The 124,084-nt window shown below is 41.7% G+C and overlaps 6 protein-coding genes across 10 annotated transcripts; 5 read left to right on the top strand and 1 right to left on the bottom strand.

Annotated features, from left to right (window-relative positions):
* Positions 1 to 10,603: 10,603 nt before the first annotated feature.
* On the bottom strand, positions 10,604 to 41,953 carry LOC139421073 (globoside alpha-1,3-N-acetylgalactosaminyltransferase 1-like). 2 transcript variants are annotated; one of them, XM_071171593.1, is made up of 8 exons: positions 41,683 to 41,953; positions 41,046 to 41,201; positions 16,520 to 16,558; positions 16,333 to 16,368; positions 13,698 to 13,751; positions 13,322 to 13,354; positions 12,974 to 13,108; positions 10,604 to 12,393 (listed from the first exon to the last, which is right to left on the bottom strand). In XM_071171593.1, the coding sequence occupies exons 5-8, from the start codon at positions 13,712 to 13,714 to the stop codon at positions 11,640 to 11,642; spliced, it is 939 nt and encodes a 312-aa protein (XP_071027694.1). In that variant the 5' UTR covers positions 13,715 to 13,751; positions 16,333 to 16,368; positions 16,520 to 16,558; positions 41,046 to 41,201; positions 41,683 to 41,953; the 3' UTR covers positions 10,604 to 11,639. The 2 variants fall into 2 exon arrangements, with proteins under 2 accessions (XP_071027694.1, XP_071027693.1); XM_071171592.1 differs by lacking the exons at positions 41,046 to 41,201; positions 41,683 to 41,953 and adding an exon at positions 25,634 to 25,831 and having other exon boundaries at positions 11,598 to 12,393.
* On the top strand, positions 40,788 to 74,735 carry LOC139421072 (integrin alpha-3-like). Its single transcript, XM_071171591.1, has 25 exons — positions 40,788 to 41,203; positions 64,641 to 64,768; positions 65,066 to 65,157; positions 65,416 to 65,659; positions 65,963 to 66,058; positions 66,392 to 66,623; positions 66,825 to 67,018; positions 68,727 to 68,815; positions 69,029 to 69,165; positions 69,339 to 69,416; positions 69,570 to 69,637; positions 70,509 to 70,645; positions 70,831 to 70,977; positions 71,247 to 71,344; positions 71,559 to 71,727; positions 72,124 to 72,207; positions 72,326 to 72,405; positions 72,547 to 72,624; positions 72,736 to 72,838; positions 72,926 to 73,102; positions 73,352 to 73,471; positions 73,696 to 73,809; positions 73,926 to 74,024; positions 74,243 to 74,368; positions 74,621 to 74,735. The coding sequence occupies exons 1-25, from the start codon at positions 41,004 to 41,006 to the stop codon at positions 74,726 to 74,728; spliced, it is 3,198 nt and encodes a 1,065-aa protein (XP_071027692.1). The 5' UTR covers positions 40,788 to 41,003; the 3' UTR covers positions 74,729 to 74,735.
* A 3,203-nt stretch (positions 74,736 to 77,938) lies between these two features.
* LOC139421076 (dynein axonemal assembly factor 19) lies at positions 77,939 to 84,728 on the top strand. 3 transcript variants are annotated; one of them, XM_071171595.1, is made up of 4 exons: positions 77,939 to 78,272; positions 83,342 to 83,488; positions 83,682 to 83,820; positions 84,186 to 84,728. In XM_071171595.1, the coding sequence occupies exons 1-4, from the start codon at positions 78,166 to 78,168 to the stop codon at positions 84,726 to 84,728; spliced, it is 936 nt and encodes a 311-aa protein (XP_071027696.1). In that variant the 5' UTR covers positions 77,939 to 78,165. The 3 variants fall into 3 exon arrangements, with proteins under 3 accessions (XP_071027696.1, XP_071027697.1, XP_071027699.1); XM_071171596.1 differs by lacking the exon at positions 77,939 to 78,272 and adding an exon at positions 78,355 to 78,460; XM_071171598.1 differs by lacking the exon at positions 77,939 to 78,272 and adding an exon at positions 83,128 to 83,136.
* On the top strand, positions 78,925 to 80,572 carry LOC139421783 (uncharacterized). The gene is given in 8 exon segments (XM_071172903.1): positions 78,925 to 78,940; positions 79,112 to 79,283; positions 79,358 to 79,380; positions 79,466 to 79,705; positions 79,708 to 79,726; positions 79,830 to 79,954; positions 80,068 to 80,136; positions 80,271 to 80,572. Coding segments are annotated over 8 exon segments (966 nt in total).
* Positions 84,729 to 85,055: 327 nt separating the features above from the next.
* LOC139421075 (Ig-like V-type domain-containing protein FAM187A) lies at positions 85,056 to 86,445 on the top strand. Its single transcript, XM_071171594.1, has one exon. The coding sequence runs from the start codon at positions 85,056 to 85,058 to the stop codon at positions 86,349 to 86,351; it is 1,296 nt and encodes a 431-aa protein (XP_071027695.1). The 3' UTR covers positions 86,352 to 86,445.
* A 136-nt stretch (positions 86,446 to 86,581) lies between these two features.
* Positions 86,582 to 107,540, top strand: LOC139421077 (ABI gene family member 3-like). Of its 2 annotated transcripts, XM_071171600.1 has the most exons (10): positions 86,582 to 86,924; positions 87,053 to 87,268; positions 97,579 to 97,749; positions 100,000 to 100,179; positions 100,867 to 100,925; positions 101,541 to 101,642; positions 101,843 to 102,147; positions 102,630 to 102,755; positions 105,811 to 105,939; positions 106,118 to 107,540. In XM_071171600.1, exons 2-10 carry the CDS (start codon positions 87,137 to 87,139, stop codon positions 106,282 to 106,284), a joined length of 1,371 nt encoding a protein of 456 aa, XP_071027701.1. In that variant the 5' UTR covers positions 86,582 to 86,924; positions 87,053 to 87,136; the 3' UTR covers positions 106,285 to 107,540. The 2 variants fall into 2 exon arrangements, with proteins under 2 accessions (XP_071027701.1, XP_071027700.1); XM_071171599.1 differs by lacking the exon at positions 86,582 to 86,924 and having other exon boundaries at positions 86,927 to 87,268.
* Positions 107,541 to 124,084: the final 16,544 nt, after the last annotated feature.

Raw genomic sequence — 124,084 nt, forward strand, 5'->3', positions numbered from 1 at the left:
TTACTGAGGAGTGGCTTCCGTCTGGCCTCTGTACCATAAAGGCCTGATTGGTGGAGTGGAGCAGAGATTGTTGTACTTCTGGAAGGTTCTCTCATCTCCACAGAGGAACTCTAGAGCTCTGTCAGAGTGTCCATCGGGTTCTTGGTCACCTCCCTGACCAAGACCCTACTGCCCCGTTTGCTCAGTTTGGCCGGACGGCCAGCTCTAGGAAGAGTCTTGGTGGTTCCAAACTTCTTCCATTTAAGAATGATGGAGACCACTGTGTTCTTGGGGACCTTTAACCTCTTGAAGCTAGGGGGCACTATTTTTATGTTTGGAAAAATAACGTTCCCAAAGTAAACAGCCTATTTCTCAGGACCAGATGCTAGAATATGCATATAATTGACAGATTAGGATAGAAAACACTCTAAATTTTCCAGAACTGTCAAAATATTGTCTGTGAGTATAACAGAACTGATATTGCAGGCAAAACCCTGAGAGAATTCAAACCAGGAAGTGGCTTCTATTTTGAAAACTCCATGTTCCATAGCCTCCTTTTGCTCCATTTAAAGGATATCAACCAGATTCCTTTTCCTATAGCTTCCTCAAGGTGTCAACAGTCTTCAGACATAGTTTCAGGATTTTATTTTGAAAAATGAGCCAGAACGATAATATCGTGTCAGGTGTTCGCATGAGTTTTGCTCACGCAACAGAGTTTGGGCATCCATTTCCTTTCCCTCTCCTACTGGTGGATATATTATCGATTATATATTTTAAAAACAACCTGAGGATTGATTATAAAAAACGTTTGACATGTTTCTGTGGACATTCCGGAAACTATTTGGAATATGTCTGCGTTGTCGTGACCGCTCATCCTGTGGATTTCTGAACATAACGCACCAAACAACGCACCAAACAAACTGAGGTATTTTAGATATAAAAATAATCTTTATGGAACAAAAGAAACATTTGTTGTGTAACTGGGAGTCTCGTGAGTGAAAACATCCGAAGATCATCAAGGGTAAACGATTAACTTGATTGCTTTTCTAAATTTTCGTGACCAAGCTACTTAAAACCTCTTAAGTCTACCCCTTCCTTTTTCGAACATTCTGTTAAAAATCGCGCAACTTTTCAGCGTCCTGCTACTCATGCCAGGAATATAGTATATGCATATGATTAGTATGTGTGGATAGAAAACACTCTGAAGTTTCTAAAACTGGTTAAATCACGGCTGTGACTATAACAGATCGTGTGTTTCATTGAAAAACGCAAGAAAAACTGCTCTCTGAAAGCTAAAAATAATTTCCATAAGTCACTTTCATGGGTTGTTAAAAGAGCACAAAATTAATTATGGATCTGCATGCAATTCATACAGATTCCACACGATGTCGCCATTGTCGTCATTTTCAATGGACTTTTTTCTTGGAAAATCCAACTAACAGGATTCCGTTTCTTCCGGTCTCCACCAGGATGGTTTGAATGTGCACATTGGCAGCCATTGATTTGCAGACAAGGAGCTATTGAATATACATCGCCCTGTAATCATTTTGATAGATTATAAACGTTTACTAATACCTAAAGTTGGATTACAAAAGTATTTCGAAGTGTTTTGTGAAAGTTTATCGTCAACTTTTTTTATTTTAAAAAATGACGCAGCGTTTAAAAACGATGATTTTTTCTGAATGACACAGCTTCCATAGAAAGCTATTTTGGGTATATATGGACCGATTTAAAGAAAAAAATAGTGATCAATAGTGTTTATGGGGCATATATGGGGCATATAGGAGTGCCAAGAAAGAAGCTCGTCAAAGGTAATGAATGTTTTATATTTTATTTCTGCGTTTTGTGTAGCGCCGGATAAGCAAAGTCTTTGTTTACGTCGCATTCAGGCATTTTGAGGTGTTGCATGCTATCAGATAATAGCTTCTCATGCTTTCGCTGAAAAGCATTTTAAAAATCTGACTTGTTGGCTAGGTTCACAACGAGTGTAGCTTTAATTCAATACCCTGCATGTGAATTTTGATTAAGGTTTGAGTTTTAACGAGTACATTTAGCATTTAGCGTAGCGCATTTGCATTTCCAGGTGCCTAGTTGAGACATCTGCGTCTCAAGTAGGATCAAGAAGTTAATGCTAAGTGTACATAATGTTTTGTCGTGCGATCGATAAACTTACTCAAACGCTTGGATTGCTTTCGCTGTAAAACATATTTTCAAAATCTGAGACGACAGGTGGATTAACAAAAGGCTAAGCTGTGTTTTGTAATATTGCACTTGTGATTTCATGAATATAAATATTTTTAGTAATATTATTTGAATGTGGCGCTATGCAATTCAGCGGTTGTTGATGATAATTATCCCGCAAAAGGGATGGGTAGCGTCAAGAAGTTTTAATGCTCCAGATCCAACTGTGAACCAACTACACTGAACAAAAACATTAAAGCAACATGCAACAATGTCAACATTTTTACTGAATTACAGAATTCAGAACATCGGCCGTTCTAACAGTATTCTCCCTGTACACCAAGTCAGAACCGTAGGATGACTAAATGGGGCATATAAACAGACATTGAAAGTTCTTATAATATTCAATGACTACATTTCTCTAAAACAGGCAATAGGCTACATGTGCACCACCAAGTCAGAACAGTAGGGGAAATTAAGACGGGGAAAAGGCACAAAATGATTAGGGTGAGGCACGTGAGCTACTAACAGCTTACTGCACAGCATACACTTAGCATTACTTTCTTAGCTACAGTATACATATCTCCCTGGCATATTACATAATTTATGCAGCAGCATAGCATTACTTTCTTAGCTACAGTATACATATCTCCCTGGCATATTACATAATTTATGCAGCAGCATACAATACATTTTTGGACTCACCTTGTTGTGCTGTGCTCACTTGAACAGGAAGGTGGCGCTGCAGTCCTTCAAGGGCAAATGTTGTCATCAAAGTCTGGCATTCTCTGGATTTATGGAGCTTTCAAGACAACTGGGAACTCTGAATAAAAAACAAGGTTGAATCATGATGACGTCAGTGATCTTCAGGTCGGAGCTGTAGAAAGAGCCCCAAGTTCCCAACTTGCAATTCCGAGTTGGATGACCATTCAAAACTTATTGGCACACAATTGGCCCGGTGTCGTCCGGGTTTAGCTGGTGTAGGCCGTCATTGTAAATAAGAATTTGTTCTTAACTGACTTGGCTAGTTAAATAAAAGTTACATAAAAAAATATACATACTATATATGTTGTGATTTGACATCATTTAAACTGTTGCCAATGACCCTCAGCCTTCTTGGATGGGCAGTTCTAATGTAACTCTATGGCAGCACCCAAGGGGCTTGAATTTTCAGGCTCTACCTTTACCTTCAGATATTGCAGTGATGTTGTGTCACCATGAGTGACAGAACACTGAGCCAATCACGGTGGAACTAGAGAATATTACCTCATCATGGCACAATTAGTAAAACATTACCAGCCCCAAGTTCCATCATTTCTGCTTGCTCCCACACCACCACAGAAAGCATTGAGCTCTAGGCTGAAAGGGTAATTGATTCTTCTGTCTGTTTGAAATCAACAGAGGTGCACAATTAGGTACACTTTCCAAAGACTTTCCTACTTTGTATAATTCCGACAAAAAAGATGTTTTCCCCCAAAGAATAAAGAGATAAAGTGTTCTTCCTGATCGATCCATTACCAAATTATTTGCCTTGCTTAAATCTGTGTCGGTCATTTATAAAAAATGTTATTCATGGTGTTGCAAAAGGAAAACGTGGAAGTCCCCGTAGACGGGCGCTGTCATACGTGAGTACATTTTTCATTCACGGAAAGGACAGGTGCATATCTTGAAGAATTGTTAAATTCTTTACTTATTTGTTATTTTATTATGAAATAGACTTTTACATACAGTGGGGCAAAAAAGTATTTTGTCAGCCACCAATTGTGCAAGTTCTCCCACTTATTAAAAAGATGAGAGAGGCCTGTAATTTTCATCGTAGGTACACTTCAACTATGACAGACAAAATGAAAAAAAACAACAACCAGAAAATCACATTGTAGGATTGTTAATGAATTTATTTGCAAATTATGTGTCATTTTGGATTCATTTTTAAAATTTAAGGCAGCAGAATGTGAAAACGTTGCATAGCTGTGTACTGTAAGAACGAACACCAGTGTCATCGGACCCTCCTTTAAGGGTTTCTCCCCTAAGGTCGTGATTCAGCCCACACTGAAGATAGTGCTACCGGAGGACTCTGGTCACTGATCATTGTGGCTCCCCATTGGCCCAAACTGCCATTCTTATTTACAATAAAAGTAGTTCGCGTAGGTAATTTGCGTAGGTCATTGGCCGCAGCCAGAAATTTGGAATCTGTGGGCTTGGCCCCTGAAACCCAATCACACATTCAATTCGTGCATATATGTTGTCACGTTCTGACCATCGTTCTTGTGTGTTTTCCTTGTTTTAGTGTTGGTCAGGACGTGAGCTGGGTGGGCATTCTATGTTGTGTGTCTGGTTTGTCTATTTCTATGTTTGGCCTGATATGGTTCTCAATCAGAGGCAGGTGTTAGTCATTGTCTCTGATTGGGAACCATATTTAGGTAGCCTGTTTTGTGTTGGGTTTTGTGGGTGATTGTTCCTGTCTTTGTGGCACCAGATAGGACTGTTTCGGTTTTTTCACGTCTCTTGTTTTGTAGATTGTTGTATTTTCATCTTTATTAAAGATGTACAAAACTAACCACGCTGCATTTTGGTCCGCCTCTCTTTCACCAGAAGAAAACCGTTACATATGTACATAATGCATTTCAGCACATTTCGTGCGTTCGCTGAAACGGATGGTTTTGAGCTTTCAGCTTTGGTGCCAAAATCAAGGAATTATTCCTCTGGTGGACATTTTAATGTTCATACAGAGGTTTTTCAAGCAAGGCCGTTCATTCTCCACCCCGAATGTGTTTTTAGCAGCTATGTCAGCGTGTCATATGGGAATTGATGGTGCCATTCAAGGAGCTCATCCCCTGGCGGTGTGCGTCATCTCAGACAGATCATCGACATCGTTAGAAGTTTGTAAAAACAATTCAACTGAAAGTTACAACTGTACAATGGATGAAGATACTCCAAACTATTAGATATTTTATTTTCCATCAGATATTGACTGAATTATAGCATATGGACAAATCATTTCAATTTTTTATCTTGTACTTGATTGTACTTGAAATTGTGTGTGCTTTAATTTGCAAATATACAGTAGGTGTATTTGCATAAATGAATTTCATATAAAGATGTGAAACAGGGCTGCAAACATCAAAAATTGAAACCACCAAAAAGTCCCCATGTCTGAGAAAGATTTACATGGTTATCAGAACCTCATGCCAGGGTAAGCCTACACAAGACAGTTGTTTTAAGTGTTTCTAAAATCCCCTATGGGAAAAATGAATGGTAGAAAAACGATTGGAACCATTTGCCTGTTTGACCACTAGGTTTTATGGGTATTAAGACACCTCCACTCTGGGGCTCCATCTCCCAGGACAAATTAGCTAGCAACAGCATGCTAGCTCAATGTCCATTAATGTTTCATGTGTGTTTCCACCTGTCCCCAAATGAATATATACTGAATGAAAATATAAACATCATGTAAAGTGTTGGTCCCATGTTTCATAAGCTGAAATAAAAGATCCCATAAATGTTCCATCCATAAATTCATTTTTTTCTCAACTTTTGTGCACAATTTGTTTACATCCCTGTTAGTGAGTATTTCTCCTTTGCCAAGATAATTCATCCACCAGACAGGTGTGGAATATCAAGAAGCTGATTAAACAGCATGATCATTACACAGGTGCACCTTGTGCTGGGGACAATAAAAGGCCCCTCCAAAATGTACAGTTTTGTCAAAACACACAATGCCACAGACATCTCAAGTTGAGGGAGTGTGCAATTGGCATGCCGACTGCAGGAATGTACACCAGAGCTTTTGCCAGAGAATATAATGTTCATTTCTCTACAAATGTCGTTTTAGATCATTTGACTGTCTCACTCTTCCTAGAGCTGGTAGCCCGGCCAAACTGAGCAATCGTGGGAGAAGGGTCTTGGTCAGGGAGGTGACGAAGAACTCTTTGGTCACTCTGACAGAGCTCTAGAGTTCCTCTGTGGAAATGGGAGAACCTTCCAGAGGACAACCATCTCTGCAGCACTCCACCAATCAGCACATTATTGTAGAGTGGCCAGACAGAAGCCATTCCTCAGCAAAAGGCTCATGATAGCCCGCTTGGAGTTTGCCAAAAGGCACCTAAAAATTCTCAGACCATGAGAAACAAGACTCTCTGGTCTGATGAAACCAATATTGAACTCTTTGGCCTGAATGCCAAGTGTCACGTCTGGAGGAAACCTTGCACCATCCTTATGGTGAAGCATGGTGGTGGCAGCATCATGCTGTGGGGATGTTTTTCTGCGGCAGGGACTGGGAGACTAGTCAGGATCGAGGGATAGCTGAACAGTGCAGAGAGATCCTTGATGAAAATCTGCTCCAGAGCGCTTAGGGCCTCAAACTAGGGCGAAATGTTTTACCTTCCCACAGGACAACAACCTTAAGCACACAGCCAATACATTGCAGGAGTGGCTTCGGGACAAGTCTCTGAATGTCCTTGAGTGGCCCAGCCAGAGCCTGGACTTGAATCTGATTGAACATCTCTAGAGAGAACTGAAAGTATCCCCATCCAACCTGATAGAGCTTGAGAGGTTCTGCAGAGAAGAATGGGATAAACAAGCTTGTCGCGTCATACCCAAGAGGACTCGAGGCTGTAATTACTTCCAAAGGTTCTTCAACAAAGTACTGAGTAAAGGGTCTGAATACTTATGTAAATGTAATATCAGTTATAATTTTTTTTATACATTTCTAAAAACCCGTTTTTGCTTTGTCATTATGGGTTATTGTGTGTAGATTGATGAGGGGGAAAAAAACAATTTAAACTATTTTTGAATAAGGCTGTAATGTAACAAAATGTGGAAAAAGTCAAGGGGTCTGAATACTTTCCGATTGCAATGTAACTTGTGATCTCACAGTATACAATACTACAGCCTGTATTCAGAGCCATATTTCTAATATGTCTCTGCATATATTGTCCATTTTTAACAGGTTAAAGAAATTGCCCTACCTGGGCAAGCTCATTGAGGGTCTGGTGAGTTCGAGAAAGATAATATATTTGCTATTTTCGGTCACTGCATTTAGCATACACAACCGGTTAAAGAACTATTATATACATAAGATGTACCACAAAGTACACGTTAAGAGTTGCCAGTCAGTTGATAAATCCCTTAACACTACATGCCCTACCTTTCTAGTCTCCCTCGTTGAAATGTCATGGCTGGAGGTAATATGTAATGATATTTCAAGCAGGGAAACCGAAACATTGCAAATTCCGTTCCTTCACCTTGCATAGCTGTTGACGAAATGTTGTTGAAATGTTGTCTACTGTGTGCAGGTGAGAGCAAGAACGTTGCTCAGATGATAGGCAATGTAAATACTTATTTGAACCAATACATCATCAAAACAGAGAATAATATAATGACAGGTACACATGGCTCTTCAAGCACTGTATTTTTAATACAGTAGCCTATCTATTTTTTTTGTTTTCAATTTTACCTTTATTAAGTAGGCATGATAGCCTACAATATAAGCATTTAAATGCATACTTTTTTTTATATCCCCTCTCTCAAGGGATGGAACGTGTAACTAATTGTATAGCTACTCTGTTAAAGAAAGAAGAATTTGATGATAATAGTTGGACTCGACATGTATCGAAATGTATTACTTGTTGGCGACATTGCATTTCATTATTTCGTTGCAAAAGAAATTGACATTGGCACATAAAAAGGCAATTCAAACAATTTCTTGTGGACCTAATTTCGAATTTACATCTAGATAGAATGTTATTATTAGCGTAGCAAGTTAGGATAATTAGGTTTGTCGTGGTAATTTCCTGTATTACTAAGTGAAAGGAGAGTTTACAAACAAACAAGTCAGAGTTATACTTTAAAACCTCTACTGACTCCCCATCCCGCATGCGGGAGCGTAATCGTCGCCTGACACTAATTAGCATAACGCAAAGGACATAAATATCCCTAGAAAATATTCCTATTCATGAAAATCACAAATGAAATATATTGAGACACAGCTTAGCCTTTTGTTAATCACCCAGTCATCTCAGATTTTCAAAATATGCTTTACAGCCAAAGCTAGACAAGCATTTGTGTAAGTTTATCGATAGCCTAGCATAGCATTTTGTCCAGCTAGCAGCAGGTAACTTGGTCACGGAAATCAGAAAAGCAATCAAATTAAATAGTTTACCTTTGATGAGCTTCAGATGTTTTCACTCACGAGACTCCCAGCTAGATAGCAAATGTTCCTTTTTTCCAAAAATATTATTTTTGTAGGCGAAATAGCTCCGTTTGTTCTTCACGTTTGGCTGAGAAATCGCCCGGAAATTGCAGTCGCGAAAACGGCGAAAAATATTCCAAATTAGCTCCATAATATCGACAGAAACATGGCAGATGTTGTTTATAATCAATCCTCAAGGCGCTTTTCAAATATCTATTCGATAATATATCCATCGGGACAATTCGTTTTTCAGTTGGACCGATTGGAGTAATGGCTACCTCTGTATTTTACGCGGGAATCTCTCTGGGGGCATCAGGTGACCACTTGCGCAATGTAGCCGCCTACGGCTATTCTTCAAAATAAATGCGTAAAACTACGTCACAATGCTTTAGACACCTTGGGGAATACGTAGAAAGTGTAATCTGGTTGATAGCACATTCACAGCTCAATAGGGACTCATTGGAACGCAGCGCTTTCAAAATATGGGGCACTTCCGGATTGGATTTTTCTCAGGCTTTCGCCTGCAACATCAGTTCTGTTATACTCACAGACAATATCTTTACAGTTTTGGAAACGTTAGTGTTTTCTATCCTAAGCTGTCAATTATATGCATATTCTAGCATCTTGTCCTGACAAAATATCCCATTTAAAACGGGAACGTTTAAAAAAAAAAAAAAATACTCCCCCTAGAGTCGCAACAGGTTTTAAACTCCATCTTTTAATAATATGAGCTTCACCATAGCCCTTTGACTCTCAGATCAATTCAGTGTCTATAAATGAATTCTGAGAGTGCTTACAAATCCTAAATCCCTTTCACTTTCGAAAACAACCGTTTTACGTACGACTGCATTTGGTCATCTATAGGTAGAACACAACGTCACCTTTTAACATGGTTAGCTCAACTGTTGCAAATTCTCATATGGTTTTGAACATAACCTTTATATATGTTTATGAATATATCACGATTTCACATTATTGATTTGTTCATGTAATTATTTATTTAAATTAACTGAACATTGCAATTCAGCGTTTAGCTGCCAATGTTGTACATCATGACAATAAATTAAACCTTACTTTATTGGCTATAGGCCCCAAAAATAGAAAACTGTCTAACGCTGCATTATAATCTACACTACTCGCTATTCTCTAAGAATTTGCCTGTCACATTTCAGGAAGAGTGTAATCTGATTGAGACAACCCCATGAACAAAGAAATGTTCTGTTCTGCTTGAAGTAACGCAGATAGGCCAGCAAGGGGCAATCTTCCCCCTTAGGTGCTGTTGTGAGGACAACAGCTTTAGAGAGGATGACGCTTAAAATTCATGTATGTGGACATACGCTATAGTAGTTAGAGCTAGACAAGAGAAGATATGGATGCTTAGAATTCCTAACTGGCTGTATTATTCAATTGAATGCCATTCTCAACTACGTGCTTTAAAATACAAGTTGAATGCATTGGGAGATTAAATCAAAATGTATTTGTCACAAACAGTGAACATCATGTATAAATTTAGCTGTGAAATGCTTGCATGGTAGGCTAGCTCACTCAACATTATTATTACATGCCTATTGCATGTATAAGCAACATGTAATAAGTCACTTGTCTATCTTTCCTCGTTCACCTGGTTTAAAGTACAATACTGTATGCTTTTGGTCAAATATGGCAGATACACACCTGGTTTAAATTATGTTTGCTTTCAGGGCAGTTTGCTCTGACACTGGCAGGATGTTTTTACACAATAAAGTGCATCCTCCATATTGCCTTTTTTTAAGGGAAAGTGTTCTGATATGTCCTACATCTGTTTATTATGAGTCATTCAAATAACTTATTCATGCGTGTGATTTGAATAAAGCTCATCCTTTCTTCGCCAATTAAAAAGTCCTCACCATTTGGATTTGAATGTATTGGGTGGATAAATGGGTCCTCCAGAGGTGCCTATCCTTCATTGCAGATGCAATCTCCTCCTCCTCCAGTCCGGTGTTGCTCCTTAGCTAGTCCAAGTATGTGTTCTCTGGTTCACTAAAGTTGTTGTTTTTAGTTAGGGTACATGAAATACTGGGAAATTAAATGAAATGTATTCCGTAGCCTAACTGTCCACCAGTGGAAAGCACTATTTAACATTTTAGTGTGAATCCCACTAAAGTGTAAAGCTCTAAATCAAAACACCACTTTGGACCTTGATTAAACAAGAAGTAGTGACAAACATGGAAAGTGGTAAAACATATAATAAGAAATAATACTAATGCTATTGTGTTACATTTGACATATTTATTTATTCGTTCCCTCACAGTAATCAACACGCAAAATAGATAGAAAAAGAAAAAACATGTTCTTATCACTCAAAAATTAACAATGGTGACCCTGGCCCGTGACCCCACTCTCAGGAGTTGTGATATGCAAGAAACACATTTCCATTACACATTTGTGCAAGAAACACCCACAGGTGACCAATATAAGCATCCCTGTCGTGGTAATTTCCTGTATTACTAAGTGAAAGGAGAGTTTACAATCTACACACAAGTCAGTTATACTTTAAACTTCATATTTTAATAATATGAGCTTCACCATAGCCCTTTGACTCTCAGATCAATTCAGTGTCTATAAATGAATTCTCTGAGAGTGTCAACATAATGGCAACTGAGATCTTTTATAGCAAAGATCCACCCCTCCCAACGACGAACCACAGGTCTTAGGAAAACTGCACATAGGAAGACTTACTTGAGAGAGGAGTATCCCATAGCCAGACAGCATTAGCTATACATTATTGTTCAGTTCTCTCTTAGAAGAGGTTCTACTTCTCGTTCTTGGTACTTCCTATCACTAAAACATTACCTCATCCAATGGCATCTATCAATTGTCAATTCTAGATATTACCCCATCTCAAATCCAACCCTTCCTGGACAAGCTCACGGAGAGGAGTGAGCCTCTAGGTCAAGATAAGGGCAACATCAGAGGGGACAGACAATGGCTCCAGACACTGCCATACTCCTTCCCACAATGTGAAAAGTAGGGAGTGACTGGTGTACAGACATTGTGGAGCCCTTCTCATGGTTTAACAGATACCCTCATATATGAAGACAATCCTGACCTCTCCCCTCTCTGGGCCCCAAGTGACTTTCCCACATAAGCATATTTATGAAAATAAATAAAACATCTTATTTATCAATGTTACCTAACTAATTCTGATTCGACACCCCCCCAATTATTATTATTATTATGCCTTTCCCCAACCTTAACCCCAGTCAAACTATACCTAAACTTAACCCTTGTTCCTAAACCTAACCTCAATTTATTTTACCGCTACGACTAAATTTAGTTTTTCTTTTGCCGGTCTAATAGCCACTTCCTCGTTTTCTACATTGGAACGAACTTCAGCATAGTTTTTAATGACCCCTGAGAAGCGAATTACTTTGACCTCTTTGGTTTTGGCCTTGAAGTCCTGCCACAGGTACTCTGGAGACAACACCTTGCTGGGCTTGTTGTAGAGCAGGTACCTGTTGAGGTGGCTCTCCTCCTGCCAGGCAGCCTCGATGGAATTCCCCGCATCCTCCTCAAACCGGGTCTGACATACCTTTGCTAGTGTGTACACATCCTCCACGAACCCTCCGATCATTGCCCCGCCATAGTAGTAGTCTCCCTCATCCATGGGGATGTAGGCCGTCGAGGCTGGACGCCGTTCGTACGGGAAGCGGTCACGGGTCTGCTCGTAGTAGCCTGGGTGTATCACAGCAACCAGCCTTCCAAGAGACTCGGACCCCCAGTGAGCGTGGAACTTGCTGTCTACGTCCAGACAGAAGATGTAGTCGGCCTCCCTTCTGATCTGACGTTCGATGGTGGTCTGGATGATCTCCATCCTCCGGGCTGATATCTCCTGCCAGCGTTTTGAACCCGGGACCTGGATCACACTCAAATGTCTCCCCCGAGTCAGGTTCACTGAAGGAACATCGTGGGGACGATCAGTGAAAACGTAGTAGCGCATGTTGAAGCCGACCATGAAGTGCTTCTCTGCTGTCTCCAGAAAATCTTGGAGAAACCTGACGTATCTGTCAGTATTTAAAGGCATACATATCATAAGGATTAATAAGTGCCTTGCTGAAGGACACAACGGCAGTAGGTCACACCTGAGATTATGATACCAGCAACCATCTGTAACTGATAGGGCGGCAGGTAGCATACTGGTTAAGAGCTTTGGGCCAGTAACCGAAAGGTCACTGGTTCGAATCGCTGAGACATGCCAAGGTGGAAACATCTGTGGTTCTGCCCTTGAGCATGTCAATTAACTCCCAACAACAACTTCTCCCTGTGCGCCGATGATGTCATTAAGGCAGCATCTCCGATTCAGAGGGGTTGGGTTAAATGCGGGAGACACACTTGAATGCATTCAGTTGTGTAACTGACTTGGTATCCCCTTAACTGCATCATTCTCATAATACATTATACCACTTTCTGACCAGAATACAGTCTAGCAGATAATACAGTACAAGTAGTAGTACAATTATTCACTTGTTCCAAGACATCATTATATTTTATTACATCAGGGACTTATGTCCTTATAGTTGCAGTGTTGCAAAAGTACTGATAGTTAAATTCCCCTTTTGAATATTTGGCAAAAGTTGTACTCACTTTCCAATGGCAAACACGGTGGTTGCTATTGTGAGGTTCATGGGCTTGTAGATATTGTCGACAAGCACAGGGTCAAAGGTGCCTTCCCAGATGATGGGTGCCAACCATGGGGTCACTGACACCACATCAGTACGTCTAGAGGAACAGAACAGGGTCCTGCCTGAATGTGTTGTACTGACCAGAGCCATGTTATGATCTCAATACTTCACTATAGTACTGGCATTTAAAGGACCTTGAAACACGGTGTGGTGTTTTAGGTTACACCTCCCCACACTGATGTGTCAGACACTTACAGTATAGTTTTTCAGCTTATATGTCTTTAACATAAAATAATAAAATGCTACTTACCCCACCAAGACACTGGGCTGCTTGTACAATAGCCTGGGAGAACAAAATGTCAATAATTACTTAATTGTAATGAAGAGATGGGCTGATATTGGTAGTATTAGATAGACCGACATGTAATAGTTGTACTACTACAGAAAATAGACATTGATAGAACTACTTCCCCAACCATCATGCTATAAACTCAACACATACAGCATCCCATCACCAATTCATGCAGTGAATAAAACATGACACTGATGTACAATGCTATGACATAGAATTACCACTATTCTGATTGATTGTAAGTGCTTTTTGGAAGATGTTTGTAGGATGGATGTGATAGCATGACACCATACTGCTATGGTGAAAGATGGTAGGGTAAAATGCAGATGCATACTTTTCAGGAGAGACCATGTTCCGTACTCTGCTCCTGAACACGAGTCGACTCAGGCTGTAGGAAAATAAAAACATAGTAGGAAGAAAAACACAATGAAGATCAAAAAAACTAGAAAGGGTACTTTTACATGAAAAATAATTGTGTGACTTGCTTCAGTTGCCCAGAAATATTTTTATATTAGTGGAAGGAGTTAATAAGTTTAAATTGTTAGAGGCTAGTGTTGACAATGAGGTTAGTGTAGTAGGGAATGTATTACAAATAGTAGTGGGATAGTTGCAATTAGTGTAGGGGGTTCCAAAACCCTAGTGTAGGGGGGGGGGGGGGGCTATGGCAGTCAATTGAAAAACATTCTAGCATTATTTCTGATTGTCTACTCAACTCGCCATCACATACTTTTAATGTGGGGCTATGACACTCAATTGCAAACTAGTCTGGCCATAATGTCTCTTATCTCACCACCACTAATCAGACGAGTGTGCTTGAGGCATGGCGCGAGGGAGCTTCTCAAAGACATGGGGCGTGGTCGACAGTTCGTAACCTCATCCCTCCTGTCACATCCAGGATTACTGTCAAACAGATTGGGAAGTAGGTCCAAAAGTGCTCTTCCAAGCGTTGGAGATGAGCCATCATCACTCGTGTGGGACACTTACTGGTGCTGTTTTCTGTTAGGAACATGCACAACTGAGTCATGCACTGATCCCATATGTCCACAGGTGTGCGCGCAGTGGATGTGGTTTGATGTAAGTTACCTGCTGCAGTACACTATGCATACAAAAGTATTTGGAAACCCCTTCCAATTAGTGTATTTTGCTATTTCAGCCACACCCGTTGCTGGAAGGTGCATAAAATCCAGTACAAAGCCATGCAATCTCCATAGACGAACATTGGCAGTAGAATGGCCTTACTAAAGAGCTCAGTCACTTGCAACGTGGCACCGTCATAGGATGCCACCTTTCCAACAAGTCAGTTGGTAAAAGTTCTGCCCTGCTAGAGCTGCCCCGGTCAACTGAAAGTGCTGTTATTGTGAAGTGGAAAAGTCTAGGAGTGACAACGGCTCAGCTGCGAAGTGGTAGGGCACACAAGCTCACAGAACAGGACTGTCTGTCCTCGGTTGCAGCACTCACTGTTGAGTTCCAAGCTGCCTCGAATCAACGTCAGCACAAGACCTGTTCATCTGGAGCTTCATGAAATGGGCTTGGGATGAATTGGAATGCCGACTGTGAGCCAGGCCCAATCGCCCATTATCAGTGCCCAACCTCCCTAATGCTCTTGTGGCTGAATGGAAGCAAGTCCCCACAGCTTTGTTGCAGCATCTAGTGGAAAACCTTCCCAGAAGAGTGGAGGATGTTATAGCAGCAAATGGGGGACGAACTCCATTTTAATGCCCATGATATTGAAATTATCATGGGAATGTTGATAATTGTTGAAATGTTTGATGAGCAGGTGTTTAGTGAGTTCTCCAGATCAAAGGCAGTGGGGATGACCAGGGATGTTCTCTTGATAAGTGCATGAATTTGACCATTTTCCTGTCCTGTTAAGCATAAAACATGAAACAAATACTTTTGTGTGTCAAGGAAAATGTATGGAGTAACAAGTACATTATTTTCTTAAGTAAAAGTAGAAGTAAAATAGTAAAGTACAGACACCCCAAAAAACGAGTTAGGTAGTACTTTAAAGTATTTTTACTTTTGTCTGAGTTTGTTGACAAAACAGACCATATGACGACTTTTCGCACAGAGATGTTTTTGGTCCACGGTGGATCTGTGAAAACTATGTGATTATTTTGGAGACAGCTTTTTATCAGTGAATGTAATCTATTAACTGTTATAGCATTTCTAAGTAGCAGCCAGTGCGGAAAACACAAAACAACTGATTGTTGTGATCTGGCTGTCAATGAACAGCAGGCAGCAGCTAGAAGGTATTTGGGCAACATTTCATAATATCATGACGGTAAAAATCTGTTTGAATTGGTAAGTGACACTGGAAGGTTGGTGGGTTATAATGTCCTCCTCATATTATAAAATCTGTTTGAATTGGTAAGTGACACTGGAAGGTTGGTGGGTTATAATGTCCTCCTCATATTATAAAATCTGTTTGAATTGGTAAGTGACACTGGAAGGTTGGTGGGTTATAATGTCCTCCTCATATTATAGGCCTAAAATCTGTGTATCCACTATTTTCATTGGCCTATGCTATTGGTTGCATTTCAGATATGGGTTGTTTGTTTTATTGATCTCAATATATAATTGTCATAGTAGCTTGTCATTTTGGTCATTTGTGTGATATAAAAAAACAATTTTCATGTCTCCAAGTCATGTAGAATTGCAGGAAATGATTTTCGAAAAGGCCCTTTCTTTCCCCCTTCAGCGCACAAACCCATGAGCCCGTCAGGACTGAGCCCCGAATGTTATGAAACTCTGAACGCCCTCGCAGCCATATCAGCCTGAATTGTTAGGATTTTCTTGTGATCACAACAAAACTGCTGGAGTATGGCACGGTTTACCTCAATTTTATGGATTATCTTGTGACAGAACAAAACTACAAAAATCCTTACATTTTAAATGTACCATCCTACCATTAAAATGACCAAGTACCACAATATGTTGGGGGAATTTCTCAGTTTCTCTCAACTTACCTGGTGCTCTTCTGGTCCTCATCAATTAGGATATCTCTGTTGGTAACAATGAAACCATAATATAAATGTTCCCCTTAAATTCAAGCCTCAAACCACACCCTGTTATTAAGAATCAGACAACACTGTGACTTTCATTTCACACTGTAGCGACATTAGGCTGTAATAGATTAACAGAACTTGATCTTACCTGTTGAGTCTTTCAGAGAAGAAGTTGAAGTAGACATACCTTTGGAGAGGCAGAAGAGAATCAGTTCAAGTCTGTCATGAAAACATTTATTTTTAACACTAACAAAATGTTTTGCCGGCGCAGCCTTTCTTCGACATCAGTTGTTACTTTTATTTTAAATATAATTCATACTCTTACGCCAGTACACGACACAAGGACACAATTAGCTTCACAAGATGGCAATCCTACGCATTTTCGTGGAGTTACAAAATACTGGAAAGCACACACTTGCGTTCCTTATTGTATTGAGTAAGGTGTAAATTAGGCTTTACACTATCTTTATATTACCTTGGATGTGGTGTTGCCAAAGCCACATTCATGCTGCATGTCTGTGCAGCTATTAACATACCATGAATACCATAGTACCCTCAAACTCAAATCTGGACCTCGAACACAGTTCCACTGCATTTTTTTCATTCTTCCCCTCTAATCAGGGACTAATTTAGACCTGTAACACCAGGTGTGTGTAATTAATTATTAGATAGAACAGAAAACCAGCATTCTCCGGATCTTGTAAGGTAAGAGTTGAGTACCCTTGCTATCTAGTAGTATATAAAAGTAGGCAAGATATTTAAAGTATACAGGAGCTTTTCAGTTAAACCATATTGCACATAATGTTGCACACTTGAAAAATGCAACGGTTCACAAGTGTGCAGACATTTTTAAAGGGTTCAATTTTTTTGCTTTTAACAAAAATGCTGTACTGATATTAATTGCATGTGGCTTCTGAGAGCCATTGTCTTTATTCAATGCCCATCAGAGAGGGGTATGTGGTATAGAAGATCCCAATATACCTAGTTAATATATTGAATAGTTTGATTGAGAAGTTCAATGACTGTTTAGTTAGTGCTTCCCTCAACCATGCAACAAAACCTGTTGGTTAAATCATTGTGTAAACTTTGTTTTCCTTTTTGACCAGGCTGAAAACAAAGCCTCAGTCATTCAGTTTGCATTGCCTATTGTGGAGGAACGGGAATTCAATATGTTGCCACTAACTAAGAACCTGTTTGTGATGTGTTAGGCAGGGCTCCCCATGCTCTTGTTTCCATGGCGTAGTATGCCCTTAAGACATACAAATCAAATTGTATTTCTCACATGCACCGAATACAACAGGTGTGAACCTTACCTTGAATTGCTTACTTACAAGCCATTAACCAACAATGCAGTTAAAGAAATAGAGTTATGAAAATATTTGCTAAATAAACTAAAGTAAAAAAATAAAATCAAAAAGTAACACAAGAAAATTGCATATCAATAACGAGGCTAAGGTATATACAGGGTATACCGGTCCCGAGTCAGTGTGCGGGGGTACAGGTTAGTTGAGGTAATTTGTACATGTAGGTAGGGGTAAAAGTGACTATGCATAGATAATAAATAGCGAGTAGCAGCAGATTACGGGGGGGGGGTGTTATTGTAATAGTCCAGGTGGGTGTTTGATTAACTGTTCAGCAGTCTTATGGCTTGGGGGTAGAAGCTGTTAAGGAGCCTTTTGAACCTAGAATTGGTGCTCCAGGACCACTTGCCATGCAGTAGCAGAGAGAACAGTCTATGACTTGGGAGACTGGAGTCTTTGACACATTTTTTGGCCTTCCTCTGAAACCGCCTAGTATATAGGTCCTGGATGACAGGAAGCTTGGCCCCATTGACGTACTGGGCCGTACGCACTACCCTCTGTAGCGCCTTATGGTCAGAAGCCGAGCAGTTGCCATACCAGGCGGTGATGCAACTGGTCAGGATGCTCTCGATGGTGCAGCTGTAGAACTTTTTGAGGATCTTGAGACCCATGCCAAATCTTTTCAATCTCCTGAGAGGGAAAATGTGTTGATGTGCCCTCTTCACAACTGTCATTGGGGATGTGGACACCAAGGAACTTGAAACTCTCGACCCGCTCCACTCCAGCCCCGTCAATGTTAATGGAGGCCTGTTTAGCCCTCCTTTTCCTATAGTCCACGATCAGCTCCTTTGTTTTGCTAACACTGAGGGAGAGGTTGTTGTCCTGGCACCACACTACCAGGTCTCTGACCTCCTCCCTATATGCTGTCTCATCGTTGTCTGTGATTAGGCCTACCACTTTTGGGTCGTCAGCAAACTTAATGATGGGGTTGGAGTTGTGCTTGGCCACACAGTTGTGGGTGAACAGGAAGTACAGGAGGGGACTAAGCACGCACCCCTGAGGAGCTCCAGTGCTGAGGATCAGCATAGCAGATGCGTTGTTGCCTACCATTACCACCTGGGGGAGGCCCTTCAGGAAGTCCAGGATCCAGTTGCAGAGGGAGGTGTTTAGTCCTAGGGTCCTTAGCGTTGTGATGAGCTTTGTGGGCATTATGGTTTTAAACACTGAGCTGTAGTCAATGAACATCATTCTCACATAGGTGTTCCTTTTGTCAAGGTGGGAAAGGGCAGTGTGGATTGAGATTGTGTCAAATGTGGCTCTGTTGGGGTGATATGAAAAATGGAGTGGGTCTAGGGTTTCCAGCATGATGGTGTTGATGTGAGCTTTGACCAGCCTTTCAGACCACTTCATGGCTACTGACGTGAGTGCTACGGGGTGATAATCATTTAGGCAGGTTACTTTCGCTTTCTTGGGCATAGGGACTATGTTGGTCTGTTTGAAAAATGTAGGTATTACAGACTCGGTCAGGGAAAGGTAAAACATGTCAGTGAAGAGTGAAGACACTTGCCAGTTTTTCCGCGCATGCTTTGAGTACACATCCTGGTAATCCGTCTGGCCCTGCGGCCTTGTGAATGTTGACCTCTTTGAAGGTCTTGCTCACATCGGCTATGGAGAGCGTAATCACACAGTTGTCCGGAACAGCTGCTGCTCTGATACATGCTTCAGTGTTGCTTGCCTCGAAGCAAGCATATGCTTTTATCTCATCTGGGAGGCTCATGTCACTGGGCAGCTCGTGGCTGGGTTTCACTTTGTAGCACATAAGTCTGCAAGCCCTGCCACATCCGACGAGCATCAGAGCCGGTGTAGTAGCATTCAATCTTAGTCCTGTATTGACGCTTTGCCTGTTTGATAGTTTGTCTGAGGGCATAGCGGGATTTCTTATAAGCATCCTGATTAGTGTCCCGCTCCTTGAAAATGGCAGCTCTAGCCCCAGCTCGGTGTGGATATTGCCTGTAATCCATGGCTTCTGGTTGGGATATGTTTGTACGGTCACTGTGGGGACGACGTCATTGATGGACTTAATGAAGTGGTGACTGAGGTGGTATACTCCTCAATGCTATTGGATGAATCCCGGAACACATTCCAGTCTGTGCTAGCAAAACAGTCCTGTAGCGTAGCATCTACGTCATCTGACCAATTCCATATTGCATGAGTCACCAGTACTTACTGCTTTAGTTTTTGCTTGTAAGCAGGAATCAGGAGGATTTGTATGCGTCTTGGCTGCATAAATGTTTTGCTTCCCTTCCCCATATCTGTGCCTCGACACAATTCTGTCTCGGAGCTCTACGGACAATTCCTTAGACCTCATGGCTTGATTTTTGCTCTGACATGCACTGTGAACTGTGGGACCTAAATATAGACAGGTGTGTGCCTTTCCAAATCCCTTTCAATCAATTAAATGTACCACATGTGGACTCCAATCAAGTTGTAGAAACATCTCAAGGATGATTAACGTACCTGAGCTCAATTATGAGTCTCATAGCAAAGGGTCTGAATACTTAGTAAATAAGGTATTTATTTATTTTACTTTTAATACATTTGAAACAAATCTAAACTTGTTTTGGCTTTGGTATTATGGGGTATTGTGTGTAGATTGATGTGGATTTTTATTTTATTTAATACATTTTAGAATAAGACTAACAGAACCAAATGTGGAAAACGTCAAGGGGTCTGAACTTTCCCGAAGGCACTGTATGTATAGGGGTAAGGTGACGAGTCAACGGGATATTAGATAAACAGAGTAGCATTAGCTTGTATGTGAGTGGGTGTGCGTATGTGTAGACTCAGTATACATTTATGTGCATATTATGTGTGAATGAGCAGATGATGGGTTGAGGGTTTCTTTGAGTGTGCATAGAGACAGTGCAAAAAAATAAAAGTTTCAATAAGGATGCAAGGTTAACTCAATGACCTGTTCAAAGTCAACGGCTTCTGTGAAAACACAGGATTGCTGATAAACGATTTATCTGCCATCCCAAGTAAAACTAGTTTGAAAATTCTAATATATATTTTATAGAGAAGAGATATGGTATGTTTCTGGACGATGCACCATGTTGACCTTGTTGACAACATGTCAGAGCGACGCAGATTACTGATCGATTTGAGATGGACGTTCCTCCCTGTCATGGGCCATAGCCGAGTGCACCGCGGGCGGGTGTTTTCACCACCCATATGGCTGTCTTTCTAAGGTCTAAATACTATTTACTTTTTGACAGTAAACTATAGTATATTCTGAACATTAACAATTTAAGTTACTTGAACATTAAATATTTGTTGTATTGAACATAAACATTTAGGGTCCGTTCTACTTAAATTATTAACCTTCATTACACATTGTAACAAGTATAAGTAGTTCTGATTAGTAAGTGATCATGTGTTAATGTTTAGCATTGTTTTATGAATTTGGCCATTTTTCATTTGAACCCACCTTAGCAGGCATTGTTGAGCACGTGTTAATTCCACTAAGCTGTAAGCCTCTGTCAGTGGTGCACATGATCTTGTTGGTGGTTGGGAATGGATTGTATTATTGAACGTCAACTTGTTTGAGGTTTTGATACATGTTCATCCTGATCAATTACACCTCTTCGCACAACAAACTGCTTAATACTATTTTTGAAATATATTTTCTTTCTTCAAACATGCATACAACATTGGGGAAAAATACACTATATATGCAAATGTATGTGGACACCCCTTTAAATGAGTGGATTCATCAATTTCAGCCACACCCGTTGCTGACAGGCGCATAAAATCGAGCACACACCACCATGCAATCTCCATAGACAAACATTCAGTGTAGAATGGATTTACTGAAGAGATCAGGGACTTTCAATGTGGCACCGTCATAGGCAGTCCGACTAACGAATCTCGGTTTGGCGCATGCCAGGAGAACGCTACCTTCTACCTACCTCATTACCTTAACCTTGTTCTGAACACCTCCAAAACAAAGGACATTGTGGTTTGGTAAGAATATTGCCCCTCTCCCCACAGGTGTGATTACTGCCTCTGTGGGTTTGGAGCTTGAGGTAGTCACCTCATACAAGTACTTGGGAGTATGGCTAGATGGTACACTGTCCTTCTCTCAGCACATATCAAAGTTGCAGGCTAAAGTTAAATCTAGACTTGGTTTTCCCTATTGTAATCACTCCTCTATCACCCCAGCTGCCAAACAAACCCTGATTCAGATGACCATCCTACTCATGCTAGATTACGGAGATGTAATTTATAGATCGGTAGGTAAAGTCATCTCTGTATACCCATTGCAAGACCCACTGGTTGATGCTTATTTATAAAACTCTCTTAGGCCTCACTCCCCCCTATCTGAGATATCTACTGCAGCCCTCATCCTCCACATACAACACCTGTTCTGCCAGTCACATTCTGTTAAAGGTCCCCAAAGCACACACATCCCTGGGTCGCTCCTCTTTTCAGTTCGAGACAGCTAGCGACTGGAACGAGCTGCAACAAACACTCAAACTGTGGATAGTTTTATCTCAATCTCTTCATTCAAAGACTCAATCATGGACACTCTTACTGACAGTTGTGGCTGCTTTGCGTGATGTATTGTTGTCTCTACCTTCTTGCCCTTTGTGCTGTTGTCTGTGCCCAATAATGTTTGTACCCTGTTTTGTGCTGTTAGAATGTTGTTTTGTGACCATGTTGTTGTCATGGTGTGTTGCTACCATGCTGTGTTGTCATGTGTTGCTGCCATGCTATATTGTTGTCTTTAGGTCTCTCTTAATGTAGTGTTGTGATGTCTCTCTTGTCGTGATGTGTGTTTTGTCCTATATTTTAATTTAATTTATTTGTATTTTTAATCCAAGCCCCCGTCTTCACAGGAGACCTTTTGCCTTTTGGTAGTCCGTCGTTGTAAATAAGAATGTGTTCTTAACTGGCTTGCCTAGTTAAATAAAGGTAAAAGCATTCTGATTGGTTGAGACGCGTTCTAAGCAATGTCCCCTCTGTATTTTGTCACTGAGCTAATTTCAGGTCTGCTGAGCGCAAACTTTAAACGTTGTTTAAATGATGTGCAACTTCCTGTTCTCGTTTACTGTGAACTCTGAGGCTGTACACGCATTAAGTTACAGTTTTAACAGTGGCCAAGAAGTCTTATGTGGCTATTTGATCATAATGTAGAACTACCAGAATGGCCTACCATCAAAAACATGCATTTTAACATGGAAATAGCTCCTCTATCATTCAGCCTACAGTAGCAGCCAATGTGTTGTGTTTAATGGCCATGCTTACATTCCATAAGACTTTTGGGGGAAAAATGCAGGGCTTGATGCAAGTAACCAACTTGTTTGATGCAAGTAACCAATTTACAAAATAAAATGCATTATTGCCATACCATTATTACAGAGAATCAGACAAACGATGCTCCCCTCTGCCTATTGGCTACTTAGTTTATTCAAGCCTGTCCCAATATACAACATTGCCCCTTAAAAACAAAAAAATCTCTTTACCTGACTCGCTTTTAAAATATGTCTAGAAATGTACATGTTTTGTGGTCTTCTAGGAGGCAACCACTCCCTTATTGCTGACTACATCTGTATTGCTTGCTGTTTGGGGTTTTAGACTGAGTTTCTGAATAAGCACTTTGTGACATCTGCTGATATAAAAAGGCCTTTATAAAAGCAGTTGATTTATTGATCGATCTGTAACTGGGTTAATAACTCACCAACTAGAGAAATTATATGAACAAAATGTGCATAAGTGGCTACATGCTTTGAACTCAAAACAAGCCACCTACTCACAACCACAGCTGGGAAAACAGTCAAGTTGAATGTAAATGGCACAGATCCATATTTGGCAATGGTCTATTTGCATATCGGCCTGGAGCATGGGCTGAGTCATGGGAAATAGTATCCTACTCTGATCGGTTCTGCCTACAACAAAATATCTTGCAGAGTACGTTTTGTTTTGGTATGTTGCATTGAAAGTGGCTAATACTGCATTGATTTAATCACAATTGCCACAGGAAAGGGCCAGCAGGTACCCTAGTGGTTAGAGTGTTAGGCCAGTAACCAAAAGGTTGCTAGATCAAATCCCCTTGCTGACAAGGTAAAAGTCTGTCGTTCTGCCCCTGAACAAGGCAGTTAACCCATTGTTCCTAGGCCGTCATTGTAAATTAGAATTTGTTCTTAACTGACTAGTTAAAATTATTTCCCCTTGCTTCTAGCCTAACATTTGGTTTTCAACAACAGGGGTTTGTACACTCTAAAAATAAAAGGTTCCTGGAGGATCCTTTAGGGGTTCTTCTAATTGGAACTGTGGAGGAACCCCTATAAGTTCCTCAAATAACCCCCATTAATGTTTCCCCAAAGAACCCTGTGGGGTCCATTTTTGAACCCCGCCTCCCGTATTAATATAATTATCTCAAATTCATATTGAAATATTTCAGCTGGGCAGTTAGATTCCTGCAAGAACCCCCAAGAACTAAAGCGGTTCCTCGATGAACCCCAACTCCTATGGGGTCATTTTTCAGTGCCAAAAACTTTTTTTGAGGATCTTAGAAGAACCCTTGTTGAACCCCTCATTTTTGTGCAAATGTTGCTGTTTCTCAACATTTGCAACATAGTTTCAATATTGATAGTTGATCTCCACTGTCCTATTGTGAATTAACGTGTCAGGACGAGACGGACATCTTTACTTAGCCATTCGAAATTATGAATCAGCATAATTTTATGAATATGTTATACAAAAGAAATGTCAATAGAAAACAGGTCAAATTAAATGAAACACGGCTACTTTGCTGTTATTGTGGTTGCACGGTTTGACGGGACTGTGCTAGCTGTAGTTTGCTAGCTAGCAAAAATGAGATTACAGCGCTTCGAGCCAGGATGGCAATATAACTATTAGAACAAAAAACTGGGTCGCATAGATATAGATATAGAACAAAAAAGATTCACGATTGGCTCGCATTTCTGGCAACCTAACCGATATAATGAACTCACAACCAGCTTGGGACAAGACCCATATTTTTTCTGAGGAATAAAGTAGTAGCTTATTAATACATTTTTCAAAAGAAAGCTTTTTTATTTAATTGGTAACCAGTTTTAGAAAAACAACTGTACACTCAAGGTTTTGCTAAATTACTTTTTCAGCACGGCTGTGTTGATCTACCGCAGCACAGCCGTGCTAAAAAAAAGTAGTTTAGCACACCCTCTCGTGTACAATTGCTTTATTATACCATGGCATTGTTGAATACTTGTTTCTGATTGGCTTGAAGGGCATTCTAGAGCATGCATTATTTCCTTATAACGCACAGTATATCAGCACGGTAGAATTCAATGGCTATATGTCATTCTTATATGTTCTATGTTTGAGCTGCTTTTCTAAGCAAAATTAGAATTATTATTATTGGCTATGTCGAATTTGATGTTCATAATAGCAAGCTAGGACTGATGGTTTGGTTAGCTAAACTATCAAGTCTGTTTGGTTACCAAGGCAAATCCTGTAGCTATCTAGTAAACTTGCTAGCTTCTTCAGTGGAAGCTGAACACATTTCTACCTGCAAATTAACACATTTCTAGCGACAAATTTGGGGCTCTCTGCGTTCTCTGGGAAATGATGCAACTCATTGGAAGGTTAGTTCCACTCCACTAACTCCTTCATAGAACACACCTTCCACGGCGTTAATTAATATTCCGTAGAACGCATAGCCCCTCGTTGATTATCCCTTACATGAACCATAATTTCAGTTTTCAAGAGGTATGTTATACATTTACACCTGATTAAATCTAATTTCTTAAATCCATCCAACCCTTAACAGATTAGAACATAGTCACATTCAAGAAATGTATCTAAAAAAAATTCATGTTAGTTTCTATCTCAAAAGCTCCTGATTTAATACCAGACAAAGGAATAAACTGGAAGTAATGTCCAAATGGTTTACATACCCCAGAAGCAGGAACGTTCCAACAATGAGAAGCAGAACATATGGCTTGACATTTGAACTAAAACGCATTGTTCATCCAATAGTGTCGCCAAAAGATTTAGTTGATCCTATTAATACTGGTCTCAAGTAAGATAGAGTTATCTACTATCACCAGTACTGTAAATCAATCCTGGATTTAGGGCCGAGTAAAATATGTTTGATATCAGTTTAAACTAGTGTGACAGGAAAAAAATGTGTATGTATGTATTTTGTGTAGCCTATAATAATAATATTTTGTGTAGCCTATAATAAGGAAGGAGGTTCCTTCCTGGTTCTCTTCCTGTTTCTTTCTCTTTGGCTGATTAACAAATCACCCCCTAAGGGGCTAATTAGATAGCCAGTTTGAGGAGTCAGCTACACTGCAGGCTTCAGAGCGAAGTGGTAAAGATGCAGTAAAGAGGGAAATGGAACTGAACAAAGAAAATGCCATGGATACATGTGGAGGAAAGATCCTGAATCTCATTGCCCCCCCAGCAAAATTAGCCTATATTTAGGCTATTGCTTACTTGTGTTTTTCACAATATGTTGAGGTAAAAATCTAAGTATCATGATGGTATGGATGTCAACCCCAATACATGTTCATTTCATCGTCACCAATCAACTGCATTACAGTTAAAAACAACTTTGACTTCCACCACCATTTCTCTATGCTAGTTACGCTACCAGTTTATACGAACAGGAGTTAGCATTTAGCAGCCACTTCTTCTGAACCTGAAAAGGGACTACTTCTAAATGTTATGCAGTGAAAACAGCCAAATATATCCAAATCGGACCAATCATGACGGATTTTACGAATATTCAATTTTTTAGATCAGATTTGTCGAATGTGCACCAATCCGGAATCCTTCTTCTATCTCCCACAGTCTACCTTCCATTGCCCTCTTTACCGCATCTATTCCATAAGGCACCAAGTTATTTTGGAGTTAGCACAATTTCAAACAAGAATTGAGAAGCGTGCCTATTTATCAGCCACCTGCATTTGTTTGTCTGATTTTGAGACTTGACACATGTAACATTTGCAATACCTCGACAATGTAATGTTTAACTGTTACTGAGGTTTATTTCTTGTAAAATGACAGGGGAAATCCTAATTTGAATTTAATGCTTGTTTTATTATTCCATCATTGAAGTCATGAGTGTGTCCTTGTACGGGTTTTGGTTTTTCCATTTGTGTTTTGAGGTTGGACAAGTTGGCCATACCAATTGACGTCACTTCGTTAGTCAGGTGTTTCACCTGTGCTGGCACAGGTGTTATTTAAGAGCTGCTGGCCCAGAGCTCCAGTTGGTGCTCCCTTTTTGAGGAAAAAAACAACAACAATCCTTTATCTCATCTTCACTGTTTTCATTTTGCTCCACTTTTTGTTTTCCTTCCAGTTTTTTAGTTTGGGATGGTGTTCAATCTTATACTTACAACTCGTGCTAAGTGAAGATATTATATTGAATGAAATAAACCAGACTCCGAGGTAAACTTCAACATGTTTGTACTCCATCACTATACGTGTAATCCCTCACATTCCTTTACTGACGTGGTGACGTCCTATCTCAGAACGTCACATCGGTACACGACATCCCCCCCTTTACTTGGATATGAACTTCAATGTCAACCTGACATACACAACAGCACTTATTATTTATCTGTATAGCAAACTTTACCTTTATGTTAACAATAAACTGAAATTCCCCAATAGCTGTCCATCAACCATTCGAGACCCCTCCCACAGTCCCCCCCCCCCCCCCCCCCCCCCAACAGGTGCCATTAATACAGGTAACGAGTGGAGGACAGAGGAGCCTCTTAAAGAAGAAGTTACAGGTCTGTGAGAGCCAGAAATCTTGCTTGATTGTAGGTGACCAAATACTTATTTTCCACCATAATTTGCAAATAAATTCATAAAAAAATCCTACAATGTGATTTTAAAAAAAAAATCCTAATTTTGTCTGTCATAGTTGAAGTGTATATATGATGAAAATTACAGGCCTCTCATCTTTTTAAGTGGGAGAACTTGCACAATTGGTGGCTGACAAAATACGTTTTTGCCCCACTGTATGTTGATGATATTCTGTTGTCAAATTGCTCACAGGAGGCCTGTAAAGCTGATACTCTTGCTCTGTTCCTCTTTCTAGCAGACCAGGGTCACAAAGTTAATAAGAGGAAGTTATAGCTCTATTTAGGACACACTACAATACAGGAAGGAAGAACACTCAATTCGACCAGAAAGAAAGCCATTCTAGAAGCACCCAAACCACTTAACAAAAAGCAGATGATGAGTTTCTTGGGCATGATTAACTATTGTAGGGCGTGGGTCCCACACTTTGAACTGCATACAGGGTTACTTGGTGATTTGATCTATGGTAAGGCTATGACAGCAAAATACAAATATTGTATGGACAAGCAAGGTAAAGAAACAGTTTGTGACTATTAAACAGCTATTGATATCTGACACTGCTCTGGCGTTTCCATGATTTGACATTGAGGGTACCACATGCCGTTTCAATCTTATTATTAGAACACAAGATGGCGTACATGTCACCGGCTAGACATTTGTCTTGTATGATAATTTAGTTAAATATGCCAAATCTAACAATTGTGCGATGTACTACCTTGAACCCCTCCACTCTGATCCCCATAGCCACCGATGGGTGTCCCCGTTTTAGATTAACTAACTTCAAATTAATGACTCGGGACGTCGGGTTTGATACGAAAGCTTCTTTTAGTAATAATACTTGTTCACGTTACATTTAACAACTTTGTTTTGGTACAGAGCAATGCAGGTAAGATGCTATCGGATCGTCAGCCACAATCACTGCACCTGCACATAATTGTCGCGTTATCTCTCTCATTCCTCTCGCAAGGCATTCTGGAACTTGCAGTCAAAAAGCGTAATTCAACACATCCCAATACAATTACATATGCAAATAACTGTAAAGAAATATCTTTAGATACAGCTCAATGAATAAACTTAAACATTAACTATGTAACACATTAAAGTTACAACACCCCGTGACTGTGTAGCGGAGACGGAGAAAGTAGTTCTCCCTAGACCAGATCTGACTGATTTGCCTTTGCCAGATGCTGAAATAACTATGTTTGTTGATGGGTCTTCCAGGAAAAAAAAAAACCCAGATGGCTCAAATGCCACTGGTTCTGCGGTAGTGACTCTCACTGAGGTGTTGGAAGCTGAAGCTTTACCAAAGAATTACTCTGCTCGACAAGCTGAAATTGTTGCCCTTACCAGGGCTTGTGAGTTGGGGAAGGGTAAATGCATTACGATACATACTGATAGCGCTTATGCTTTTAACACAGTCCATGTATTTGCAGCTCAGTGGAGAAACAGGGGCACGGTTACCACAGCGGATAAACCCATTACCCATGCGCAGCTAATCTTGAATTTACTAGAGGCAGTTTTTATTACCAAAAAAAGTAGCAATTTGGAAATGCGAAGTACATACTAAAGGCATGGACAGCGTCAGCATTGGTAATAGACGGGCAGATGAGGAAGCTAAGAGAGCGGGTGGAAAACCACACTCACACACATACTCACACTCAAGCTGCTCTAGAAAATAATATACATGAACAAGGTAGCTGGGTACATCAACAACATTATAGGAAAGTGAAAAACAAGGTACAACTTAAATCAGGAGCTATCCGTTCAAAAGGTACTGTATGTCATGAGAAACTGGATTGTATTTTCAGTATAACAGTCATGGGGCTATGGGTACTAAGCACAACTAAATAAGATATTTAGCACTATTCCTAATGCAAAGCAAAAACTCAGTTGTTCACTTCAGTGGTTTGTGGTCTCCTGCGTTGACTCAGCGGCGGTATTGCTTCTCAACTCCGGTCGCTCAGTAGTAGACAAATTATTAGTTAATAATTTAAGAGCATGTTGGGATTGTAGTGTCAATACCCTAGTTTATACATGCATAATCTATGAGCGGAATTACTGTCTTACCTCAATTAGCCCCAAAAAATCTAGCGACTTGGCATGCCCCTTAACACTGTTAGAAAAGCTACTATCTAGAATCTAAAAATGTTCTTCGGTACTTCAGTCCCGATAAGAGTACCTTTTGAAGAACCCTATTCGGATCTAGGTAGAACCCTTTTGGTTCCAGGTGAATCGCTTTTGATGTCCATGTATAACCTTTTCCACGGAGGGTTCAACATGGAACCCAAAAGAGTTCTCGCGTTCTCCTATGGACACAGTCGAAGAACACGTTTGGAGCCCTTTTTTTTTTTTTTCTGAGAGAGAGAGAGAGAGAGAGAGAGAGAGAGAGAGAGAGAGAGAGAGAGAGAGAGAGAGAGAGAGAGAGAGAGAGAGAGAGAGAGAGAGAGAGAGAGAGAGAGAGAGAGAGAGAGAGAGAGAGAGAGAGAGAGAGAGAGAGAGAGAGAGAGAGAGAGAGAGAGAGAGAGAGAGAGAGAAAAAAAAAAAGAACTTGGTGCACATACTGTATCTGCACATTTGTCACGTAGTACACAGTTTTCGAGGAACACTTTTGGCTTTCCATAAATAAAAAATGGTGCATTGCTTAATATGAGGAATTTGTCATTATTATACTTTTACTTTCAATACTTAAGTATATTTACTTTTGATACTTAATGATATTTAAAACCCAATTATTTTTTACTTTTACTCAAGTGCTATTTTACTGGCCGACTTTCACTTTTACTTGAGTAACTTTCTATTAAGGTATTTATACCTTTACTCAAATATTATAATTGTGTAATTGTTCCACCACTGATTAGTCATGACATAGATGGCCTTGAAAATGCTCTCTAATGGAGTAAATTAGTCATTTCAACTTTTCTCCACCAGATGTCCCCATGGTCAAGTCAAACATTTGCTGTGAACATTACGGTTGAGGTTAATTCAGTTGTCAATTCAGGAAGTAAATCAAAATTACACAAATACATTGACAAATATTTATTGAAAATAATTACGTTTTTTAGGAATGAATTTCAATGGTAGCTTCCTCTTTAATTTCCACCCCTGTGTTTACTGCCTCCTGAAAATAACCTCTGAACTGGTGTGTGTGTGTGTGTGTGTGTGTGTGTGTGTGTGTGTGTGTGTGTGTGTGTGTGTGTGTGTGTGTGTGTGTGTGTGTGTGTGTGTGTGTGTGTGTGTGCAGGTGGTGATTTTAAGAGGCAGACTGACAGGGGGAGTGTGAAGATGTGCCACCACAACAGCACCAAGGAGACCTTGAGTTCAGCCATGCTGTCTCTACTACCACCAAGGTTAAATTAAAACAGCACATCAATCAGCGCCTAATCACCTGTTGCCATGCAGAAGGACATTGGAGGAGAAGCGTGTCTGTGTGCGACTATTTGTGTGTGTGTGTGTGCATGTTGTTTTTAATGATGAGGAGCGTGGAGACAAGGCGCTGGGGTCACCTTGTCATTTGGAGAGTCCCGAGAGGACGCTGCTGTCATTTTAACAAGTGTCGTTCCTCCCGTCCCCCCAACAACATAAACATATTTTGTCCTGTGATTAGAGAGAAGAGTAGAAACAATGTGAGGAAGATAAAAAAAAGGAGGATGGAGTTATGGGAGGACACAGGATACATCAGAGGACATCAGAGCATCTAAGATGGCAATAAATGAGTTTGCATTTAAAATGTCCTCTAATTTACAGTGATACATACTGTGTGTGTTATGACTGTGTGTCATGCTGCAGTGTCTGGATTCACAAGCCAACGAAACAGAATTATACTCACTTGTTATTTGACAAGCCAATAAATATGACTGACATGCATGTTAAACTAATATGTTGAGCTTGTTCATTCATATAACAGTCAGCCCGTAGGGGTGTTCACTAGACGAGAGAATTCCCATGTCATCTACTACTACCCTGGCACAGAGGATGCCACTCCATTGGTTTTTAGTGATTCAGCAGACACTCTCAACCAGAGTGACTTGCAGGAGCCTTAGTGTTAAGTACCTTGCTCAAGGGCACATCAACAGATTGTTCACCTATTCGGCTCTGGGATTCAAACCAGCAACCTTTCAGTTACTGGCCCAACCGTCTGAACCACTAGGCTACCTGCTGCCCTCTAACAGAGGCTTTGGCTTTACCCTCCCATATATCTATCTCTGTCTGTTAACGATGGCACACAGATTCATAAAAAGCCATCCCTGCTTTAATGGCCTGATCACAGAATGGTGAAGTCTGGTGAAATTGTGTCTGCTCTATCTTAGTGGCGGTAAATCACCCATTGAGCCTTACTGAGACAGCTTAATGGACGGACATGAATGGATGGGCCTGTCTTTGGGCCAAGTACTGTATATCTCTGGCATGGAAATCAACTGTATTCTGGGCCTGACATTGTGTGGAGATTGCACCTGTACATTGTGCTGTGATGGCAATGGATATTTTACAATGTAATGTGTTAATATAGACCTGTCTGTAACACAGACCTATGATAAACCAAGGGCTATTGTAAATGAAGGGACATACATTTTTGCATTTTAATAATTTAACCAGTGCTCTTATCCAGAGTAACTTACCATCAGTGCATTCAACTAAGGTAGGTAAAACACCCACATTTCACAGTCATCTGCTAGACATCTGCTATTAAATACATTTTTAGCATGGCTAAGGCAGAACTGATGGGCAGCATCCATACTGTTCCTGCTGCATCTGAGAGAGATAAGAGAGACCAACACTGTATTGATCCATGTTAGCATTCTGGGGAAATGATCTGTGACTTACAGGAAAGTATCATTTTGTGTGTCACAATGTTTACAGATGACCTGAAGCCTGAGGGGACTGACAAACTGAATAAACCGTGCAATAAATAAGAACCTAATATGTATAAATATTGAACCACTACACATCGATAAAACATTTATTACACATCTTCCATTGCATTCTGTGTGCAGATTTGAACAAAGCTCTCAGGCAGCAGCTCCCTTGTCAGGGGCACAGATTAGATAAGTATAAGCTAATTCATCATACTAATGGCATGGTTAGAGGAGCACACTGTGGAGATGCATCATCTTTGTAGCTCTGGACAGACTCGATACTTGATACATTGGGGGTGGCAGGGTAGCCTAGTGGTTAGAGCTTTGGGCTAGTGACTGAAAGGTTGCAAGTTCGAATCCCTGAGCTGACAAGGTACAAATCTGTCGTTCTGCCCCCGAACAAGGCAGTCAACAACCCAAATCTGTCGTTGAAAATAAGAATTTGTTCTTGCCTAGTTAAATAAAGGTGAAATAGATTACATACTTGACCCCTGAATCCAATGTTAAAATAAACATTCTGACTTGATACCTCTGAAACAATGCTAACAAGAAGGGAATCGGTAGGCAGAGGCATTTTCAGAGATATCCTTGGTCAGACAGGACGTGGGAGCATTAAGACTGACAGGGGATATACATATGTCACGTAGTTTCAGAGCTATTCAATGAATTCCTACTCAGTCTGATAGTCTTGAACAACCTCCACACTAATCCATTTGGTTTAAAGTCAAACCGTCATCAATGCCTCTGAGTTTGAATGTTTAATATACAGTTAGCCCAATTCTAAAATAAGTAACTTAAACTGAACTTAATTTCAATTCCACAAGCCATTATCCAATATTCTGTACACTAAGGAAAGAGACTTGTTGTGACAGTCTGATTAGGAGAGACTTGCACATTTTCTGTTGCTTGTCAGCAGACCTGGTTTCAAATAGTATTTGACATGTTTTGCTCTAGTCTGCCTGGAGTGCCAGATGGGATTATATGGGCTATTCTACCGCTCAATTAAGCCAGACAAGCTCAGATAAAGTACAGTGCCTTGCGAAAGTATTCGGCCCCCTTGAACTTTGCGACCTTTTGCCACATTTCTGGCTTCAAACATAAAGATATAAAACTGTATTTTTTTTGTGAAGAATCAACAACAAGTGGGACACAATCATGAAGTGGAACGACATTTATTGGATATTTCAAACTTTTTTAACAAATCAAAAACTGAAAAATTGGGAGTGCAAAATTATTCAGCCCCTTTACTTTCAGTGCAGCAAACTCTCTCCAGAAGTTCAGTGAGGATCTCTGAATGATCCAATGTTGACCTAAATTACTAATGATGATAAACACAATCCACCTGTGTGTAATCAAGTCTCCGTATAAATGCACCTGCACTGTGATAGTCTCAGAGGTCCATCAAAAGTGCAGAGAGCATCATGAGAAACAAGGAACACACCAGGCAGGTCCAAGATACTGTTGTGAAGAAGTTTAAAGCCGGATTTGGATACAAAAAGATTTCCCAAGCTTTAAACATCCCAAGGAGCACTGTGTAAGCGATAATATTGAAATGGAAGGAGTATCAGACCACTGCAAATCTACCAAGACCTGGCCGTCCCTCTAAACTTTCAAGGAGAAGACTGATCAGAGATGCAGCCAAGAGGCCCATGATCACTCTGGATGAACTGCAGAGATCTACAGCTTAGGTGGGAGACTCTGTCCATAGGACAACAATCAGTCCTATATTGCACAAATCTGGCCTTTATGGAAGAGTGGCAAGAAGAAAGCCATTTCTTAAAGATATCCATAAAAAGTGTTGTTTAAAGTTTGCCACAAGCCACCTGGGAGACACACCAAACATGTTTAAGAAGGTGCTCTGGTCAGATGAAACCAAAATTGAACTTTTTGGCAACAATGCAAAACGTTATGTTTGGCGTAAAAGCAACACAGCTCATCACCCTGAACACACCATCCCCACTGTCAAACATGGTGGTGGCAGCATCATGGTTTGGGCCTGCTTTTCTTCAGCAGGGACAGGGAAGATGGTTAAAATTGATAGGAAGATGGATGGAGCCAAATACAGGACCATTCTGGAAGAAAACCTGATGGAGTCTGCAAAAGACCTGAGACTGGGATGGAGATTTGTCTTCCAACAAGACAATGATCTAAAACATAAAGCAAAATCTACAATGGAATGGTTCAAAAATAAACATATCCAGGTGTTAGAATGGCCAAGTCAAAGTTCAGACCTGAATCCAATCGAGAATCCGTGGAAAGAACTGAAAACTGCTGTTCACAAATGCTCTCCATCCAACCTCACTGAGCTCAAGCTGTTTTGCAAGGAGGAATGGGAAAAAATGTCAGTCTCTCGATGTGCAAAACTGATAGAGACATACCCCAAGCGACTTACAGCTGTAATCGCAGCAAAAGGTGGCGCTACAAAGTATTTAACTTAAGGGGGCTGAATAATTTTGCACGCCCAATTTTTCAGTTTTTGATTTGTTAAAGTTTGAAATATCCAATAAATGTCATTCCACTTCATGATTGTGTCCCACTTGTTGTTGATTCTTCACAAAAAAATACAGTTTTATATCTTTATGTTTGAAGCCAGAAATGTGGCAAAAGGTCGCAAAGTTCAAGGGGGCCGAATACTTTCGCAAGGCACTGTATTTGCAATGATTTGAAATAGTATTTGAACCCAGAACTGTTTGCCAGGCAAGGGGATGTATTGTATCTGTATGCTGACCTGCGTCTGACCGGGAAGCCATTTATCTGAGGATTGGGAGAGAGGAGGAAGGGGGTGTAATGGTTTAGGCTATCCTTGTTAGACTGGCCTGCAGATAAACTACTAGAGCTACAGCTGTTCCTGTTTCCTTATGGCTCCACACACACACGCGCACACACACACGCGCACACACACACAGCTAATTAGGACCTTCCTGTGTGACCCATCCCCTGTCACTGCCAAAAACTTCCTGTCGTGTCTAATCAGTGCAGGAAATGCTTCTGATGACAACTTGTGTGAAATATATCTAATCACAAAGACCAATTCTTTGATGGTGTGTTTCTAACTTTGTTGTTGACAATGTCTACAGGATACACACAGTATACACAAGCTGTGTTGAAAAAAAACAACCACAAAGCTTCCCCTTGAAATACGTGATTTCCTTGCCGACCATGTGTCCAGACATGAAATGTGCAATGTTGTTTAGTATGTATCATATTTCATACTGATTTGTGTGTTAACAGCAAGCATTGTGTGTGTGTGTGTGTGTGTGTGTGTGTGTGTGTGTGTGTGTGTGTGTGTGTGTGTGTGTGTGTGTGTGTGTGTGTGTGTGTGTGGTGTAGTGTACTGTATGTACTTCATATCTGAATTCCTCTAGATAGTGTATCACTGGGTGGGAGAAAGAGGGGAACAGAGGGAAGCGGCCTGTCTTTTCAATTATGTCGTCATTACATTATCAACAAGGAAGAATCCTGATTCCTTCGAATGTTAATCAAAGCTTTGGCTCTTCTGTAGTTGACTATGTCGGTGGCCCAAATGTCTCCCTATTCCCTATATAGTCCCCATAGGGTTTTAGTAAAAAGTATTGCACTATGTGTAGGGAATAGGGTGTCATTTGTTTGGGATGTAGCCTAGTTCTCCTCTGTATACAGTATGGAGTGGTTGTCTGTCTGTGAGCGCTCAGACTCTGTCCACCTCTCCTCTGCCTGGCTGGGACCGTGGGAAACAGACAGTGTATGGTGGAAAGATAGATCTGTTGGTTCTGCTATGTGACAGCCGTGGTGTGAAACCTCTACTGTGGGAGAAACCGTGTGGCATTTATTGAGCGGAAAGTGCAACTTTGTGCTTTCTCAAGACTTACAGTACATGCAAACAGTTTTAGCTTGCTACTACTAAGTTTGATTCAATATTAAGATGTCTTATCATGTGATACACTTACTATGAACCACATATACTTCCTACCATCATCAACACATCTCCTGATATTCATCCCATGATCGTGTCAATATAATACCAATGACTTGACAACAATGACTTGACACCAATGACTGTCAAGAGGAATTCAGTACCATATTACCAAATTCTGCATCCAAATCTTAGGAAGGCCTGGGTTTGAATACAGTATATTCCAACCATAGAATTAGGAATTAGTATGACTGGAATGTGTTCTATACTGTAAACTAAGATGCATGAGGTGCCAATATATCCTCCAAACACCAGCTTCAAGGGTATTACCAAGATATTCAAATTGTAATTGACATATTTTCATTAAAAACGTTATTTTGATGAATTTATTCATACTATTTCATCCTTACAGAAGATATGGTCCCCACACAAATCTAGGGTTGCTACCCAAGCCGCCTGGTCATTTGTTCTATCGGTTCGGTTGCTAGACACAGTTGTTCAGTCTTTTTGTTCTGTATCTATGGACACGACCCTGTCGTTCGTTCTATATGTTCCATTGCCATACTGGCGGGCAACGTTCTTATCCCTTGCTTGCTAGTGTTTATAATAGCAATAAGCTACCTCAGGGTTTATCATATATGGGCAATATACCACAGCTAAGGGCTGTATCCAGGCACTCTGCGTTGCGTCGTGCTAAGAAAAGCCCTTAGCCATAGTATATTGGCCATATACCACACCCTCTCGAGCCTTATTGCTTAAACATATCTACGGATCTCAGGGGGTTTCACATAAATTCACCTGCTCTATGACAGTGTCAAGTTCCGTCTATTCAAACTCAATGTGACAAGATCTGACCATCTAGGATGCCCTGCCAGGTTTGTGTTTGGAGTGTATTCAGCGCAAGTCGTCCATGTGTTACCCTGACTGTATGAAGTCTGACAGAGTAAGTGTGATATCTCCACCTGTCCAAACAAGATGTTGCTTTGATCACACAGGCAATCCTTCCTTAAGAAATCGTACAAGTGCATCCTCGAAAAGATAAGGCGTGTAAGTAAGCAAACATTGTTGGAACATAACAAGCAGCGATTTGGTTGTGAGGTACATGTGATTGCCTGTTGTAAGCGTTGAAACATGAAAATAACATGAGGCCACAGTTTGTATACTGCTTTTTTGTGGACATTAGGTCGAGACATTGTCCTCTACTTAGAGACAGTCATAATGGTTATAACCTGATGATGTTGCATCATTGGAATACCTATTTGTAATTGGATCGATCAATTACAGAATTTGAATTGAACTGACACCAAAGAGCAGTGATCCTCACCCTTTTCATTATGTACTTCAAAGTTCAAACCATTTCAAGTTCCAAAGAAGAATTGTCACTGACTCAGGACTGATGTATGGGGAATTCTCCGGCAACCACAACCTTTCCCTCAGTCTGCAGTAGTGAAAGGCTAAGAGCTTACAACTGCCAAGTTGCAAATGCTGGTACTGTATAATGTACAGAATAAGATCTTTGTTGCCCTTTTGGGAAAATTCCCCATTGATTATCAACGTGACACCCTGGCTCTGACACCCTATGCACGCACTACTTTTGTGCATTATGTATGGAATAGGGTGCCATTTGGGACATAACCCAATGCGCAATGTGGCACTGTCTACACTTCCTGTTTCCTGTCCGTCCCCTATTAGGGCCCCTGGGTGGGATGGAGAGTGTGGGAGGAACTGATAAGAGTACCCGGATGTAATAGGAACAATCACTGCAGTACAGGACAGAGGACAGAGTTTCATTACATTGGCCTACTACAGTACTTGCATAAGAAGGGTTTGGTTGGGATTTTATTTTAAGAAACTCCTCCCTCAAATCATGATTTTGTTTGAGTCTGGTGCCACTGATATGTTACGTAGAAGGGAAGTGAGTTGGTAGAGTTAGTCAGAGAGGAAGAAATAGTTTTTTTTATGATCACAGGGATGAACATTGTTTGGAAGTTTAATCTTGATTAGGCTTACTTCTTCTTCTTCATTGGGGTTTTATAACCGACTTCTTCTTCTTCATTGGGGTTTTATAACCGTGTGCATACCAGTATTTCGTACACTACCGCCACCTACTGGGCTTGGGTGTGATGAAACCATGGAGGTGTCCTAGACTCTGCACTCAAGTCTACATGAATGGAAGAAGGAATATATTGCTAAATGAATTACAGTTTTTTTCTGGACAGCTTTTGAGTAAGTTGGAGAGGGTGAAGCTTATTCCCCAGGGATGTGATCGTTCTTCTAAGCATTTGCCTTTGATGTTCATAGGTTTGACAGGGGAGGAGGATTTGATCTGTAGTTTCTGGTGCAGGACTTTTGAGAGAGTGATTGAGGCCATTGTGTCCTATTTGTAGATGGGTGATTATGGTTTCTGATCGTCTTGAGAGTCCTTTGTGGTTATTGCTGATTGAAACCAGTCAGTGCATGTTGTATTTATATTCCTTCCTGTTCCCCCTTCTGTCCATTCCTTTTGCCATTTGTCTGTTATTTTGATTCTGATGAGTGACTTCATTTCCTGATTTTAACTTTGGAACTATGATGTTGGTGTCGTCATGTAGGGCTCCTTCATCTGCCTTCTCGTTCCCAGGCACCCCCACGTGAGCTGGGACCCAAGGAAAGTTGACTGTTATGGCTTGGTGTAGAATCCCAGAAGTCATTTTTTTCTGGGTGAACTGTATATCTGGGATAGAGTTTCTGAGATGTGTCTTGTCACCGGGTCCTTGGAGCCGTCTGTGTAAATGTGTGTTTGCGACCTGGTATTGTGACCTTACATGCCCTGCTGTCAGCAGTCCTACCACCCGTTTATCCTCTCTTTCCAGAATCATCTCCAGTAGGCTACAGTGTACTTATCGGTGTGTAAAAAACGAACAAGACATTTGTGCCGTCTGGTTTGCTTAATATAAGGAATTTGATGTATAGCATTTACTTTTTAATTTTACTCAAGTGAGTATTTTTTTACACCACTGTACTTACAGTAAGTACATTTTAAACCAGATACTTTTAGAATTTTACTCAAGTGAGTATTTTGCTGGGTGACTTTCACTTTTAATGTGGGAAACATTTGACAATTGCATTGGTTTAACACCTGCCAAACATAGAGCCCAGAATCAGTTTGGTGAAAAGGTGACATTCAATATCGGGCAGAAAGATGATTCATTCATCCTGATTTTTTTAGGTTGTTACTCACTCATAACCATTTCACAAATGCTACTCTGAAGTAAGAGGTGCGTTCAAGTCAAATCAACGTTTTTTTTTTCAGCCAGCAATAACTGTCACAGCAGCTGCTACCTGGTGTGCCTGCTCAGAAGAAGGCTTGCTCAGAACAAGGCTGTGGGAAACTTCTACAATGGTTGAGAGATAGAAGGGATAGAGAGGAGAAGAAGTGAGGGATAATGTGAATTATTGAAGGAAAAAAAACAAGAGGAAGGACAACGATAACCTGGCTTTGTGATTCTGAAACAAATTCTTGAACCCGTAACTCAGTCAGACATCATCATCAAAAGCATTCCTACGGGAAACCTCACAGAGAGAGATGTGCCTTGGGGGCATACACTGTCTACTACAAGCATTATTATGTGAAATTACATGGCATTCTTCTAAGAAAGATCAACATAATTAAGTCATATGGGAGTATTCCTTAATGACCTCACAGAACTCTGCTCATAAACTTTTCAACTACTATAGACAGTGAGAACAGTGTGTGTTGTTATAACAGTTGTTCAGCATTATTCAAAGGTTATCCTACACTCCGTGTATCCAACTGCAAATGAACTGTATTGCAGAAGAGCAAGGTTAAAGGTTAAAGCGCATGTTTACTTTTTTATTTTGCAATTTGTCTACCAGCCATAATTATTCCAATCACCACTTTCTCCTTGGGGCACTATAGACACACTTACATATCATATTCTAAACTCCCACACTACTTGGAGATACACTGTCTAGACTAGAGAATAGGCCACTCTATGCTGTCTGGCAAGGATTCTCACAATGCATAATTGCAATTGCTCTATTGGTAGTCTGGAGCTGTCCAACCTGTACCGTAACATAGTAAATGTAAACCTGAGACACTCCAATTAATATGATACATTACGTTTCGTAGGGTGTGTATTCATTTGTGGATGGATGTCCATCATCCATTATGTATGATATGTTACGATGTTGCAATTCGTACAATATGTTAAGAATTTGCTAAATGTATGATGTGTTGTGAATTATGTTTTATGTCTTATGTAACAATACCAAACGTAACATATTATAATTATTTGAGTGTCCTGTTTTAAATTTACTTGGTAATGTCAGTGTATGAGACCAGGCTGAGCTGTCGTGCAGACAAGGTGCCTGCGCGCGCCCAATTTAATCTCGGTACAACCTCCCAATGATTTCATTTATGATGACCGCACTACACCCCGGAAGAATGACTAATGTGTGCACTGTACAGTGAGCACGTTTGAGGTTCAATCGGCCGTATTTGGTTGTATGTATTTGACGACAGAAGGGAGAGAGAACGGAGCGGAGAGAGGGAGGTAGGGTAGAGTTCGTTGAGGGCTGCTCAGTGCGCACTGTTATTTGACTTGAGAGAAAGATTCGAAAGTCATTAAAAAAAAAAAAATACAACAAAGTCTGCATTTGAACAACGGATGTTAGAGAAGAAAATATAATAAGGAATTCCACATGGCAATCTTTCAACTACTCCGGTTTTCTACGAATACCTACTATCTCCTGTTGCTTGTCCTGTTGTGCACAGTACATATTCTTCAGGGGTTCAACCTGGATGTGCGGTTCCCTGTTGTCAAGGAAGGAAAGACCCCGGGAAGTCTCTTTGGGTTCTCGGTGGCACTTCACAAACAGATGGTGGGAGAGAAAAGATACCTGTAAGTGTTGTCAAATGTTAGATTTGATCAATCTTGCTATTCTAGAATGTGCACAGGCAAGATAAAGGGAAATAATATGGCATTGCATCTGTGGATGTCAAACTACCTTTCAGTACTGTAACGGAAACCTGTAAATTATAGATGATTTGGGGTATTATCAACAGTAAAAACAGCACACTGTAAATTATGGTGCATTGTGGGAAAATAATTGCTTTATTTTGAATGGTACTGTAATTCCAGCCCACAGAAAACAGTACCATACATTATGCTGTGTAAACACTTTACCTAGCAGCCACCCTGCTTGCACATATTCCTTGTGATTACAGTAAAATACTGTGATTACGGTAGAATTTACATTTTTTACAGGATAATACAGTCAATTTTATGCCATTGTACTGTGTTGTTACACAGTACTTTTTTTATACTATATTTATATTCCAGTAGGTGTACTGTAATATGAAACACAGAAATGTACTTGCCACTGAGCTGCCTGTAAGTTACTGTCAAATTCCTGGCTGTCGCTTCTCCGTGATTTAAGTTCAGCAACAAACACTTCAATCTGTCTAGCTCTGGAAAACTCTTATATGCAGGCTAAATGTCACATTAGGATCAAACATGTCTACTGGAGTTTTACCAGGCTACAAACATTTTGAGGTTTGTACATTCATGCAATTTATAACATAAACCATGGTACCATCATAAACACATTTGCACACACAGGCCTAAGCATGCACATGCAACAGGAACAGTAAAAACATGGTGCTGGGGATATAGTTTAACCCCATGCAAGGTGTGGATAAGGTTCATTCTGTTCAGTAAATGATTAATCTCCATGTCTCAACTACACAATAATCATGACTCACAGTCTGACAGAGTAGGCTAGGCTCAACCAAGCTCATGGAGGTGGGTGACCATTCATGATGGTACTTGTCTTGAGCAAGGAACAACAAATGTTTGCCAGTATTGGTCAGGCTTGGTGATAGTGTAGCTGGGGGCCATGCAAACTGATAGAAGTACACAGAGAACAAACATTTGTAACGAAGATATTTTTTTTGATGTTTTATTGAGGATATTTGATATACATCTCCTTTGGGTGCCACCTGTCTTAAAAGCCCCAATGGAACCACAAAACTTTTCATTAAACCTTTTGCGTCTTTATGTCCCCGGAGGGAAATGATTAGAGCTTCCCAATAAAAACACAGACTTTTCTTTTGGTGGGCAAAAGCTGAACATCGGAATGCGTTCTCTGACCTAGAAGAACATCAAATCAAATCAGATCTAACTTTATTTGTTCACATGCGCCGAATACAACAAGTGTAGACCTTACCGTGAAATGCTTACTTACAATCCCTTAACCAACAGTGCAGTTCAAGAAGAGTTAAGAAAATATTTACCAAATAAACTAAAGTAAAAAATTAAAAAGAATAAAAAGTAACACAATAACATAACAATAACAAGGCTACATACCGGGGGTACCGGTACCGAGTCAGTGTGTGGGGATACAGGTTAGTTGAGGTAATTTGTACATGTAGGTAGGGGTAAAGTGACTATGTATAAATAATTGACAGTGAGTAGCAGCAGTGTAGAAAACAAATGGAGGGGGTGTAAATAGTCCGGTGGCTATTTGATGAATTGTTTGGCTTGGGGGTAGAAGCTGTTAAGGAGCCTTTTGGTCCGGTACCGCTTGCCGTGCGGTAGCAGAGAAAACAGTCTATGACTTGTGTGATTGGAGTCTCTGACACTTTTATGGGCTTTTCTCTGACACTGCCTATTATATAGGTCCTGGGTGGCAGGAAGCTAGAGCCCAGTGATGTACGCCCTACCCTCTGTAGACCCTTATGGTCAGATGCCGAGCAGTTTCCATACCAGGCGGTGATGCTACTGGTCAGGATGCTCTCGATGGTGCAGCTGTAGAACTTTTTGAGGAAATCTGGGGACCCATGCCACATCTTTTCAGTCTCCTGAGGGGGAAAACGTTTTGTGTGTGCCCTCTTCTTGGTGTGTTTGGACCATGATAATTCATTGGTGATATGGACATCAAGGAACTTGAAACTCTCGACCCACTCCACTACAGCCCTGTCGATGTTAATGGGGGCCTGTTCGGCCCGCCTTTTCCTGTAGTCCACGATCAGCTCCTTTGTCTTGCTCAGGTGTTCCTGTTGTCCACGTGGGAAAGGGCAGTGTGGAATGTGATTGAGATTGTGTCATCTGTGGATCTGTTGGGGTGGTATGTGAATTGGAGTGGGTCTAAGGTATCTGGGAGGATGCTGTGGATGTGAGCCATTACCAGCCTTTCAAAGCACTGCATGGCTTCCAACGTGAGTGCTACAGGGCGGTAATCATTTAGGCAGGTTACCTTCGCTTCCTTGGGCACAGGGACCATGGTGGTCTGCTTGAAACATGTAGGTATTACAGACTCGGTCAGGGAGAGGTTGAAAATATCAGTGAAGATATTTCTGCACATGCTTTGAGATCACATCATGGTAATCCGTCTGGCCCTGCAGATTTGTGAATGTTGACCTGTTTAAAGGTCTTGCTCACATTGGCTACCGAGAGCGTTATCACACAGTCATCCAGAACAGCTGATGCTCTCGTGCATGCTTCAGTGTTGCTTGCCTCGATGCAAGCATAAAAGGTGTTTAGCTGGTAGGCTTGCATCACTGGGCACCTCGCATCTGGGTTTCCCTTTGCAGTCCGTAATAGTTTAAGCCATGCCACATCCGACAAGCGTCAGAGCCGGTAAAGTAGGATTCAATCTTAATCCTGTATTGACGCTTTGCTTGTTTGATGGTTGGCATAACAGGATTTCCTACAAGAGTCCAGATTAGTGTCCTGCTCCTTGAAGCGGCAGCTCTAGCCTTTAGCTCGATGAGGATGTTGCCAGTAATCTATGACTTCTGGTTGGGATATGTACGTATGGTCACTGTGGGGACAACGTTGTCAATGCACTTATTGATGAAGCCGATGACTAAGGTGATATACTCCTCAATGCCATTGGATGAATCCCGGAACATATTCCAGTCTGTGCTATCAAAACAGTCCTGTAGCTTAGCATCCGTGTCGTCTGACCACTTCTGTATTGAGCGAGTCACTGGTACTTCCTGCTTTAGTTTTTGCTTGGAATCAGGAGGATAGAATTATGGTCAGATTTGCCAAATGGAGGGTGGGGGAGAGCTTTGTATGCATGTCTGTGCGTGGAGTAAAGGTGGTCTAGAGTTTTTTTCCTCTGGTTGCACATGTGACATGCTGGTAAAGATTTGGTAAAACTGTTTTAAGTTTGCCTGCATTAGAGTCCCCGGCCACTAGGAGCACTGCTTCTGGATGAGCATTTTCTTGTTTGCTTATGGCCTTATAGAGTTGGTTGAGTGTGGTCTTAGTGCCAGCATCGGTGGTGGTAAATAGACAGCTACAAATAATTTAGATGAGAACTCTCTTGGTAGATAGTGTGGTCTACAGCTACAGATAAGGTACTCTACCTCAGGCGAGCAATACCTTGAGACTTCTTTAATATTAGGTATCGCGACACCAGCCGTTATTGACAAAAAGACACACACCCACCCCTCATCTTACCAACCTTACCAGCTTTTTCTCTGTTCTGCCGATGCATGGAAAATCCCGCCAGCTCAATATTATTTGTGTTGTCCTTCCGCCACGACTCAGTAAAACATAAGATATGATCGTTTTTATTGTCCCGTTGGTAGGATAATCGTAATCATAGGTCATCAATTTTATTTTCCAATGATTGCAAGTAGAACGGATGACAGTGGGAGTTTACTCGCTCGCCTCCGGATTCTCAGAAGGCAGCCCGATCTGCGCCCTCTAATCCTCCATCTTTTCTTCACCCAAATTACGGGGATTTGGCCTTGTTCCCAAGAAAGCAGTATATCCTTCTCGTCGGACTCGTTAAAGGAGAAAGCTTCTTCCAGTTCGTGGTGAGTAATCGCTGTTCTGATGTCCAGAAGTTATTTTCAGTCATAAGAGACGGTAGCAGCAACATTATGTACAAAATTTGTTTAAAAAATAAAAATTACAAACAAAAAAACTAACAAAATAGCAGCCATCCGCTTCAGTGCCATCTTATCAAAGAGGCTTTCAGCCAAATATAACGGAGTGGCACCACAAGACTCTGTTAGCCTGCTGAGCTAAAGCCTGGGTGTCTTCAGGCCTCAGCCACAGGCAAGGTCACGAATCACGTGATCATATTCCACCGGACCATCTCCGTTACACACATAATGGGCTATGCCCTTTCCTGGTCATGGGCAACTACTCCCCAAGTGTGTGACCTCATCATCCAATAGTCCAGTATTGAATTGTATTTCTTCCCTCCGACCCATTAACCAGCTCTCCCAGTCCTCCCAGCTCTGATTTAGCTGGGCATTTAATTGGTGAGTCCCTCCAGAGCTGGAGAGCAGCTCTCTTAAGGACCTAGGTGGAAGATGACAAAGGTTAAGAGAACGGAATTGTAATATCCCATAACTGTTTGCGAAAATGAATTAGTTTGTTTTCTAAGGCTGCCACATGGAATTATTACATTGTCTTAACCTTGTCATCTTCAACCTAGTTAAGGACGAGTAATTATAGGCTTCCTGGGAGTTTGTCCCCCGTCCTCCACAAGCCACCAATCACCTTTAATGGCCCACAAAGTTCCGCTGAGACCTGAGAGTGGACAAGGCGATGTGTCATGTATTTTTTTATGTCAATTTCTTTGCTGTTTCTGTGGAACCATTGGGCTGGTACAAACCGGATGCCCTTGTAGTGACATCACTACATGTTAAACGTTCCTTGATTTATTTGACCAGTGTTTGAGTGGCCAGAGTGTGGTCAAGGAGAGAGTTGAAGTGAGAGTGCCACACCTGTGCGCACACACACACACACACACACACACACACACACACACACACACACACACACACACACACACACACACACACACACACACACACACACACACACACACACACTCTCTCTCTCTCTTTTACTCACTTGCATGCTTACTTTATTTCACACATTTAGAAAACCCTACACAGACTTGCCCACAACATGAGCCTACTGAGTCACACAAATAAGCACATTTACTTAAAATGCAGACACTGTTACTGTTCAAATGCATATACAAATTGCTCCCAGCACTCAGACAATTGCCTCTTGTATAATTCCCCTGGGAAGATGCCTGGTCTTGGCTTTAGCAATCCTCCACTTTGTCCTCTGGCTGGTTGCAGTAATAGTGGCAGGAGGAGATGCTTAGCTAAGGCTGTTCTGCTGTAGCCCCAACAGGCCTGGTGGTTGGCTCATAATGCCAGCCCCTCCCTCAGGGCGGATGGCATGCCACGGATTACACAATAGGGGCATGTCATGCAACAGGCCTGCAGGTCTTACATACAGGCTGTTTTCTTTTTATTACAATGGGATCTGATGCTGGGCATAACACAATCCTGTTTTGATTGAAAGGCCCGACATCAGCGCTGTAGGGAAAATGTGGTGAGTCCCAAGATTGAACATCTCTAGCTCTGTGTAGTACGTCCAATATGAGGTCAAACATAATGGGAAAGGGCAGGTAGTTTTACCTAACATCATCCGCAGGATTTTGTTGTGCGCTTGAATCGAGGTAGAATCACATGTAGGACTCTGTATCTTTTATTGTGTCTATCTGTATGTGTGTTTTATGTGTGTAATGTCTTGTTACGATGACTTAACTAAACTGTAAAGCAGTGCACAACTACGTAACCACTCTGTATAGTATACTGTAGGCCTGTGTATGTGAACACTACCCACACAATCCTGACCATTTGACTTAGAATCTCCCATTTGACACAGACACAAAGCATGTCCCAAAATGTGGGCAAACTATTTAATTATAGGCCACACGCACGTATCTTCCTCAAAATTACTCATAAAAGGAGGGCTGTGGATAGTTTTCAGTCAAGTAGGAGCTTTGTTAAAGGGACATTTTCAAAATGTTTCAACTTCATGTTCATCATCTCCAGCACCACCCCAACATCAACATATGTGGAAATGCCAAGTTTCTATGTTTTGTAGTAAAAAAAAAGAGAGAGGACGATTTGTGTTTCCAATGACTTCATCAACAAGTTAGTAGACAATTAGTTGGCAATGCTTTACTCATAATTGGTTAAAATCACGATGCACACAGAGGATGTCATTGGAAACACTTACAGTGCCTTGCGAAAGTATTCGGCCCCCTTGAACTTTGCGACCTTTTGCCACATTTCAGGCTTCAAACATAAAGATATAAAACTGTATTTTTTTGTGAAGAATCAACAAGTGGGACACAATCATGAAGTGGAATGACATTTATTGGATATTTCAAACTTTTTTAACAAATCAAAAACTGAAAAATTGGGCGTGCAAAATTATTCAGCCCCCTTAAGTTAATACTTTGTAGCGCCACCTTTTGCTGCGATTACAGCTGTAAGTCGCTTGGGGTATGTCTCTATCAGTTTTGCACATCGAGAGACTGACATTTTTTCCCATTCCTCCTTGCAAAACAGCTCGAGCTCAGTGAGGTTGGATGGAGAGCATTTGTGAACAGCAGTTTTCAGTTCTTTCCACAGATTCTCGATTGGATTCAGGTCTGGACTTTGACTTGGCCATTCTAACACCTGGATATGTTTATTTTTGAACCATTCCATTGTATATTTTGCTTTATGTTTTGGATCATTGTCTTGTTGGAAGACAAATCTCCGTCCCTGTCTCAGGTCTTCTGCAGACTCCATCAGGTTTTCTTCCAGAATGGTCCTGTATTTGGCTCCATCCATCTTCCCATCAATTTTAACCATCTTCCCTGTCCCTGCTGAAGAAAAGCAGGCCCAAACCATGATGCTGCCACCACCATGTTTGACAGTGGGGATGGTGTGTTCAGGGTGATGAGCTGTGTTGCTTTTACGCCAAACATAACGTTTTGCATTGTTGCCAAAAAGTTCAATTTTGGTTTCATCTGACCAGAGCACCTTCTTCCACATGTTTGGTGTGTCTCCCAGGTGGCTTGTGGCAAACTTTAAACAACACTTTTTATGGATATCTTTAAGAAATGGCTTTCTTCTTGCCACTCTTCCATAAAGGCCAGATTTGTGCAATATACGACTGATTGTTGTCCTATGGACAGAGTCTCCCACCTCAGCTGTAGATCTCTGCAGTTCATCCAGAGTGATCATGGGCCTCTTGGCTGCATCTCTGATCAGTCTTCTCCTTGTATGAGCTGAAAGTTTAGAGGGACGGCCAGGTCTTGGTAGATTTGCAATGGTCTGATACTCCTTCCATTTCAATATTAACGCATGCACAGTGCTCCTTGGGATGTTTAAAGCTTGGGAAATCTTTTTGTATCCAAATCCGGCTTTAAACTTCTTCACAACAGTATCTCGGACCTGCCTGGTGTGTTCCTTGTTCTTCATGATGCTCTCTGCGCTTTTAACGGACCTCTGAGACTATCACAGTGCAGGTGCATTTATACGGAGACTTGATTACACACAGGTGGATTGTATTTATCATCATTAGTCATTTAGGTCAACATTGGATCATTCAGAGATCCTCACTGAACTTCTGGAGAGAGTTTGCTGCACTGAAAGTAAAGGGGCTGAATAGTTTTGCACGCCCAATTTTTCAGTTTTTGATTTGTTAAAAAAGTTTGAAATATCCAATAAATGTCGTTCCACTTCATGATTGTGTCCCACTTGTTGTTGATTCTTCACAAAAAAATACAGTTTTATATCTTTATGTTTGAAGCCTGAAATGTGGCAAAAGGTCGCAAAGTTCAAGGGGGCCGAATACTTTCGCAAGGCACTGTATATTTCTTTCCCCACAAACACAGGAACCAGCCATTTTCACACATGTTGTAGCTGGAGATTATAAATATGAAGTTGAAAAATTGTGTAAGTAAGTCAACACCTATTTGTTTGATGTGTTTCTTCAGTTGTGGGTTGTCTTCAGCAAAGCCTCGGTGGGTGATGAGACTGTGCCAAGTTAAGTCATTTGGAAAAACATCTCAGCCATATTAACATTTAATTATGGTGTCGGGCTGAACCAGTAAACACAATGCACGGGCCAGGCCGTATGCAATTCATTATGATTTTGTAGAATATGATGTTAGCTCATGTCCCTAACACACACCCCCCTCAAAATGTTGCATTTATGCCGGTATTCTTCTTAGGTTGAATGAACTTGTCAGTGATTTATTTTATTGCTCTCATTCTGTCATTTTAGTTGTTACCTCTGACTCTCAGTGTCTTTCACGAGTTCATAGCAGCAACATCCTGATTGTTAACCAGATGTGATGAGCTGTTTTTGTCGTTTATGTCTTGTCCCCTCCACACATTCTTGTGTAGTTGCCCACGCCATCTGTGGAAGACACCGGAAGGTGGTTTCATACACGACGTAACAAAATGACCGTAGTCGAGTAGCCCTTTAAAGAGAAGTGTCTTATGATATTGAGACGAGATATGGGGAACGGAGAATGTGCAGCTCTTCATGTGATAGGCCATCTAAGGGCAAGAGTCTGTCCTGGTCAGGTCATGTTGTCAGGAAAATGACCCTAGCCTTAATGGTGTCCTCCTTGTATTGTGTGACTGTAGCTGGGGTTATGATGGTATTATGTGGCCTGGATGGATGGGTCTGTCTGAAGGCTTCCTGGTTGCTGGTCCGGGAAGGAGCAAGAGTCTTGACTGGGTTCCTGTTGTATGGTCCCCTAGGAAAAGGCTGTTCAGTGTCTGCAGAGAAGACATGAGAACACATGGCCTGGGGGGGGCCGGGCTATTATTGTTTGGGCCAGGAGGTTTTTCCTGACCATATGACCTCACCGAGAAAAACTACTGTCCAGTTTCCTGGTCTGGAAAACCAGTTTCCTGGTCGGTTTCCTGGTCTGGTTGCTTTGTGTAACCCCGGCCAATACACAGATCTGAGTTCGACTTTTGGCAACCCAATGGTTCTGAGGCAGCACTTGCAGGTTATTTCTTCGTAGAGCTGCTGTTGCATAGCCCTATGGGTTTGGTGTGGGTGATTTGGGGAGGTTGGGTGGGGTTTAGAGGGTTTTGTTGGGGATGTGCAGGGTATGTCCTCAGAGACAAGGCACAACACAGCCTGGAGAAGCTTGTATAAAGCACAGAAATCTGGATCTTACTGCAGTAGATGGGAATGAAATCGTGAGTGCACTGAGAAGCAAGGCTTGCATTCAATTTGACCGGTCTAGCAAAGCCGGGGTCTGCCAAGTAGTTCTTAATAGAGAGAACTGAGGCAATACATTGGTAACCCAATTATTTCTCTTACAAAGGTCACTTACTGTACAGGGAAATTACAGTTATACCCCTACACTTCATCGTTTGTATATATTTGTGTTCAAATGTGTGTGTGTGTGTGTGTGTGTCCTGTCCGTGTTATCAATTGTCATATGATCTGTAGGCCCAAGGGACTGAAGAAGTGTTATACTTCATGCACAAACAAATCTCTCTTTGAGTACCCTCAGCCGCTCCATGTGTTTGATGTATTCCAGACCACCTAGCACACCTGATTCAACTGATGAAAGGCTTGGTGATTAGTTGTGGATTCGATCAGGTGTGATAGTAATGGATTTCATCAAATAAGTGGAATGGCTGGGAGTACTCAGCGAGATTTCCTCATTAGGCGATCTGTCAGACAGCTCCAGGAGCTAGTTGGTTCTCTGAATCAATAGGCTGATCAATAGTGTCGTCCCCACACAGGCTCCGACTGGAATGCAGCTCTAATTAGAGAAGATCAGTTCTGACGACTGACAAGCCGGTCTCAGATCCGTGTTGGATTCAAGTCAAGTGACACACAGCAACTCTTGTCTTACAAGAGGGTTACAGTGTTAGCGGTTTCTCCAATATTATTTACTCAGTCACCAGGTGATGGACTCTCTTACGCCAGGATACTGGTATGTCCCCTTCCCTCTTTCTTCCAATATCATAGTGATTCAATTGGATATCCAACAAAAATCAGAGAGATTTGCTAGAAATTGCTCCACCATTTCACGGTTGCTAAAATTAGAATAGTTAGCCTATTTTCAGTTTATTTGACAGAACAAGCAAGTATAGTGTAGAGAATAAAAAATAAACCGCTGTGAAATAAATTTTCCATAACCCAAAATACTGTATTTTCAGCTGTTTGAAGCTGGTGTTCAAAACCGAAAGTAAAATATGCAAAAATAAACTTAAGAACGGGAAGCATAGAAATAGCGCACCTAGTCTAAGAAGCGGTAGAGCTGTTCTTTCTTTTAATGAGAATGACAGACCTATAGCACACATTTCTACGCGAATTTGGTTGGTTGCCCAAAAAGTGACATATTGCAGCTTTAAAGACTGGCTAAGAGAGAAGTAAGACACCCTAGAGCTGGTTCTTCCCTTCAAGGAAAGCTGCTGGTGTCTGGCCCCTTTTTATGGCGGGTTAAGCTGACCTGAAGTACTGTAGGAATTCGAGCAGTCAAATCAACCCTCAGATGAATGTGTCGAGGCATTAATAATGCGTTTAGAATACCTCATGATGCAACAGGGAACCATCAGGGCAAAGGGTAATACTGTGCTTGGCTCAGATCCAGCTGCTTCAACATCTCTATCCCTGTAAAGAGATGATGAGAACTTAACTGGTTCAAACCATTCAATAGAAAGAGGCTACAGCAGCTATTGCGGCAGCTTTTGTATCCCGGCAAAACATTTGGTTGAAAGAGGTACAGTACTAACGACAGTAAGGCAACATTGTTTTTGTTTCCTAAAACCCTCCATTTGCTACAGAGGTTTACCACCTGTTTTAATGAAAGATAAAGAATGGTTGCGAAATATGTGTTGTATTCATTAGCACATGGGGTTAACCTGTTTTTTTTTAATGTATATATATTATTTATTAATACATTTCTACCTGTTTTTATTTAAAACAATATTTTTTTATTAATACACTTCATTAAAATGATAAACAGCTGTTATAGCTGTGGAAATAATTTTGTGTATATTGTAGTTTGATATTTAAGTGATAATGCACTCAGTCGGTGTTTGAAGGAAATACTGACACGGGTGTTCATAGGCCCGAGACGAAGTCTAGGGCTGGAAAACCGTGCCAATATATCCCCTAAACACTGGCTTCGAGGGCATTATCACTTTTATAGAACAGGTTACCAACATATTCAAATAATGATTGACATATTTTCATTAACTTTATTTTGATTAATTTATTGATACTATTTAATCCTTCCTCAAGATATAGTGCTGACACAAATCTAGGGTTGCTTTCCAAGCCAGCTGGTCGTTCGTTATATCAGTTCGGTTGCTAGAGACGCAACCCAGTTGTTCAGTCTTTTTGTTCTGTATCTATGGATGCGACCCAGTCTTTCATTCTAAATGTTCCATTGCCATACTGGCTGGCAAGGTTCTTATCCCTTGCTTGCTAGCTAGCCAACTACGGCTAACTTACATTCACGTCAAAAAGCTGCCAGACTAACAACAAAGTAGCAGCATTTGCATTTTTGTGTTTTCTGTTGACATTTATTTGGATACATCCATAACAATGAGCTAATGAGGCGCGATTTTGCCTGGCTTTGAAAATGTGCTCTCTCGTCAGGACACTGTTGTTCAATTTGAATATTGAAACAATGTTGCAAATGTTGGAGAGACAGACAGAAGTCTAAAAGAAATGTGAAATAATGTCTAGATGCTTTTCATAGTGGAGATCGAGTTTATAAATTGCTTGGCTGGGCTGATGCGTGGGATTGGATTGGAGTGGATTGCGCAGTCAGATGGAACAGAGTAAATAGACATTTTAACATCATAGATTTAGCCGGTGGTAACTTGTGGAATAGACACCGGCTGGAATGCGGTTTTAACCAATCAGCATTCAGGATTACACCTACCCGTTGTATAACATAGCATATACCGTAAGTGCACCATTTGTCTTAGCGCTTCATGTCTTGAAGTTCAACACTCTTGTACTGGTACTGAACTGTACTTAAGCCTGCTTCATCTGTACTTCAGTCGTGATAAAGCTTTCTAATTCAGTGACCATTGAGACCCTCATCTGAACTGGACAAGAGTTAACATGCAGGTCAATGGAGGGTCTTTGAGAACCTTAAACACATTATGGCAGCTGAGCCTCTCTCTCTCTCTCTCTCTCCTCGCCTTTATTCCACCTAATTGAATGAGCTTTTAATGGAAATCCATACGTAAACCCCCACGCCATATCAATTAACTGCACCGTCTGACCCAGATGAAAAGTACATGTGTTGTGGTCCATCCCTCTAATAATCTGCTGTAAAATTGGCAGAGTGAATTTGGCTGACGGAATACGGTCTGTTTTAATTCAGGACTGGGAAGTAGCTTATACATCCTGTGCGTAGGCTGGTAGACTGCTGTGTTTTTGGTTTAACAATGTCACTGCTCTCCCACAAGTCTATCGCCAATGGACTACTCAATGTCAAATATTCTTGCCTGTATACATTTGTGTTAGGACCAGTTGGACTCAAATGACAGATTTCTCAAGTCAGTGTAACCCACAAATCTCTAATATTTCTTTAAGGACAGGTTTTATACATATAGGATTATAATAATTATCATCACTAGATTCAAAGACATAAAAAAATGAACGCATAGACCAATACTTTTGCCATCTAAAATGATGTCCAGGTTAAAGTTGTGGTGGTTTAAGTCAGGGACATACCATTATGCTTACATGTCACCAGTGCTGTCATGTCAGGAAGTGCAGAGGAGGAAATCCCTTGGGTCCTTGACCCCAGGGGATGTGAATGGAAGTGATTTACTCACAGAATGAAAGGGTTCCCTGTAGCCTGATTACGATTGGGTGATTTGAAATACTTGTCCTTCAACGACTTCCTTTTCAATGGGTGATATTACTAATGCTAGCGTCAGCAGTCCTATTCTCCGTTTCACTTAATTGGTTGGTCTCAATGTGGAGCAATTTGACAACTCTTTTGCTCATGCTTATCTATACATTTGAGACAAAACCAAATCCATACTTGCATGCTGTTGAATCCTACCCATATGTGTCTTGTGTTTTAAGGTACCAGATCATTTTTCTAAAGTATAACATAGTAATTACAGCAGCTAACATTTAAAACGGCTGACAGTGTTGACATCAATTCACGGGCGAATGATCCCAAGTGGTGTGGTACTACACTTGAACCTGCTTTGGTCAGGCTGAGTCGGGTTGAGGTGGGCTGTTTGTAACATCGCTGTGTCAGGTGCTAATGAGAGGCAGATGCATGTTAAAGGGACAGTTCACCTGTTTTTAAAATTCACATTTATTATTTCCAGCACCATACCAGTGTCTACCTTCCAATATGGGGGTAAAAAGTGAAGTGCCCGTTTAATGCTCCGTGGGGGAACTGGAGAGATTCGAAACATCACTCCAACAGGAAGCACCTGTCAAGTTAGGCTTCCGGCCCAAACTGCACCCTGGTCAAAAGTAGTGCACTATATATAGGGAATAGGGTACCATTTGGGACGTATGATAGTAACTCAAGAGGATGGACAGGGCTCCGGCTCTGAGTGTTATAGGAAGCAGATCTTTCGTGGTCGGTTTTGCTGTATCAACCAGAACAGACAGAAAGGGACATAACTCATTGAAATGTCTGACCTTGTTTGACTGTCTGCTGTGGGAGGAAAGATTCTTCACGTTCTCCCTGTTTCAAAGGCTCCTTTTTCATGGCCTCGGTGGTCGCGTTCACTGTATCAACCGCAACAGAGAGAACGGGAGATAGTAAGTCATACAGTTGGCTGATGTTGCTTGACTAGTAGGCAATATGTCTACTGTTGGGGTAAATATCCCAGGTTGCCTTTACAAAAAGGGATTTCTAACCTCAGGGGTCTTTTAAAAATAATGGTTAACTAAAAAGATTCTTGACATTCTCCCTTTACAGAGAGGCTCCCTAGTCCTCCAGTTTGTCGGTTCCTAAATTTAAGGGGAAATTGGATCTGGCGAGTCCTCCCGAGCTTTCTTTCCAACATGACATAACTGAACGTGAGAGACACACCGCCCCTTATTACGAACCCCCAGGTGGGGAGTTCAAAGGTTGTATTTGGCATGCCACGTTTTATTCCAGACTTCCACAGCAGTCAAAACGTTTACACACTCCCTTCCACTTCCACCACTGTCGGTGTCGGGGACATAAAAAGGTTCCGGTGGAGGAGTAATGTGACCCCCGGAAACCTTTTAGGTCAATGAAAGCTTTATACCCACACTCTCAGCCCTCTTGTCCTGCAGACAAATCACCCATTTCCGTCATAGTAACCCATTCTTTCCGGTCTTGGCTGTACTCTGTAACAGACCTGGGTACTATTTGAAATCATTTCAAATACTTTAGCTGTACTTGATTGAGCTTTGCCATGGAAACAATAGAAACATCCCTAAATTGCAAACCCCTTCCATATGGCTCTCCAGGAAGACTTACTTAAAGCACTCTTAAGTAATCAATATATTTCAAATAGTATTTGAACCCAGTTCTGGACTGTAATAGGGTATCCTGTCCTGTCCCACAGCACCATGACGATGACTTCCCCATATGGTGGTTGAAATAATTTTATTTATTTTATTTTTTATTTTTTTTAGCTCATGTTACTTTGGTGGACTGCTAATCAGATACCGGGATGTGGTTTTTGTAGTGGTCTCATTGTGCTCCTACATCACACCTTGTCTGTACTTCTGTGCTCGCTGTTATTGTCTACTCATTATTAGGCCTATTCGTTGTATTTGCGTGTGATGATCGTTTCATTGATTCATCCGTTCAAACGTAGCCTACAGTATGCTACGATTTAAATCACAATTTATTTCTGAGCATCGGACAATTGATCGCGTCCTGTCTTGGCGTGAAGTCTAGTCTTGACAGTCCACTCCAGTGTTTCTCAGTTTCTCTGGACAATAGCCAAGCCCAGGGTCGGGTTAGCTGACACTTTGATGTGATAAATTCCAGACTGTCAACACAAGGGGCAGAGTTAGCGGGGTTACTCCCATGAACACTGCTGTACCTGCTGTTGATTTGACAGCTCTGTGAGAGACCTGAGCTACTTCACACCATGTGATTTAGTCACCATGTGGCTTGTTGATTTTGTGCACTCCAGATACCTAGCTATGACATTTTGATCTACCCGTCATCTGAGGAGAGACTGATTTCATAATTGTTTTAATACTATGAATTACAGGATAACACAATGATAACACAACAAGTATGTTTTATTATTAAGTCCCCTCCAAAGTCTCCTTCCGTGCCTTGAGGTAAAACAGCCAACTAGTGATTCATCATGTTTACAGGTTCATCAGGCACCACCTATAGATCTGACAGACTAAACATGCTTATTTTAAAAGTCGCTTAAAACAACAAGGTAAGGGGTCAGCTCATTAATGGTCTTTATTGTTAGATAGTATTTAAAATGACCTTAGGGCTAAAACATCCTTGGCATCTACATTTTCAGGGATTTCTCTTTGTGTGTGAGTGTGTGCATCACGACAGACAGACAGAGGCATATAGTCAGGTTAATGGTTCTGACCGGGAGTAGTATTTGTTTTCAAGAGAGTCGATTCCGACACCAGGTAATTCCACATAATGAATGAGATACACACGCCTGGCTTGTGTTTCACTCTGGACTCCAGCCGCGTCTGCTGTCCGACTTGATTTGGTCTGTCTATTAGTTAACACACGGGTTCTGAAGACGCCTCGGCTGGTTAGGCCTCTGCTTACCGTGGCTGCTCGATACTTTAACCTAATCACGCGTCTTGTCTCTTTTTCCTCCATTTTTGTTTTTGGTACCCGTGCATGCAAAGTCGCTGAATAAACAGACAAAGGAGGATTGCATAAAAGGTGAATGATTACTGTTTTAATAAACCGACACTTAGAAAGTATACTTCTTTCTTATTTATTTTTATGTGCGTGTGAAAAATGTACTGTTGTTTCTTTGTATGAATCAAGTACGTTTTCAAACGGATTCTCTCTCTGTATTGCCTCAATATCAACACGTCCATCTTGAAAGCATACCCCGTTCATCCAACATCATTTGGATGAGGCTTGATTAGCTTGATGGCAAACGGGCAGAAGACCTCGTCTTGTCCTTGAAGGCTGTGCGACACACTGTGTTGCTGGAAACACTGCTGTGTGCTTCCTGTGTACACGAGGTCTTGCGAAAGCTACAGCATCATCTCTCTGAAGTTCGGACTGATGTCATTTCCACTGCCACTTAACTTTCCACCCCCCCCCCCGTGATGTGATGGGTGTGTGGTATCTCTGTTCTGTTTGCGGAGACCAAACTGGACATGACATGTCTTCGTGTTTTCAGTTGGGGGCGTATGCTACTTCAACGTTTGTGACTGCAGCACTCTGTGTTCCTTTTGGTATATCCCTAATAAAAATTCGATTTGATTACTTTCTAATACGTACATTTACATTCTTTTAGAATCTCTGTGAGGGTCAAGATATAATTCTTTATTCATGTGGGAAGATGTTTTTAGATGTTTTTTCTCCTTCTGTGAAACAGATTGATCTTGATCTCGTGTCTTCAACCGTGTTGCTCTGTGCAGGAAACACTGAATACACTGGAATGCCTAAAGAAGCCAATCCTGTTGATTGTGCTGAATGTCTTTAGATGTGGCCCTACACGTTGACAGAAAGGTGCTATGTTTAGTCTCATGTGGATGCATTCGTGCCAGGGGACAATATGGTGATCAGCCGTCCGTGTTGTCTCTCTCTACGGGCAGTTTCACTTCCTTCTCTCTGTCAGGCCTAGCTGTCGCCCGACGACCGTGCAGCAGGTTCCTGGAGCTTATCGCCATGGCGATCTTATATTGCATTGTGTATTCAGGCCACCCTCATGTTGCCAGTTGTTTAGCTACACTTTCAAAGCCAGGCCTCAATTTTCTCCCTCACAGGAAATATATATAACCCATGCCTTTTTCCCCAAAAGCCATGTTTGAAAAGACCAGGTCACATAAGTTAGCGAATGCTAGTGCTAACAATTTGTTGACAACTATTAGTTATCGGACTACTCTGTGAGAGAGGTGACACAACAGCCATGTTGATGATACAGTACATTACCATCCATCAATCTTGGACATTCACTATTTCACAGCAAACTGACCAAGCGTTAAATCGTCAAGTCCATTCTAAATACTTCATCCACCTGGCTATAGTCCTGGTATTCACCACAGAGTAAAACAAGTTCCAGTATGTCCTAGGAGGTGATCGGCCACATCCTGTCTCAGGTGTCGTGGTCTGTTGTACTGTGTGTGCCAGGGCACTGGGCCAATATGGGAAAGGAAATGATTCAGTCTACCAGCCAGCTACATCAGTATTTTTTGCAATGCTTCCTCTGTTCTCTCTATTACTTATTAAACCACTAGTTCTCTTGATTTCCAAGAAGTGGGTTGCTCAATTTTAGGAGCAGCTTTGGAAAGGTGTGGTGGAATTTTCAGTGGACTACTCACCAAGATGGCCTGCCAAGCCACTGAGAGGTCTAACCCCTGTCTCAGTCCTTTGGATTTAGGGGTTTTGTGAGAGGATTATTCAAAATTGAGATTCCAGTGTAAAATCACTTATTGGGAAGATGGCAGAAGTTCTTCATCACCCTGTGACCTTTACAGGTAGACTTTGCTTCCAGTCACACAACATTGAGAGTTCATTGAAGTGAGTCTTGCGCTACAAAGTGAAGTGCATTCAGACCCAGCAGAGACTTATGCCTTAAGAAACACCACCCCTAAAAAAAAGCTAACTTCTTATTACCGGGCATGCCTTTTCACGATATCTCATGTTCATGTAGATATCTTAGTCATTTATTTACTCTACTTTGCCAACTCTTCCCCACTGAGCATTGTCATTGGTGACCTTTGTACAGTATGGGATGGTTAGGACTAGGAGTTGTGTGTGTGTGTGTGCACAGTGGGTCTACAGTACGTGTGTTTACACACAGCCTGACTATGAACTGTGCCATATCTTCCCCTTTATCCCTGACTTCCCACCTCATCGCTGAAAGATTTGGCTTGCGATTCAGAGATAAAGTGAATAAGTGATTGTGACGTGTCTTAGCACGAGTTCCCATGCAGCCGATGCAACTCAATCGGAGACCTTTCTGCTTCTCTCGTTTCAGTCGCCCACAGCGTTGCCTGCGGTAGCACAAGTGAATCGCTGTTTCTATTGCACGAATGAGTGTGTTTGCTTAAGGGGTTTGGTAATGTGTATTTTGTTAACTGCTCATGACAATGGCATCGTTAAAACGGTTAGGCTGTGCGAATGAAAGGAATTGAGCACCTTTTGGCTTTCAGTCTTTTTAAACAACTTTCAAACAACTCGTGTTGTTGTTTTTACCCAACCCACAAAGGCTCAATCATTCCCATGATAACAGCCACTGACTTGAGTAGGTTTAAATCCGGTGTACTCAAATAGTAGAATGTTGATAAGAGTTCTACTTAAACAATTGTAAATTAAACTATCAGAATTGAACCAGAGAATTCAGATTACCCCCTATACTGTGTATCACAGGGCATTTGCTAAGAGAAAAAATGAAAAACATCAAACAAATACTTGGAAGTGAAGACAAACATCCCAAACACGGATGATATCCTAACAATCCAAGCAAGCAAAGCAGCCTGTCCAAGCGTGTAATATCATATAGCAGGGAAGAAGGCAGGCTGCCTGCCTATGTAATTGCGTACAAGGTATGTTCAGTGGGCAATTGGGCAAAAATAACCCTTACGGGAAGAAACACATGATTTCACATGTGAAACCATTTGGTTTTGGAACACTTCACATGTGATGATATGTCACATAACCTTTCACATGTGGATTTAAACTGATACCCTGCAAACAAGAAGGTGCTGGGATGCCCCGAAGTAGCCACAGTGTTTTCCACTTACATATGGCTACATTATGTATGTTTATTTATATAGTAATTTAACTCAACATGTCCTCACCTGGGATTTGAACTCTCAACTTCTTGCTTCACAGCATTCTGATCTTCCTGCTATGCAATTATTTCTGTGTCAGTGACTGATTGCTCCTGTATTCATACACTTTGGACTTTGTATAATACACCCAAGAAAAGCTATTATATTTATCATAGTGATTCAGGAGTAATACGCCCCTAGACAACTATACAGAAAACCCTTGAAATGCTAAGATAAGTGAATGAAATCAATGATGAGAGAATAGTAAGATTAACTGATAACTAAAATAGCAGTGCCTGTGACACTCTTTCTCCAAGTGCAAAGATATGTTATAAGTAATGAATGTGTACTAGCAGCAGAAAGATCACTGTAATCCAGAGGTTGTGAGTTCAAATCCCACATGAGGTCATATTGAAAGGTCGGTACTAGGTGATCATGCAAAATGTAATCATATTGTCACTGATTAAAGATTTGTACATCTTTTTTTATAACACATTTAACTCAACAGTGTATCACCTACCTTAAAACACCGATACCATTTCATAACTTCCCTTACACAAAAAAAGGGAAATTTCACATGCGAAATAACTGTTTTCACATACTGAGCTGAAATGTTCAACAACAGACACGTGAGTTCAGCTGTTCGCATGTGAAACTATATGTTCACATGTATTCAATATACATTGAGAGAAAAGCACATTCCTAATATTGAGTTTCACCTCCTTTTGCCCTTAGAACTGCCTCAATTTGTTGGGGCATGGACTCTACAAGGTGTCGAAAGCGTTCCACAGGGGTGCTGGCCCAAGTTAACTCCAATGCTTCCTACAGTGGTGTCAAGTTGGCTGGATGTCCTTTGGGTGGTGGACCATTCTTGATACACATGGGAAACTGTTGAGCGTGAAAAACCCAGCAGTGTTGCAGTTCTTGACACAATCCTGGCACCTACTACCATACCCTGTTCAAAGGCACTTAAATCTTTTGTCTTGCCAATTCACCCTCTGAAGGACACACATACACAATCCATGTCTCAACTGTCCCCTTGGCTTAAAAATCCTTCTTTAACCTGTCTCCTCCCCTTCACCTACACTGATACACGTGGATTTAACAAGTGCCATCAATAAGGGATCATTGCTTTCAGCTGGATTCACCTGTTTAATGCACTCAGTGTAGAGTTCACATGTTAAATGTTAACACCACCTTTTCATCTGTGAGGAGAATAACAGGTTTTCACCGTACATGTGAATTGTAGATTCACATGTGGAATTAGCATTCACACATGAAAAACTTTCACAGGTGAAAATCAAACTTGCACTTTCATTTCGTGAAAAATGTTCACGAGAAAATCTAACTCTCACATGTGGAATTGCATTTTGATGTGAAAAACGTTCAAATGTTGTCACATGTAGTTTCATGGTATCACATGTTGAAATGTTGCATCCCCGTGTTGTCGCATTTGTTTAAAATGAGATCCCGTTTTCACATGTTGCTTTTACATGTTGCCACGTGATCACATTAACTTCACATAAGATGACATGAGAAATTCATGTTTATTTTTTCCATAGAGAAGACACATCAGGGCTTGATTAGCTCTAATATCATGTGCTCTTTTCAGGCCTGGGTTCAAATAGTATTTGAAATCCTTTCAAATACTTTATCTGTGCTCGATTGTGCTGGCCTGGCTCAATAAACCAATAGATTATTTTTTTTAAACAACACAAACCCAGCCCATCAGGCACTCAATGCAGGCTCAAGCAAACGCTCAAAGTATTTGAAGGACACTTTCTTCTGTTATGTCTTACAGTACAGTGAGAATGCAGAGCACGCCGGCATGGGCACCATTAGCCTGTGTGCTGGTAGTGTTGCATTCCTTCCTAGTAACCCATGCTACCTGTATGACATACCCCAGCTGCCAGTACTGGAGCTCCTTTTGCTAAAGGAGTGGGAGAGCACTCCCAGGCCAGATGTCAGATGAGTGGAACAATTACCTTGTGTTTGTTACACAAGTAGGCACGTAAGCGCACACGTACGCACACAAAACACACACAAACACACACACACACTGATCAGTAGTGATCCTCCTCTACTCTCTGGTATGTGTATATCTGCTCCTTCTCTCCAGTGGGCCAGTGGCATTTGTGATAACATTATCGGTGTAACTAGACAGCCTGATTGGTGGAAGTCAGTAAATGTCCTCCCTATTATCTCTGTCATCGCCTTGGTGACGACTGGCATTTATTCCACTTGACTGATGAGCTCTGAACATTTATGTCTGCCAGGGTCTAGATACTGCAGTCAAAGCTGAAATATCTGTCTCTGTAGCTACAAATGTACCGATCTTCTTAACCCAGAGGAGCTCTCACTTGACACTTTTCCCTTTTCTGGATTCCTTATAGAATCATTGTGTGCCACAGTTGTGTCTTTACTATAATGCATTCTTGTTATGAATGAATATTGCGTGGAATTGCTTGATGTTTCTTTCTCCAATGTCCCATCCACATCCCAAGCGACTTATGAATGAGACGTGTTGTAGAGAAAGAGAGGGAGAGAGAAAGAGAGAAAAGAATGATGAATTAAAGGAGAGGAGACTGATTGACTTGGGTTGTTTGGATGCTGTCTTGTCCTTGTATGCCACAGCTCACTCACCCTTTACGTGACATGCTCATTTCCTCGGGCAAACCTGATTTAGTCACATGACACAACCCAACCCGCGTCCTGGGTGAGGGGAGGGGGGGCGACAAAATTAAATTAGACCCCCCAAACTGGATGAAACCGCTCGGAGGGACGGATGGGAGGAGAAAGGTGCCCTTCAGTTCAGAACTCCTCACTGGTCCTCCCTGTCTTCCGTCTGTCATTGTCTGGCTGTCGCCTCTCATTGCTCTCTCCCTCCTCGCCCCTCCTCCCCAGTCTCTCCTCTGTTTACTCGTTCTACCTCTCTCCAGTCTGACTTCTCTGTGTCTGACCTCTCCCCGACTCCTCCTCATCAGTACTCACCTCATTGCAGCGTGTACAGCATATCAACGAAAAAGAGAGCAAGATAGGGGAAAATATACACATCCTGGCTTGGCTGCCTGCCTCTCTATTTCACTGGGGCAGTCATCTGTGTTACATCTATTATCTTTTATTGAAGCAAGGGAGGACAGCTTAAATTCTTTGGTTATTACACCTTTTAATCCAAATACATACATTTGACTCTCTGTCTAAAGGAAACAAGACATGTTGAATTACTACTCTCTGTATGGTGAAATAACTCTGAACAGATTTCCAATTAGGTGGCAGTTATCAATGGATCAGTGGATACGCATTGTTAACGTGGTATCATCCATGGTGTAGTGGATATACTCTAATTTTGCTAACATTTTCCCAAACGACCCGCCCGGCGAAGTAAAGTCGCCCTCTGAGAAACAGTGACATATACTCCGAATGACCTAAAATGATGAATCCCATATTGGTCTTTCACAGTCAGGACAAGCCAAGATGTACTGTGCAAGTAGTCTAATATTAGGCCTACTATTGAAATAGATAAACGAGGATATCAACTGAGTCAGAAATTCACAGGTTTCTGATTTTTTTCCCCATTTCTTTCAGGTTTTTAGCTCTCAAAGTCAATAAAAAAAAAAACGTAATAAAAAAAAAAACATAATAATAATTGGAAGTTCTAAGTCAACACCAATGCTTATAACCACATCAGGAGACCACTTTTGAGTTGTAGTTTCCCTTTAATTCAAGTGTGCAGGCACTTAGCACTGTTATTTGGTTAGCAGTGTTTCTGTAGCGGACACGAGGTGGAGTTTGCTAAACAAATGGCCACGGGATTGATGCAAATGATCATGATTTCATTCTGCCAGGTAGGCAGAGGCTACTTTAGCATTTCATTGAGAAGGTTTTTTGGGAAAGCCTTTCCATCTACCAGAAGACAGTTAGGCCTATCGTTAGCATCTCAATATGTTTCCTGTTCCTTCTTCGTTTGAAACCTGGATGTTTTACTTCATATTATGAGGCATGTCTTACCTTGCTTCAAAGTAGCCAAGCCAAAATATGACCATAGAAATGTCGAGGGGAATATTTTAGAAACCTCGTAGGGCGCTCTCCTGTTCTATAGGCCTATTTTTTGAATCAACTTTCCATCATTGTTTAGCAGCCAAAGGCATTATCCTAGTCATAGTAGCAACCCATAATAGTTGTTGCATCTTTAGATCTCTAATGGTGTGCACATTGCTTTGCTTAAAATTTGGAGAAATAATAGTTAATCAACATTTTAACCAAAATATTTGGATCTGTTAAATCAGCCTTATTCATTGATACTGCGTATACCTCGAGTAAACTACTTGTGGGGATTAAGAAGGGAGGTTACACAATGCCCACTGAAAAAACTGTGTATACGGCGTATGCTTGCGTATACCTGCCACTACACCACTGGGTATCATCTGATCTCTTGCAGACATGCATGTGGTGCCCTGTTGTCAGTGAGTTTAACATACTGTACTATAGATGGCTAAACTTGGGGTTGAAATGTAAACGCAGATTTGTTTTGTCTTGTTTGGATCCACAGACTCCTTGTTGGAGCACCCAAGGAGAAGGCAGAGTCTGGCGTGAAGGCCAATGAAACAGGAGATGTGTATACCTGCCCTGTAAACGTTGCCCAATCAGATTGCACCAGGATGAACCTGATTGGCTCAGGTAGGCATTGTGTTTTTGCTGTTGTTGCTCAGAGTTGCTAATTCTGCTTTAAAAAATGTAAGGAAATATTATAGTACATTTGGACTAAGAATAGATACTGATTGTTCCACAAAGGTACTATCCATTTAGAACGCCACAGAGGAAATGTTAATATCAAATCAACTGAAATAAGGGATTTGAAGAGGAACATAAGGAAGTAATTTGTTCTGATTCCTAAAACAAATGCCTTATTGTTGTATTGTTATGAAACCCAAAGCACAGTGATGGTGAGTGGTGTGATATACTGTGACCTTTCAGACCCTGACCTCATTGAGGGTGAGGACAGGGTGGAGGATATGTGGCTGGGTGTAACCGTGGCCAGCCAAAGACAGCCAGGGGGGCGAATTCTGGTGAGTAACTTCTTGTCTGCTTATTAAAGCTTCATTGGTTCAAGAGGCCATCAGTCAATCCTCTGGTGACCCTCCAGACCAGCAACTCTCCTTTCTGAGTTTACTGAACAGATTAGTGTAAATTACAGCAAAAATGCATTCAATATTGATATGAATGATTATCTCTGGCAACTTACTACTTGATTAAATGGCCAAGTATTGAATGACCAAGACAAAGAGGATCACATCTGATTCTCTCTCTCCTTCTCTCTCTCTCAGACCTGTGGCCATCGCTTTGTGAAGTTACATGGCGTATTGAAGCTGCGTCAGATGATTGGGAAGTGTTATATCCGTGGTAACGACCTGAACTATAATGAAACAGACATGCACTGGCAGAACCCTGATCAGGTGTGCAGCCACACTAAAGACATCACAGGTGAAGTCATGTGCAACATGGGCATCTCTGCTGCCATCACTGACACAGAGGTCATCGTGGGCGCCCCTGGCAGCTTTGAGTGGCAAGGTAGGCATAGATTTGTTTGAGACGGCAAAAAATACATCCCACAGGGACAATATGGTCAGTAAGGTTAAGTACAGTCATGACCAAAATGATTGTCACTCTTGATAAAGACGAGCAAAAAAAAAACGGTATAAAAATACTTTATCAAGGGTGACAATAATTATGGTCATGACTGTATGTTAGCCTGGTCTGTGTGTGCGGTATGTCAACACCATATGGTCATTGTCATGCTAATCGTGTCAGTTTTTGTGGTTGTTTCATATTTTGTTCTAAAATGTCCAGTGTGTTGTTCTGCTTCTATTTCAGGCAATGTTCATGTCTCCTGGATGAATCCAAATGTCATCTACGACACCAAGAGAAGCAGCTTCCCCAACTTTGGTAATCGACGGCACATTTACATAGGTAAACAATTTTTTTATCTTGCTTTACCCAGGAAACGTCTATATACAGATTTGAATTGAACGGGTTTTTAAAGTTAACAGTGAACATGATGTGTGCGTTTTCTGTTGTCAGTTAACCTATGTTGTTAGTACGTCAGTATGTAGTAGTTAGAACAGAGTGGCTGCATGGTCAGATGCCTCTTCCTGATAGCTAAACAGCCGTACCTTCTGCGCATGTGCAAGATACTCTACTTCACGAACAATTTCTTAAGATTAAGATCAGATCACGTAAGTGAGACTTAGTATTTTTTTTAAAGTTAGTAATAGTATGTTGTTTGTTGTTGTTCTTTTCCAGGCTACTCGGTGGCAGAGGGCCGAGGCCTCCTCAGCCAGAGCCAGGACACAGTGGTGACAGGGGCTCCTAAGGATAACAAGGATGACGCCAAAGGCTCGGTTATTCTGACTGTGAAGAAGTCGTCGACGTCAGGGGACGGGGACCAGCTGAAACCCTACCTCACCCTGAGAGGCGAGCAGATGGGCTCATACTTTGGGAACTCCCTAGCCGTGGCAGACCTCAACAATGATGGGTACAGTATGGATTATAACTTTGTCTTACTTACTCCTCTTATTCCCCATGGGACATAAGTAACTTGTTTTAAATCATTTATCTAGCTTATTTTGGAATTCATTTAACTGCAATATTTTTTTTTCCTGAATTGATTTAATTGAAATACTATTGGCTGAACCCTGTCAATGAAACAACACTCTTTGTTTGCATATTTTCGTAGTTGGATGGATCTGATCGTTGGAGCCCCGTTCTATTTTGATCGGAAGAAGGAGCTTGGTGGAGCGGTGTACGTCTATATGAACGAGAACGGCTCCTTCCGGCAGAACTCCAGCATCATACTCCGAGGCCCTAGAGACTCTGCGTTTGGAATGGCTGTGGCTGCCATTGGAGATGTCAACCAAGATGGCTTTCAAGGTGAAACATTTTAATAAACCAACATTTTCTCACACTTATAAATAACCTAGGATAGAAAGTAATTAAAGGCCCAGTACAGTCAAAAATGGGATTTATATATACTTCCACTCTGAGGTTGGAATAAAATAGTGAAATTTATGATAATGCACTTTTAGTGTAAGAGCTGTCTGGAAAAACTGACTGAAATGTCAGCCTGTTTTGGTGGAATGGAGTTTTGAACTGCCTCACGACATCAACCGTCTATAAATGTCCTAATAGACCATTATACCACAGCGTTAGTTAGAAGGGCATTCTAGAATGGACATTAAAACCAGATAGCGGGACAGTTGGAAAAGATATCTGGAAAGTTTAAATTATATCGGACACCTTGCAATAATGATGCAATATACGCCTACACATGCAGACCTTACTTGCTACAAAGTTACAGAAAGCTAAACCAACAACCACACAAACTGAAATAGGATATATTTTAAATGCATGCCCAACGAGGAAGAACTTAGTTAGCTAGCTAGCATTGTTTTGATTTTTCAGAGGCATATTGATGAACATGAATTTCTCCAGTCCCTATGTTGCAGTCACAAAGCAAGTGGCGCTATGCTGTCAAATCCTTCCACGTTTCTAGTTTGACAAACTGTTTTCAGCAATGGTATTTTTTTAATTCAGTTGTCATATTGGCAGATTTGCTAGCAACTAACTATTTAGCTAGCTTCTAGCCTAGTGTTTGATAAGCAATGCGATCTCCTCGTAATGAACTGGCAAAATCGGGCATCATCAGCTCAACGTAATGGATGTATCCAAATTGATGTCAATAGAAAAACAGCTTGAACAAAAGCAAATGCAGCTATTTTACTGTTATTCTGGCTAAGGAGGTTGTGACTGTGTTAGCCATCGCTAGTTGGCTATAGTAACTAGCAAGCAAGGTACAATGACGTTGCCAGCGAGCATGGCTACAACGGAACTAACCAAAATACGAGAAATTATGAATCCTCTTATAAAAATGGAAATATCAACGGGAAATTATTTATTTCTACCAGTAAATGTGTGCTTTAGTATTGTTTTCTTTGGCAGCTGTGGTGTAAGCAGGATAAACACCTCCGTTCTGTACATTAACTTGGAAAAATGAACTTCGCTGCGTCATGCACTTTTCCAAGGTAAAGCACAGAGCTTCGGCGTTTATCCCCTTACATAAGAAAGAGAGTTCCAAACCTCACTGCCAATAACAGCTAGTTTTCAGTTTCCCCCTCCCCACTCAGGCCACACCTAGACAGTCCCTAGCAAAATGAAAAACAATCACAGTAAGGTACTTAACTGTTACCCAGAAAATAATTTGATATTGAGATAAAAACGGCTGCATTGGACCTTTAATCTCTCAGAAAATAGAGTACAGTATTTAAGAATAAGCTACATGTATCATTTTACAGCATTGCTGTCCTGAACACTATACAGTAGATCACCATAATGTCTATACACTGGTATTATAAATCTATCATGTGCCTTTCTGACATGAATCAAAGCTGTTTGAATGGGATTTTGACAACATTTCACTCTCACCAAGTATTGGCTCAGTGCTGAGTGCTGACATTAACTTAAATGGATACAACATTCCTGACCCTCAGTGATGGAACAAGGCTTTTGAAGACCTTTGTTGGAGACACAAGAGCCTATAATTTCTATGTCTTTCTCTCTCTCCCCCTCCCTCTCTTCACAGATTTTGCAGTGGGCGCTCCGTTCCATGGAACAGGCAGGGTGTTCATCTGGACAGGCAGTGCTGAGGGCATCTCTCAGGAGCCCAGTCAGGTATGGAAACACACCCTTAGAAACAGGATCTAGGATCCTCCCTGACTCCTAACCTTAGCCGTAAGGGTATTACATGTAAAACTGACCTCAGATCAGCATCTACGGGTAAATTCATCCTATGGGGCTCGTGGTGAGGAGAGCTGCAGAGCTGAACAGATGAGGAGCGATTTCTGTTGCAACATCTGTTTGTTGTATTGACCTCCCTCTCCTCAGGTGATTGAGGGGGAGGATATAGCTGGAGGTGGGTTCAAGACGTTTGGCTACTCCATCAACGGGGGGCTAGATGTGGATGAGAACCGCTACCCCGACATGGTGGTCGGCTCACTGGACGACCGCGTAGCCTTACTGAGGTAGCTAATCACAACAAGGATCTGTTGTTGCATTTAGATGTATATTGTGTTTTCGTCCATCTCAGTTCTCATCCTTCGAACCAGACATATTGTTTAATGCACAGCAAATCTATTGTATCAATCATAAATCCCTAATGTATGGTATATGTTCATGTTGTTATCTATTTGATCAGGGCCCGCCCAGTCATTCACCTCATTAAAACTCTTGAAGTGACGCCAGGGATTGTGGACCCTAAAGACTGTGACAACTGGTAAGATTTTGTTTGGTATAATTGTATTTGGACATAATGATCTCTTTTCAATGCTTGAGGATACTCAATGTTTCAGCAATAGTGATTAAACCCATGTTATGACCCTGAATAGGGAATCCCTGACCATTTGAGTATGTTTTTCTGTGTTTGCAGTGTGGAGGTGGAGGTCTGTTTCAACTACACACTGAGCACTGGGGACAAGGACTTCAGGAAGAACGTCAGTGAGTGTGGTTCCTTTACAACATTGTTATTAGATGACCACTGCGCTAACACTAACATTGCTATTTTAGTGTTGATCAGTCATTCAAGTGACCTCATGACAAGATTGCCAACATGTATTAATGTCATTTCCGGAGCTAATGGAATTCAATTTAGCCCATTTAATTAAATTTGGTTCAATTGATTTCAATTCAATACAGTTTATTTATCCCCAAGGTACAATTGCAAGCCGAGGATGCATCGCGTTAACATGAGCCCTAAAGGGCCATTGTGACTGTTGGTTTCATTTGTGCCTAGCTATTAACTAATTGGTGAAAGTGATTGATTGGCAAGACAGTCCAGCCAATTAGTGCAGGTTGTTCATCAAAAGGGGGAGGGTGTAAATTAGCAAGACATTGTTGGAGTTCGCCTGGCATTTTCCCATACCCCATGTGGGCGGAGTTGGCTCCTTTTAGACCATTCTCTACCCACCCGGGACACCGGGCCATGCAAAACAAACTCCACCATTGTTACCCTTGAACCTATGAGCTTGTCAAGAAACACACACATAACATCTCTAAAAATAAGTTTTTTATGACATCACTGGCTTTGTCCCCTTTCTTTTGTAACCAAAATCATAAATCAAATGACAGATACCTAATATAATTATCTAAATAAATCTTATGTCTGGCATACAGTATGTACGCAAACACAACTGTTGGTTTCATGTGATTTCAAATGTACACAAAGCCTACTTGCTCTTATTGTTTTATTTCATTGAAGCCACTTTTTTATTCAAACAATGGGGATAAAAGCTGCTAAATGAATGAATAAATAATTGTTATGAAAATCCCTGTAGTATGTATTCTAGCATTTTGTCTCGTGTCCTCTCAGCTGTGAAGTACACTGTGGAAGCCGACCTAACACGCCACAACCACCGGGTCCGTTTCCAAGACAATGGCCTGGACAGCTACACTGGTTTCTTGTCAATGCCATCTGCCAAATGCAAAACGCTGAGGCTCGGAATAGTGGTAAGGAACTGTCACCGACATAACCTATTGTGACCATGGACTGGCTTTGGTTTTGAATTCCTCTCCTCCTCCAGGGTCAGAGCCCTGTATCATTACTGATGATCTGCTTGTTGAGATTTGTTGGATAAATGCTTGAAAATAGCAAAGGGAGTTACCCTAACCATGTCTCGCTGTCTGTCCTGTAGAGTCCCATCCGAGACAAGGTGGAGCCCGTAGTCTTCTCCCTGAACGTATCCCTCCATGAGGGGCATCCCAAAGCCCGGCAGTCCCTGCAGAACCTGGATGCCTTCCCTGTGCTCAGTGAGGGAAAGGCCAGCCATGTCAAAAAGGAGGTTAGACCTAATGTTTACTCAGTTAATGTTTGATACCAAGGTGTGACTACTCATAATACTGTTTTGAATGCTCCCCTTTACACAGAATCTCCACTATACTATTTGTGTGTGTGCCTCTTCAGTTACTGCCCACGCTTTGTACTCTGGGGTTTGTTGATAGTGTGTTGATGAAAATAATATTAGTTCCATAGAGAATAAGTATACTTGCTTTCAACTTCTCTCTCTCCCTCCCCTCTTTCTCTATCCCACTCCCTCCCTCACTCCCACAGATTCACTTCCAGAAAGACTGTGGCCCGGACAATACGTGCCAGAGTAACCTGCAGATGAAGGCAGAGTTTGCCAATGAAGAGCAGACACCTTTTCCCAGGTACAGTCATCAGAGGTCAGGGATCAAAGGTCATGACTAGAGTTATAGGAGGGATAGTTCAAAGTGTCATTAGCTATATGATTGGTGGCTTGAGAGGAACTTTGAAGAGGTTGACTTTGAATAATGTAAGTTGTTTTTAGAGTGACCAAGACATCAAATTAAAGAGAAAATGTCATCTTTGTTAACTCTGTTTGTTGTGAATGTCCCTGTACAGCCATGATGGTCACCAGATCCTCCAGTACAGCGCCAGTGTCAAGAAGGTCATGTTGGTCGTGGACGTGAACAACTTCCAGTCGCCAGGGAAACCGGCGGAGGACGCTCACAATGCCATGCTCAACGTCACCATTCCCCCGTCGCTGATCTACTCAGCCTTTCGCTCAAAGGTAAGCCTGCTATGCTGTGCTACTCTGGTGTCTCTCTATGGCGTAATAGGGTGAAATTGCCCCTAGGTGCTGATCTTGAGTAATTTTAGCATATTCTCTACTATTGGTTAACGTTAGGATTGAGGGTAGGGAAGCTGATCCTAGACCTGAGCCTAGGGGAAACTTCACCTCGGAGCCTCTATTATGGTGCGTAACAGAGTTAATTAGCTAGAAGGCTAACAGTTCTATCACTCCCATTGTTTTGCACGCAACGATGCTAATGCTAAGCTATGGGTAAGTAAACAACCACATATTTTTGCTTCTCTGATTGGTGATTTATAGATATGATTACTTGTTAGTTGTCCCAAAAATGACTAGTTCCTCTCTCCTCATGAAATGGTTGCCTATGTTCCACAGAGCAACAGCCCAGCCATCAAGTGTTCAGCAGAGGATATGGTTGTACTGTGTGAGCTGGGGAACCCATTCACCAGCAACCAGGTGGTAGGTTCTAGTTTAAACTAGTACTCTCCACTACTTCGTCTGGGCCACAAGTGAGATAGGAACATGGTACCATATATAGGGTTTTAAATGTGGATTTCTACCACGTTCTGTTTTCCAGGATCAGATCCAGATCATCTTTCAGACGTCTGAGATCAGTCTGGACACCAGAGAAATTCGCTCTACGCTACAGCTTTCCACGTAAATGTCCCTCTCTTCTATGTACACTTCCTACTGTCATTACCTACGTACATCATCCCTCATCACAGCATGGCTTCTGGACTGACCCAGCTACAATCATCTGTAACATTTAATTGCTTCTCAACCTTTGTCCTCTCTCAGATTGAGTAAACAGAGCAATCTACAACCGCTGCCTCTTGTCATGGTGGTGGAGTATACACTGGATGCGTCTTTTGCACTGTAAGTTATTGGTTTTGAGTCATTTTAAGGGCATGTTTTGATTATAGGCATTAGGTAGCACCATACTGTATAGCACAGGGATCTGATTCAGTGTTACTGCCTCTATTCTAGTGCCCAGTACACAGGTCACACTCACTTCAGTGGGGAGATCATGGGAGAATCGGGCATGAAGACTGCCAGCGACGTCGGAAGTCCTGTGGAGTTCACATTCAAGGTTTTTTTATTATTTTTTTACCTAGAAAACAATCCTTGCTAGCATCTCTGAAGATCCTAAATTCACCTATGATGCCTCTCCTCATAGGTGAATGTTTTTGGGAAGCCACTGGTTAACCTTGGAAACCTGGAGGTGGAGTTTGATTGGCCCTGGGAGGTAGCCAATGGCAAGTGGCTGCTGTACCTGACGGAGATCCAGACCATAGGGACGTCAGACTCTCACTGTGTGCCTCCTGGAGCCATCGTCAACCCACTCAAACTCATGGTAAACCTGTTGGGAGTATTACTAGGGCTATTTCAGTGGTGTTTTGTTTATTCAGAATCCCAGTAGCTGGTATATTAACGTTAATGTGTCCCAATTTTATGGTTTCAGATGGAAATCTCAACTTCAGGTGCACAGTTGATCATGTTGTTGTCAATATGACACCTAAAAAACAGCTACTTTTAAGTTCCAAAATTATAATACTGAGTTATGAGGTCTGTGCCTTTTTGTCTGTTTTCTTTTTCCTCATAGTTACCAGAGAGCAAAGCCAGGAGGAGAAGGAAGCGAGAGGAGGGCTCCACAGAGGTGCACCCCAGAGAACTCCAGGCCTCCCTCAATCTGAAGGGAATTCGCAAAAAGTCCTTTAAACTGGTGAGGCCCGTCCCCACCATCTTATACATAAGCCTATGACCTGAAGCATTGAATTGTCTCCCTGAGCCAATACCTAGGCGTTTGGCTTAGTGGGCTAATGCTCTCCCCTGGTGAGCAGGAGACCTGGGTTTGAACCCCGCCGGTCACATTATGCACTCAACTGAAATGTGTATGCCCAAATAGTGTACTGGTGCTAACTCCCTTTCAACTGCTGTTGTCTGTAGGACTGTGTCACGGGCACTGCTCACTGTGTGAAATTCATCTGCCCTCTCCGCAACATGAACAACACTGCGACAATCATTGTCAGGGCCAGAGTGTGGAACAGCACCATGCTGGAGGTAAAGTCACCAAAGCACAGTGGTCTAGTCTTAATGTGAACTTTCTCCTCAGCTTCATTAGAGTGACTGGAATGGGTGTACCAATAAAGTCCTGAAAATGTGTTGTGTTTCCATAGGACTACAGGGAAGCGTGGCGGGTGACAGTGAATGGCAAGGCCACACTGAAACTGGTCACAGACAAACCCACCATCAGGATGAACACTGAGAGCACAGAGGTAATGACGCCATACTAGTCATACTGTAACAAAAGCTAGGCTACATCCATACTAATTTAAAGGCCATGATGATTACTGTATGATGATGATGATGTTGATGATGATAGTTGATACATGATAGAGGAGGAATATACAGAATAATAATTGAGGATACACTTTTACATATAGCCTAAATGCAGACATAGTTAATGTCCTCTGTTTGATATCCCCCTGTGTAGTTCACCCTGAATATAGACCCAGAGCTGGGGGAGGAGGCTACGTACCAGGTCCCCCTGTGGATCATCATCGTGTCTGCTGTCGCTGGCATCCTCCTTCTGGCCTTCATCATCCTCCTTATGTGGAAGGTAACGATCCAGGATATTAGTTATTACAATGGTCTGCCAGTTAGGTCCAATTGAACAAATATCCTGCACTGACATTAGCAGCAAGAGGAGAATGGAGATTCAATTTCGCCTCCAACAACAAATCCAAACAAAACTGTTTGATGGTACGCGTACCACGAGACTTCTACTGTCCACTGGTTCAAAAGGTCCACCTTTTTGGATCCACGATGGATCCTGTTTGACTTGTTATTCTGACCGCCTTCCCCTCCTCAGTGTGGCTTCTTCAGGAGGGCCAGCACCAGGGAGATGTATGAGGCCAAGGCCCAGAAAGCTGAGATGAAGACCCAGCCGTCAGAGGTGGAGAGGCTGACTGAGGAGTAGTGAGGCCTCTGGAACAATGCACTGGGTTTCCTCGGTAAAATAATAGTCCTTCCGTCTGTCACTCCTTTCAGCTTCCAACGGCTTTTTGCAGCTTGCAGTGGCTTTCCTTAACTTCAGTCTTCCTCCTTTGCTGTCAAATTATAAAAGATTTAATGGTTTCTCTTAATCGAGAGGTTCTATCCACAGGGGTAAACAGCATTTCAGGGGCTGTGACTTGTCTGATTGACTTGTATATGTTTATTTAACTCTTTTTCTAACCCTTGCCTCATTGCCTCCTACCTAACCAGCTTTGCCGAGCTTGAGTCTATTGGTTGTGTGGTGATTTGATCATATATTTCACATATCTCATGATACCCGTGTTGACATTAGAAAGCTGTCAAGTATGTAAACAACAGCGGGACTGAGATTGCATCACAAAATGTATACCGGTGGCACCAATAGTAGAAATACTTTTCAAAATAACATGATAATACCCAAACGTCTACGCTATTCAAATGTTCACTTTGTGTCGTCTACCATTGTCCCACAGTGTGGCTTTTTCAAGCGGCCCAACCACTTCAAAATGATGCCAATACACCAGGGAGTGAAGATTGGCAAAGAGGAGCGCTACCAGGTAAATGAGGGATTCCTCATCGAGGAGCCAAATCCCAATAAAAGAAAGAAGCACTGGATCACAAACTGGACTGAAATGCAACATTACTACTGACTGATACCTTCAACACTACCACTACTCTTATTGAGAAGCTCCATCTCAATATGCATTGGCTGGGCGCAAGTCTGGATTTGTGGACATTATTGGGAACAGGACTGATGGTGTTATGACTACCACATTCCGTATAGAGTACAAGATTGAATGCTCTGGACCGAAATGTTATTTTCAAGAATTGTACTTTTAATGTTAGTTGTTCTTGTTCAAGATTATACACTGAGGGTACCAAACATTAAGAACACGTTCCTAATATTAAGTTGCACCCCCCCCCCCTTCTGCCCTCAGAACAGCCTCAATTTGTTGGGGCATGGACTCTACAACGTGTCGAAAGTGTTCCACAGGGATGCTGGCCCATGTTGACTCCAATGCTTCCCACAGTTGTGTGATGTTAACTGGATGTCCTTCGGGTGGTGGGCCATTCTTTGTACACACGAGAAACTGTTGAGCGTGTAAAACCCAGCGGCGTTGCAGTTCTTGACACAAACCGCCTGGCACCTACTATCATACCCTGTTCAAAGGCACTGAAATATTTTGTCTTGCCCATTCACACTCTGAATGGCACACATACACAATCCATGTCTCAATTGTCTCAAGGCTTAAAAATTCTTTAACCTGTCTCCTCCCCTTCATCTACACTCATTGAAGTGGATTTAACAAGTGACATCAATAAGGGATCATAGCTTAACATTGTATTCACCTGGTCAGTCTATGTCATGGAAAGAGCAGGCATTCTTAATGTTTTGTATACTCAAATGTGTTTTTTTTGTATGTGGATTGTAAAAGACTAATTTGAAACAGTTTTAGATTTGCTAAAAGCTCTTTATTTTTATCTTATGATTTGATCTTTCCAAATGGAACAGACTGATATTTGCACGTCCTGTCATTTTGTACTGTGGTTTGAATAGAAATGCTTTCAAAACTATTTTAAAACTATGCTTTTAAACTAGTATGTGATTTGTTTACATTAATTTTCTGATGTATTACACTGTATGAGCCCAAGTTGAGCGATGGATGTAAATGTGCCAATAGAAAGTACAGTATGTTTGATCCCAGTGGCCTAATTCTGAGGAATGGATCAGAGATCGACTGATGAAGTGGTTCACACAGTAGTGTTCCAAGGCACTACTGCCACTCCTGAACCAAGAAGAAAGGAACATGGAGAAGTTTCAATCACAGAGAATTGTGAGGTCAGGGTAATTTCAAAACGTTCAATGTACATGTATTGTAAACTACAGGTCTAATGGTTTGGTCATTGTCTGATTGCTTTGTTTGTGTGTATTCTGTAAAATAATATGATCAGTCTAGAAAATAGAGAGTAGGACTATAATTTCAGAACTCTCTCCTAACTATCAATGGCATACACCAAATTAATTTGGGACTGGGAGCACTGTGCTTGGCTGTTAACTGTATACATGTCTTTGTTAGTATGTGACATAGTGAAAGTAGGCATTCCCACATGAAAAAAATACTATAGCATATATACTGTTATAAATACTACGGTATTCACTCAAGTGTTTGAGGACTTTACTGTAGTATTCACTGTAGTATTTACAGTTAACTATCATATAAATATCGTAGTAAATAGTATTTACTGTAGTGTTTTGCAGGCATAACTGTAGTATTTACTATAGTGTTTTTGTTTTATTCTCTTTTACAAAGAAGCAGAGGCTTTCTCCTTCAGGAAAACTCCTGGAGCACTACTACATTTTCCATAACCTATTGGTATCTGAATGGATAGTAACCTGTAGGGGCAAAATATATGGTCTATATTTGGCATTTAGGTTTCTCATTTTTTCATTGGCACAAATTGCGATATGGGGGAAGGGAATAGATATTTGCAAATTAAATACTGTAGCATTTACTGTAGTTCAAAAAGTGTAGTGTTTTTGCATACATTACTGTAGTATTTTACAGTATACTACAACATTCTATAGTAAGTTCTACACATGATCAAGGGATACTACCGTGTGTAGTATAGTATACTACAGTTTGCTATAATTATAGTGCAAGTACTGTAGTATTATTTAGTAAGTATGTACTGTAGTAATTTATAGTAAACTGTGATGATGTTTTTTAATGTGGGTTGCTTAAAAAAAAGTGAAGTGTGAGCCTACAAAGCTCCCTAAAGGACAGCTATTAACAGCTGGTACGTCGTGTGGGAATTGGGGGCCAATTGCCTGAGTGCAGTTTAATGCTGTTCTGTTGTCTCTGTTTGTAGTTATTTGTATAGCGTCTCTGATGCTTTTTTCTATGTGTATACTCAACCATGATGGTTCTATTCATTATTGTTTTTTTCTGGTGTCTACTTCTGTACCTCATTTATATTAAAGTATTTTTACATGCTGTATGTTCTTTCTACACTATCATTTATAACACTACAGGTCCCCTGTACACAAAATCGATGTACAGGGGACCTTTATTTTGAAGGCTCAATATACATACATTTCACCGGAAATGATTCCCCAGTCAGAGGTTAAATTACCTCTAAATGTAAACAAACGAGCTGTCGTAAAATTATCTGAGAGTTTATGAATGAAAAGAAAACTGACATTGTTTTGGTGTCATCTGTGCTGTGTGGAAAGTGACCGCGCAGAGGTGACCACACACACTTTGGAGGCAGGATCAAGTTAGCTAACAACTTGTAGCCAGCCGGAGTTAGCTAACGGCAGCTCGTTTTATTTGTATTTTGTTTAACCTTTATTTAACTAGGCAAGTCAGTTAAGAATAAATGTGTATTTACAATGACGGCCTACCCCGGCCAAACACGGACGACGCTGGGCCAATTGTGCGCCGCCCATGGGATACCCAATCACGGCCGGATGTGATACAGCCTAGGTAACGTCATAACTCTGTTAGGGTGGGTATAATTTGGAACGTTCCAACAGGAAATCTGTTCTAAAAAAGTACAAGGTTGCCAACAAACAACGCATACAAAGTAGCACGATCAACTCACCACGTAGCTTATTCTCAATGTTTGTCTATGGGCTACCAGAGTGAGGACAGACATTTTCGGAATAAACGTGGTGAGTGAAAGATTGAATGATATAGCCCTCTCCCTACCCGGTGTCTTATTCGGCCGCTATACAACTCTGTATGCGGTGTTTGTTGACAACCTTGTTATTTACGAAGTTTTTTGAACAGATTCTTGTTGGAACGTTCCACAAATTATACCAACCCATTCTGTTAACATTGTTTTTGTTACATCTAGGCCTATCTCCCTATTGTAAAAATATAAGAATACACTGTACAAAATAATGTATTCACAGAATTGTTAAAGCTACTGTAGCGTAATAGCTACAGCTAAAGTTAACTAGCTAACTAACTAGTAGACCTTGAATGTCGCGCGACAACAGCAACAAGTTCCCTCTGCCGCCTTTTTTTTTTTTTTACCAATGTTTAGTGACTAGTTTCAATATACTTTACTTTCGTAACTCACCAAAGTAAAGTTGTTGCTATAGTGCAGGCAAACCTTTCTCTGAATGCCTCAATGACTGTATATGAAGGTATGCATAGTAGACGACTGGCTCTGGTCCGTGCGCATGCGTTGGATGTACTCGCAGCTTGTAGTGCATGTGCGTGGACCAGAGTTTGATAACTTACTTGGCTAATCATTTGTAAGACTCTCTAGCCTGAGAACTATGACCACACATTGGGCTCATACTAACCACTGGGAGAAACACATTTCAGATCTTTCCTGAAGTTGAAACTGTGCTCTGAGGAAGAGGTCCACAAGTGGTTGAAAGACTTCCAGAGAACATCAGATTTGACTTGGAGAAAAAGATCCACTTCAGCCAGAAGTACCAACAACACATGTTGTGGTGCAATAATGTACTTCATCCCGAAGAGGTTGATTCATTCGCAACGAAGAGAATCAAGGTTTGTAATATAAGTGCAACACAATTTACCCACACTATCATAAGACAAGTCAAAACAAAGTTATTAAGTAGGCCTAATAGTTATGAAGTTCCTGTTTTCAGAAAGTAGCTTGGAATTCTCTTATTTTAATCCCATTCATTGTACGTCTGCAGATCTCCATATGAAAGGAGGTTGCCTCTTTCATGGGCGTTTACGGAATGGCGACAACCACAGTCTGACAAGTGCTGAGGTGCTGAAGAGGAGAAATGTGTCAGCGGACACCATTGAGAAATTGACAAAGCTATTTGATATAGGCCACTCTCTTTCATCAGCTCTAAACATGATCAAATAGGAGTTGCAAGTGGAGTATGGAGACAACCATGTGCATGCCTCTGTGGACCCCTCCATTTGCCCCAGCTTCAATTCTGCTACAAGTCAGTTGCTTGACACACTTGATCTGCTGATTCATACAGTGTATTTAAATGTTATTACCAGAAATCATTTGCTTTAGGTGTGTTCCTCATTTGTCCATTACAGATTATACCACAAGCTTTTCAAAGAAGCATGGGTTGCATCGTATGTAGAGAACAAGATTGACGATTCTCACAAGAATCTGGATAACTGCAATGAAGAAGAATGTTCACCAGAATGTTATGTTTTCGGTATGTTCCTCAATAACTGAAGAAATCTACAATTACGCAACATTATCCCTGACAGGCAATATAGAAGACTAACAATCTGGTTGTCTGATGGTTGTAATTCTCTCCTACAATAGACTGTGGCAACGTGTCTGAGGACACTGTTGAAATCGAGTGTGCTCCCGTTTCTGATGTAAACGGCTCAGGTATATCTACAATATCACCACAATATATCTGATACCAAGTGAAGGGCTTCAATTGAAGACTGTATACCTATAACTCATTTGGTAATCTGAATGATGGTTGTAATTCAAATACTATGGTTGTAATGCTCTCCAAGGTACATCTGGAAAACCAGCTGAGGGTGCGACGTTAAAGGATGACTGGATGGAGATCTTTGAAGACCTCAAAAAGAAGATGAGGGAGGATCTTGTGAGTTTCAGGCCTAAAGTAGCATCCTTTGTTTCCAGCTTCAAGAAGATGAAAACAGACAGTGAACTCATAGCCGCTCTATCAAACTTTGGCAAAACCAACCCTGGACCAACAGCAACGTTTCGCCAGGGACACGCACGCCCCGCAAAGAGCTCCATAGGAGAGCGTGGACATTGCACATGCTGCTGGAAGAGGAAGGCACCCCATTGAATGTCTCAGTGTGTGGAATAACACATGGACATTGGGAGTACTACACAAAAATAGCAAGTCAACATCTGTGGCCCCATGTGCCCATCATCCACCTGCTCACCATCTGTGACCTTCAGTGCACTAGCGCTCTGCCCTCAAACACCCCCCATCTGCCTACCACCTTTATGTCAACTCCGCCTTGTACAAAACCAGTGGCTATTTCAATGCATTGTGGCCTCTACAACACTAGAACCAGTGGCTATTTCAGTATTGCATTCTTGCCTTTTGGTTTTACGTTCATTCAATGCAAGACATTTCTGCAATTTCATATGTTTTGGAAATTGATTCCATGTTGATGGACCATCAGACTTTAAAAAGCTGTTCTTCCAACCCAGTTGTAGATCTACAGGCCTACTATCACTGAACCAAAACAGTAGTTGTCATGACTTTGCCGAGTCTTAAATATAAAATGCTTATTTATATTTTTTTATAGACCGGTGTACACTACCATTCAAAAGTTTGGGTTCATTTAGAAATGTCCTTGTTTTTGAAAGAAAAGCCCCATTAAAATAACATCAAATTGATCAGAAATGCAGTGTAGACATTGTTATGTTATAAATGACTTTTATTGTTGATTTTTTTTTTTTTAATAGAATATCTACATAGGCGTACAGGCCCATTATCAGCAACCATCACTCCTGTGTTCCAATGGCATGTTGTTTTAGCTAATCCAAGTTTATCATTTTAAAAGGTTAATTGATTATTGCGTCTTCCCGAAACATGACCCGCCAAACCGCACTTCTTAACACACACCCGCCAGCCACACCACTGTATTGGAGGAAACACTGTTCAACTGACTACCGGGTCAGCCTGCAGGCACCAGGCCTGCCACAAGGAATCGCTAGAGTGCAATGAGCTTAGTAAAGCCCCCCCCCGGCCAAACCCTCCCCTAATCCGATCACGGCCGGGTTGTGATACAGCCTGGGATCAAACCCGGGTCTGTAGTGACGCCTCTAGCACGGCAATGCAGTGCCTTAGACTGCGGCGCAACTCGGTATATATATGTGTGTGTGTGTGTGTGTGTGTATGGTATGTCGACATTAGGACTTGGTTAGTAAATATAAAAATGTAGCATTACAGTAAATGTGTACAGAAAATAAGTTGGCACACCCTGATGTCCTCTACATTAGACATTTATAAACAAGCTCTTATTTAATGTGAAGAAATTATAACACTTTTTGAAAACACCCCAAGCTATTCCTGAGATACTTCCTTAGTAAAAACTATTTTAATTTCAAACTCACAAAAATTGTAATTACACACACAACTTCGTTTTACCATAAAATGTGGTAATTGTGATTAGCAGCCAATTTGAAGAACCAGTAAGAGAAAGTTAGCAAATTCACACGCCGAAACACGTGATATCATTGAAAAGCCCTGAAACTCTCAAATGTGCAACAGGACTGAACAATTTTTTTATTTTTTAAGTATGAGGTCAATGATACGGACCAAGAAATAATGTTCATTGGTGTGGACAAAAATGAGTTGCTGGGTCTCAGTAAATGAGACATATCGTGGGGAACTTTTATTTTGAAGTTGTGTTACACATGGGCTTTTAAGGCTCGTGCAATCCAGTATCCTTGGAAGGTCCCTACCTTAAAACACAGATATAACAAACATATTTGCTATCTTTGCTAAAAACCCTAACCTTAAACCCAAATCCTTACCTCATTTTCAAATTCAATGGTGTTGGGACGTCCCAACTAGCCTAAATAGTACCTTCCTTACCCAAGTTGTCATGGTGACGACGTGTGTTTGAGGAAGGAGACACGGACTTGCAGCAAGAGCATCAGGCTATAGCACAAACAACATACCAACAACAACGTCCAGATATTAAGATTGTTCATCAAAATAATACTAGCTAGCTAACCTAAAGCTCAGGTAAGTTCACCACCGCGCTATCAATGAAATAAAATGTAGTCTCTGAAGGTTTCTATCTGGCAACATAGTTGGAGTTAATTCTCCAAGCAGTTCTGAGACGTATAGCCAGCCTGAAGACACGACGTGGAATTTGATAGAATTCTACGTCGGGCATAAACGTGTTTGGATCAGAAACATTTCCTCTCAAGACCTCTTCATGCCAGAATGTTAAATAAAATAGTATTTAACTGTGTGCTTGGTCCTTTTGCAGGTAGGGATGTAAGACATTCACAGGAATGTGTAATAACTTTTCAAAGCCCTGGACAATTAGTGCATTCAAGTTTCTATCACCTGAAGCATGTGCACAATATGAAAATACATGCGTTCATACTTGCCAAGCTCGTGCATGTGTTTAACCACTAAGCAATCACTGTTTGATTCAACCATTGTTTCCACTCCATTTAAATAAAATGACATTCAACCAATGTGAAGAAGATGGTGAATTGACTTGATATCTGTGCCCAGTGGGTGCAAGGTCCTATGCATGCGTCCGGGGATAGAAATCTGAAGTCACTACTGCATTGAAAAGTTGATTTAATCATTATTTCCTGTGGATATTGTCTCACATTCCTACCTGCAAAAAGACTGCACGGACAACCAGTAAAGTAAGTTCAAATATAATTGTATTCAACATTCTGGCTTGTAGAGCTTGTGATAGGACATTTTTCAAACAAAGATATGACATTAATCTCAGACTGAACCAGAGGTACAGTATCACAGTCTGATTGTCAGGCAATTCTGAGTACATGGTCTGTGTCACAGAACTAAAAAGAGATTCCATTGGTTCACTGGTCATGTCTTGTCTCACAGGATGGATGACTCTCCTGAGGTTTTAAACTTCTCAGCGCTGGAGCGGGAGTTGCAGTCTGCTGTTGAAGCAGACAAGAAATATCAAAGAGAAAATGATGCAAAGTTTCGTGCTCTACACCAGAAGGTCGGAACGTATGAGGAGTTTAGGTGAGATGGCTAGATTGATTCTCTTTTTAATGTAATATCCTACACACGGTTGTTTCACAAATGAATAGACAACATATGTACTATGTTTTTTCATCATAAATGATGTCCCATTAGAATTGAAATGTTGTCTTGAAACAATGAAGTCCAGACAGCAGACAGTGTTATGGTTTGTTTTGACCATCAATCCTCTCAGGGACATAGTCCTGGCATCCAACCTGAAACCACTGGACAGGAAGGATAAAGCTGGAGCTCCTCGCAAACAGCCATGGAATGCTCTCGCCTCCACTGACAAAGGGCAGAACCAGACTAGCTGTGATGAAATAGGCCTAAAGGTTAGACTTTTGCCACCACACACCAACACAAACATCTCTCCATTCTAATAGCAGGATTATGTGAGTGGTACTGCGCCACTTTGTGGACTGGCTGCACCACTATGTCATTTTATTATATTTGAAATGTAATTTAAGGCCAAGCACCACACCATATTAGGTTGTTTTTTTTCTCTAGATTGCTGTTAAAAATCATGGGGATAACCCTGTATATGGAGTCCAAGTTTTATATTAGACAGGATATATTCATAGTATAGGGCAGGGATGTTACCACACAGGCATGCAAAGCATATTAATGCAATCTGATGAACAAACAATCTCATTAAATTAGTAATTGACACACAATGTCTCCTATATGTTATTTTAAGCCTCAGTTGTCTGAGTTCCAGCCCAGGACAGCATCAGAGTTCAGCCGGGACTGGCGCAGGTTCGGCAGTGAAAACACAGAGGATAAATACAGCCTCCTGCTCTCCCTAGGTGGAGAAGGCCTTCGGAACATCTTCAGGGCTGAGGTGGGGTTCGGACTACTGGGGGAATTTCTTGTGTTCCTTTCCAGTGGTCTCCAGCCTGGGGATGAGGCCATGGTGATAGGGATCCTGGAGGGGCTGTCCAAAACCCCCAGGTTTGGCCTCAATGTGTGCCTCCTGAGCCGGGCTGAGAGAGAGGCATGTGGAGATCTGTTTCAGAACCTGAGGAAAGCATCAGCAGCAGGGAATAGCAGTGTCAAAGGATCCAAAGGGGATGTCATTGTCCATGGAAGTAATGTGGAAGAGATTAAAGAGACACAAGATGCTGAGCCAGAGACTCTGTTTCCAAGACAGACCAGCGAGGCTGCCGGAAGAAGCAGTGATACTGAAACTTTAAATGGTATAATGCAGTTGTATGGGGTTCAAACGGTCTCTCCTCAGTAAGAAACATTACACAAACCCATATTGGACTTATTGTTTTCAGAAATAACAATGACTGTTACTATACATTGTAGAGCTTTATGTGGTTGCAAAAACTTCAATATCGTTTGTTTGTTCTTTATTCTGAAATGTATAATATGTATAAGTTATATGAAGGACAATGTTCAGTACCATGCAATGCAGTGTCAAAGTGAAATGACAATAGCTACCATGGTAACCAGATAATCTCTTTGTGGATCTCTGAACATTCTAGAATACGTAATGGCCCTTTCATAGCATATCTAGATAGGCTAAGGATAACTTGAAGATGACAACGATGGGGCTAGCGACATGATGATCCCTTTAAAACACATGTCCCTGTTGCTACTCCTCCTCCAGACCCTCTCTTTCTCCCTACTGTCTACCTATGAGGCCCCTGAAGACAAGGAGGACATTTTTGCCAGTAGGGCCTGTCCTGCCTTCCTTGTGTTTGACAATGCTGCCTATTTGGTTGACATGACCGTAGAGCTGCCCTGTCACTGTAAGCCTGAGGAGGTCCACTCTGTGGTGTGGTACTACCAGAAAAAGCTGGGCAGCCCGGACACCAGGGCCCTCACTGACTTCCAGGGCACCTCTGTGGTGGACTCATCCAAAGTGGGCCGGGGAGGGGACCTCCGGAGTAGGTTCTCCATCCGCCTCTTCAGCCTGCTCATCTTTAGGGCCCAGGAGGAAGACTCTGGCCACTACCTCTGTGGGACGACCAAGGGGGACTTCTTCTATGGTTATGACGTGGACGTCCAAGAGGCTCACAGGGTGTCCTTTCCGTGGAGTCGTGCCCAGAGACGGGGGAGAGCAGCAGCAGTGGCGGCGAGGGCAGCTTCGAGATCCAACCAGGATCTTCCACTCTACCAGGTGTTCACCAGCTTCTGGCCGTGGTCTGTGTGCGACCGCTGTGGCGTGCGGGGTGAGCAGACCCGCGTAGGACTCTGCTACGTGAAGAGCGACTACCTCCACGTGCGCTACAGGTGGACATCTCAGACGGTGGCCTCTTGCGGCTCCTCCGCTGTACCCCAACGGTTTGGCCTCACCCAGACCAACCACCAGGGGGCAGAGCTGGGGGTGCGGAGCTGCCAGGTCCCCTGCCCCCCCAAGTCCATCGCCCAGCCAGAACACCAGGCCCTGCTGGAGTTCCCTGGCTACAACGAGCCAGCAGCTAATGGGGTCCCTGTCTACTACCACAACCACCCAGTGGACACCCCACTCATCCTCTCCTGCCCTGGAGCCAAACCTCAGCATGCGGTAGCCTGGGACCAAGGCTCTAGGCCTCTGTATCGCTCCCAGTACATGGAGGGTCTGAACGTGACCTTCCGTCTGTTCATAGACACAGGCCACCACCTGCACTTCAGCCCAGCAACACAGGACGACAGAGGGTCCTACTACTGCTGGATCCAGGGGAAGAGGGCTGCTGAGATCAGGCTGGGGGTTTACTACCGTCTGGGCCGCAAGCGTCTGCTCTCTGACCCTGAGTCGCTCTATGCCCTGAGGATTATTCTCCTCTGCTACGGGGGGATGACTGGGGTATTTGTTTTGATAGTGCTGTTGAAGTATACTTGGCGCACAGTAAGACCAAAAGTAGCCAAATACTAGAAATCTGCTTGCCACTTGATGAGATTTCTTTGAGTTATTTTGAACAAATCATTTTGTGAAATGTATGATTGTCTTTACGTCCAATTTGTCTAAATCTTAGCTAAAGAAATAAAGTGTGTTAATAAAGTGTGCTCATGATGTAGGAATGTGTGTCAAAAAACGTATGTAATAGCCTACCCTATTGGATTTTTGCCTTATGGCCAATAGGTGGCACTAGTGCTGCATGCATTAGCCTGGATGTCAATGCGGACACTGACGCCGACAGACAGCTCGTAGCCTATTACTTTTTCATTTAAGACATGTTTTACCGTAGGCTAAACTGACATGCATACCTTTAAAAAAAGATTGATTGCCATTACTCACTGGTTTTAAGGAGGTAATTTAGGGATCAATTCCATACATTAGGCCTATTTATTATGCGCAGTGATATTCCGCGGCAGGTTCACATAGATACAACATCAAAGGCTTTTTGCGTTGCGTTGCACACACCATCAGCAGCTACGCCTTGCAAAATGTCAAGGCGTTGCAGAAAGAGGAAGATCAAGTGAGCTACACGACACACACAGCCAAGTGGTAAGTAAAACAGCTTCTCTTTTTTTGGTAACGCAAGTCGGGAGATTCTCCAGCCCTACTTTTGGTACTGCTTCTGCAAAGTGATGATGTCTCTGAGTGGTGGACTTATAAAGTGATTATTTTTTCAGCTAACAAGTTCCCACAAGGGTCTCGCGGAGAGGTTGAAGTCGCCACGGGTTTCCAAGGAAGAGAGTTGCGAGAAAAGGGTCGTCATGAAGGACCAACGCTGTACTGATGAAATTACACACATCTTCCAAGAGGCTGCGCCGGCGAGACAAGCCCTGTTGGACAACTACAACAACCTGATGAACGTGGCCGAATACTGCGAGAATAACTACCTGCAGGTGAGATGGAAGTTTAGTGCAGACATCCATTTAGGACACGGCCTAAATTATACCGTAGCTAGTATGATTCTGGGTTTGGAGGATGCTAGGAGAACGCTACCTGCCTCAATGCATAGTGCCAACTGTCCCTTTGGAGAACTCTTTTTGGTTCCAGGTAGAACCCTTTTTTGTTCCAGGTAGAACCCTCTGTGGAAAGGGTTCTACCTGGAACCAAGATGGGTTCTTCAAAGGGTTCTGCTATGGGGACAGTCAAAGAATCATTTTAGGTTTGCGATGGAACCTTTTTTTCAAAGAGTGTACGCTCTTAGATGTAAAGGTGCCTGGAATAACCTTTTGGGTCACCACACCGGCAGAACCTTTCCAGTTTAAAAAGGTTCCTTGAGGAACCCCTCTGAAAAAGGTCTTAGAGGAACCCCTGTGTAAAGATTCAAACCGGGACCTTTTTGTGATGGGAGGCGTTCCACCTTTTTAAAACGAAATACATTGTAGGTGTGGCAGCCTATCAGATTGGAGTCGTGGCTTTCCGATTGTTATTTTTCGTCACATGTTAGCGTAGATGTCATTCCTGTTCATAATGTTAAGTTTGTAAACTGCAAATTAAAATGTCCCTTGAATATGTATGCATATTACACATATTGTAATATAATATATTAACTTTGCTGAGTTCATACAGTAATAAAGTGGTAACTACCCCAACTTTGGGATTTACATAGGCTCATAACTCTGTTAGCCTCATTGAAGCTATACAACTGCTAGTGTTCAACCTTAACATGTGATAACAATACAATAGAACAGATGAACAGGAATGACATTTACTCAAACATGCTGACTAGACCCGGCACATGAGCACATGTTGATTTTGCCCATCGACAAAAAATGTGATCAGGACAGGCAGGTTGAAATATCAAAACGAACTCTGAACCAACTATGTTAATTTGGGGACAAGTTGAAACACATGAGACATTCATGGTCATTTAGCTAGCTAGCTTGTTGCTAGATAATTTGTCCTGGGATATAAACATTGGGTTGTTATTTTACTTGAAATGCACAAGGTCTTTTTTTTTCTGGATCTTAGTAAAATTTTGACCCATTTTGATTCACACAAAATCATGTTCTGGCTACCAGATGCTTGTTGACTCAAGCGAGCAGTTTGGATTAAATTATTGAATAACATGTATGTGTACGTTTATTTTGCAACGCTCGCACATGCAACTTGGCTGGAACACTAAAATAACACATCCTAGATCTAGAATGAATGAAATATTCTTATTAAGTACTTTTTTCTTTACATAATTGAATGTGCTGACAACAAAATCACATAAAATGTATCAATGGAAATCAAATTTGTCAACCCATGGAGGTCTGGATTTGGAGTCACACTCAAAATTAAAGTGGAAAACCACACTACAGGCTGATCCAACTTTGATGTAATGTCCTTAAAACAAGTCAAAATGAGGCTCAGTAGTGTGTGTGGCCTCCACATGCCTGTATGACCTCCCTACAACGCCTGGGCATGCTCCTGATGAGGTGGCGGATGGTCTCCTGAGGGATCTCCTCCCAGACCTGGACTAAAGCATCCGCCAACTCCTGGACAGTCTGTGGTGCAACGTGGCGTTGGTGGATGGAGCGAGACATGATGTCCCAGATGTGCTCAATTTGATTCAGGTCTGTGGAACGGGCGGGCCAGTCCATAGCATCAATGCCTTCCTCTTGCAGGAACTGCTGACACACTCCAGCAACATGAGGTCTAGCATTGTCTTCCATTAGGAGGAACCCAGGGCCAACCGCACCAGCATATGGTCTCACAAGGGGTCTGAGGATCTCATCTCGGTACCTAATGGCAGTCAGGCTACCTCTGGCGAGCACATGGAGGGCTATGCGGCCCCCCAAAGAAATGCCACCCCACACCATGACTGACCCACTGCCAAACCGGTCATGCTGGAGGATGTTGCAGGCAGCAGAATGTTCTCCACGGCGTCTCCAGACTCTGTCACGTCTGTCACATGTGCTCAGTGTGAACCTGCTTTCATCTGTGAAGAGCACAGGGCGCCAGTGGCGAATTTGCCAATCTTGGTGTTCTCTGGCAAATGCCAAACGTCCCTCACGGTGTTGGGCTGTAAGCACAACCCCCACCTGTGGACGTCGGGCCCTCATACCACCCTCATGGAGTCTGTTTCTGACTGTTTGAGCAGACACATGCGCATTTGTGGCCTGCTAGAGGTCATTTTTCAGGGCTCTGGCAGTGCTCCTCCTTGCAAAAAGGCGGAGGTAGCGGTCCTGCTGCTGGGTTGTTGCCCTCCTACGGCCTCCTCCACGTCTCCTGATGTACTGGCCTGTCTCCTGGTAGCGCCTTCATGCTCTGGACACTACACTGACAGACACAGCAAACCTTCTTGCCACAGCTCGCATTGATGTGCCACCCTGGATGAGCTGCACTACCTGAGCCACTTGTGTGGGTTGTAGACTCCGTCTTATGCTACCACTAGGGTGAAAGCACCGCCAGCATTCAAAAGTGACCAAAACATCAGCCAGGAAGCATAGGAACTGAGAAGTGGTCTGGTCACCACCTGCAGAACCACTCCTTTATTGGGGGTGTCTTGCTAATTGCCTAGAATTTCCACCTGTTGTCTATTCCATTTGCACAACAGCATGTGAAATTTATTGTCAATCAGTGTTGCTTCCTAATTGGACAGTTTGATTTCACAGAAGTGTGATTGACTTGGAGTTACATTGTGTTGTTTAAGTGTTCCCTTTATTTTTTTGAGCAGTGTATATATCTCCACTCAAGGGTTCCTCCATAAATGCCATGCTACGCTGAACCATTCAAGGTTCCTCCAAGAACCCATCAAGTAACCAAATGTGCAAATATGAACCATTGACTAGAATCTCCAGGGTTCCTCGAATCACCACTAATTCTAAGAGTGTAGTCTAGCACGTGGCCAAAGTGGTTCCTAATTCAGCTTCTTAAGTTACTCTTTACATATTGACCAATCTCAATAGATAAAGAAAATTACTATAGTATGGGCCTCTCTTCAGCGTAGTTAAATAATGGGGAAAAAATGCTGTGCTTGATTTAAATGAAAACTGTACAACGGTCCACAATATGTCAAAGTGTAGGTCTGTGTCTTGTGCTTCCAATTAGTGTTTATACTATTACTTTACTACTATACAGCTCTACAGTGGAGTTTTAGCAGTGTTATGGTGCGTTCGTAACCAAGTGGGAAATGGGAATTTACCACATCTGGGAAAAATCCACTTGAACGGCCCTCCAACTGGTAATTATTAGTTAAATCAGCCATGAATCCCTTTGTGACAAGGGGAATGGAAGCGTATTGTGTGCAACATGGAGGGACAATTGAATGCAAGATTCACTACAAACTTTAAATTGTTAAAACATGTCTATTTATGGCTAACAGGGTTGAAAACACAGACTTAAATTAATCACTAATCACATGAAATAAATAATAATCTTCAGAAATAACTTTGTCAAAGCAACGCAAAAGGGCTTTACAATCATGGTGAAAACCTGGGAGTATGTTCTGCGATTAGCGGGTTAAAATCTTCCTAGAAGTCACAGAGGGTGGATGGAGGGACATTTTGGCACTTTAGCATTTCTCCTTTGCCAAGATAATCCATCCACCGGACAGGTGTGGCATATCAAGAAGCTGATTAAACAGCTTGATCAATACACAAGTGCACCTTGTGCTTGGGACAATAAAATGCCACTCTAAAATGTGCAGTTTTGTCACACAACACAATGCTAGTTTTGAGGGAACGTGCAATTGGCATGCTGACTACAGAAATCTTCACCAGAGCTGTTGCCAGAGAATGCAATGTTAATTTCTCTACCATAAGCCGCCTTCAACGTCATTTTAGAGAATTTGGTAGTACGTCCAACCGGTCTCACAACTACAAACCACGTGTATGGCATCGTGTGAGCAAGCGGTTTGCTGATGTGAACTTTGTGAACAGAGTGCCCCATGGTGGGAGTGGGGTTATGGTATGGTCAGGGATAAGCTACGGACAAAAATCACAATTGCATTTTATCGATGGCAATTTGAATGCACAGAGATACCGTGACAAGATCCTGAGGCCCATTGTCGTGCCATTCATCTGCCGCCATCACCTCATGTTTCAGCATGATAATACACAGCCCCGTGTCGGAAAGATCTGTACACAATTCCTGGAAGCGGAACATTTTCCAGTTCTGCCATGGCCTACATTCTCACCAGACCTGTCACACATTGAGCATGTCTGGGATGCTCTGGATCGACATGCATGACAGCTTGTTCCAGTTCCTGACAATATCCAGCAACTTCGCACAGCCATTGAAGAGGAGTGGGACAACATTCCACAGGCCACAATCCACAGCCTGATCAACTCTATGCGAGGATGTGTCGGGCTGCATGAGACAAATGGTGGTCCCACCAGATACTGAATGGTGTTCTGATCCGCGCCCCTACTTAAAAGAAAAAAGGTATCTGTGACCAACAGATGCATATCTGTATCAGATGCATACCAGATGCATACCCAGTCATGAAATCCATAGATTAGGGCCTAATGAATTTATTTCAATTGACTGATTTCCTTATAATAACTGTAACTCAGTAAAATGTTGAAATTGTTGCATGCTTCGTTTATATTTTTGTTCAGTGTATATTAAGAAACATTCCTGTCAAAGAAAGAGGAACAGATTAGTTTACGTAGTCAGAAGTACTCACACTAGTTTAGAAAGCTTTACGAAATTGACAAAGAGCATTTCTGTGCTTGTATTCTAATCTAGTGTGAATTCTAATCTAGTGTGAACAGATGAGCAAGACGAAGTGCACTTCCGGTGACACCCACCTCCTTCAAATATTTCAGTGTAAAGAGAGGATTTCGAGATGAAGAGAACCACAACTGAGTGCATCCTAATTGGTTGTGTCTGTGTGTGACGTGTCTCTCCATCGGCATTTGAGTGTGAGAGAGAAATAGAGTTCATCTGAGCACAGAAAGTAACACAGGAAGTCTCTGTGCATCTGCGTGTTAGAAGTGAGCATGCATTATGTGCCCATTTCTATGTGACAGTGAAGGAGTGCACATATAAGGGCAGGCTCTACTTCCCCATGCTGTGCAGCCTATTGTCAACCAAGTTGTTAGGTGATGCTCTAAATACTGAAGTAGCCTGCTGGAACATGTCTGATCGCAACACAACAAATTGGACAATGTTACATAAGTGTTGATTTTTCAGTGTAAGGTTTTATTTCAGGAGTGAAATTAACTCTCAGTGGTGTAACATAACCCCAGTGTTAATGTTAAGAACCAGGGTTGAGTGTATGTCTGATTCTGTCCGATTTTCTTGGTGTAGAGTAAAACGTTCACATCAAAACCAAACCAACATTATGCGATTTCCCAGCATGCTCTACTGCAGCTCGATTATTTGGGATTGTTTTTAATACCTGTGTTTTTGAACAGATATTGATTGATTCATCTTATGCTACACAAAGATAAATTGCATACATTTTTCTAAACGAATCCAATCACTGAAATAGTTGTTCCAGTTTAAATGGTATAGGTAGGCTCTTTTATCAATTTTCCTAACCCTGGCAGTCATTCTTAATGCAGATTGCAGGTGAATAAAAATTACAACTGTTGGCTGCCCTAACTCTGGCTGGATTCCAATGGGAATTACATATCACTTTGCAAGCAGCATAATGTGACTTGCAGGCCTGATGTGGCCCGTAAACCAGTAGGTTTGTAACACCACTGTGTTGGGGTAAAACATGGCCATCAAAGTAAGACCTTATGTGTATGTATGTAACATATTGTCATAAACAGTTTAGCAGTAGGAACTCGGTGAAGTCTACAGGACTGAGAATGAACGAATGAACGAATTCAACAATCATGTCCCTGTCACTAACAAGTACAGTCATGGGTGGTAACTCTATAATTCACTCAAAAAGGCAACGCACAGTGTGAAATTATATTGGGGTCGTGGGCGGCGTGGCTTTGAATTATTTAGTTTTAGCCACCCGTGAGTAGAAGTGTTGTATCATTTAAGTGGTCTATGTTTATGTAAAACATATATATATATTTTTTTACATCTATTGTGTTATTGACTGTACGTTTGTTTATTCCATGTGTAACTCTGTGTTGTTGTTTGTGTCGCACTGCTTTGCTTTATCTTGGCCAGGTTACAGTAAATGAGAGCTTGTTCTCAACTGGCCTACCTGGTTAAATAAAGGTGAAATTAAAAACATTTTTAATTAAAGTCTGAGCGCGTCTGCTGACAGTTCTGAAGTCTTTGTAAAACCTTACATAAGAGCAGGTGGCATTAACGACTTGTAAATAATGTTATAATGTCCAACATGAAATGACCTTGTCAAGAGATACAGACCTTTTAGTGTGATGGTTAAAAATGCTATTTGAGGTGTTATTGCATAACACCATTGGTGTAAACTATATACACTTCCTGGTGTTAGAAATGCTTTGTGAGGTGTTATTGCATAACACCATTGGTGTAAACTATATACACTTCCTGGTGTTAGAAATGCTTTGTGAGGTGTTATTGCACGACACTGAAAGTGTTAATGCCCCATCACTGACAAAGTGTAACAGCGTCAGCACTAAGCTCATTGTTAATTTAACGCACAAATGTGTGGACCTGTAACGACACATGCCCAGTGTTAAATGTAACACTGTCAGAGTTGATTTAACACTGGAGAAATTGCTGTGTACGTTCACCATGAAATGAAATAGAACTGTGAAGGCTGTTTCTTCCAGGCTAGTAAATATGTGCTTTCACTGGGCATCTAAAAAAGGGGGTATTGTGTTTAGCACTGAGCTGTGTGTTTCGATATTATAGAAGAATTAGAACAGGAAGGAATTCTACTGTGTGAGGAGGAAGTGAGAGGTCTGATTTCACTGCTCTTCTCAGACACTTCAACAGCGTCATATGACTCATAACTCTGAAAAATGTCATCCCACATTGTCAATTTCAAAATGAGATGCTACTATTATCATGATTGTTAATGATCCCCAAGTGATCAAATAAAATAAAATTGTATTAGTCACATGCGCTGAATACAACATGTGTAGAATATGAAATGCTTACTTACAAGCCCCTAACTAACAATGCAGTTTAAAAAATTACAAATAAGAAAAAGAAATACAAGGAACAAGTAATTAAAGAGCAGCAGTAATTAACAATAGCGAGACTATATACAGGGGGGTACCGGTACAGAGTCAATGTGCGGGGGAACCGGTTAGTCGAGGTAATTGAGGTAATATCTACATGTAGGTAGAGTTATGAAAGTGACTATGCATAGATAATAACAGAGAGTAGCAGTGTCGTAAAATGGGAGATGGGGGTGGGGTGGGCACTTCAAATAGTCTGGGTAGCCATTTGATTAGATGTTCAGGAGTCTTATGGTTTGGGGGTAGAAACTGTTTAGAAGCCTCTTGGATCTAGACTTGTAGCTCCGATACCGCTTGCTGTGCGGTAGCAGAGAGAACAGTCTATGACCAAGGTGGCTGGAGTCTTTGCCGTGGGGTGGCACCGTACTGTGCCGTACGGTCTGCCTTGCAATCAGAGGCCGAGCAGTTGCCATACCAGGCTGTGATGCAACCAGTCAGGATGCTCTCGATGGTGCAGCTGTAGAACCTTTTGAGGATCTGAGGACCCATGCCAAATATTTTCAGTCTCCTGAGGGGGAATAGGTTTTGTCATGCCCTCTTCATGACTGTCTTGGTGTGCTTGGTGTGTTGGTGATGTGGACACCAAGGAACTTGAAACTCTCAATCTGCTCTACTACAGCCCCATCGATGAGAATGGGGGCGTACACGGTCCTCCTTTTCCTGTAGTCCACAATCATTTCCTTTGTCTTGATCATATTGAGGGAGAGGTTGTTGTCCTGGCACCACATGGCCGGGCCTCTGACCTCCTCCCTATAGGCTGTCTCATTGTTGTCGGTGATCAGGCCTACCAATGTTGTGTCATCGGCAAACGTAAAGATGTTGTTGGAGTCGTGCCTGGCCATGCAGACATGAGTGAACAGGGAGGGGACTGAGCACGCACCCCTGAGGGGTCCCTGTGTTGAGGATCAGTGTGGAATATGTTGTTATCTACCCTTACCACCTGGGGGCAGCCTGTCAGGAAGTCCAGGATCCAGTTGCAGAGGGAAGTGTTTAGTCCCAGGGTCCTTAGCTTATTGATGAGCTTTGAGGGTGCTATGGTGTTGAACGCTGAGCTGTAGTCAATGAATAACATTCTCACATAGGTGTTCCTTTTGTCCAGGTGGAAAAGGGCAGTGTGGAGTGCAATAGAGATTTGCATAATCTGTGGATCTGTTAGGGTGGTATGCAAATTGGAGTGGGTCTAGGGTTTCTGGGATAATGGTGTTGATGTGAGCCATGACCAGCCTTTCAAACACTTCATGGCTACAGAAGTGAGTGCTACGGGTCTCGGACAGAGAGAGGTTGAACATGTCAGTGAAGACACTTGCAAGTTGTCAGCACATGCTCACAGTATATGACCTTGTAATCCATCTGGCCCTGCGGCCTTCTGAATGTTGACTTGTTTAAAGGTCTTACTCACATCGGCTGCGGAGAGCATGATCACACACTCGTCCGGAACAGCTGGTGCTCTCATGCATGTTTCAGTGTTATTTGCCTCGAAGCGAGCATAGAAGTAGTTTAGCTCATCTGATAGGCTTGTGTCACTGGGCAGTTATCGGCTCTGCTTCCCTTTGAAGTCTGTAATGGTTTGCAAGCCCTGCCACATCCGATGAGCGTCAGAGCCGGTGTAGTACGATTCGATCTTAGTCCTGTATTGACGCTTTTCCTGTTTGATGGTTGGTCGGAGGGCATAGCGGGATTTCTTGTAAACTTCCGGGTTAGAGTTGCACTCCTTGAAAGCGGCAGCTCTATCCTTTAGCTCAGTGCGAATGTTGCCTGTAATCCATGGCTTCTGGTTGGGCTATGTACGTACGGTCACTGTGGGGATGACGTCATCGATGCTCTTATTGATGAAGCCAATGACTGATGTGGTGTATTCCTCAATGCCATCGGAAGAATCCCAAAACATTTTCCAGTCTGTGTCAGCAAAACAGTCCTCTAGCTTAGCATCTGCTTCATCTGACCACTTTTTTTATTGACTGAGTCACTGGTGCTTCCTGCTTTTGAATCAGGAGGATGGAATTATGGTCAGATTTGCCAAATGGAGGGCGAGGGAGAGCTTTTGTATGTGTATCTGTGTGTGGTGTAAAGGTGGTCTAGAGTTGTTTTCCCTCTGGTTGCATATTTAACATGCTGATAGAAATGAGGTAAAACTAATTTAAGTGTCCCTGCATTAAAGTCACCGGCCACTAGGAGCGTCGCCTCTGGATGAGCGTTTTCCTGTTTGCTTATGGCAGAATACAGCTCATTGAGTGCGGTCTTAGTGCCAGCATCGGTCTGTGGTGGTCTGTAGACAGCTACGAAAAATACAGATAAACTCTCTAGGTAGATAGTGTGGTCTACAGCTTATCATGAGATACTCTACCTCAGGCGAACAAAACCGTGAAACTTCCTTAGATATCGTGCACCAGCTGTTGTTTACAAATATACATAGTCCACCACCCTTGTCTTACCAGACGCCACTGTTCTTTCCCACCGATACAGCATATATCCATCTAGCTTTATATTGATTATGTCATCGTTCTGCCACAACTCCGTGAAGTATAAGATATTACCGTTTTTAATGTCTCGTTGGTCTCGTTGGTAGTAATCTTCCTCGTCGATATTATTTTCCAGTGATTACATGTTAGCTCGTAGAACGGAAGGCGGTGGGGGTGTATTCGATCGCCTACGAATTCTCAGAAGACAGCCCGACCTCTGTCCTCTTTTACTCTGCCTTCTCTTCAAAAAAAATGAGGGGGATTTGGGCCTGTTCCCGACAAAGCAGTATGACGTTCTCGTCGGGCTCGTTAAAGGAAGAAAAAAAAGCTTCTGCCAGTTCGTGGTGAGTAACCGCTGTTCGGATGTCCAGAAGTTATTTTCGGCCATAAGAGACGGTAGCAGCAACATTATGTACAGAATAAGTTAAAGAATAAGTTACAAACAACTCACAAAAAACAAATTTGGTTAGGAGCGCGTAAAATGCCAGCCATCTTTTCCGGCGCCATGATACACACATCGGCTAATCATAATCGTACTCTATTGTTTGGCATTTGTGCCATGAGCATCATGCATGCATTTATTTTTTTCATGACTGTCAGTCTCTCCATGTCTCTCTCTCTCTCTCTCTCTCTCTGTATTTCTCTCCCTTTCTCTCTCTCTCTCCCTCCCGTTAGGCAGGTGCAGATGCGGCCAAGGCCCTGGAGGAGACTAAGAACTTCACCACCCAGTCTCTGGCCAGTGTGGCCTACCAGATCAGCAACCTCGCCTCCAACGTCCTCAAGCTGCTGGATGCACAGAACTCCCAGCTCAGACACATGGAGTCCTCTGTCAACCTCATCGGACAGGTAGCATGTCTAGCATGTCTCAACTTATGTCTTAGGCTCCGATTCAGTTTCAGGAAGAGAACACAAGCATGTGTATATTAGCAGCAGTGGTGGTTGGTGCCGAGGAGGGAGGACGATTATTTTTTCATGAGCATGGCCTAATTTCTATTACAGCGTATTGGATGACTGCCATTCATATTCCATTTACCCAGCTCAATGTAACATCGCTAGGTTTAGGTTACTACAGGATACTCAAATTGTCTCTATATACCCATCATGAGGTTGCTACAACCTAGCCTATGAATGAAAGTTTACAACGTAGGTGCACAGGTCGAGAGAAATTTGAAAGGTGACATACATTAACACATTCAATACCGCCTTGTACACTCTTGCCTCCATCTAGCTGATCTAGGGTGTAATCATTAGTCCAACAGTTGGAAACAATAGTTTCTATTGGACAAATTCAGGTATGTTTATACCCATTTCGTTCCATTTGCCTCTGTTTAAGAAACGTTTTTGGCGGAAATAATACACCCCTGGTCACATGCAAACACGGTTCACTTTCATAGCAGCCACATACAAACAGCATTATCACTTTGATCATTGTATAGTCCTTCTCACATCTATGCCCTCTCCTCCTCTCACCTTTTCCCTTAGCTTGTGGACTTCAGTGCTTAACACATCAGCGGTCTGGGACCAGGCAAGGAAACCTTTCCAAGCAAAACCTTCTTATCATAACCGTTAACCGCCACACACAGCCTACATCGTTGTCACAATATTGTCATATTCAACATAGCTACTAGAACTAACGCGTTAGTAAACCTGTGACAATCATGCAGTACAGTGTACAGTCATCAGCAAGCAGTTTAGCAGTTACACTGGCAAGCCCCGGTGGCAATAAATTAGTAAAACCAAAGGCTTACCTTGACTTTGGAAGAGTTCCAGTGTTTGATAGCCATAGCCAGCTAACTAACATAGCATCCCTCTTTGTTTGAGCCAGGTGTTTGAGTAGGCTAAACAAACTAGCTGCATTTGCTAGCTAAGTAAGTGAACGCGTCAAAAAAGTTAACTGAAATATAGCTAGCTTTCTCTCTCTTATTCATTTTTGAAGAAATTAATTTGTTCAAAACTGTTAAACTATTGTCTTTCTCTCTCATTGAGTCACCTACTCATTTTATGCGCTGCAGTGCTAGCTAGCTGTGTCTTATGCTTTCAGTTCTAGATTCATTCTCTGATCATTTGATTGGATGGACAACATGTCAGTTCATGCGGCAAGAGCTCTGATAGGTTGGAGGACGTACTTCAGAAGTTGTCATAATTGCTGTGTAAGTCTATGGAAGGTGTGAGAACCACGAGCCTCATAGGTTTTGTGTTGAAGTCAATGTACTTAGAGGAGAACGGAAACTAGCTGTCCTCTGGCTACACCATGGTGCTACCCTACAGGTGGCTGTTGAGGCTACTGTAGACCTTCATTGTAAAACAGTGTGTTTTAATCAATTATTTGGTGACGTGAATATATTTAGCCTAGTTTTATCTAAAAAGGATACAAAATTTTAGTGTTTCACTATTTATATTTTTCTGTAATTCACTGAGGAGGATGGTTCTCCCCTTCCTCCTCTGAGGAGCCTCCACTGGTTAGCAGAAATCCACAGTTATCCTTGTTAAAAAGGCAGGTTTGCAGGTTTACACCAGCCCAACTGTCCCCCGCTGCCCCCTCTACCCCTCTCTGTAGCCCCACTGTCCCCAAAGCTGGCACAGACCCCAGGCATTCCTGCATGCCCCGTGCCCAGCATTATCATACGGAACCAGGTCTCTTGCGGAGGGGGTTGGGGATGGAGGGGCGAGTGGGTTAAGGGGCTACAGTGTGAACTTTGACCTTCAACGCAGAGCATCATAGGGGCTGGGATGGAATGTTCCTTCCTGCTAACCTCTGATTGATGTCCTCCATTGTCTGCTGGCACCCATGAAGGGTCACTAACAACTGTATACTAAATGATAGGGCTCACTTGAACTTCCTCTATTTGGGGAAGGAAAGAAAGTTTGACAATATTACCACGTTCATGAATGAGCTTTGAGCTAATGATGTTGTCAGAGAAAGGGTACCATGCTATTCCATCCTGTATGGTTTATTTTGTATTTTGGAAAAAGTTTTACCAGAGGGGAGGAATTAAGAATGGCACATGTTTATCTGTAGTTCAATTTTTTAATTTTTTTATTATGTGTTATTGGTTCATACCCTGATGGCAACATCCTCTGCCTCCTGTCTTGTAGACAGTGGACATGCACAGAGAGAAGGTGGCCCGGAGAGAGATAGGGGCTTTCACCACAGCCAAGAGGGTTCCCCGCAGTCACAAAATAATCCCCCCGGCAACAGGCAAGGAGCCCAAACCCAAGTACACGCGTAGTCCCATCACCTACTCGGACCTGGACACACAGGGACATGGCATGAAGGTGAGACGTGAGTTCTCGAGTTCAAGTGCAATTACTCACAACACATGTTTTACCTCCCATTCCCACGCCATTGAAAAAAGGTAAACGGTTCAAATAAATACTTTTCCCTGCAAGTGTCTTACTACACAGCTACAAAACAGTACACTACTGTACGTTGCAATCAGTGTTCAGCAGTATTGTTGGAAATGACTGAGGTGCAAATGTAATTACGTATTACAAAGTTGGCGAAAAGGACTTTTCAAAACCAGGATACCACGGCGGGAGACAAAGGCTCCGTTAGCTTTCCTTGGCCCTCTCAACGAGCCTTTCTGATGCAGCTAGGCAGCAGCAGTCGTTATTTTCTACCACCGTGCCTCTAGTCTACACCACATCCACTTAGAGAGGAGCAGCTTGTTGCGTAGTGCCGACCTCGATTAGCACACACACACACAAGCATGCACGGATGCAACGCACGCTCGCACACACACACACACACACACACACACACAGAGATTAAGCAGCCAGCAGGCCAATGGGAAAATGGCTAGACGCACTAATTAGTTTTGCCAAGGCTAAGCCGCTTCATTGATGCTCCAACTCAATTCACTCATCTACAACACACACACACGCACACACACACATAAACTACCTCTTCTTTTTCCCTCTGCTCTCCCTTTTATCTCTCTTTCTCTCACCACTTCCTCGCAGGATTCTGGTAAGCTGCTGGGGAAACCAGGGTCAACACGCAAACATGGCAGCACCATCAGGTATGATGCTGACACTGCTGGCTCCATTTGACTGCTCTGCTCTCACACTGTCAGTCTAACTGTAGCTGTTTCACTTCCTGTAAATAGTCATTCAGACAGGAAGCCTACTTTCCGCACGTCCTCTATGCTCAGTGGCCCACAAAAACACTTTATTTAACTTTTATTTAAGACCAAAAACATCAGCAAAGGAAATCCTTAAAATAATTTGTGTGTGCTGTGGGTAGGGTTGGGGAAGGAGGTTAAACAGTATTCATGGCTAACCACACCTCCTGTCCAATCATGTTTGTTGTGTTCATTCAGTAGGGGATTGAATGCCATTCAGCCAGAGGGAGATTTACTGTTGGCAGGAGAAAGATCACAGAGATTTCACAATGTGATTATGCCAAAAACAAACCAGGAAGTATAGAAATCAAATATGCGGGTATCATTTGCACTGAGTAGTATATTTAAACTGTTGAGTGAGAGAAGATAACATCTCTCAGTCAATGTGCATGATTTGAAGCTTTCTGCATGTTTCTCACTATGTGTGAGTTGATGGAGCTGGTCTGTGTGAGTTCAAGTGCCAGTATTTGTGATGATGCTATGTGGCGCTTACGGCTGTGTGTGTCTTTTCAGCAGGAGCACTTCCAGAGCACACCCAGAGCCTGTCCAGTGTCCCGTAGCCCCCTCTCTGTCTCGAGGGGCGTCCCTCACCTCTCTCCATGATCGCTCCATTGGGTAAAAAAAACACTTCCTTGAAACAGTTTCGACACTCACTACTACACAGTCCATTCCTTACGAGTACTCAGACACCTCAGTTAAGTGAGGTGCTTCTGGATCTGTTTTGTGTGTAGAGTAGCCTGTAGAATATCTCCACCCAGACCATGGAAATATACCCCCGAGTTTAATTTGACTTTGCCCTCCCCCTCCTGTAACAGGTCCAGCTTCGGCAAGGCCGTGCCTCCCCCCGTGGTCCCCAGCTGGCCCACGTCACCTGACTCTGACATCATCACCACCCTGCTGGAGGAGGCCACGCCCCCACCACCGCCCCTGTCTCTGATGGAGGATGGTGACGCCGCCATGACCACTCCGGCCTCTCCTCCTCCTCCCATGGCGCCGCCTGCCTCCTCTCTGGATGTCCCTCCTCCCCCTCCACTGCCCCCCGCAACCAGCACTCCTAAACCTGCCCATACCAGCCTAGCCTACATCCCCCCTCCCCCTGCCCCACCCCCACTGGAGACTGGTAAGTGTCTGTATAACACTTTATCATGAATTTCGTAAAGCATGAATACACTTTTTGGAACCAGCGTACATACTATTAGTAATTGACTGTAAACGTATTGTATGAGTAACTAAAGTACATTAACATGTCATAAAATGAATATCACACTCAATATCAAACGTCTAGGTGGAAAATATCGCTTGTTTTTGTGTTGCCCACGCTGTGAGACGGCTCACGCACACTGCACAGCACAGTGTAGCAGAGGAAATGAGAACACGTAGTGTGCATAGAGACACCCAGGGACATGCACATGCCAACACATCTAGAGGCAGAAAACCAGGAACAAACAACCTTGTGCCTGCACTGTGATACTAAGAAATAAATACTTTTATGGCCTAGTTGCATGCCTGTGTTACTGATTTCACACGGTATGAAACGCTGAATATCAACTTAAATCAGATGAGGGAAGCAGATACTCTTCCATAAATATACTATTTTCTTAGTGGCTGAAGAGAACGGCTTCCCGCCTCCTATGCCACCACCATCTGACGAGCCTCTCCCTCCACCAACCAGTGAGGGCCTGGAGCTCCCTGGCCCTCCCCGTCCACCGAGTGATGAGGTGGATGAAGGTAAAAGGAGCGGGTTGGTTTGGTGGACCACCCAGCCCTAAATGTGTCACACTGTACTTTTAATGGTCTTTCAACAAGTGGTTTTGAAAGGACTCTAGAATGAGACCTCACATCCATTTCTAATGCCGCAAAGGATCTGATTTGTTAAAATGTTGGTATCTATTTGTTTTGTTTAGCTGTCTGTCTGAGGTTTGTTTATCTATCTGTCTGTCTTTCTATGTAGAGCATGCTCGCTGATGCTGATCTTTGGTGTTTTCTTGTCCTTATCTCTGTTATTAGACTCTTCTGTGTCTTCCTCTCTCTCTCTCTCTCTCTGTGTCTGTCTGCTTGATCTTGACCTGTGACCTGTCTCTCTCCGGCTCAGCTCTGCAGCCCAAACGGTCTTGTTTACGTCGTCACCCCACCAGCTCGCGCTCCATGTCCCTTAGGGTCCGCAAAGGCCCTAGCTCTCGCTCGCTCTACACTCGCTCGCTCTTCCTGCCAACCATCCAATCACGTAAGGCTACTTTGGCAACCTACCCCATCCCAGGTCCTACCCCCAGCTGTAGTCCCAATATGGCCTCATGACTTAGTATTACTATACCAATCATTAGTTCGTGAGGAGCTGAACATGGCTAATGCGAAACTGGTTTAATATTACACCACCGTTGTTTAGGTTTATGATGCATGATGAAAGTTCAAGCCTTGCTTAAGCAATTGTGTTAGCTTCATATTAGTGCTAGCATTAGCATTTGGACCATCGTTGTAAAAAATCATTTGTTCTTAACTGACTTGCCTAGTTAAATAAAGGTCCAATAAAACATTGATTCAAATACATGTGGAGTCCCCGCTAAAGACCCCTTTTGGTTGATCTGATGTCATCTTTCTCCATCACCCATTCCTACCTCTCCCTCTGTGACCTCACCGGTCAGTCATGATCCCCCCTCCCCCTTCATACCCCCCTCCCGTCACCCCTCCCGTGTCGCTGAGCCCCCTGTCCAGCCTGCCTGCCCGCCTGTATCACCTGGGTAAGTGGGGACTGTGTGCGACCGCAGTACACCCTCCAGGCCATGGAGAGGGGGGCGTGAGAGGGTGACTTCTGTCCAAATGGCTGCTTCTGCTTCTGCTGCTATTGCTGTTGAGTCTACTGTGTTGGAAGGTAAAAGCCATGGACAGATTCTGTCCTCTAAAAGTCCGTCAGACACTGGGTTGGTAACGTCTTTGTTTTTCCCTTGATAGATATGATGTCTTGTGTTTTTCAATATGACAGATAACACCTTATGTGTAGAAAATAGTTTCAAATAAGCTAGGTACTGGAAATTGATTTAAAGAGTCCTCGGAACAAGTTATGCAGTATAGCTATAGTTTTGATACACTTTGGAACGTATGCTGAATTACTTGTATGGCAAGTTGTGCAGCCTATCATCAGTTTGGGTTTACAGTTGAAGACGGAAGTTAACATACACTTAGGTTGGAGTCATTAACTTGTTTTTCAACCACTCTTTGGCAAGTCAGTTAAGACATCTACTTTGTGCATGACACAAGTCATTTTTTCCGACAATTGTTTACATACAGATTATTTCACTTATTATTCACTGTATCACAATTCCAGTGGGTCAGAAGTTTACATACACTAAGTTGACTGTGCTTTTAATCAGCTTGGAAAATTCAAGAAAATGATGTCATGGCTTTAGAAGCTTTTGATAGGCTAATTGACAGCATTTGAGTCAATTGGAGGTGTACCTGTGGATGTATTTCAAGGCCTACCTTCAAAATCAGTGCCTCTTTGCTTGACATCATGGGAAAATGAAAAGAAATCAGCCAAGACCTCAGTTAAAGAAAACAGTAGACCTCCACAAGTCTGGTTCATCCTTGGTAGCAATTTCCAAACGCCTGAAAGTATCATGTTCATCTGTACAAACAATAGTATGCAAGTATAAACACCATGGGACCACGCAGCCGTCATACTGCTCAGGAAGGAGGTGTGTTCTGTCTCCTAGAGATGAACGTACTTTGGTGCGAAAAGTGTACATCAATCCCAGAACAACAGCAAAGGACCTTGTGAATATGCTGGAGGAAACAGGTACAAAAGTACCTATATCCACAGTAAAACGAGTCCTATATCGGCATAACCTGAAAGGCCGCTCAGCAAGGAAGAAGCCACTACTCCAAAACCGCCATAAAAAAGCCAGCCTACGGTTTGCAACTGCACATGGGGACAAATATCGTACTTTTTGGAGAAATGTCCTCTGGTCTGATGAAACAAAAATAGAAATGTTTGGCCATAATGACCATTGTTATTTTTGGAGGAATAAGGGGGAGGCAGAACACCATCCCAACCGTGAAGCACCGGGGTGGCAACATGATGTTGTGGGGGTGCTTTGCTGCAGGAGGGACTGGTGCATTTCACAAAATAGATGGCATCATGAGGAAGAAAAATTATCTGGATATATTGAAGCAACATCTCAAGACATTAGTCAGGAAGTTAAAGCTTGGTCGCAAATGGGTCTTCTAAATGGACGTTGACCCCAAGCATACTTCCAAAGTTGTGGCAAAATGGCTTAACGACAACAAAGTCAAGGTATTGGAGTGGCCATCACAAAGCCCTGACCTCAATCCCATAGAAAATTTGTGGGCAGACCTGAAAAGGTGTGTGCGAACAAGGAGGCCTACAAACCTGACTCAGTTACACCAGCTTTGTCATTAGGAATGGGCCAAAATTCACCCAACTTATTGTGGAAACTTGTGGAATGCTACAAGAAACGTTTGACCCAAGTTAAACCATTTTAAGGCAATGCTACCAAATACTAATTGTGTATGTGTGTGTGTATGTAAAATTCTGACCCACTGGGAATGTGATGAAAGAAATAAAAGCTGAAAGAAATAATTCTCTCTACTATTATTCTGCCATTTCACATTCTTAAAATAAAGTGGTGATCCTAACTGACCTAAGACAGGGAATTTTTACTAGGATTAAATGTCAGGAATTGCAAAAAAACAGAGTTTAAATGTATTTGGCTAAGGTGTATGTAAACGTCCGACTTCAACTGTATATGACTTTTGTCCAATCCTGTAGATCTGGTGATCCCAGCCCCTCCTCCTCCACCTTTTACCGACAGCGTGGTGGGCTTTGATGACGACATGTCACCCCTACCCCCCCCTGCGGATTATGACACAACTGGCCCTGCAGACTTTTTGGAGAAAGGTATGATAGTGCTCCATGCGTATTCACCAATAGATAAATTACTAAATGCCGTCATGGCCCGAATTGCATGCATACTTTTACAGTACTTATTCAATGTCTGACCAAATCATACCATAACATTTGGCCTATATTTGTGTTTTGTCTTGGTTGTCTCATTGCAATTCACTTTCCCGCCCAGTGGTGGCGCTGTACAGCTACAACTCAGGGAAGCCTGGAGACCTGGTGTTCCTGCAGGGAGAAGTCATCTACCTGATCAAGAGGAATGAAGATGGCTGGTGTGAGGGACTGCTCAACGGAGTAGAGGGATTCTTCCCTGGGAACTACGTAGATTCCTCCACCAGCTAAGATATTAGACCACTTAAAGGTAGACTCAGCGATATGACGTATACGCAGAAAGTAAACAGCATAGTGGGTCAATTTCCTCTACAACTAAGAGTGTTGAAGCCCGAGGCTCAACTTTGTCCTCTGTTTTGGTCTTGTGGCTACCATGTTGTACAAGTGTGAAGCGAACCCGTGCACATGCGCAGATTCTGTGTGTGACTGTGTGAGAGCGGAGTCGTGCATCTCGCTTATCACAATAAATGTGGTGCTGCTCGTGGCAATGTAATTTCGCTTATTCTACCTGTAATATGAAAAGGGAAAGTAGGCTCTGTCAACAAACGACCCCTAACCCTGTACCCTAAGTCTACCTAGGCACTTTATGTTGACCAGGAAGAATTGGACAGGTATAATCATACCTATTCACATCATTGGTAAAAAATCAATAACTATTGTAGCATCACCTGTCCCTTTGATAGGCCAGATGGAATTTCAACCACCAGAGTTTAGGGCTAGTGGTTGTTGGGTTGTTTCTTGATGGGGACATAGTCAACTATTAGCTTTGTAGAAAGACCTCTACTGACCTCTACAGGTCAAAGTAATGTGAACGGAAAATAAAGCAATATTTATACAAGGATATATATATATATATATTACCAAGAGGGTCACTAGGTAGGACGACTTAGTATCTGCTATCTTTCAACCAAGACTAGATACAAGATTCAAAGTCGGCTTGCTGATTAACCATGAAGGTAGTGAATACTTGGTAAAGAGGGAAAATGCTTTGCAAGTTATATAATAGCTGTATGTCCTGTTAAGTATTGTTTTACAAGTACTGTAGTACCAGTATGTGAACTAGATTGGCCTCGCTGTTGTGCTCACTAGGACAAGCCCGGAAAGCTGCAAAATGATGTGGTAAAGTTGCATCTGTTTGTTTTGTTGTCAATGGAACCAGGCCCTGTTTTGCTGCTGCAGTTTTTGGCTCTGCAGGATGATATTGGTCTCTTCATTAGAATTGCACTAATATATTTTGTAATATTCAAACTAAGATGAAGTAATATATGGATTATTGAGAAAATTCATACCAAAAAAAAAAATATTTGTCTGAATTCTATCACGTGGTGAAAATATGTTACTGTAGTGATGTCATGAAATTGAAAAATCTGAAAGTGCTTTTCAACGTGTTCATGTTTTCAGTTAGAGTTTCATTTTGATATTTAGTACATCTTTTTTAGATTGAACAATGTTTTATTGACACGTCTTTCAATAAATGCTTTTCCAAATGAACTTTTCCGATTGTAACTCATTTTACAATTATAAAACCTCAACCCACTTCAGATAAAGTTCATCTCTTCCAATATTCTCATGCTAGTCTAGAAACCAACTATAGAAAAAAAGATGACTACGGTATGTGCTACGAAGAGCATTAAGAGGAGCAACAAACTAAGTCCATGTCATTTTGTTGTCTAAAACATGCCCCGATAGGTCTTATTCTAATGCTGAGACAGCATGATACAGTAACTTTACCATTGTGTTTGGCCTCATCATGGCCATGGCAGCTCAGGTGCTGTGCCTTTAAACAGCAAAGGGTTGCCATAAACCTGTAACCTTAACCTTAACCCTCAGTCCCATAGCACACCTTTTGCCAGATAAGAGACATATTAACACAGTACACATACACTCAGGTCTTCTATATTCACACACACACACACACAGTACAAAGAAGGTTCAGGTCCTTATTGATTTCCGTTTGAAGTCCCAGGTTTACTGAAGTGGCTGCTGTCTTTAAGGTAAGATAAAGTTCATTTGGATTCCTATATTTGCTGTGCGTTAACATTCAGTATAATATGACTATAGGTCAACAGAACGTTATTGGTATGAATGTTTGATTTGGCTCCCGAGTGGCGCAGCGGTCCAAGGCACTGCATCTCAGTGCTAGAGGCGTCACTACAGACCCTGGTTCGATTCCAGGCTGTATCACAACCGGCCGTGATTGGGAGTCCCATAGGACGGCACACAATTGGCCCAGCGTCGTTAGGGTTTAGCCGGGGTAGGCCGTCATTGTCAATCAGAATTTGTTCTTAACTGACTTGCCTAGTTAAATAAATAAACAATCTACTCTGACAGATGGAATAGATTATTCTTGGTGTTGACTCTGTGTTGTACATATTGACTATGCGGTTAGGTATGCTATTCTTTGGCAGCTAGTTCTTTCACTCCACTTCCACATATGATTTTATCTACTTGGAATTTTATCAATCTGTGGACTTAATAACATGGTATATTATCACCTGTGATATATTAGTGCTAGCATTAGCATTTGGACCATCATTGTAAAAAATAATCACCTATGCCTCTCGATCAAGCCATAGTAGAAGGTCGATACTAACTCTACCTTGATTCTGACCAATTCAAATTGAGGGTGACAGAAGTTTATATTCCATTTTTGCTGCAATGCTCTTCAAACTTGCAGGGTAGCCTAGTGGTTAGAGAGTTGGACTAGTAACCAAAAGGTTGCAAGTTCAAATCCCAGAGCTGACAAGGTACAAATCTGTCGTTCTGCCCCTGAACAGGCAGTTAACACACTGTTCCTAGGCCGTCATTGAAAATAAGAATTTGTTCTTAACTGACTTGCCTGGCTAAATAAAGGTAAAATAAAAAATGATATTGCAGCTAGTCTCTCGTAGCTGAGATTTGGTTCTGGTTGTTGGGATTACATTGCGACAAAACACAGCTCTGGTTCTTTTCTATCTGAGTGTGGCAAAGGTACTATTTAATGTTTGAGTCATGTTTCATGTTTATGACAGTTGTGGAAAAACACGATTTCAATATGTGAAATCACTTCACGTGATGATATCACATATGAAGTTTCACGTCTCCAGAGTTTCAAGTTCCTTGGTGTCCACATCACCAACAAACTATCATGGTCCAAACACACAGAGAGAGTCGTGAAGAGGGCACAACAACGCCTTTTCCCCCCAAAGAAATGCCACCCCAATCTTTCCAACAATTGTTACAAACAGATTATTTCACTTATCATTCACTGTATCACAATTCCAGTGGGTCAGAAGTTTACATACACTAAGTTGACAGTGCCTTTAAACAGCTTGGAAAATTCCAGAAAATTATGTCATGGCTTTAGAAGCTTCTGATAGGCTAATTGACATAATTTGGGTCAATTGGAGGTGTACCTGTGGATGTATTTCAAGGCCTACCTTCAAACTCAGTGCCTCTTTGCTTGACGTCATGGGAAAATCAAAGGAAATGAGCCAAGATTGTAAACCTCCACAAGCCTGGTTCATCCTTGGGAGCAATTTCCAAATGCCTGAAGGTACCTTGTTCATCTGCACAAGGACACAAGTATAAACACCATGGGACCACGCAGCCGTCATATCGCTCAGGAAGGAGACACATTCTGTCTCCCAGAGATTAAGGGAATTTTGTGCGAAAAGCGCAAATCGATCCCAGAACAACAGCAAAGGACCTTGTAAAGATGCTGGAAGAAACAGGTACAAAAGTACCTATATCCACAGTAAAACAAGTCCTATATTGCCAGAAACTGAAAGGCCGCTCAGCATAGAAGAAGCCACTGCTCCGAAACCGCCATAAAAAAGCCAGTCTACGGTTTGCAACTGCACATGTGGACAAAGATCATACTTTTTGGAGAAATGTTCACTGGTCTGACGAAACAAAAATAGAACTGTTTGGACATAATGACCATCGTTATGTTTGGAGGAAAAAGGGGGAGGCTTGCAAGCCGAAGAACACCAACCTTGAAGCATGGGTGTGGCAGCATCATATTGTGGGGGTGCTTTGCTGCAGGAGGGATTGGTGCACTTCACAAAATAGATGGCATCATGAGGCAGGGAAATTATCTGGATATATTGAAGCATCATCTCAAGACATCAGTTAAAGCTTGGTCGCAAGTGGCTTTTCCAAATGGACAATGACCCCAAGCATACTTCCAAAGTTGTGGCAAAATGGCTTAAGGACAACAAATTCAAGATATTGGAGTCGCCATCACAAAGCCCTGACCTCCATCCTATAGAAAATGTGTGGGCAGAACTGAAAAAGCGTGTGCGAGCAAGGAGGCCTACAAACCTGACTCAGTTACATCAGCTCTGTCAGGAGGAATGGGACAAATTTCACCCAACTTATTGTGGGAAGCTTGTGGAAGGCTACCCAAAACATTTGGCCTAAGTTAAACAATTTAAAGGCAATGCAGGCAATGCTACCAAATACTAATTGAGTGTATGGAAACTTCTGACCTACTGGGAATGTGATGAAAGAAATAAAAGCTGAAATAAATAATTGTCTCTAGTATTATTCTGACATTTCACATTCTTAAAATAAAGTGGTGATCCTAACTGACACAAGACAGGGAATTTTTAACAGGATTAAATGTCAGGAATTGCTAAAAACTGAGTTTAAATGTATTTGGCTAAGGTGTATGTAAACTTCCGACTTCAACTGTAAGTGGGCATGTTTAAATGTGTCTGGCTTATCATTCCAAATACAATTAAATATATTTTGCTCATATGATTCAAAAATCGAGTCATCTGGAGTAGGCAGGGGGAGTAGGCAGGGCCATTAGTAAGTAAGTAAACTGTGATAGGACCAAAGAGTTAATCAATGTGATTTTTTTCAATAGATAGACATGTATTTACCTCTCCATGGTTGCAGAATCATATCTATTTTTGCTAACTTTCTATTGAAATTCATTCTGGCAAGTTCAATTTATATTTTTTGAGATGTGAATACCAAGTATGTCTACTTCACCATCCGCCCATTTTATTGGTAGACTACAAAGTAGTGTAAACACAGTTTTTTAACGATCCAATACGTAATATGGTACACTTGTCATAATTAGGTTTTAGTCCAGAGAGGCTAGAAAAGTGATCAAGATCTTCAATGAGACTGCAGGGATCCAGATTGCGGACTTAAGAAAAAACTTGAGTCATCAGCATACATTGACACATTTGTTTTTATCCCCTGGATTTCTAACCCCTTGATATTCTTATTGGATCTAATTTTAATAGCTAGCATTTCAATGGCCATAGTAAATATGTATGGAGACAATGGACAGCCTTGTTTTACTCCTCATAAATGCTCAATACTTTCGGAGAAGTAACAATTATTTTCTATTTTACATCTGGGGTTGCAGTACATAATGTTAACATTATTATTAGGAAATACATCCTTAAAATTAATACCATTCAGTGGAAATGGAGGAGACTGAAATGAAAACATATGCGTAAAATATTTTGCTTCCTCTTTCAAAATATCAATTGGGAATCATGGATGACTCCATCAGTTGTAACGAGTTTCTGTAAATTCTTTTTGGTAGCATTTCTATGTTGAAGATTCAATACAAATGTTGTGAATTTGTCACTATTTTGGCTTTATTTTTGTAATATATTACACTTGATCATTCTTGAATAAGTACCTCAATTTCATTTTGTTTTTCCTCTAACCTATTTTGTTTCTGTCACGATGTCACGCCCTGGCCTTAGTTATCTTTGTTTTCTTTATTATTTTGGTTAGGCCAGGGTGTGACATGGGTGATTTATGTGTTTGTCTTGTCTAGGGGTTTTTGTAGATTTATGGGGTTGTGTTCTTTTAGGTGTCTAGGTAAGTCTATGGTTGCCTGGATTGGTTCTCGATCAGAGACAGGTGTTTATCGTTGTCTCTGATTGGGAGCCATATTTAGGCAGCCATATTCTTTGGGTATTTTGTGGGTGATTGTTTCCTGTGTCAGTGTTTGTGCCGCACGGGACTGTTTTCGGTTTTCACGGTTCTTGTTTTGTAGTTGTTCATGTTTAGTGTCTCTTATTAAAGAACCATGAACTATAACCACGCTGCGTTTTGGTCCGCCTCTCCTTCCCAGGAAGAAAGCCGTGACGCACGATCGTCGTATAAATAATTGGGTCAAGGCGCAGCGTGAGTAGAGTTCTACATTTTAATGATAGTGAAAACTTCCAAAACAACAAAAATATAACGATCGTGAAATACGTAACGCACATAGGCACTCACACAAAACAATAGCAGGTGGGAAAAAGGACACACTAAGTATGATCCCCAATTAGAGGTAACGATAATCAGCTGCCTCTAATTGGGAACCATACACACACACCAACATAGAAATGTAATACCTATAAACCCCCCTAGTCATGTGACAGTTCTCTATAGTCCAGTTTCCATTACTGTCTACCTGCGCTGTTACTTCTTCTTTTTCCTTTATTAGTCTAATTTCTTTTGACCCAAACTTCTTTTGTTTTAATGATGAGTATTTTATTTTTATTTTACCTTAATTTAACTAGGCAAGTCCGTTAAGGACAACTTCTTATTTACAATGAGGGCCTAGGAACAGTGGGTTAACTGCCTTGTTCAGGGGCAGAACGACAGAGTTTTACCTTGTCAGCTCTGGGATTTGATCTTGCAAACTATCAGTTACTAGTCCAATGCTCTAACCACTAGCCTACCTGCCGCAATTCAATACAATGAGTATTGTATTGAATTGCCTCTAAAAGTACATTTAAAACTGTCCCATACAAGAAGGGTATCCTCTGTACCTATGTTGTGCAAAAAAGTGTATTATAAATAATTTTGTCTTAGTTAAGCACATCCAATAGGCTTTGATTACATTTACAATATCCCCGTCCACGTGGAAATTCTGTAAGAGCTATTAGAGGCCAATTAGATGGTGGTCCAATCGCATTCAGTCTCCTATTAATACTTTAAAAAAATTTTTTTTTACTTTTGATGCCATCAAGAATGAGACTAGGAAGTAATCAAGACGGCTAGCTTGATTATAAGCCTCCTCCATGTATATCTCACTAGGTCAGGGTTTTTCAGCCTCCATATATTCTAATAATGTATCCATGATCTTCGTGATCTCCTTAAGTGCTATAAGGGTGATAGTTTTGTTGTGTGCTTTCCTTTACGATCCATTGATGTACATAAAACCGTATTATAACCTCACACCATAATAGATAATAATAGATTAATATGTTGCTTGTGAGCTCAATAGATTATTATATATATTTTCGAAGAAGTATGGCTCATCATTATTTGGCCCATATAGATTAATTAGCCAGATCTGTTTTTGGTCCAATAGCATATTTAAAAGAATCCATCTTCCTTGTGGATCTGTTTGCACAGTTTGCACATTCGGATCAAAATGTGTATTAATTAGTATAATCACCCCTTTTGAGTTTCTTTGCCCATGACAAAAATATATTTCTCCCTCCCAGTCCTTTTTCTACTGAACATAATCTATATTTGTAGAATGAGTTTCCTGTAAACAATAGATACATTTTTACCTGCAAAGAGAAATAATATTTTTTATTTATTTATTATCTGCTAAGTCATTACAATTACAACTGGCTATACTTATTTCCCCTCTTACCATACTGATACCCAAGTTTCCATTATACTTATCACAACCAATGTTTGTAAACTTACCATTAAAAAGCACCATGATTTAATTTGAAGATTCAAGTTTATCATATCCATTCTGCATTGCCATAAGTCTAACTTTAAGTCCACTTAGTCCACGGTTCCACACAGCATGAATAAAGAAAGTCCATAAGGGAAAAACATTTTTTTTTGTAAAAAACAAATGAATCCGTAATTGTACTTTGTAATGAGGTGTATATGTGTATCGGGGACTACTTCAACAGGAGGTAGCTATCACTCACAGCCACCTTGCAATCTTTGAGTCCTTGAACATTTGGTTGTTTACTTATAATTTATCGACCACTAGACGAACATTCTTCTTCTCTGCTCGGAGCCCTTTGAAATGGGATACAGGGCACGTCATCACTTCAATATTTCATGGGGAAATAGTTAATTAATAGAGAACGGGGTGTTCTTCAATTCCCTAACCTGTTGTAACAAGGCAATTTTCATTTTGTAATGTGCGTCAGCATAGCTACGATTGGACGAGGCCTTCCCTCTGAAAATCAGTTGTTTCCACCTGTCATCTTGAGATTACGTTTCATCAACACCTTGACTTTTTCCTCCGTTGACTGATAGTTTTTGTTTTCATCCTCCTTTATTCCTATTATAACAATATTATTCTTCATACTTCTGCACTTTGAATTATTACAGACTATTTTCTACATTGTAGAATAATAGTGAAGACATCACAACTATGAAATAACACGTATGGAATCATGTAGTAACCAAAAGAGTGTTAAACAAATCAAAATTAATTTATATTTATGATTCTTCAAAGTAGCCACCCTTTGCCTTGATGACAGCTTTGCACACTCTTGGCATTCTCTCAACCAGCTTCATGAGGTAGTTGTGTTTGTCCTTGCAGGTTTCTACTGAGGTGCAGGTGTTAACTTCACAAGATGCCGATACAAGACACGTTTCTCATTTTAGAGTAAGAGTCCCATTCCTGTCCGTCGAGGACACACACGCACAAGCACACGCTGAAATAGACTTTGCCTGTCACTTGTCATGAACTCCTACAGCGATGAGAAATTCACCAACCAATTACCTTCTCTTCCCTTAGAATCTTCATCCCGTTGATCACATTTGGCATCAGCATCGTCTGCTGCATAGCCTTCTGTAAGTCCTTACACCGGGCCCGCGAGGTGCATTTGGACCGGGAGGAGAGACGAGACAGGCCCTCCATCTATGTCATTCCCTTCCCCGCAGTATCTTATGACAACGAAGACATCCACAGGCCTCCTCGCTACAGCACCTCAGAGTTCTACAGCCCACCTCCTGCCTACAATGAGGTAATAGTCCATCCTAAACATGAGGTAAAAATTGTACCGCACAGTAGGGTTTACAACAATACATTGAATTTTTATTCACACTTTTTGGGTAAAACACTGTACTGTATTGTAAATGTGTTTTAATCTCTATTCATCCACTTTTGATCTAATTATGTCTAGGTGGAGATGAAGCCAGACTTTATCCACCCAGAGCTTCCTCCAGCCTACTCTGAGCTCTCCAACACACCTGTTTTCCCCATGCAATCTTACTCAGTGCCTCCTGAACCCCACTCCCAACCATAGGACCGTACCACCTTAGGAATCCTGTGAGGGAGAGGCCTGAGGCCACAGACTAAGGGATAAATAACACAGAAAATGGCACATACTGTATGTGGAGTGGGGATCCTGAAGCTGGACATGTATACCACAGAGACTTGGTCCTTGGGAATGTGGAATGGGGACGTGAGGTGGAAAGTTTGGAGACCATAAGGAAAAGCAAGTGTTTGGACGTCTATGAAAGTGTGTACATTAAAGCAAAAGTTGGGGATAAGAGATCGAATGGGGTTGCGTAGTAGCTATAGCTACCAATCTGTACAAACCAGTGTGTAAATATTAAGAAATCTTTCACATTTTATTTTTCAAAGTGTTACTCAGAATAGTTTATTAATTTATGTATCAATGTCATGGACCTGGTGTAATATGGTAAATTATTTTAACTTTTTTGACATTGGGAATAAAGTCTGTTCTCATATCAATGATCTGATCTGTCCTATATTAGCCATTTATGATGCTGTAACACATTGTCCATGCTCTTTGGCCCAATAGGTTACATAACAGCTCTACCCAGGAAGCTGTTCTGTGAAACACTGGGAAGATATTGAACAGACAATCTGATAAAAATGTACTATGTGATGGACATGACAGGTTGTGGCATAGCTCTCGGTTATAAATCTGTTATTTCCTGTTACTCCAGTTGCCCAATCATATATCCTTACATGAATTGGAACACGTCTTTGGCTGATGATGTGTAGTGTATGAAGTGACAGCAAAATGGTAACCCCTTCAATTAATGCCCCCTTGCCTGTTTCTATTTATTATGGATCCCCATTCGCTTCTGCCAAGGCAGCAGCTTCTCTTCCTGGGGTCCAAACATATTAAAGCACTTACATTACATATAAAACAAAACATAAAACAGAACATCATATAACATTATTACCCCACTACACATCTACAAAACAAAATGTACTATACCACCATACAACAATATCACAATGTATGTGTATGCATGTGTCTGTACCTTTCTGTGTCTCTTCACAGTCCCCGTTGTTCCATAAGGTGTATTTCCCGTTGTTCCATAAGGTGTATTTCCCGTTGTTCCATAAGGTGTATTTCCCGTTGTTCCATAAGGTGTATTTCCCGTTGTTCCATAAGGTGTATTTCCCGTTGTTCCATAAGGTGTATTTCCCGTTGTTCCATAAGGTGTATTCCCCGTTGTTCCATAAGGTGTATTCCCCGTTGTTCCATAAGGTGTATTTCCCGTTGTTCCATAAGGTGTATTTCCCGTTGTTCCATAAGGTGTATTTCCCGTTGTTCCATAAGGTGTATTTCCCGTTGTTCCATAAGGTGTATTTCCCGTTGTTCCATAAGGTGTATTTCCCGTTGTTCCATAAGGTGTATTTCCCATTGTTCCATAAGGTGTATTTCCCGTTGTTCCATAAGGTGTATTTCCCGTTGTTCCATAAGGTGTATTTTTACCTTTTTTTTAGCTGATTCTACTGCTTGCATCAGTTACCTGATGTGGAATAGACTTCCATGTAGTCATGACTCTAAGTGGCACTGTGCGCCTCCGATAGTCTGTTCTGGACTTGGGGCTGTGAACCTCAACTTGCTAAATTTCCACATTTGAGAAGTAGTTGAGGTTTAGGGTTTAGTGAGTGATTTGTCACAAATACAATGCTTTTAGTTTTGTAATTATTTAGGACTAACTTATTCCTTGCTACCTATTGCGGAAACTAACTGCAGCTCTTTGTTAAGTGTTGCAGTCATTTCAGTTGCTGTAGTAACTGACGTGTATGGTTTTGAGTCATCCGCATACAGTACATAGACACACTGGCTTTACTCAAACGTTAGTAAAGATTGAAAAAAGTAAGGGGCCTAAACAGCTATCCTGGGGAATTCCTGATTCTTCCTAGATTATGTTTGAGAGGCTTCCATTAAAGAACACCCTCTGTGTTCTGTTAGACAAGTAACTCTTTATCCACATTATACCAGGGGGTGTAAAGCCATAACGCATACGTTTTTTCAGCAGCAGACTACGATCGATAATGTCAAAAGCTGCCCTGAAATCTAACAAGACAGCCCCCACAATCATCGTATCATCAATTTCTCTCAGCCAATCATCAGTAGTGCTGTGCTTGTTGAGTGCCCTTCCCTGTAAGCATGCTGAAAGTCTGTTGACTGTGAAATTGCATTGTATCTGGTCAAACTATTTTTTCCAGAAGTTTACTAAGGGTTGATAACAGGCTGATTGGTCGGCTATTTGAGCCAGTAAAGGGGGATTTATTATTATTGGGTAGCGGAATGACTTTAGCTTCTCTCCAGGCCTGAGTGCACACACTTTCTATTAGGCTTAAATTGAGGATGTGGCAATATCGTCCGGATATTATCCTCAGTAATTTTCCATCCAGATTATCAGAACCCGGTGGCTTGTCATTGTTGATAGACAACAATAATTTTTTCTCCTCTTCCACAAAGACTTTACGGAATTCAAAAGTACAATTCTTGTCTTTCATAATTTGGTCAGATATACTTGACTGTGTAGTGTCAGTGTTTGTTGCTGGCATATCATATATACGTTTGCTTATCTTGCAAAGGAAAAAGTTATTACAGTAGTTGGCAATATCAGTGGGTTTTGTGATGAATGAGCCATCTGAGTCAATGAATGATGAAGCTGAGTTTGCCTTTTTTCCCAAGATTTCATTTAAGGTGCTCCAAAGCTTTATACTAGCATTCTTTATTTAATTTATTTTTGTTTGTTTCTTATTATAATTTATTTTCATTTTTATTTAGTTTAGTCAGATGATTTCTTAATTTGCAGTATGTTTGCCAGTCAGTTGGGCTGCCAGACTTATTTGGCATGCCTTTAGCCTCATCCCCCTCAACCACACAATTTTTTAAATTCCTCGTCAATCCAAGGGGATTTAATCGTTTTTACAGTCATTTTCTTAATGGGTGCAGGCTTATTAGTAACTGGAATAAGCAATTTTACAAATGTGTCAAGTGCAGCGTCTGGTTGCTCCTCATTACACACCACAGACCAGCAAATATTATTTACATCATCAACATTTGAATCACTACAAAACTTATTGTATGACCTCTTATACAGTATATTAGACCCAGCCTTTGGAACTTTGGTTTTCCTAGATATGGCTGCTATATTGTGATCACTACATCCTATCGATTTGGATACTGCTTTAAAGCAAACTTCTGCAGCATTAGTAAAGATGTGATCTATACATGTTGATGATTTCATTCCTGTGCTGTTTGTAAATACATTGGTAGGTTGACTGAGACCCTGAACCAGTTTGCAGGCACTGGTTACAGTTTGAATGTTTTTCTTGAGTGGGCAGCTTGATGAGTGCCAGTCAATATTTAAATCACCCAGAAAATATACTGTTGATATCACATTATCAAGCATTTCACACATATTATCCAGATACTGACTCTAAGCACTTGGTGGTCTATAGCAGCTTCCCACAAGAATGGGCTTTAGGTGAGTCGGATGAACCTGTAGCCATATTACTTCAACAGTATTTCACATGAGATCATCTCTAAGCTTTACAGGAATGTGGTTCTGAATACAGACTGCAACACCACCCCCATTGGCATTTCTGTCTTTTCTGTAGACGTTATATATTGCTACCACTGTATCATCAAAGGTATAATGTAAGTGAGTTTCAGAGCTAGTCAGAATGTGAACGTCATCTGTTATAAGCAAGTTATTGACTTCATGGACCTTGTTTCTCAGGCTGCATATGTTCATGTGGACAGTTTTTTAGCACTTCTCTGGGCTGCTTGATTGATTTTAATGCTTTTATCACGTTTCAGGTATGACCCAGATGCAGATGGTGTCGAAGAAACAAAAGTTTATTTAGAATACAGGGGCAGGCAAACGACCGGTCAAAGGCAGGCAGGGGTCAATAATCCAGTGAGGTGGGGCAAGGTATAGAATGGCAGGCCGGCTCAGGGTCAGGGCAGGCAGAACAGTCAAAACCAGGAAGGACTAGAAAACAGGAGCAAGAAACAGACCGGAGCAGGGGAACAAACGCTGGTAGCTTTCACGAACAAAATGAACTGGCAACAGTCAAACAGAGAATACAGGTTTAAATACGCAGGGGATAATGGGGAAGATGGGTGACACCTGGAGGGGGGGTTGAGACAAGCACAAAGGCAGGTGAAACATATCAGGGTGTGACAGCTTTACTGGGAAGCTTATCAGAAGTAGACTTGGTCATTTTATTTATATTGGGGCTGATAGTGCAGGGTGAGCTGCATACAGCGTTCTTCCTACTAGGGCACACCGCCTCAGTGCTAACAGTATAACTCTGGTTCATAGGCTAATGATTACTGCATACAATAGCTGTAAGATCAACAGTGGAATTCAGGGCAATTAGGGGGACATACATTACAATACTTACATTGTGTCTGACAACGCCTTGAGGATCATGGACATTTGAGGCAGCATTATGATGACGCATTGTCACAATGGCAGGGATTTACTTAGCTGATCTTGGATCATTGATAAGTCATTGTTTCAACACAGCCTTGAAATACGTGGACAGAGTCCAGGAGCCAAGATGATTTGGATGGACTCCGTCTATGACCGTAAACTATGATCAAAATTATGAGGAACTATGATCAAAACAGATATATGGCCCATCTCTGTTATTCATTATCTAAGACTAGACCAGAGGTTGAGCAGTTGTTATTGAGATGCCTCAATGCTACTAACCCAACACTGTTTTGGGTCTCAAAATGTGTGATGCGCAATACTAGCATTTTGCAAATATGACAGACTGGGTTCGAAACCTGGGTCTCTTATTTGCTTGTGGACTGTGTTAGCCCTAGGCATTAACTTGGGGAACTAACACATGTCTTCAGGACAGGTCTCAGTGCAAAGTTACTCAACACGTGAGTGTGATTCATCAACTTTTATATAGTATAAAGTGGATTCGGAAAGTATTCAGACCCCTTGACTTTTTCCACATTTTGTTACATTACAGCCTTATTCTAACATGGATTAAATACAAAAATGTCCTCATCAATCTACAAACAATACCCCATAATGACAAAGTGAAAAACAGTTTTTTTTTTTTTTTTGCAAATGTATTAAACATTAAAAATAAACAGAAAGACCTTGTTTACATACGTATTCAGAAGTTTCGATCCTCGAAATTGAGCTCAGGTGCATCCTGTTTCCATTGATCATCCTTGAGATGTTTCAACAACTTGATTGGAGTCCACCGTGGTAAATTCAATTGATTGGACATGATTTGGAAAGGCAAACACCTGTCTATATAAGGTCCCACAGTTGACAATGCATGTCAGAGCAAAATCCAAGCCATGAGGTTGAAGGAATTGTCCGTAGAGCTCTGAGACAGGATTGTGTCCAGGCACAGATCTGGGGAAGGGTACCAAAACATTTCTGCATGATTGATGGTCCCCAAGAACACAGTGGCCTCCATCATGCTTAAATGGAAGAAGTTTGGAATCACCAAGACTCTTCCTAGAGCTGGCCGCCCGGGCAAACTGAGCAATAGGGGGAGAACGGCCTTGGCCAGGGACGTGACCAAGAACCCGATGGTCACTCTGACAGAGATCTAGAGTTCCTCTGTGGAGATGGGAGAACCTTCCAGAGGAACAACCATCGCTGCAGCACTCTACCAATCAGGCCTTTATGGTAGAGTGGCCAGATGGAAGCCACTCCTCAGTAAAAGGCACATGACAGCCCGCTTGGAGTTTGCCAAAAGGCACCTAAAGACTCTCAGACCATGAGAAACAAGATTCTCTGTTCTGATGAAACCAAGATTGAACTCTTTGGCCTGAATGCCAAGTGTCACATCTGTAGGATGCTTGGTGAAACATGGTGGTGGCAGCATCATGCTGTGGGGATGTTTTTCAGCGGCAGGGACTGGGAGACTACTCAGGATCGAGGGGAAGATGAACGTAGCAAAGTACAGAGTGATCCTTAATGAAAACTTGCTCCAAAGCGCTCAGGACCTCAGACTGGGGTGAAGGTTCACCTTCCAACAGCACAATGACCCTAAGCACATAGCCAAGACAACACAGGAGTTTCTTCGGGACAAGTCTCTGAATGTCCTTGAATGGCCCAGCCAGGGCCTGGACTTGAACCCAATCGAACATCTCTAGAGAGACCTGAAAATAGCTAAGCAGCGACACACCCCATCCAACCCGACAGAGCTTGAGATGATCTGCAGAGAAGAATGAGAGAAACTCCTCTGATACAGGTGTGTCAAGCTTGTAGCGTCATACCCTAGAAGCCTCAAGGCTATAATTGCTGCTAAAGGTGCTTCAACATAATGCTGAGTAAAGGGTATGAAAACTTGTGTAAATTTAATATTTCCGTTTTTTATTTTTAATAACATAAAAATAAAAGTACAAAATAACTGTTTTTGCTTTGTCGTTATGGGGTATTGTGTGTAGATTGATGAGGGAAAACAACAATTTAATAAATTTTAGAATAAGGCTGTAACATAACAAAATGTGGAAGAATAGGTCTGAATACTTTCCAAATGCACTGTAATACTGGTTGTGAAGTGTTTTTAATGGCATGAGAGTTCAAAGTATAGTTCCCAGCACAGTGTTGTACTGAGACGTGAGGTGCAGCTTGAGAGTGACTTATTTTCTCCTATCTGCATTTGAGAGTGACTTATTTTCTCCTATCTGCATTTGAGTGATAGAACAGAACAAGCTGATAGAACAGAACAAGCTGAAACCTACCCGGTGGCTGGCTACAGTACTAGGCGCAAAAGTTACAGCAGTGTAACCACAGTGTTACAGTGATAGGTATTACCGTTACAGAATTACTTGGTTGCAATGGATTGTAAACAAGTATAATTTGTACATAATCTGGTTGAAACTACCCACATTGGAGAGGACAAATGTAACAGACATGCAGGGGGAAAAGTGCACCTTAATGAGGCGTGTCTGTACTACAGAAGCACTTCAATGGAAACAAAGCATAAAACAAAACCACGTTTCTGCCTGGTGTGATCTGACTAAAGAGTAGTAATCATTCACGACTGTGTGGAATCCAGATGGCAAAGTGACCATAACAGGTAACAGATAATAACAGGTAATAAAGAAAGACATATGGAATTCAATATAAGACAAAATGGCGCTGTTACATTAAACTGATTGATAGGGTGAAGAAATGTGACATACTGTACGCAGTAACCTACATTATATTGGTTTATATCATGATTTTGACTGTGGTCAGTGCTGTGTCCAAATGGTTTCTCAGGCTTTGTTACGAGCCTTGTTACGAGCCTTGTTACGAGCCTTGTTACGAGCCTTGTTACGAGCCTTGTTACGAGCCTTGTTACGAGCCTGCTTTTTGAGATGTTTCTTCAGAGCTAGGAGGTCCATGTAGAGAATACGGTCCAGAACTGTCGAGGCACACAGGATTCCTCCGTGCAGAGACATCCCGTTACAGAACACTTCCTGGCCTGGGGTTCAGAACAAGACAAAAGGGTTTGCTGAAATGAAAACTACTGATGGTAAGTTTGTACAATGTGTAGAACCATCTAGCATAGACCAGAAACAGTATTATCTACGGTAGCGCCTTAAAATGACTTTCAGTTCTTGCATTTTATTCCACTGACTAACTCGTACAACTGCCACAGTCAAGCATCACCTTGTGCCTTTGTGGCAAATGTACTCAAATAAAACTCAAATACTACAACACTGAACAATTTCTTTCTCACCGGTGAGGTAGAATCCCTTGATGGGTGTAGGGGGGCGGCTTCTGGCCACCGTCTCCTGGCTGTAGCAGTCCAGGTTGTGTTCAGCCTCATACATCTCCCCACTTGGGGTGCCCAGGTAGTGCATGTTGGTCAGGGGTGTGGAAGCATCCATTCATATACACCACCTATAGACACACAAGGTACCCAGTGAGTAAAATTGGATGAAATACGTTTTTTTTTCAACATCTTTCAACCAAAAATACATATTTTCAACATCTTGTGCTGGTAGGTACAGAGACAGCCAGCAGGTATGAGACATCATTACAATTGGATGACATTATTGCTTCAAAGAAGTCTTGATTTCAAGCACAATGGGTGTGGTAACGAATTATAATGCCTCTTTAGATTGTCCAAAAAACTCTACTCTACGGTATACATCCTAAAATTGAATATGACAATGTATTTTGACCAGTTATGTTCAAATGAAGCTATATTTTCAAAGTACCTTATCCCTGAGCTGAGGGAAGACAACCAGTGCCCAATCTAGGAGCTCCTTGGCCATGCTCATCTTCAGCTCTTCGTAATCGAACCCTCTCTTGTTTAGCTCGGTATCTTTCCAGTCCTCAAACCACTCAAACTTGGCCATGGTCAACAGAGTCATAAAGGACTTCCCTGTTGGGAGGTGGAGAGAGAGTCTTAGAACACAATCATTTGAACTATAAAAACTGCTTCTCATCCTTAATATCTCAAACTCTCTGCCCTTTTTGTGTATGAAAATAGACCTTCGGCAGCATTGAAGGATCATCACTGATCATCTCAATTTTTTTTATTTGATTTACTGTGCTTTACTCTGTCTTTTCAGAGTTTCTGTGGGTGTGACGGGTGCTCTATGAATTCAAATACAGTGTTATATTCTATATAGGAAGCATTTCACTGTTAGTCTGCACCTGTTGTTTACGAAGCATGTCACACATTGGATGTGATTGATTTATTATTGGTGCATGTGTGGGTTGAGACAGCTACCTGGATGGCGGGTTCTGGAGGTGGGGTCTTTGGCAGAGGGGGAATGAATGAACATCATGGGGATGTTCCCCACCACCTCCTCTCGGC

This window comes from Oncorhynchus clarkii, chromosome 12, assembly GCF_045791955.1.
Source record: "Oncorhynchus clarkii lewisi isolate Uvic-CL-2024 chromosome 12, UVic_Ocla_1.0, whole genome shotgun sequence".
In the NCBI taxonomy this organism is placed as follows: domain Eukaryota; kingdom Metazoa; phylum Chordata; class Actinopteri; order Salmoniformes; family Salmonidae; genus Oncorhynchus; species Oncorhynchus clarkii.

Coding starts and splice junctions, on each gene's coding strand:
- LOC139421075 (XM_071171594.1), top strand. CDS start 85,056: ATGATGATCCCTTTAAAACACATGTCCCTGTTGCTACTCCTCCTCCAG.
- LOC139421076 (XM_071171595.1), top strand. CDS start 78,166: ATGTGTATTTACAATGACGGCCTACCCCGGCCAAACACGGACGACGCT. Junction 83,489..83,681: donor GGAACGTATGAGGAGTTTAG/GTGAGATGGCTA, acceptor CAATCCTCTCAG/GGACATAGTCCTGGCATCCA. Junction 83,821..84,185: donor GTGATGAAATAGGCCTAAAG/GTTAGACTTTTG, acceptor TGTTATTTTAAG/CCTCAGTTGTCTGAGTTCCA.
- LOC139421072 (XM_071171591.1), top strand. CDS start 41,004: ATGGCAATCTTTCAACTACTCCGGTTTTCTACGAATACCTACTATCTC. Junction 65,158..65,415: donor AGCCAGGGGGGCGAATTCTG/GTGAGTAACTTC, acceptor TCTCTCTCTCAG/ACCTGTGGCCATCGCTTTGT. Junction 70,646..70,830: donor CGCTGAGGCTCGGAATAGTG/GTAAGGAACTGT, acceptor TCTGTCCTGTAG/AGTCCCATCCGAGACAAGGT.
- LOC139421073 (XM_071171592.1), bottom strand. CDS start 25,701: ATGCGTTTTAGTTCAAATGTCAAGCCATATGTTCTGCTTCTCATTGTT. Junction 16,559..25,633: donor GGAACGTTCCTGCTTCTGGG/GTATGTAAACCA, acceptor GCCTCTCCAAAG/GTATGTCTACTTCAACTTCT. Junction 13,109..13,321: donor CAGCCCAGTGTCTTGGTGGG/GTAAGTAGCATT, acceptor CTGTTCCTCTAG/ACGTACTGATGTGGTGTCAG.
- LOC139421077 (XM_071171600.1), top strand. CDS start 87,137: ATGAAGGACCAACGCTGTACTGATGAAATTACACACATCTTCCAAGAG. Junction 102,756..105,810: donor GAGTGATGAGGTGGATGAAG/GTAAAAGGAGCG, acceptor CCAATCCTGTAG/ATCTGGTGATCCCAGCCCCT. Junction 105,940..106,117: donor TGCAGACTTTTTGGAGAAAG/GTATGATAGTGC, acceptor TTTCCCGCCCAG/TGGTGGCGCTGTACAGCTAC.